Source organism: Neopsephotus bourkii, unplaced genomic scaffold (genome assembly GCF_033783945.1).
Source record: "Neopsephotus bourkii isolate Nb327-2 ecotype Australia unplaced genomic scaffold, CSIRO-AGI_Nbou_v1 NB_989, whole genome shotgun sequence".
Classification (NCBI taxonomy): Eukaryota; Metazoa; Chordata; class Aves; order Psittaciformes; family Psittacidae; genus Neopsephotus; species Neopsephotus bourkii.
In genome coordinates, this window is record NW_026901481.1 from 361,083 (window position 1) to 486,339 (window position 125,257).

At 44.4% G+C, this 125,257-nt stretch overlaps 23 protein-coding genes and 2 long non-coding RNA genes across 32 annotated transcripts; 14 read left to right on the forward strand and 11 right to left on the reverse strand.

Moving 5' to 3' along the window:
* The first annotated feature begins 3,671 nt into the window (after positions 1 to 3,671).
* On the forward strand, positions 3,672 to 4,259 carry LOC133215559 (feather keratin 4-like). Its single transcript, XM_061359630.1, has one exon. The coding sequence runs from the start codon at positions 3,684 to 3,686 to the stop codon at positions 4,032 to 4,034; it is 351 nt and encodes a 116-aa protein (XP_061215614.1). The 5' UTR covers positions 3,672 to 3,683; the 3' UTR covers positions 4,035 to 4,259.
* A 1,044-nt stretch (positions 4,260 to 5,303) lies between these two features.
* Positions 5,304 to 10,193, forward strand: LOC133215564 (uncharacterized). Of its 2 annotated transcripts, none has more exons than XR_009726410.1 (3): positions 5,304 to 5,422; positions 6,018 to 6,195; positions 10,062 to 10,193. It is a non-coding gene; the product is annotated as an uncharacterized LOC133215564 (long non-coding RNA). The 2 variants fall into 2 exon arrangements; XR_009726409.1 differs by lacking the exon at positions 10,062 to 10,193 and adding an exon at positions 9,251 to 9,334 and having other exon boundaries at positions 6,018 to 6,181.
* A 1,715-nt stretch (positions 10,194 to 11,908) lies between these two features.
* On the reverse strand, positions 11,909 to 12,670 carry LOC133215561 (scale keratin-like). Its single transcript, XM_061359632.1, has one exon. It carries the CDS (start codon positions 12,668 to 12,670, stop codon positions 11,909 to 11,911), a length of 762 nt encoding a protein of 253 aa, XP_061215616.1.
* Positions 12,671 to 16,423: 3,753 nt separating this feature from the next.
* On the forward strand, positions 16,424 to 17,104 carry LOC133215562 (claw keratin-like). The gene has a single exon (XM_061359633.1). The coding sequence runs from the start codon at positions 16,424 to 16,426 to the stop codon at positions 17,102 to 17,104; it is 681 nt and encodes a 226-aa protein (XP_061215617.1).
* A 1,628-nt stretch (positions 17,105 to 18,732) lies between these two features.
* On the reverse strand, positions 18,733 to 19,226 carry LOC133215560 (scale keratin-like). The gene has a single exon (XM_061359631.1). The coding sequence runs from the start codon at positions 19,198 to 19,200 to the stop codon at positions 18,835 to 18,837; it is 366 nt and encodes a 121-aa protein (XP_061215615.1). The 5' UTR covers positions 19,201 to 19,226; the 3' UTR covers positions 18,733 to 18,834.
* A 3,826-nt stretch (positions 19,227 to 23,052) lies between these two features.
* On the reverse strand, positions 23,053 to 23,610 carry LOC133215563 (scale keratin-like). The gene has a single exon (XM_061359634.1). It carries the CDS (start codon positions 23,593 to 23,595, stop codon positions 23,230 to 23,232), a length of 366 nt encoding a protein of 121 aa, XP_061215618.1. The 5' UTR covers positions 23,596 to 23,610; the 3' UTR covers positions 23,053 to 23,229.
* Positions 23,611 to 24,811: 1,201 nt separating this feature from the next.
* On the forward strand, positions 24,812 to 25,230 carry LOC133215565 (scale keratin-like). Its single transcript, XM_061359636.1, has one exon. It carries the CDS (start codon positions 24,831 to 24,833, stop codon positions 25,194 to 25,196), a length of 366 nt encoding a protein of 121 aa, XP_061215620.1. The 5' UTR covers positions 24,812 to 24,830; the 3' UTR covers positions 25,197 to 25,230.
* Positions 25,231 to 27,391: 2,161 nt separating this feature from the next.
* Positions 27,392 to 27,921, reverse strand: LOC133215566 (scale keratin-like). The gene has a single exon (XM_061359637.1). The coding sequence runs from the start codon at positions 27,916 to 27,918 to the stop codon at positions 27,553 to 27,555; it is 366 nt and encodes a 121-aa protein (XP_061215621.1). The 5' UTR covers positions 27,919 to 27,921; the 3' UTR covers positions 27,392 to 27,552.
* An 855-nt stretch (positions 27,922 to 28,776) lies between these two features.
* On the forward strand, positions 28,777 to 44,985 carry LOC133215452 (scale keratin-like). Of its 3 annotated transcripts, none has more exons than XM_061359488.1 (2): positions 28,777 to 28,884; positions 44,322 to 44,985. In XM_061359488.1, exon 2 carries the CDS (start codon positions 44,343 to 44,345, stop codon positions 44,706 to 44,708), a length of 366 nt encoding a protein of 121 aa, XP_061215472.1. In that variant the 5' UTR covers positions 28,777 to 28,884; positions 44,322 to 44,342; the 3' UTR covers positions 44,709 to 44,985. The 3 variants fall into 3 exon arrangements, with proteins under 3 accessions (XP_061215472.1, XP_061215471.1, XP_061215470.1); XM_061359487.1 differs by lacking the exon at positions 28,777 to 28,884 and adding an exon at positions 43,607 to 43,714; XM_061359486.1 differs by lacking the exon at positions 28,777 to 28,884 and adding an exon at positions 43,824 to 43,933.
* LOC133215567 (scale keratin-like) lies at positions 29,519 to 30,323 on the forward strand. The gene has a single exon (XM_061359638.1). The coding sequence runs from the start codon at positions 29,525 to 29,527 to the stop codon at positions 29,888 to 29,890; it is 366 nt and encodes a 121-aa protein (XP_061215622.1). The 5' UTR covers positions 29,519 to 29,524; the 3' UTR covers positions 29,891 to 30,323.
* Positions 33,589 to 35,030, reverse strand: LOC133215568 (scale keratin-like). Of its 2 annotated transcripts, none has more exons than XM_061359640.1 (2): positions 34,583 to 35,030; positions 33,589 to 33,975 (listed from the first exon to the last, which is right to left on the reverse strand). In XM_061359640.1, exon 2 carries the CDS (start codon positions 33,952 to 33,954, stop codon positions 33,589 to 33,591), a length of 366 nt encoding a protein of 121 aa, XP_061215624.1. In that variant the 5' UTR covers positions 33,955 to 33,975; positions 34,583 to 35,030. The 2 variants fall into 2 exon arrangements, with proteins under 2 accessions (XP_061215624.1, XP_061215623.1); XM_061359639.1 differs by having other exon boundaries at positions 34,364 to 35,030.
* Positions 35,284 to 35,960, forward strand: LOC133215569 (scale keratin-like). The gene is made up of 2 exons (XM_061359641.1): positions 35,284 to 35,425; positions 35,530 to 35,960. Exon 2 carries the CDS (start codon positions 35,554 to 35,556, stop codon positions 35,917 to 35,919), a length of 366 nt encoding a protein of 121 aa, XP_061215625.1. The 5' UTR covers positions 35,284 to 35,425; positions 35,530 to 35,553; the 3' UTR covers positions 35,920 to 35,960.
* LOC133215570 (scale keratin-like) lies at positions 38,027 to 39,742 on the reverse strand. 2 transcript variants are annotated; one of them, XM_061359644.1, is made up of 2 exons: positions 39,298 to 39,742; positions 38,027 to 38,690 (listed from the first exon to the last, which is right to left on the reverse strand). In XM_061359644.1, the coding sequence occupies exon 2, from the start codon at positions 38,667 to 38,669 to the stop codon at positions 38,304 to 38,306; it is 366 nt and encodes a 121-aa protein (XP_061215628.1). In that variant the 5' UTR covers positions 38,670 to 38,690; positions 39,298 to 39,742; the 3' UTR covers positions 38,027 to 38,303. The 2 variants fall into 2 exon arrangements, with proteins under 2 accessions (XP_061215628.1, XP_061215627.1); XM_061359643.1 differs by having other exon boundaries at positions 39,079 to 39,742.
* LOC133215571 (scale keratin-like) lies at positions 39,923 to 40,634 on the forward strand. Its single transcript, XM_061359645.1, has 2 exons — positions 39,923 to 40,140; positions 40,245 to 40,634. The coding sequence occupies exon 2, from the start codon at positions 40,269 to 40,271 to the stop codon at positions 40,632 to 40,634; it is 366 nt and encodes a 121-aa protein (XP_061215629.1). The 5' UTR covers positions 39,923 to 40,140; positions 40,245 to 40,268.
* On the reverse strand, positions 42,305 to 43,005 carry LOC133215572 (scale keratin-like). The gene is made up of 2 exons (XM_061359646.1): positions 42,871 to 43,005; positions 42,305 to 42,767 (listed from the first exon to the last, which is right to left on the reverse strand). The coding sequence occupies exon 2, from the start codon at positions 42,741 to 42,743 to the stop codon at positions 42,378 to 42,380; it is 366 nt and encodes a 121-aa protein (XP_061215630.1). The 5' UTR covers positions 42,744 to 42,767; positions 42,871 to 43,005; the 3' UTR covers positions 42,305 to 42,377.
* A 4,855-nt stretch (positions 44,986 to 49,840) lies between the features above and the next one.
* On the reverse strand, positions 49,841 to 50,305 carry LOC133215450 (scale keratin-like). Of its 2 annotated transcripts, XM_061359484.1 has the most exons (2): positions 50,074 to 50,305; positions 49,841 to 50,010 (listed from the first exon to the last, which is right to left on the reverse strand). In XM_061359484.1, exons 1-2 carry the CDS (start codon positions 50,303 to 50,305, stop codon positions 49,841 to 49,843), a joined length of 402 nt encoding a protein of 133 aa, XP_061215468.1. The 2 variants fall into 2 exon arrangements, with proteins under 2 accessions (XP_061215468.1, XP_061215466.1); XM_061359482.1 differs by having other exon boundaries at positions 49,841 to 50,305.
* A 4,010-nt stretch (positions 50,306 to 54,315) lies between these two features.
* LOC133215449 (scale keratin-like) lies at positions 54,316 to 54,807 on the forward strand. 2 transcript variants are annotated; one of them, XM_061359481.1, is made up of 2 exons: positions 54,316 to 54,547; positions 54,611 to 54,807. In XM_061359481.1, the coding sequence occupies exons 1-2, from the start codon at positions 54,316 to 54,318 to the stop codon at positions 54,778 to 54,780; spliced, it is 402 nt and encodes a 133-aa protein (XP_061215465.1). In that variant the 3' UTR covers positions 54,781 to 54,807. The 2 variants fall into 2 exon arrangements, with proteins under 2 accessions (XP_061215465.1, XP_061215464.1); XM_061359480.1 differs by having other exon boundaries at positions 54,316 to 54,807.
* Positions 54,808 to 56,820: 2,013 nt separating this feature from the next.
* Positions 56,821 to 57,285, reverse strand: LOC133215506 (scale keratin-like). Its single transcript, XM_061359573.1, has one exon. The coding sequence runs from the start codon at positions 57,283 to 57,285 to the stop codon at positions 56,821 to 56,823; it is 465 nt and encodes a 154-aa protein (XP_061215557.1).
* A 5,561-nt stretch (positions 57,286 to 62,846) lies between these two features.
* LOC133215507 (scale keratin-like) lies at positions 62,847 to 63,332 on the forward strand. The gene has a single exon (XM_061359574.1). The coding sequence runs from the start codon at positions 62,847 to 62,849 to the stop codon at positions 63,330 to 63,332; it is 486 nt and encodes a 161-aa protein (XP_061215558.1).
* A 6,952-nt stretch (positions 63,333 to 70,284) lies between these two features.
* Positions 70,285 to 70,841, forward strand: LOC133215459 (scale keratin-like). The gene has a single exon (XM_061359497.1). It carries the CDS (start codon positions 70,288 to 70,290, stop codon positions 70,675 to 70,677), a length of 390 nt encoding a protein of 129 aa, XP_061215481.1. The 5' UTR covers positions 70,285 to 70,287; the 3' UTR covers positions 70,678 to 70,841.
* Positions 70,842 to 75,437: 4,596 nt separating this feature from the next.
* LOC133215453 (feather keratin 4-like) lies at positions 75,438 to 75,919 on the reverse strand. Its single transcript, XM_061359489.1, has one exon. The coding sequence runs from the start codon at positions 75,900 to 75,902 to the stop codon at positions 75,546 to 75,548; it is 357 nt and encodes a 118-aa protein (XP_061215473.1). The 5' UTR covers positions 75,903 to 75,919; the 3' UTR covers positions 75,438 to 75,545.
* Positions 75,920 to 81,280: 5,361 nt separating this feature from the next.
* On the reverse strand, positions 81,281 to 81,709 carry LOC133215573 (feather keratin 4-like). Its single transcript, XM_061359648.1, has one exon. It carries the CDS (start codon positions 81,694 to 81,696, stop codon positions 81,367 to 81,369), a length of 330 nt encoding a protein of 109 aa, XP_061215632.1. The 5' UTR covers positions 81,697 to 81,709; the 3' UTR covers positions 81,281 to 81,366.
* A 1,743-nt stretch (positions 81,710 to 83,452) lies between these two features.
* On the forward strand, positions 83,453 to 84,978 carry LOC133215574 (feather keratin 4-like). The gene is made up of 2 exons (XM_061359649.1): positions 83,453 to 83,611; positions 84,085 to 84,978. Exons 1-2 carry the CDS (start codon positions 83,480 to 83,482, stop codon positions 84,433 to 84,435), a joined length of 483 nt encoding a protein of 160 aa, XP_061215633.1. The 5' UTR covers positions 83,453 to 83,479; the 3' UTR covers positions 84,436 to 84,978.
* Positions 84,979 to 86,170: 1,192 nt separating this feature from the next.
* Positions 86,171 to 99,198, forward strand: LOC133215575 (uncharacterized). The gene is made up of 3 exons (XR_009726411.1): positions 86,171 to 86,258; positions 97,663 to 97,995; positions 98,568 to 99,198. It is a non-coding gene; the product is annotated as an uncharacterized LOC133215575 (long non-coding RNA).
* A 13,970-nt stretch (positions 99,199 to 113,168) lies between these two features.
* On the forward strand, positions 113,169 to 118,266 carry LOC133215576 (scale keratin-like). The gene is made up of 2 exons (XM_061359650.1): positions 113,169 to 113,254; positions 117,503 to 118,266. Exons 1-2 carry the CDS (start codon positions 113,227 to 113,229, stop codon positions 118,099 to 118,101), a joined length of 627 nt encoding a protein of 208 aa, XP_061215634.1. The 5' UTR covers positions 113,169 to 113,226; the 3' UTR covers positions 118,102 to 118,266.
* The last annotated feature ends 6,991 nt before the right edge of the window (positions 118,267 to 125,257 follow it).

Here is a 125,257-nt window from a genome sequence, read left to right on the forward strand (position 1 = left end):
ACACCTTTGCCCTGAGGGAAACTCTCTGAGCAGCAGAAGCTGAAGCTGCAATGCTCTAATCATAGGCTTTGCCTACACCAAAAGGCATCTGAGATTACACATACAGCAGTGCCACTCATCTGGCTGGACTAAATAATAAATTATAGCAAATACTGAGTGGTGGGTTGCAAAAATAGCAGTGCCCGGCAGAGGCATCCAGTCTGACTAAGTTGAACAACCTTATGCTACAGATACATCTTCTGTTTTAAGCAATAAGCCGGAAATTGCTAACACCATAAGGGCGTTAAGCAGATTTCACGTCAGTCACCTGGAAGCAGGTGGCATGGATTATTGTGTGAACTTCAGATGGTGTGTAGGACACACAGATTGCTCCTAATGTTGTCAATAAGCACCTGTAGTAATACAATTAGCTAAGAATGAGTTTTGAGATAAAAGCAAGAACTACCGGAACTGTTGTGAATGGTGAGAGAAAGGAGAGCTCTGAGTTGCTAGAACTTTTTCAGATTAGTTCAGCATCTCAAAGCCTCCGAGGCATCCATTTCTTTATATAAGCTAATTAATTACAAAAAAAAAAAAAGAAAATGATTGTAGATGGTGCTCTTAATTTCTTTGAAATGTCCATTTTCTGTCTGTCTTTTTCTCCATGCACACATTTGGGGTCACTTTTGTGTCTGGGCCATTACAAGGGGATTGCTGTGAGTAAGCTTCCAGTTCCATTCTGATTAAGGTTTTTTGTTCAGACATTTTGTCACTCGTTGTCTCAGGAGGATGTTCTCACATTATGCAAAGAATTATAATTATAATCTGAATATATAGGTCTTCCCTTGATCATACCAAAACCCCTGTGAACTTCTGATTCACTCACTTGAATTCACCTCAAAGATGGGGCCATTAAGTCATTTCTGCCTGTATAATAAATTGGTTGGAGTTAGAAAAATAATTATCCTTTTATTTTATTTTTTTTTTTTCTCCCCAAGGGAGGCTGTAGACAGCTCTGAAAATGTTGCTAGGTCCTTTTTATTATAAACTTATAGTCTGAGACTATCCCTTGGAGCACCGTGTCCAATTCTGGTGTCCTCAACATAAGAAGGACATGGAGCTGTTGAAGCAAGTCCAGAGGAGGCCACGAGGATAATCAGGGGCTGGAGCACTTCCTGTATGGAGACAGGCTGAGAACATTAGGGCTGTTCAGCCTGGAGAAGAGGAGCTGCCTACCCCTTAAAATATAGAGAAGTACTAAGGAATGGAGAGGGTTGATGAAGGTAGAAAAAGTTAGGCCAATTTATCTGGGAATCTCCTTGAAATAGGAAATGGTTTAAACAAAACCTTGAACTATTTATTTAATTAAAAATAAAATACTTTAATTCCTGCAGCTAGGAACAGTGACATAAATTTTAGAACCCAATAACTGACCTGCACTCTCAAATAATATATTATTATAGCAGTGATACAAGAATTCAAATATGGGTCACGTATCTTCAGTTTGCACATATGATCTTTTGCATGCTTAGCACTTTAATAAAAGCTTCTGATAAACTTTGAAGTTCTCAGGAGCCTATGACCAAGCCAAACAAGTTTCTCTTCCCAGGGGATCTTTATAAAGACACTCCTAATTTAAGGATAATTTACATGTCTCAGTAGTTCAAGTGCTAGGAGAGCAGAAATTTCAGTACTGATCTCTTTGTGTAGGATTGCTTATGTGTTTTACTCATTTATTATTTATCCTGAATCCCCACACTCCCCAAAAAGGCTCAATTTCATTGTGCAATCCAAAGACTGCTGCAAAGTGACAGAAAAATTGACTACAAGTGAAGAGGTTATTGACACTTTCTATACTTTTAATATTTCTCCAACTGGTACCATTGGTCTCCAATATATCTATACCAAATATTGCAGCATAGCTGGAGAAATGAATGCTGCAATAGGAAAGGAAGAATTCATATATGTGATGTCTGCTTTCACAGCTGACTTTTGGAAATGCTTATCTTTTGCAGAACTCTTCCTTGAGAACATGTGTCACCAAACAATGCAACATATTTATGCATGTGGAAGCTAACCTAAAGCCAGTTGCTGATATTTTGAGATCTGAGATAAGAATAAAAGTGGATTTATGGATTCTGTAAAGAACTCCTAAGCAGTTAGGCCCAGGATTAGAGACAGACTCACAGAACTGCTATCACCTGATATTATCTCATTAGATTGGACTTCTAATACTCTTTTTTGTTTCTTCTTCCATGACAAAGGAACCGTATCTGGTATGTTTTTCTAGGTATATCTCAGCCTTTGTACACAGCCATAACACTTCCATTTCTTCTGCTTCTGACAGGGCTCTTCAGTGTTCCTCCCTTTTGTACTTGTGCTTCTTCTCTAATTTCGGCATTGGAGTTGGGTGAAAATTCTGTTATTCCTGGCTGTTTTCTGCAAAATTCAGTCTCTCTTTTCTCTGAAAGCAGCTTGAATCCCCAGACTACAAGTGTTCATGGGTTGACTTCCAAAAGCTGAAATTATTCATGGTTTCCAACAGTATTTACCTTGTAGAGAAGTGTACAAGGGACTGTATTATGTAAATTAAGCTTAATCTTCTTTAATGACACCAAGCAGATCCAAAAGGGGTTTGAAGGCAGAATAAATCCTTCTGAATTAATCATTCTAGTGTTTGGAGAAATTAACTTGGCCCAGAATATTTTAAGATGAAAGAGACTTGTGGTCAGATATTCATGCCACAAGATAAGGAAGTGAAGCACTAACACACACAAATACTAAGGCAAAAAAACATGTAATCAGTAGTGGCTCATAAATAACTTCATGCACAAAGAATAGACTAAGTTGTTGGGCAACCTTGGCCTCAGTATAAAAACCTGAGCAACTCAAGGCTCTTCCACCTATTTCTCTTGCCTTCTTTGCCTTGGTGAACAGGGTAAGTCTGAACCCATTTCTTCTCTCTTTACATGTTGAGCTGTTGATTTTGTAGTTTTTCCTCCTAAATGTTGTAGTATGAAAGAGGAAGTTTTCTGTTGGTGATCAGTTATAAAAATCATTGAATGGGGTGATTAAGCACAAGTCAGAGAGTTAGGTGTATTTATTCAACTTTGGGAACCAAAGAAGTTTTCAGGTCCTGCAGCTGAACATAAAATATCTGTAGTGAATTCCTGTGTCTGTTCAGAGTAGTGTGCTGGTCTGTGGAGAGTTCAGATAAGGGCAGATCAGGAAAACACTGGGATAGTGGCCAATACTGGCAGTCCTGGATTGCCAGCTCTCCACATAGAGTCCATGACTGCCTTTGAAACTCAGTTCTTAGTTCTGTAAGCAAGGAGTGACCTTCTCCATCCTCCAAACAGCTGCAGACAGATTTGCACTGTAACTTGTAAGATATGGTAATAATTTTAATATTAACAATACACAAAACCAGAAGTGTTCCTGGATACAGCTGCCTGTTTCTATTTCACATAGAACAAATTTTAAGTGCTTAAACTTCTATTTTCCACTTTCTAAAACTTGACAAAGGGACCTCTAAGAGAGGTCTCCTTAGAGAAAATTCAAGATCAACCCTGTTGGATATCATCTTGTTTGTGATAAAATTCCCTTATCAGAGAATCCAAGCTGTACAAATACAGTTTGATTTAAATTCTTGTATCGCGTTTATTCCTTCTTTTGTGTTTCAGATTTACCTCCATCCCACAGCCATGTCCTGCTACGACCTGTGCCCCCCCACCTCCTGTGGCCCAACCCCACTGGCAAATAGCTGCAATGAGCCCTGTGTCAGGCAGTGCCAGGACTCAACCGTGGTGATCCAGCCCTCTCCTGTGGTGGTGACCCTGCCTGGACCCATCCTCAGCTCCTTCCCCCAGAACACCACAGTGGGATCCTCAGCATCTGCTGCTGTCGGGAGTGCTCTCAATGCTGGAGGGGTACCCATCTCCTCTGGGAGCTCCTTGGGATTAGGGAGCTTTGGCTATCCAGGCCTGGGCAGTGGGTACAGCCGACCCTACCGTCGCTACAACACCTACCGCAGTGGCTTCTACGGACCATGCTAAAGCATGAGGAGCAAGCAGGAAGAAATGAGCAGGAACACTGAAGCACGACTCGACACAGGACTGAGCTCATGGCCATGGTTTTCAGATGCAGTGTTAGACACCCACAACCTGAAGTTTATGGAGCTGTGGGAGCTTGGCATCTCATAAAATCAGGCCTATGCTTGTCTTACTTTTATTATGCTTTACTTTACATTTCTAACCAAAAGTCTTGCTCTCTCATGCTTTGTTTTTGGGGGGGGGGGGGGGGGGGGTGTTTGTTTTTGTTTTTTTTTTTTTGCAACTGAAAATGTCTAGAAAAATATGTAATTATTAGAAATTGTTTTGCATGGCTGAATTAGTACAATTCACTTAAACAAAGAAGAAGGAAGATCTCATTTTGCTGAGTGTCATTGTGAGAGGGATGAGTGGGTACTGTCCTTAGTGGACAGTGGAAATGTATTCCTTATACTTTACATTGCTTCCTTCCGTTCCTCAGCCTCATTAAATTTGTGCTGCATCATAACATGAGTTGTCCTGTACTTCTTTCTTTTGCCAGCCCCCTTTCCAGCTTGTCTGTACTGAACCAAGTCCCCTTACAAGTCACCAGTTCCAGAAAACACTGTGTACACAACTTCATATCCATTGCCAAAAGAGAAAGAGTCAGACTGCAGCTGTGGAAGAAGATTTCCTGTTGTCTGTGTGTGCTAAATCACACCTGACACAATTTATCAAAGCCTGGAAAGTGATGATGGTCACCTGTAACAGGTGTGCCTCCTGTTGTTGCATAAGCAGGAAATTTTAAACTAAGGAAGCTTCTTCTGTTACACTTTAAAGACCCTCTACCTACAGTACCATGATGATGGAAAAAGGCCCTTTAACTGTTTCAATATTCCTGCTTTATGAGAATATGTTTAGTTTGAGATTAACGTCTTTGAATGGGGATGAAAATGGAGCAATAAGCTGATTTGAGAAGGGGGAAATTCAGTGAAAAGCTCACTGAGGGGATTACTGTTTCTGCTTATCCTTCCATACATGTAATAGATGAGAGTATCCTTGTAAAAAAAGAGGATAGACAGCTATAGCATGAAAATTTACTAGGAATGCTCAAAATTATAGAGATAAACCTTTTTCTGAAGCACTACATCCACTCCTGAGCTTGTTGCACAAATAGGATATACATACTACTACCTGAGCAACATAGAAGGTTATTGTGGTTTTCTTTATCCTATCTGTGGTACTTTGGAAGACTCCTTTAAAAGGAGGGAGAGATTATGCTTTTCTTGAGCACAGCTGAGATTGCTCAGGGCAGAGGTGGTGGGGGAGATGCAGTAAGCTGGAACACTCTTCTGAATGGAGCTTAGAGCTTTCTGATGAGTGCAGCACCTCTTGGCATCTGAAATCAGGCCCTGGTAAGTCTCAGAGGGAAGGAAGAGAAGGCTGTGTGGAACTGGTCTTTGAAATTTGCTGGCCTGGAAGCATGTCTGGGAGAAAGATGAAAAGATTTAAAGTTCTAAGCCTTTCTTTGTGTGTCTTTATAAACTGACTCCTATTTGTTGTGTCTGGTAGATCTGTACTTTATCAGGCATTGCTTTGACTGGCTGTGTTGTAATAAAGGTGGTGTTTAGAGACTGGGAGCTTTGGTCTTTACAGGAGGAAGGTTTGAAAAGCTCTGCCTGAAGGCTCTGGATGATTCAATGTCCTGTCAGCCCATACAACTCACAGCCTGATATCTCTAAAACTTCTTTCTTGGAGTCTTTGTCTGTGTCTGTACAGACTGATGTTGAACTGTAATTAAAGCCAGGGAAAGATGTTGATGAAATTATACTGACTACAGTCATTACTGGATCTAAATTAAAGGAGGTTTGTCAGTCCCATTGAAGAATTAATAATTTTAAGGACTAGATTTTCTTAATAAACAACAGCAGAGAATGGAAATTTAGCAACTTGATATTATAATATAGCAGAAGGTTGATCTGAATTAATTTTTTTTTTTTTTAATCTCAGCTGAAGCTATTGCTCAATCAAAGAAGATGCATTCCAAAGAAGTCATCACTCATTTGCAGTTGTTGCAAAATTGCTTTCTCTTATGAATTAAACCTATGTATCTAACACAGCAGAGAAGTTATAATTCCACAGTATCAATATGGCTAGAAAGAATAATGGCTGAGGTAACACAGTGCAGGTATTTTTAACATATCCAGGTGGACAGAGAATGACATTTCTCATGATAAAGTACATTTTCCTACTCTTGCAATCCCCTTCTGCAGTTCCCTCTTAAGCTTTCTTCAAATCAAATCTTTCAAAGCTCTTTGCAGATTTAAGCCCTGTGCATGTACACTCTTTCCAAAGTCAGGATCTGTTCCTCAAGTGATCAGAACTGTAGCAGAAAGAGCTGCCTAATTTGAGTTAAAACTCATTGTAGCTACAAGTGTAGCACAGAACCAAAGTAAAAGGTTTCTCTATGATTTTGTAGTTCATCAGAAACTGATTTAGACACTGCTACAGTATATGAGCTAGATTATAATGTTACAGAGAACTTTCTAGGCAAAACAAGCTCAGGTGCCACCTCTCAGGTTACTATCATGTTTGCTTTGGAAATGTCATACCATGTTAGACTGGGATCTACAAAATCAAGCAGCATGTGTCAATAAAACATATTATTCAACAATGAAGCAGCAGCATAAACCCCAGTACACAGTAGAGTACACGTGCTCTGAACAAAAAAAAACAGTCTATGTCTTCTCTATCTCACTTTATAAACTCACATCTGTTAATACCTATCAGTGAACTGCTGGGACAAGTTGGTCCCATAAGATGTTTTTGCAGGATAATAAATATTTATTATTGTTGATGTTGAAAATGTATCTCAGTAACAAATTTTGTAAAGCTCAAACCAGTATTGTACTGTCTGATGTGTATACAGGGATAAGGTATGAGGCAGAAAGGCTCTGAAGACCAAGGGCTTTTTTGGGCTGCCTGGGGGATTTGGGACTTTCTTGCACATTTACTAACCAGGTTCTGCATTTATTAGGGCTTTTTTTTTTTTTTTTTTTTTTTCTTGCATGTGGCTGTATTCCCACTAATGAAATGTTTTCTTTTGCTGTTTATGTTTATTGTCTGGACTTATCCTGGTGTTGGGTGAAAACCACAATCCACGGTGTCTCTCATCTTTTTGATTTATATTCATTAAATATGCCTGGCTCCATCATACTGACTCCACCTTCCCAAAATATGAAGGAGTCAAAATTCAATTTGGTTGAGAATTTTGTCTGCACTTCAGCAGTTTGGTTACCCTGACCCATGAAAGTACCACCGCTGTCGCAGCAGGAGCTTGTCATTTCAGTTCTGAGTGTACAACTTTATCCCTGATAAGTGGCTATGGGAGTTAGGATCACTGCTCTTTGTAATATTCCAATATACAACATCCCAAAGTTTTTTGCTCCTGGGATAAGGAGACTGAGCCAGCCAGGCTAATTTGACCTGTGATCACATTCACAAGAGGACTTGTGATTCATTTTATCATCATCATACTTTTTGATGAGCTTGTTTTCAAACCCACATTCTTCTATTATGGTTACTAGGTAGTTATTCCTATAAAGGAAGATTTTTTTTTACATTTTGGGACCATAGTAGTGTGTCTCTGTGTGTGCATTGGCAAGAGCATTGGGGAAAGACTGGTAAATCTCAGGCGATAGGAGAACTTATAGTGTCACTAGTAGAGATCATCACATACCTAAGGGCATCCAGGAGCTGATGATTAGAATGAGGTTTTCAACATGATTTCATGGAAAGATGTATTTGTATCTTACTTAAAAAATGGAAATACATCAGTTTGTGACACCAATGTGAGGAAGTTTGAGAAGTTTGTTAGTTATCTCAGTAACAAACTGTAAATGCTGATCATGTTCAAATAGTGTCCAATACTTTCACATTTTCTGGTAATGCACCATTTGCACATCTGAGCCATTGATGAAAACATGTGAACTTTGAAGACTTTTGTTCTTCAGAAGTGTACAGTCAGCATTTATTTCCCAGGAGATCTTCTTGAAGATACTCACAGTTCAGACATCATCTACATGTCTCTAGCTAAGTGATTTAAACATTAGGAGACACCAGGTGAGATTCAAATGCTGATCCCTCCCCTAAAGACTGCTTATGCATTGTATATAATTACTTTTCAATCTAGAGATTGTCTTTGAAAAGAAATTGAGTTGTTGCACATTGCAAAGGTGTTTAAGGCCATGCAAAATGAAGACAACATTCTTTGCTTTCAGAAGATGAAAAAAGAACAAGAATATTATAAACTGCTGTAAGTAGTTACCATTAATTTGGAGTATAATTTTGTATAATAGTTCAAGACACAGTAGGGGAAAATTATAATTTAATGGCAAATGTAAAACTGGCATCTTTAATGACCCCATAGGTAAACTTGTGCAAGACTTTGAGTGCCAGTGTCTCTGAGTAAGCTAAAATTCGCATGCATCCTCAATATGATCTCAGTTGTTTTCCTGGAGTTTGATGTAAAAAGAAAGCTAAAACTGCAGACTCCTTAGATTAAGAACTTTGACACTCAGTTCCCAAATTGAAGATCTGTGTCTCAAATTCCCTCATGGAAGTGCAGTAGTAGATCAGACTGCCTATACTCTTTCATCCTGTCTCCTGAGTCAAGAAAGTAAAACATGTTCCCTCAAATTATCTGTTTCCCAGTAAGTGCCTTGGAGACTGGAAAAGTGTAATTAGCCCTACTAAGTGCTGTCTGTAACAATCTTATTTGCTGAATCTGTGCAGCTGTCTGGTTGTTTGAGAGGAATTTGGTAAAACTACAGTCCAATAGTCAGAAATGGTAACTTCTGGCCTTTTTGGAAAGGAATGTGTCAAAAACGTCTGCTCTCCAAGAAGATGGAAAGGGGATTTCACAGGGGAGTTAACATATGTCTTTAATACATGTATTCATCTGTGTCAAATTATGGACATTGCGTATACTGTCCTTAGGATGCAAAATAATGTCTTCAGTAACTCAGATGAATCAGCTGATCTGACCAGGAATTAACTGGGCTCATAAGATCTTAAGATAAAAGAAACCTCTCCCATGGAATGCATACATTATGATGAGGAAATTAAATCAAGGCAATAAATACAAACAATGAGGAAAAAGTAAATCATCATCTGGGAATAGTTTGCATACAACAAGTCTTCAACAATTAGCTGGTAAATAGCTACATGCTATTATGTCTCAGGTCCTCAGGCACTCTAGGAAACAGTATAAAAGCCAGCACAGTGAGTGCTACCATCTACTTCTGCTTTTTTCTCCTTGGTGAAAGAGTAAGTCTGAATCTGTTTTCTATCTTTCAATGTCCTGAATTGTTGTCTCCATGTCACTTTATTTTTACACTGTCTTGTCAATAGTAGTCTAAGGTTTATGCTCTTCATCAGTGTGTGTGTGTGTGAGACCTGTGAGTAGATCTTTCTCTGAAAGAGGGGAGGTGCTCTTTGAAGAGTGGCAATTGCTGACCACAGGACTTCAGACTGTTTTTTCTGGATCATTCAGTTCCAAGATGTTCAGATCTCTACATGTGAATTGTTCAGCAGCTAGAAGTGAATGTGGAGAATCTGTGCAGAGATTTCGGCTTTCTCAGAGCTTTTTCGGTAGACAGATAAGCGGGCTCAAATTTTCAGAAGTGTGCTGAGCAAGCATCTCTTCTTGCACCAGGATACTGTGAAAATAAGGTTTCTCCTAGCCTTATCATACAGGAGATCATAAGCTTTGTCCCTTGCTTCCCCCATCTTGCAGGGCTGCACACATCCTGGAATAGTGTTGTGGGAAATGAGCTACCAAAGACTGCTCAGGAGCAGGTAGAGCTACCCCTTCAGCTGTCCGCTATAGCACACAGGAGTTTGAGTTTCAATGAAGTCTCCTTTGAACCTTAGACAAACACATTGTTCCATTTGCCATATAGTCTCTTGCATGCTCCATCATCTTAGCAGCTTAATTTACATGACTATAATTACAACTTCTTTCCTGTATTTGTTTCCTTCCCTGTATTACAGACAGTTCCACCCTTCAAACATGTCTTGCTATGACCTCTGCGCTCCCACCTCCTGTGGCCCGACCCCACTGGCGAATAGCTGCAATGAGCCCTGTGTCAGGCAGTGCCAGGACTCGACGTATGTGATCCAGCCCTCTCCTGTGGTGGTGACCCTGCCTGGACCCACCCTCAGCTCCTTCCCACAAAATACCACAGTGGGATCTTCAGCATCTGCAGCTGTAGGGGATGCTCTCAATGCTGGAGGGGTCCCCATCTCCTCTGGCAGCTCCCTGGGACTTGGGAGCCTTGGCTATTCAGGTCTAGGTGGCCTTTATGGGAGGTCCTACCGTCGCTACAACCGGTGTGGGCCTTGATAAAGCCTTGGGGGAAAAAAATCAAAGGAACAACCAGAAGCTTACAAGTGTGATCTGAATGAAGGACTGAGTTCATGACCATGGCCGTATGCTTGCTGACCACCCTCAGCTTTCCCCTGAGCTACTGGGACTGCAGGAGCTTGGCATTGATGATTGAATGCCTTTCTCTGTTATCAATGAGGTGAAAAATGTAACTTTTATTGTTGCATATAGGAGTTGGGTGTCCAGCTGTAAAGCATTGCCTTGAAATGGATGATTAGTTTAATCCAGATTCAGCCCTACTGCTTTCTTATGCTGTACATTTTTTTTAATCTACTTATCATTAAATTTATGGTGCATCATAATATGTATCTTGCTATGTTCTTTCTCTTTGGAGCCTTCTCTTGGAGAAATTTTCTTATGCATAAATTGTCAGTACAGGCAGATCATCATTTAAATCTTACCCTACCAATTAGGAAAGGAGGTAAGCACAGATAAATGTAAGTAATGAGTAATACCCCTTCTTTTACAGCGTATATTTTCCTTCAGTCACACTTCAATAAGTACAATATGAAATTATAATTCCTGGCTAGCAATCAATGAGGGGAAAGAGGTGGGAAAGCTAATGTTTTCTTATGGGAAATATATAGTTTCATTGATTGGAATTTCAACTTTTTTGAGCTCATGAAATCCTAACAATCTCTAGTATTATTTTCATACTCACTTTTTAGGTTATGAAGATTCTGCTAATAGCAAAGAATGGTGGTAAATATCAGGAAAAACATTTAAAATTCGACCAGTGGAAAAAACCCAAAACCCACTCTGTATGATTCTTTTGTTGGATGCTAGTTAAGGAATGCTGCAATTAGGTGGAATTGGTCGCTAAATTAAGTAGTGAGCTGGGGGGTTTGGGGAGTCACCAGAAGTCCTCAGAGCTAAAACAATTACCCCTCCTGTTCTGAACCTTGAAGACAACGACTGTTAAATTGCTAAGCAAACATTCATTAACACAATGCTGCTGATGCATTAAGGATCTCAATTAATCTCCCATTCTGCACTTTATAGAGTGATTGAGCAGGGCAGATTGTTTGTTAACACAGTGTACCAAGGATTTTTGCTCCTGGAGGAAACTAAAGGCAAACAAAAACTGGAGAAGTTCTCATGCAACACCACGGAGATTTAATGCTAAAGAGAAATCAGCCATTCACAGAGAATCACAGCAATACAAGGGGAATACAAGTGTGATGCAGGTATCATGCTCTGGTACCAGTGCTCTGTGCAGGACACACGGGACAGCCAAAGTGATAGAAGGATGCAGGAGATGCCAGGGCTCAGTCATGCATTGAGAGCACACCATGGCACAGGGCAGTGGGCTGCTGGGTACCCACAGCCCCCTCAAGCCCCATGCCACAGTAGCTGATGCATGCTGCTGGTCCCCATGGCTCTTGCTCCACATCCTGGTGCCATGATCCTTGCTTCGGGGTTATTGCTGGTTCTGGGCTCCATCCTGTGGACTTCAGAAAGCCCCGCAGCTCCCACGGCGGGACCTGCCCCACCTCTGGGAGGTAATGCCAGTGCCACAGGAGGAGAAGCCAGAGCTGTAGGACCTCCCACAGCTGCCGAAGCCACTGGACCCGTATTGACCCCCATAGCCCAGGGAGCCCCCATAGCCCAGGGAGCCCCCATAGCCCAGGGAGCCCCCATAGCCCAAGTCAGCTCCATAACCTAGGGAATGGCCATACCCAAGTGAGCCTCCATAGCCTCCCAAGCCAAAGGAGCCCCCATAGCCCCCCATACCAGAGGAGCCCCCACAGCCCCGGAAGCCCCCATAGCCCAGGGAACTACCATAGCCCCCCAAACCAAAGGAGCTCCCATAGCCCCGGGAACCTCCATAACCCCTCAAGCCCTGGGAGCCTCCATAGCCCCCCAAACCAAAGGAGCCCCCATAGCTCCCCAAGCCCAGGGAGCTCCCATAGCCTTGGGAGCCCCCATAGCCCAAGGAGCCTCCATAGCTCCCCAGACCCAGAGAGCCCCCATAGCGTCCGGAGCTTTGAGAACTAAAGGACCTCCCCAACAGGGCTGGACCTGATGATCCCACAACGCTCTCCTGAGGAAAAGAGCTGAGTATGGGGCCCGGCAGTGTCACCACAGCTGGCGGGGGGAAGATCACTGCTCTGGAGTCAGGACACTGCTGCACACAGGGCTCATTGTAACTCTCGGCAATGGGCTGAGGGCAGGTCACCTCACAGGGTCGGCAGGACTCACTGTAGTAAGACATCCTTCTGGTGTTGGCTCTGAATCTGCAATGCACAGTAGTAAGCAGGTTTCAGATGCAGAAGTATTCACCTGACTCTAGATGCAGACGTCTAGTGTCACGCGGAGTGGATGCCACTTGATATCAGCTGCTCTTGCTTGTAGCATGATGAATCTAATTATATTAACAAGAGCTGAAACACACTGAAGTTTGGTAATATGTTTACAGCATGTTAATTAAAAGTGTCAGATATAGGCAGCTATTTCTGTAGTTTCATATTGATTCCCCAGTAGTACCCATCTTCCAAAGACGAGTATTTACCCTTCTTGTGCAAATACTACAAGGTGGTAGATACTGTGATCACTTTGATATTTTTTAAATTTATAAAGCTTGTAGTTCCTGAATTGGAACTAAAATGTCTGGGAAATGGTTATTCCAAGTGGCATAGCAAAACTTTCCATTTTGTTCTAAGAATTACACCTTCTGTCTCTCACAGTTCTCTATGCTGCCAATCCATAGCATCATGTAGAATTTAACATCGACAGAAAAAAACTTGAGAAGCATAAAGGTTGAACCAAATCAGACTTACCCTGTTCACCAAGGAGACTAAACCAGGAGATGTGGATGGAGAGGCTAGGAGTAGAGGCACCTTTTATATCTTTCTTAAACTGCTTACAAATATGAAACACCCTTTGTGCCTCAGGTCCTATTCAGTAACAAAACAACCTTCCTATTGAGGGATTTAATTTTGCTGGCTTTGCATTGCCACTCCCCACCTTCCAAAACAAGTGTGATACAATTTCAGTACTAAGTTCTGGGCACTGGTCTGGTGAATGATGACATCTTTCAGACATCTAATACCCAGCACCAACACTGGGCCTCTGCTGCTTTTAGGATTGATGAAAAAGGATCCGTTAAAGTCATCTGTCTTTTATTAATAGTGACATTTAAGTGAATTCTGTAAAAAGATGGATAAAAAGAGGGAGGGGTAATAGAGAGAGAATTTCAGGTATCTACATCTGGTTTAGAAACATGGGGTTTTAAACATCTGCATTTGCAGATCAAATACCAGTAATTGCTTGTGAATGATAAGGTGGATTCCACTGTTACTTTTACTGCTGTCTTTGGAATGTCATTGAGACAGTGACACTTCAATGATATTCGCAATCCTCCTAGGAATGATAAGAGGCTTTACAAACACCTACTAAAAATTCACATTTGATGTGTTGTACAATGATTATACACAACATGCAATGATCAGCATTCAAATCTTGTGCAAGAGCATCAATCTGGGGATGTGTGAATGAAGAGAAGTGTCATTAGGTACAGCTTCATGCATAAGAGAATCACTTACAGGTGAGAGCAAGTGATCTGGAGAGTCTAAGAGTAAAGCTTTTAGATCATCGATCTATCTAACCCCTTGTTTTTCTAAACATGGAATAATAGCCAGTTAAGCCTGAAAATTCAGATTATTGGTTTTTTTCCTCAATAGAATGTAAGGCAATAGACATTTCAGGCATAGTAGCAAAATACTGGCTTGGGAGGTGAAGCTACTAGCTACAATTGGTAGCACTGACATATCATAATCTCCCCAAACTTATTCATACTTAGCAAAAGTATTACTGATCACCGATCTGAATGAAAATCACATCGTTGCTAGTAGTGAAGTTACAAACCATGGTCTGATTGGGGAATCAAAATAATAGGCTGCCATATTTTTAAATGATGCTATTTCATAACAGGGGCACTTCTAAATCTTACCTTTCTTCATTTGATATGATAATAACAGAAATTGCAAACACTAACTATTAACGAGTATTTGTGAAGCAGTTTAAAGTCATTATCTTCCAGGTGCCTCATTATAATCAGCAAATCCTGATGACACTTCAAAGGCATAAGTATCTTACAATTTAGAGGTAATTTATAGCCTATCTTTTGCAATATTGTAAAATTAGAAAACAACAGATTTGCAAATAACTATATGATGCCACAGACTTATTAAAATATATCCCTTTTTTTCTACTATTTTATTCATTTCCCACTTCTTAATTGGTCAGGACTTTAGGGAATGAGGAGAAAATCAAGATTGTTTTGAAATGTATTTCTAACAGAACTTCTAGAACTTGAGATTTCAAACAAAATTTTGACATGTTTGGTTGTAAGGTTAGACAGAGAGAAGGTCAGGAGTCTGCCTATTTCAGTAAGGTCTTTTCTGCTTCTTTGGAGATGTCACTTAGGCCATCCATTCCTCTGTTGATCTAGTCTCATCTGAATTGTCTCAAACTTGAGAGAAGGATGTTAGAAAAGGTTTCATGGACTGATGTGTTATAGGTAACACTTCTAGTGAGGATGGGACTGCATAGAATCATAGAATCAACTAGGCTGGAAAAGACCTTTAAGATCAGCAAGTCCAACCGTTACCCCAGGAGTGCCAAGACCACCATTAAACCATGTCACTGAGGGTCATCATTCCCCTATACCATTTGGTAGGTGCAGTAAATCAGACACAGATCTCAGTGCCTGGGTTAACTACAGGGAAAATGAAAAGCTTAGACCACGAGCTAAAACCTTTGCCAGGTCTTCTGCTTTCATGCTGTTAATAGCAATAGTGATATCCCATCAGGACTGAGTCTGTATTATGTCAACTCTTTGCTCTGCTGTGTAACAGCATTTATGGATCCCTGCAAGGAGATCAACTTGTGTCCTCTTCAAGTCCGCTGCTAGAAGTTGTGTCCTCTCAGAGCTACACATGTAGCTTGTGTGGTGACCTTCACCTGGTTTGTGCACGTGGCAACATAAAGGGTTCCACACCATGTAAGCACTACCTGGAACATTAAAATTGGACTGATGTGATGCATGACTCTTGTTCCGGCTTCCAGTTGATGATTGTATGGCAGCCCTTCAGCTTCAAGTTCTCCAAATCCCCTAAAATGACAATCACAGGTAAGTGATCATATCAGCAGTTGTATCACACCCACACTAAGATTTGGGAGGGACAGTGCTAAGATGACAAAATCAGAACTCCCACTATCATGTTTTGTAACAGATTAGGCCCAGAGGCACAAAGGCTGGCTTAAAGAAGGGTATAAAACCTTGTATCACCCACAGCCTTCTATCCAGTTCTCTTGTCTCAGTCTCAGCAGTGAACAAGGTAAGTGTGACTTCACTCATTCTTTCTACTACTATTAGCATTTACTTTAACAATGTTCTTGTCACAGAGATGATTCCTGCATGTGTTTTTTCAGACTTAGATCCTTTGTTTCCCTCTGAAAATGGGTCTTTGTCCAGATGCAGCATCAGGAGTCACAGCATTAGGATAGGAAATAGTTGTCAAGCTATAGAAGTACTTGAGGTGACTTACACATCATGAAGTCTGAATTAATGCATACAGCCAATGAGCCTTTTCCTGATTAGAATTGGAATGATTCCTGTTGGCTTTTTTTCACTGTTCACTTTGTAGGCACACCCTTGCCTATCCAAGTTTCTATAGACATATCTGTCCATCCAATTTATCCAGTACTGAATTTCTCTTTCATATTGTATTGTTTCCAAAGGTGATCATGATGAGATGAAAGAAAGGAGAGAGGTGGAGCTGGTACAAGAATGAGTTTAATTTTTTTAGCATGCAGAAATATATCCGCATCCCTGTTAAATTCTGATACTTCAAACACAGAATCATTGCTTAATAATATTGGTTAATCTCCTCCTTCCCACTTCTAGTATTTGTTCATTTACCTTAAAACTCCTTACTGCAGACTCAGAGCCAACACCAGAAGGATGTCTTACTACAGTGAGTCCTGCCGACCCTGTGAGGTGACCTGCCCTCAGCCCATTGCCGAGAGTTACAATGAGCCCTGTGTGCAGCAGTGTCCTGACTCCAGAGCAGTGATCTTCCCCCCGCCAGCTGTGGTGACACTGCCGGGCCCCATACTCAGCTCTTTTCCTCAGGAGAGCGTTGTGGGATCATCAGGTCCAGCCCTGTTGGGGAGGTCCTTTAGTTCTCAAAGCTCCGGACGCTATGGGGGCTCTCTGGGTCTGGGGAGCTATGGAGGCTCCTTGGGCTATGGGGGCTCCTTTGGTTTGGGGGGCTATGGAGGTTCCCTGGGCTTGAGGGGTTATGGAGGTTCCCGGGGCTATGGGAGCTCCTTTGGTTTGGGGGGCTATGGTAGTTCCCTAGGCTATGGGGGCTTCCGGGGCTGTGGGGGCTCTTCTGGTATGGGGGGCTATGGGGGCTCCTTTGGCTTGGGAGGCTATGGAGGCTCACTTGGGTATGGCCATTCCCTAGGTTATGGAGCTGACTTGGGCTATGGGGGCTCCCTGGGCTATGGGGGTCAATACGGGTCCAGTGGCTTTGGCAGCTGTGGGAGGTCCTACAGCTCTGGCTTCTCCTCCTGTGGCACTGGCATTACCTCCCAGAGGTGGGGCAGGTCCCGCCGTGGGAGCTGCGGGGCTTTCTGAAGTCCACAGGATGGAGCCCAGAACCAGCAATAACCCCGAAGCAAGGATCATGGCACCAGGATGTGGAGCAAGAGCCACGGGGACCAGCAGCATGCATCAGCTGCTCTGGCATGGGGCTTGAGGGGGCTGTGGGTACCCAGCAGCCCACTGCCCTGTGCCATGGTGTGCTCTCAATGCATGACTGAGCCCTGGTATCTCCTGCATCCTTCTATCACTTTGGTTGTCCCGTGTGTCCTGCACAGAGCACTGGTACCAGAGCATGATACCTGCATCACACTTGTATTCCCCTTGTATTGCTGTGATTCTCTGTGAATGGCTGATTTCTCTTTAGCATTAAATCTCCGTGGTGTTGCATAAGAATCTCTCTAGTTTTCATTTGATCTTCAGCCTGCTCCAGGAGGAATATTCACTTCTCTACTTGGAATGCCACAGAAGTGACAATTTTCCTGTGATAAGGAGGAATTTCTTTCCTCTGCAGTAGATCCTTTGTTATTTGAAATCATTCCTAGTCCTCCAGTTTTCTTTGAGGGGACGGTTTCCTGAGCCATTGTCTGTAGATGGCTTTATAGGCTGTACACTGGGATTAGGCATTGAGCCCAGATAAGTTCACAGATCTGCTATCCTTGGAAGAAGCATTCAAATAACTGATGAAGAAAATAGGGGGGTGGGGGTGGTGTCCTGGGTTCAACAGTAACAGTCATTTTTCTCCTTCTTGGTAGCTGGTGCAGTGCTGTGTTTTGACTTTGGGGCTGGGAACAGAGCTGAAAAAAGTGATGTTTTGGTTTGGCCAAGGACTCTGTGAGCCTCATGCTCTGCCAGGGAGGAGGGGAAGCCAGGAGGGAGCAGAGACAGGACACCTGACCCAAACTGACCGAAGAGGTATTCCATACCACAGCACGTCATGCTCAGGATATAACTAGGAGTTACCCGGAAGGGCTAGGTGGACTGCAGGGTTGGAGGAGGTATCAGTCGGTGCTTGATCGGGCTGGGGGGCAAGTTATCGGTCGCCTGGTGATGGGGTGTTGTATTCTCTTCCCTTGTTATTTCCTTTATCATTACTATTAATGGTGGTAGCAGCAGTGATTTGTGTTATACCTTAGTTACTGAACTGTTCTTATCTCAACCTGTGGGAGTTGCATTCTTTCTGATTCTCCTCTCCATCCCTCCAGGAGTAGGGGGAGGGCAAGAAAGGGGGGGGGGAGTGAGTGAGTGAAAGCTGTCTGGTTGGGGTTAAACCATGACAGGTGGTTCTTAGATCTAAATGTTCTTGCTCCTATAAAACAACAGTAGCCAAGGGAACAACGGGAGTGCCCCATAAAAGGTAGGACCAAGATTTCTGCATTTGCCTGCCAGTGATGAGGGTGTTAGCCTGATACTAAAAGCTGAACTTCACAGACTGTAAGACTGGTGACAAGGCCACACTTAAAAGATGGGTTAAGCAGCAAGATGACTGTATTATGCAGCAAAACTTTAATCGGAACGAAAGTTACAGGAAAACAACACCAACCTCTCCTTCACTGACAAACAAATATCCTCAACCAGCATAAATTGAGAGCCAAGACAGAAATAATGTAGATCATTAATCCAAAGGAATAGGACATTAACACCTCCAGGTGATTAAACACAGATGCTCCTGCTACTTTTAGCAGGGCCCACAGGCGCTGTGGAGGAACTAGGTGCATTGGGGTGAGGAGTATGGGCTGCAGAACATGGGGGCTTTGCAGCTAGCTCTAGCAGGGCCCACGGGTGTCCCACAGCCTCTGGCTGTAGCGGGGCAGAGCCAGAGGGCTGCAGGCGGCAGGAGCGTAGGGTCTGCCAAAGGTGCAGAGACCCCCCGAGGCCTGAGTGGCCCCAGCACCGTAGAGGCCTCCCAGCCCCAGGTTGCCCCCAAAGGCGGGTGCTCCGGAGGAGCCCACCACGGCTTGCTGGGGGAAGGAGCTGAGGATGGGGCCGGGGAAGGTGACAACCACAGGTGGTGGCTGGATGAAGGCTGAAGAGTCGGGGCACTGGCGGGCGCACAGCTCGTTGCAGCTCTCAGCGATGGGCTGGGGGACGGCCACGTTGGTTCTTGGTGGGCACAGGTCATAGCAAGACATCTTGGTATGGGGTGGAAATTGAAAATGGAAAAGACTAAAAAAAGGCAGAAGATTTATGAGATAAATTTCAAAAAGTTGACATGTGAAATTGCTCTGATGTACTTTTTTGTGCTATAGCATTTATTTTATATTCAGCCTTGATCAACTTTCTTTACACTACCTGAGCACCTTGATCTAAATTTTCTGGCTGTATAAAGACCTCCCCAGGAATGACCATACACCACTGAATGACCTTTTTTCTGGGCTTACGTGGATATGTATTACGCTTCCTGCAAACATGCACACTGAAGAACAATATAAGAACTTCAGTCACATCTACCACAGAGTTCTTAAAGTGGGGAAACAGAGTCAAGTTAAATGTGGCTTTGTTTGAAATAGAAGGGTTTGTTTATATCTCCCAGAAAGGTGCTGGTCACAGGTGAAAAGGTGGCTATCTTATACATTTACTATAAATTTTTTGAAGTACTAAAATAATAATTTGAAATAGTATTTTCAGCTGCAATTTTTAGCCTTCTAGTTACTTAGAACACGCAAACATATTTCTCAGAGTTTCTGCACTCACACCCTGTTTCCCAGATCCTGCATTTATCACTCTTCTCACAAAAACTATGGACAAAAACTTTATAATGCTCATAGGAATCTTCTTGTACTACTCTGATACACATTCTGATTAAATAAATAGAAATAGACTGAAAAATCATACTTACAAATCTCAGGCGGCCGAACAATCCCAAAGATGTGTGTGGATGAACTCTTGGACTATAGCTTATATAGAGTTTCTCAACATTCCAGTGGGGTTTGAATCTCCCTTGGTGCTGGGGTTTGTGTTTGGCTGCCTAACAGGAATTGTTTAGGAGCTTTGAGTGATGAAAGTTTTGTGTTTGTCATGGTTATGATTTTATTCAAATTCTCATATCGTGTGATGTCCGTGTTACACCATCATGGTTTCTTTAATCTTGGGTCTTAATTGGTTAGCGTTGTAATTCCTTGTATCGTTATGATGACTTCACTGGAATTGCCACGTGCATTAAGCTGACTCCACGTATTACTTCTTCCTTTACACAGTTGTCATAAGCTTGTCTGCTCAGAGATTTTGTAAGACTCATATTTGGCTGACATGTACATTTTTCCTTAACAGTCCTTTAATGTCTCATAAATTAATTGGAGACAGAGTGCAGCTTCTCCTAGGACTACCCAGGATTTTGTCTTTTCTATCCCGAATTTAAATAGACTTCTTTGATCTAAGCTGTATTTAAAGTGGTCACAAATATCAGCAGAGATTATACAATACCCGTGACAATTCCCCAAAAGCTTTCTATAGAGAGATGTAAAAGTATTTTTTTTTCACTAAAAGAGGTTTAGTGGGAATTGAAATTCAGCTTTTAAAGAGCTCATGGTTCTGCTGACTTTGATTTGAGCCAAGAAGTCAAAGAAATCACCATCTAGATATGTATGAGGCCCATGATGCACCAAAACAAGTAGAATTTTAAGGACAAATAGAAGAAGCAGATAAAGAGTTTTTGTTAGATGCCATGGGTCTCAACTCTTATCAAGTATGTTCTGGAGCTTCTTGGGAAAAAGTTATTTGGAATGATTTCACAAACATTCATGAGCTGGTGTTCAACCCTGTGAATGTTTTGTGTTGGGTTAATGTATGAAAATGTGTGAGTGATTTAGACGCTTCAGTGTTACGCAATCACATTTACTCTTAATGTACAGGAAACAAGACGGTGCACGCCATTACTTTAATGAGATCATTAGAATTGTGCCATGGGTCAACATTAATGTAGCTCTTTCATTAAAAAAATGACCTTTCAACTTTCTGAATCAAATCCTCTGTTAGTGTAAGTTACCACATTTGTTGTATTACGTCACTATTTTGAACTATACTTTCCAGAAAAAGATTCTACATACATTGTGATTATTTACACTTTTTCTGTTTTTTTTTTCAGAGGACAGTCAGTATCTTTTATCCAACTTTTAATGTCTTGCACATGTCCAAGGCATTTTATAGACCCTTCTCATTGTCATACTAGTGAAATTCCCCAGAGCTGAAATATCTTAATACCTGCAATGACTATGGTGAATACTTCTTGATGTGATACAGTTTCATCCTGATATTTTCATTTTCTCTTCAAGTGATAAAGGAATTGTGTTTAGGTTGTGGGTTTTGTTCTGACATGTATTGCTGCACTTTGGGAGAAGTTGCGGCTGGGAAGGTAGGTAGAAACAATAGCTGGCTAAAGTGACTGTTTCCCCAGCAAACATTATCCTGCATTTACTTCAGGGGAAGACAAAAAACACTTTCCAGGCATAGAAAGTGAATTACTGCAATCCACATCTCCCAGCCTAGGGGCGAATTCCTTGCCTCGATTCACATTTTACCACAAAGTCTGCAAGTCAGAGCAAGTTGTGTCTCACTACTCTCTCAGGGCAACAAACTCCACATCAAAGTTCTCTAGTTTCTCTTGCCACTTGGTAGCATTATTCTGTATTTAATAACATTGTGATTTAAATGCTCTGTCAATTGCAAAAGTCTTTGGGGGTTCCCGTGGGAAAAAAAGTGCTTATTGCAAATTTTCTCTAGCCTCTCCTGAACAAAGTATAAAAGAGCATTTTAGAAGCACTGACTAATGATTTATGCATGCTGTTTTGTTGTTATAATGAGAGTTGTGTGTCCCAATGGTGATTATTATCATCAGTCTAAACAGGGAGATGCTCTTAATCATATCACTTCACTAATCAGATTGCGGCTCCTAGTTGCTGGGGCTGACCAGCTTTGTCCCTGCCCTGCTTTCCCTTTTGTGTTGCCCATAGCAGTGTGCTCCTGTCACAGAGTGTCTACAGCTGTCTTGAGCAAGAGCTTCATAGATTGTGATAAAAACCTGTTATTTCCAGTATCTCTCTAGACCTTTAAGCAGTCAGAAAGGGTGAGATTGGATGTTAAAGACAAGAGATGAGGAGAATTTATAGGACATATTTTCAAAATGAATAATAATTTCTGCATATTAAATAAGAGACAGGAGTATTTCATTGGTCTGGAGATCTGTTACTGTTCTAAAGTACTCTTAAAACTAAGCAAGTGTGACAAATTTTATCAAAGGAGAGAAGGTGGAATGTATTTTCATGGAAGATAAAGAAAGCAAAGGTTTATGTGTAATAGTAGCATAATCAACCAAAGAAAATTTATCATTTATTTTAAATTTTGCTGATAATCATATAATAATGAAGGTCAACTACACAGAATAGACAACAACCAAAAAATCATGCAGGTAAGGTGCAGGATATGATGTTAGAAGATAAAGACAAATATTGAGAGAAAGAAAATACATACAGCATGGAAAAGATGGAAACAGCTATTCTCAATCCTTAACTCTGTTGCTCTCCACTAAATGAGTATTAACATGGCCATGAATGACTAGTACTGCTCAAAAATATAAATCATAGAAAATCTGTAAAAAATGGGAATGTAAAATATAATTGGAAGGAAACAGACAATATAGACTAAAGCAGTGAAGCAGAATATCTTCTGTGCGATAACCAGGTATAAAATTAGCAGAATCCTCAAAAAATATATAGAATAAGAAAAGATTAAAAAACGACACTGAAAATGTGATGCATAAAGGATTTATTGAAAAAAAAAAGCTGGAAAATCAGACTGATGACACAAAACAAAAAATAGGAGGACAAGAAGAATAAAAAGAGATAAAAAATGAAGATGAATATTTCTACTCTTATAGTTGTCAAGTTAAAAATTCAACCAGAGCTAACAAAATACAATATTTTACACAGGTTCATGCCACAACTTACAAAGATAATGACAAAACAAAAGAAACGTGAAAATATAACACACTGAAAACACACAAAAGAGCATATTAGGGAAAAGATATGTGAAACTTGAGTGAAACAAAAAATTAAACCCAGAAAAAGAAGAGCTAATAGGAAAGATTAATCATTGCAACACTGGGCATGACTAGCTTCTACTAAGTACTTACATTACTGACAGTTACGAAGGCTATAGCAGTTGCTCTAGCAGGACCCACAGGAGTCCCACAGCCTCTGGCTGTAGCGGGGCAGAGCCAGAGGGCTGCAGGCGGCAGGAGCGTAGGGTCTGCCAAAGGTGCAGAGGCCCCCTGAGGCCTGAGTGGCCCCAGCACCGTAGAGGCCTCCCAGCCCCAGGTTGCCCCCAAAGGCGGGTGCTCCGGAGGAGCCCACCACGGCTTGCTGGGGGAAGGAGCTGAGGATGGGGCCGGGGAAGGTGACAACCACAGGCGGTGGCTGGATGAAGGCTGAAGAGTCGGGGCACTGGCGGGCGCACAGCTCGTTGCAGCTCTCAGCGATGGGCTGGGGGACGGCAACGCCGGTTCTTGGTGGGCACAGGTCGTAGCAAGACATCTTGGTGTGAGAGAGCTGAGCCTGCAACAGAAGGAACCAAGCATGGGTCTCATGAGCAAGTGGCAGATGACCCTGGTGGAGCTATGCCCTGTTCATCGTACTTTTCTGGGGCTGCAGGGGCCAAAGCCACTGCCTTGCCCGCACTGTCCAACACCTGTGCTTGGCCAACACAGCCCCTCTTAGCACCCTGTTCTCCAGACATTGAGGTCAAACAACCCCTTCCAGAGAGACTGTGCAGGGCCTGACTCGGTGTGTCCTGGCCACACAGCTTCTTTCTCCCTCCTCCCGCCTTGGCTCATGGCACTTCGGCCATCCCAGCCTGCTGCCAGCATGTCAGTTGCTGTCAGAGCTCTTGTGGCCAGGGAGGCCCTCACCAGCCTCGGTCACAGGAGGCAGAGCCCCGCAGGTACTCACCTACCCTTTTCCTGAGCAGAGCAAGGCAGGAGCGGTGGATGCCAGCACTCAGCCCGGGCAGTGCTTTTATGCCTGGCTGGCGAGGGTGGGGAGCAGCGACCGTGCCGGGGGCACGTGGCTCATGGCAGCCAATTCCTGGCCTCCTCCCTGCGTGGTGCAGGGCTGTTTTGCTGATGCCGCTTCCTCACCAGCCCCAAGTTGCTCTATCAGCTCCAGCAATTACCCCAATTGGTCACTTGACAGATTCCACCTCATGGGTCAAATTGCTCCCACTGGCTTTTCATTATCTTCATGTGTAAGAGTACATGCAGCTTGACAAATTCTGACAGCAAGTGCCATGCATGTCATAGCTCTTTGCCATGGGCTTGGTTTTGGGGCACCCTCAGGCGTTCTTTGCAGAGCCACAGGGTAGACGGGGCTGCTGCTGCTAGGCAAGAATTACCCTTCCCAAGGCCCATGAAGCAGAATGGGGAGGGAAGGAAGCTTGGAAGCAAAATGTGCTGCTCTGGCAAGGGGATGCTTACTCAGGGAGGGGCAGGAGCCAAACAGCCCCATTATCATGGGCAGGAAGGTGATTCCAGCTCTGCAGATTGGCCCAGGTACTGCTGAGCCTTGGCAAGGCCGGTATAAAAGCTGTGCCTCTGCCAGTCTCTCCCAACCACCACTCTGGTCGCCTCTTCCTCCAGGAACAGGGTAAGTCTGTGAGCGCTTGTCCTTCTGGCCCTGTGCACCAGCCCCACGCTGTCCATCTTGGGAGTTACCCTTTGCTGCTCTCTTACAACCTGTAACTCTTGCAGAGCACCATTCCATTGCACACCAAGATGTCTTGCTACGACCTGTGCCCACCAAGAACCGGCGTTGCCGTCCCCCAGCCCATCGCTGAGAGCTGCAACGAGCTGTGCGCCCGCCAGTGCCCCGACTCTTCAGCCTTCATCCAGCCACCGCCTGTGGTTGTCACCTTCCCCGGCCCCATCCTCAGCTCCTTCCCCCAGCAAGCCGTGGTGGGCTCCTCCGGAGCACCCGCCTTTGGGGGCAACCTGGGGCTGGGAGGCCTCTACGGTGCTGGGGCCACTCAGGCCTCGGGGGGCCTCTGCACCTCTGGCAGACCCTACGCTCCTGCCGCCTGCAGCCCTCTGGCTCTGCCCCGCTACAGCCAGAGGCTCTGGAACTCCTGTGGGTCCTGCTAGAGCCAGCCCCACATTCCCCAGAGTTCCTGGGACATCTCACACTTACGCCTCCCGTCAGTTTTTTCCTGATTTTCCTCTAACCATGATGCCTTTTCTCCTTGCTCCTTCCCATTCCCGTTTGTGTAACTCCACCAGTGTTCCACAAGGAAATTGCTTATCTCTAAAGCAGCCACTGCCTACAGAAAGCCTGAAGAAATGCCTCTCCTGAAGCCCAGAAGGAAAATCTGCATTTTTCAGCCTTATGTTTCTTTCTTTATTGCAATAAAACAATCATGCATTCAAGGCCTGCTTCTGCATCATTCTTTTACAGGCCAGTCTGGTCTGCAGTGTTCACTGGTCCTCCTCAGGACACAGCCAGACAGGCCACAGCGGTCTTCCAGCCCTGGCAGCAGAGCCACACTGAGCTGCCTTTGGGGAGACCCCACAGCCTTGCCCCTCTGGACACAAACATCCTCAGAGCTAAGCTCCAGGGACACAGGCTGAAGGTGGGTGCTCCCCTGCCAGCAGGACATGCAGCCCTAGGGCATCTGCAGACTTGCAGCCTCCTTGCACATCTGTGTGTCTACACCATGGCCTGAAGGCAGTCAGAGGTAATGCCTGCAGTGGCTCCAGCCCTGTGAGCCTCCTTGGCACTGCTTGAGGCCCAGAGAGAGAAAACGAAGGGGAGGCTTCACCTTCCTTATGCCTATGTCGGTCTCTTTCCTTTCTCTGCCTTTTTTTCCATTCCCTCCTTCTAATTCTTCCCCTCCTCCCTTCTTCTTCCCCTTCTGCTTCTCTCTTCTTCCCCTTCCTTCTCCTTCTCCCTCCATAACACCCACTCACTGCTCCTTGGTTCCCTGCTGCACACACAAAATTACAGGAATCACAGCCTGATGAAAGTAGGAGCAGCCTTTGCAGGAAGGGCATCTTGTCATGCTGCCTTCTTAAACAGGGACACTGGAAGCTGGCTGCCCAGCACCATGTCCAGGGGGCTTTTGCACCTGTACAAGGGCAGAAACTTCACAAGCCCTTAAGCCAAGAGGTGTCAGTGCTTGCTCAACCTTACCCTGCAGAAATGGGCTTGGGATGTGAAGAATGAGACTCCTGTGTTTCTCTGGAGCCCATTCCCTCTAGACTTGGCACTGACACTGTGGAAAAGAGCTTGGCTCCCTCTTCTCAACACCTTCCCTTCAGATATTTACACACATTGATGAAATCCCCTGAGCATCCTCTATGTGTGGAGAAGTCCCAGCTCACTGATTCCGTCACCACAAGACAGATTCTCCCTGTCCTGCCATCTTTTTCCTGCTTTAACCCCAGCTAGCCACTAAACACCACAGAGCAGCTTGCCTCTACCTCCCTCCTGGGATGGGGAGAGAGGGATAGAATTGAGAAAACACATGGGATAAGAGAAAGACACCTCCATAAGGGAAGCAAATGCCATGCAGGCAAGCAAAGTAAACCAAGGAATTCATTCTCCAAGTGCAGCAGATGTTCATCCATCACCAGGAAAGCAGGGGACCATCACATGCAGTTGTTGCAGCACAGGATACAGCAGAATGCCCTTACTAGACCATGTTTCTAGCTCTTGCTCACCTTGGTGCTGCCCGGCACCCCCAGGGGCTTTCTTGACAAACTGCACTTCACAACCCACTGCCAACGTAGCTGGCATGCAGGTTAATACTCCCTCTTGACAGCCTCCTCTGTGCAGATGCTTGGACATGCTGTGGCTCTGATGCAGAGCACTGGGGGCCTGTTGGAACAGCTGCAGCTCTTTGGGAGAAGAGCACGCACAGGAACGCTGCCAGGGCCTATTCTGATCTCTTCCCTTTCACTGGCTTCTTCAAGCCCCACCAAATACTTTCCTTCATCCTGCCTACAGGCTCTGTGTCCCACCACCACCCACCTTCACCTAACCTGTGCCCTAAATCTCTACAACTGGGAGAACAAGAGAGGGAGACAAAGCTTGGATGCAGGAAAACTTTATTGTGCTCAGAGGGGCAGGAGAGACTGTCACAGAACCAGTGGGCAAATCCCAGAGAGACTGGCTGCCATGTCTTTGGGGAAACAGAGGCAATTTCTCAAAAGAATGACTTCTGGCTTTTCATGCCCCCTTGCTGTGGCATTCCAGATCCTCAGGACTTGACGTGTCAGCCTCACAGGATCTTTTAGGTACAGGTCCTGCCCTGTGAGGCAGCTGAGATAAGATGGGAGGGGAGGAGAACAGGCGGCAGCAGAAGAGAACAGAGATGAGCAGAATGTGCGTGGCACTGCCAGCTATCAAGGCCTTGGATGGGGAAGGGGATGCTCATCACTCCTCAGTGCCTTGTGCCAGCCATGTCACTCCTGCAGAGATGTTGGTGGGCATGGCCTGGTTCTAGCAGGACCCACGGGTGTCCCACAGCCTCTGGCTGTAGCGGGGCAGAGCCAGAGGGCTGCAGGTGGCAGGAGCATAGGGTCTGCCAAAGGTGCAGAGGCCCCCCGAGGCCTGAGTGGCCCCAGCACCGTAGAGGCCTCCCAGCCCCAGGTTGCCCCCAAAGGCGGGTGCTCCGGAGGAGCCCACCACGGCTTGCTGGGGGAAGGAGCTGAGGATGGGGCCGGGGAAGGTGACAACCACAGGCGGTGGCTGGATGAAGGCTGAAGAGTCGGGGCACTGGCGGGCGCACAGCTCGTTGCAGCTCTCAGCGATGGGCTGGGGGACGGCAACGCCGGTTCTTGGTGGGCACAGGTCGTAGCAAGACATCTTGGTGTGCAACGGAATGGTGCTCTGCAAGAAGACAGAAGTTGTAAGAGAACAGGAGGGGTAGCAGACAAGACGGAGAGGTCAGGGCTGGAACAGGGAGCTACAAGGCAAAGTACTCATAGACTTACCCTGTTTCTGGAGGAGGAGGCGACCAGAGTGGTGGTTGTGAGAGACTGGCAGAGACACAGCTTTTATATTGGCCTTGCCATGGCTCAGCAGTACCTGGGCCAATCTGCAGAGGTGGAAACACCTTCCTGTCCCTGATAACCGGGCTGTCTGGCTCCTGCCCCTCCCTGAGTCAACATCCCCTTGCCAGCACAGCACATTCTGCTTCCAGGATTCTTTCCCTCTCCATTATTCTTCATGGGCTACATGACAGCTGAGATGTCCCCCACACAACAATGTTCCTCCAAAGTTCTCCAAACACCATCAAGGTCCTCTCAGTTCTGGGGCAGGGCTGGCCACATCCATTGCTGCTTGGATCTGTGTGTGAGCCTGTGCTTCTTACACCAGTTACCTCAGGAAAGACCATGAAGCCTGTTGCTGGCCCAGACTGGCAGAGGTCAAAGGCCAGTGCCTGCAGACTCATGGAAGCCAGCTCCCTTCATCCGGCAAGGGATGAACAATGCAGAGCAGGCAGTGCCCTGCATGAGTGCCTTTGATTTGTTGTTTTGTGACCTCATGAATCTGAAGATAATGGACACTGAGAGCACATCACGTTGTCGTTGCCTTGTGGGAGTTTTTGGCAAGGGTAATTCTTGTCCTGGCCAGAACCCTGGTCTTCTCTGTGGCTCTGCAAGGGATGCTTGAGGTCACCTTGAGATCAAGACTGTGGAAAGCCATGGAAGGCAGGGTGCTTGCACTCAGCCTTTGTCACACTCAGTACCCTATTACACATGGAGATAATGAGAAGCCAGTGGGGACAATCTAACTCATGAGGTGGCAGCTGTCAAGCGACCAAGCAGGGTAATGGCTGGAGCTGATAGAGTGAGTTGGGGCTGCCAAAGAACCGGCATCAGCAAAACAGCCCTGCACCATGCAGGGAGGAGGCCAGGGATCAGCAGCCACAAACCACGTGCCCCCAGCACGGCCGCTGCTCCCCACCCTCGCCAGCCAGGCATAAAAGCACTGCCCGGGCTGAGTGCTGGCATCCACCGCTCCTGCCTTGCTCTGCTCAGGAAAAGGGTAGGTGAGTACCTGCGGGGCTCTGCCTCCTGTGGCTGAGGCTGGTGAGGACCTCTCTGGCCAGGAGAGTTCTGGCAGCATCGTCTGTGCTGGCAGCAGGCTGGGATGGCCAGAGTGCCCTGAGCCAAGGCAGGAAAAGGGAGAAAGAAGCTGTGTGCCCAGGACACACAGAGCCAGGCCCTGCACAGGCTCCTGGAAGGGATTGTGTGGCCACTGTGTGTGGAGAGCAGGGTGCTGAGCGGGGCTGTGTTGGCCAAGGGCAAGTGGTGGGGAGTGCAGGCAGGGCATTGGCTCTGGGCCCTCAAGCTCCAGGGTAGCATGAGGAACACAGAGCTGCTTGGCCAGGAGCAATCCGTACCTTGCTCATGATACCCAGACTTGGTGCCTTCTGTTGCAGGCTCACCTCTCTTCTCACACCAAGATGTCTTGCTACGACCTGTGCCCACCAAGAACCGGCGTTGCCGTCCCCCAGCCCATCGCTGAGAGCTGCAACGAGCTGTGCGCCCGCCAGTGCCCCGACTCTTCAGCCTTCATCCAGCCACCGCCTGTGGTTGTCACCTTCCCCGGCCCCATCCTCAGCTCCTTCCCCCAGCAAGCCGTGGTGGGCTCCTCCGGAGCACCCGCCTTTGGGGGCAACCTGGGGCTGGGAGGCCTCTACGGTGCTGGGGCCACTCAGGCCTCGGGGGGCCTCTGCACCTTTGGCAGACCCTACGCTCCTGCCGCCTGCAGCCCTCTGGCTCTGCCCCGCTACAGCCAGAGGCTGTGGGACACCCGTGGGTCCTGCTAGAACCAGGCCATACCCACCAACATCTCTGCAGGAGTGACATGGCTGGCACAAGGCACTGAGGAGTGATGAGCATCCCCATCCCCATCCAAGGCCTTGATAGCTGGCAGTGCCACACACATTCTGCTCGTCTCTGCTCTCTTCTCCTGCTGCCTGATCTCCTCCCCTCCCATCTTATCTCAGCTGCCTCACAGGGCAGGACCTGTACCTAAAAGATCCTGTGAGGCTGACGCGTCAAGTCCTGGGGATCTGGAATGCCACAGCAAGGGGGCATGAAAAGCCAGAAGTCATTCTTTTGAGAAATTGCCTCTGTTTCCCCAAAGACATGGCAGCCAGTCTCTCTGGGATTTGCCCACTGGTTCTGTGACAGTCTCTCCTGCCCCTCTGAGCACAATAAAGTTTTCCTGCATCCGAGCTTTGTCTCCCTCTCTTGTTCTCCCAGTTGTAGAGATTTAGGGCACAGGTTAGGTGAAGGTGGGTGGTGGTGGGACACTGAGCCTGCAGGCAGGATGGAGGAAAGTGTTTGGTGGGGCTTGAAGAAGCCAGTGAAAGGGAAGAGATCAGAATAGGCTCTGGCAGCGTTCCTGTGCGTGCTCTTCTCCCAAAGACCTGCAGCTGTTCCAACAGGCCCCCAGTGCTCTGCATCTGCACAGAGGAGGCTGGCAAGAGCGAGTATTAACCTGCATGCCAGGGACATGGCAGTGGGTTGTGAAGTGCAGTTTGTCAAGAAAGGCTCTGAGGGTAACGGGCAACCCCAAGCAAGAGCCAGAAGAATACTCTGGCCAAGGACTTTCTGCTGTATCCTGGACTGAAACAGTTACATGTGAAGGATCCCTGCTTTCATGGAGATGGTCAAAAATGGCTGCCCATGACAAGTCTGCAGTCAGTTCCTTGGTTTGCTTTGCTTGTTTTTACATGGCTTTTGCTTCCCTTTATGGAGGTGTCTTTCTCTCATAGAATCATAGTATCATAGAATAGTTGGGGTTGGGAAGGACATCAATATTATCTTGTTCCAACCCCCCTGCCTTGGGCAAGGGAACCTCACAGTAAACCAGGTCGCCCAAGGCTCTGTCCAACCTGGCCTACAACACTGCCAGGGATGGAGCATGCACAGTTTCCTTGGGTGAGCCATTCCAGTGCCTCACCACCCTCACTGTGAAGAGCTTCTGCCTTATATCTAATCTGAAGTTCCTCTGTTTAAGTTTGAACCTGTTACCCCTTGTCCTGCCACTAGAGTCCCTAATGAAGAGTCTCTCCTCTGCATTCCTATAGAGCCCCTTCAGATACTGGAAGGCTGCTCTGAAGTCTCCTTGCAGCCTTCTCTTATACAGGCTAGACAGCCCCCATTTTCTCAGCCTGTCTTCATACGGGAGGTGCTCCAGCCCCTGATCATCCTCATGGACGTCCTCTGGACTTGCTCCAAAAGCTCAATGTCATTTTTATGTTGAGGACACCCGAACTGTACACAATACTCCAAATGAGGTTTCACAAGAGCAGAGCAGAGGGGCAGGATCACCTCCTTTGACCTGCTGGTCACGCTCCTTTTGATGCAGCCCAGGATATGGTTTGCTTTCTGATCTGTGAGCACACACTACCAGCTCATGTTTCTCAATGACCAGCACTCCCAAGTCCTTCTCCACAAGGCTGTTCTGAACCTCTTCTTTGCCCAATCTGTAGCTGCTCTTGGGGTTGTCTGACCCAGGTATAGGACCTTGCACTTGGCTTGGTTGAACTTCATGAGGTTGGCATTGGCCATCTCACAAGTGTGGCAAGGTCCCTCTGGATGGTATCCCTTCCCTCCAACATATCAACTGAACCACACAGCTTGGTGTCATCTGCAAACTTGCTGAGGGCACACTCAATCCCACTGTCCATGTGGCCAACAGAGATGTTGAACAAGATCGGTCCCAACACCGATCCCTGAGGGACGCTGCTTGTTACTGTTTTCTAACCGGATATTGAGCCATTGACCACAATACTTTGCATGCAACCATCCAGCCAGTTCTTTATCCACAGAGTGGTCCATCTATCAGATTGATGTGTCCAATTTAGAGACAAGAATGTTGTGTGGGACAGTGTTGAATGCTTTGCACAAGTGCAGGTAGATGACGTCAACTGCTCTGACCCTGTCCATCAGTTCTGTAGCCCCATATTAGAAGGCCACCAAATTGGTCAGACAGGATTTCCCCTTAGTGAAAACATGTTGGATGTCACCAACCACCTTGTTGTTTTTCATGTGCCTTAGCATGCTTTCCAGGAGAATCTACTCCAATAATTTGTCAGGCACAGAGGTGACACTGACTGGTCTGCAGTTCCCTGGGTCATCCATCTTTCCCCTTCTTGAAAATGGGGGTTATATAACCCCTTTTCCAGTCTTCCGGAACTTCACCTGATAGCCATTGTTTTTCAAGTACGATGGACAGTGGCTTAGCAACTTCATTCATCCTGCAAGTTTCCTTACTTTTATCCCTCCAGTTCTCTCCTCATCCTAGTGGGGAAGTTGTGAGTGAGCTGCTTCTTGTGTTTAGTGGCCAGCTGGAGTTAAAGCTGTCAGGACAGTGAGAATCTGTCTTGTGGTGAAGGGATCAAAGAACTGGGACTACTCCTGGTGCAGAGGATGCTCAGGGGGTCCCATAAATGTACACACATGTCTGAAGGGAAGGTCTTGAGAAGATGTAATGAGGCTCTTTTCTGAGGCGTCAGTGCCAGGCCTAGAGAGAATGGGATCCAGGGAAACAGAGGAGGCTCATTTTTAACACCCCAGCCCCTTCCTGCAGGGTGAGGTTGAGCAAGCACTGACACCACTTGGCCTGGCGGCTTGTGAAGTCTCTGCTCTTGCAGAGGTGCAAATGTCCCTTGGATGTGGTGCTGGGCACATGGCTCCCAGTGACCCAGCTTGAGAGAACAGCATGACAAGAAGCCGTCCCTGCAAAAGGCTGCTCCCATTGTTATCAGGCTGTGATTCCTGTGATTTTGTGTGTGCGACAGGGAACAAAGGGGCAACGAGTGCATAGTTCTGTGCAGGGGTTTAACAAGAGAGAACGAGAAGGAAGGAAAAGTGGAAGGAGAGAAAGAAGAGAAACAGAAGAGGGAAGGGGGAGAATAAGGAGCAAGGAATAGGAAAGAAGAAGAAAGGAAGACTGAAGGCAATGGTTTAGGGAAGCCATGCTTAAATGCAAGGAGGCTGGAGATCTGCAGATGCTCTAGGGCTGCATGTCCCATGGGCAAGAGAGCAAGTGTCTTTAGCCTGGGCCCAAGGAGAGCAGATGTGGGGCCGAGTGTGTCCACAGCTCCCCACGCTGTGGAGTGTCCCAAAGGCAGCTCAGTGTGGTTGTGCTGCTAGGGCTGGGAGACTGCCGTGGACTGGCAGGCATGGCCCGAATCAGCACCAGCCTGGGCAGTAACAGAAAGGTGCGGAGACAGGCATTGGATGCAGGTTTGTTTTATTGAACTGGAAAATGACACAAAAGGGGCAGGAAGATTTTCTATCTGCACTCAAAGAGAGGTGTTACTTTAGCATTCTCCCAGGTGGTGGCTGCCTTAAAATCCAGGAACTTACTTCAGGGACACAAGTGAAAACACACATATGAGCGTAAGATGGGGCAAGAAGAAGTGTCATGGAGAAAGGGAAAGCAGGGGAAATAAGAGTGGAGGCCTAAGGGTGAGGTGTCCCAGGGACTCTCAAGTCCTTGGACCTGACTCTAGCAGGACCCACAGGAGTTCCAGAGCCTCTGGCTGTAGCGGGGCAGAGCCAGAGGGCTGCAGGCGGCAGGAGCGTAGGGTCTGCCAAAGGTGCAGAGACCCCCTGAGGCCTGAGTGGCCCCAGCACCGTAGAGGCCTCCCAGCCCCAGGTTGCCCCCAAAGGCGGGTGCTCCGGAGGAGCCCACCACGGCTTGCTGGGGGAAGGAGCTGAGGATGGGGCCGGGGAAGGTGACAACCACAGGCGGTGGCTGGATGAAGGCTGAAGAGTCGGGGCACTGGCGGGCGCACAGCTCGTTGCAGCTCTCAGCGATGGGCTGGGGGACGGCAACGCCGGTTCTTGGTGGGCACAGGTCGTAGCAAGACATCTTGGTGCGAGAGAGCTGAGCCTGCAATACCAAGCATGGGTGTCATGAGTGAAGGCTTCATCTCTCCTAGTTAAGAAGCGCTGTTCTCATGCTGCCCTGCAGCTACAGGGGCCAGAGCCACTGCCTTGCCTGCGCTGCCCAGCGTTTGTCTTTGGCCCATCCATTCCCCATCTACGCCCTACTCTTCACACACAGAGTCCACACAATCCCTTCCCCAGAGCCTGCGCTGCTCCTGGCTCTGCTTGTGCTCGTCAAGCGGCTCTATCCTCCCTCCTTCTGCCATCACTTAGGGCTGTCTCACCCTCCCCAGCCTGCTCCCCCGATGGCCACTGTGCCAGAGCTCTCCTGGATAGGGAGTCCCTCACCGGCCTTGGCCACCGGAGGCAGAACCCCGCAGGTACTCACCTACCCTTTTCCTGAGCAGAGCAAGGCAGGAGCGGTGGATGCCAGCACTCAGCCCGGGCAGTGCTTTTATGCCTGGCTGGCGAGGGTGGGGAGCAGCGGCCGTGCTGGGGGCACGTGGCTCATGGCAGCCAATTCCTGGCCTCCTCCCTGCGTGGTGCAGGGCTGTTTTGCTGATGCCGCTTCCTCACCAGCCCCAAGTCGCTCTATCAGCTCCAGCAATTACCCTGCTTGGTCACTTGACTGCTGCCACCTCATGGGTCAGATTGTCCCCACTGGCTTTTCATTATCTCCATGTGTCAGAGGGCAAGCAGCGTGACAAAGGCTGACTGCAAGTGCCAAGCGTGCCATGGCTCTTCCTCACGGGCTTGATCTCAGGGCGGCCTCAGGCATTCTTTGAAGAGCCACAGGGCATATGAGGGTGCTGAGCAAGCATTTGCCTTGTCAAGGCTTCCCCCATGCCAGTGACAGTGTGATGTGCTCCCAGCATCCATTATCTGCAGAAGCGTGAGGTTACGAAATGCCAAATCAAAGGCATTCCTGTTGGGATCGGCCTGCTCAGCACTGCGTATCACTGCCTGCTAAGAGCAAGGGAGCAGGCTCCCCTATGCCTGCAGGCACTGGGCATTGACCTCTGCCAATCTAGGCCAGCAAGAGTCCCCATGCTGTTCTTCCCTCAGTTAAGTGGCGTAGGGAGCACAGATCCCCACTCGGGCCCAGATATCACGGGATGTTTCCATCCCCGATCCAGAACGGAGAGCTCCATGATGGTGTTTGTGGAGCTTTGGAGCAACATTGTTGTGTGTGGGAGATGTCAGCTGTCATGTAGCCCACAGAGCAGAATGGGGAGGGAAGGAAGCTTGGAAGTAGCATGTGCTGTCGTGGCAAGGGGATGCTGACTCAGGGAGGGGCAGGAGCCAAACAGCCCCGTCATCACGGGACAGAAGGTGTTTCCAACTCTGCAGATTGGCCCAGGTACTGCTGAGCCTTGGCAAGGCCGGTATAAAAGCTGTGCCTCTGCCAGTCTCTCCCAACCACCACTCTGGTCGCCTCCTCCTCCAGGAACAGGGTAAGTCTGTGAGCGCTTGTCCTTCTGGCCCTGTGCACCAGCCCCAAGCTGTCCATCTTGGGAGTTACCCTTTGCTGCTCTCTTACAACCTGTAACTCTTGCAGAGCACCATTCCATTGCACACCAAGATGTCTTGCTACGACCTGTGCCCACCAAGAACCGGCGTTGCCGTCCCCCAGCCCATCGCTGAGAGCTGCAACGAGCTGTGCGCCCGCCAGTGCCCCGACTCTTCAGCCTTCATCCAGCCACCGCCTGTGGTTGTCACCTTCCCCGGCCCCATCCTCAGCTCCTTCCCCCAGCAAGCCGTGGTGGGCTCCTCCGGAGCACCCGCCTTTGGGGGCAACCTGGGGCTGGGAGGCCTCTACGGTGCTGGGGCCACTCAGGCCTCAGGGGGCCTCTGCACCTTTGGCAGACCCTACGCTCCTGCCGCCTGCAGCCCTCTGGCTCTGCCCCGCTACAGCCAGAGGCTCTGGAACTCCTGTGGGTCCTGCTAGAGCCAGGTCAACTCCACCATACCCATTCTGGGGTCAGATGCTGAGCATCCTCATCCCTAGATAAGGGAATGGCAATGTTGCACACCCTCCGCTCATCCCTGCCCTCTGCTGCCCTCTGCTCTCCTCCCTTTTCCACTCTCTTCCCAGTTGGGGTAGGTTCTGCACGTAAAATGCTCTGGGGGCCTCATGGAACAAGTCCTGGGGATCTGGAGTGCCTCAGCAAGGCAGTATGCCGCTCTTGAAGACATGCTCTGGAGACAATGCCTCTGCTTCTTCCAAGGGATTTGGCCTCTGCTTCTGTGACAGTCTTTCCAGCTCCTCTGGCAAAATAAACTTTTCCTGCATCTAAGCTTTGTCTCCCTCCCTTCTTCTCCCAGCTGGGGAGACCACGGAGGCAGGTGCCAGGCAACTGTGGGAGGGCAAATGCTGGTCCTGAGTTGCCCAGCTTAGGTGAGGGTGGGTGCTGATGGATCATGAAACGTTCAGGCAGGATGGAGAAAAGCTTTTGGGTGGTCTTGCAGGAGCTGGAGGTAGCACAGAGATCGAGATAGGCTCAGGCAGTGCTCTTGTGCCTGCTCTTCGCCGCTTGGGAGTGGCACCAGCTCCAACAGGTCGCAATGCTCTGCAGAAACAATACGGCATTTCCAGGCATCTGCACAGAGGAGACTTGGAGAGAGATAGCATTAAACCCTGTGCCAGCAACGTGGCATGGGTTGTGAAGAGTACTTTGTCAGGAAAGGCCCTGGGGGTGCGTAGGGACACCAAGTGGAGCAGGATCCAGAAACATACCTTGCTCAAAAGCGTTCAGCTGTACCCTGTGGTACAAACATTACATGTGGTGGAGTCCTGCTTTTCTGGAGATGGCTGAACATCTGCTGTCAACGGCAAGTCTAGAATGAATTCTTTGTTTACTTTGCTTGCTGCATCACGTTGCTTCCATTATGGAGGTGTCATTCCCTCATGCCATGATTTTTTTCAAATTTTAGACCTCCAGTTCTCTCTCCATCCCAGTGGGGACGTTGTGAGGGAGCTCTTCTGTGTTGTTTAGTGGGCAGCTGGGATGAAAGCAGGACAATGATGGCAGGACAGAGAGAACCTGTCCTGTGGCGAGGTCATCAGAGAGCTGGATTAAGTACTGCTTGTACAGAGGATGCTCACGGAGTCTAGTCAGTGTGCACACAGGTCTGAAGTTAAGCTGTTGAGAAGCTGGAGCCAGGCTCTTTCCAGAGGTGTCCAGTGCAGGACTACAGGAAATGGGATCCATGGAAACCTCAACTTCCCAAGACAGTATTTTCACCGTGAGGATGAGCAAGTACTGGAAGAGGTTGTCGTGGAGCTTGTGGAGTTTCTGTTCTTGGAGATGGACAATAGCCTCTGGACATGGTTCAGGGCTGCCAGCTCCAGGTGATCTTGCTTGAGGCAGCAGCATGACAAGATGCTTTCTTGCACAAGCTGCTCCCACTCTCATCAAGCTGTGATTCTTGTGCTTTAGCACGTGCATTGGGGAAATAAGTTGGCTCAAGCATGTTGGTCAGTGCTGGGAATTAGCGATAGAAAAAGAGAAGGAAGGGGAAGAAGAAGAGGGAAAAGGCAGAAGTGCAAGGGGAAGAATAAGAGATAAGGGGTTGAATAAGTCAGGATGGAATGAACCAGAGGAGGAGAAAACAGGTAGGCAAAGGAAGGAAAAGGGGAAGGAAAAGGGGTAGAACAATGTCTAGGAAAAGGAATTGGAGGCCTTCAGTCTGCTTTCTCCCGCAGAGCATCAAGCAGAGCCAAGGAAGCACACAGGGCTGGAGCCACTGCAGACATTGCCCCTGACCGCCACTGGTGCAGAGCCAGTGATGCGCAAGGAGGCTGGAGGTCTGCAGACGCCTTAAGGCTGCACGTCCCCTGGCAAGGGAGCAAGCGCATTCAGGCTGGGCTCCTAGAGCTCAGCTGTGGGGCCGTGTGTGTCCAGAGCTCCTGAAAAGCACCTAAGCCTGGCTTTGCTGCTGCTGGGGGTGGGAGACTACCATGGCCTGTCTGGCAGGGCCCTGAGCAGGAGCAGGAAAGCCTGGTAGCCCAGGCTGGTCTGTGAACAGAAAGGTGCAGAGGCAGGCATTGGATGCAGGCTTGTTTTATTGCAGTGGAGAAAGACACATAAGGCACAAGTCGGAAGGTTTTCCTTCACAATTTCTGGAGAGGTGTTCCTTCAAACGTCTCCCAGTTGAAGGCTGCTTTAGAGACAAGGAAGTTTCTTGTGGGATTCTGGTGCAATAATGCATTAGGGCACAGGCAGGAGCAAGGAGGAGGAGATGTGTGATGGAGAGAGGAAAAGCATGGTACAAAAGGAGGAGGCCTAGGGGTGAGATGTCCTAGGAACTCTGGGGAATGTGGGGCTGGCTCTAGCAGGACCCACAGGAGTTCCAGAGCCTCTGGCTGTAGCGGGGCAGAGCCAGAGGGCTGCAGGCGGCAGGAGCGTAGGGTCTGCCAAAGGTGCAGAGACCCCCCGAGGCCTGAGTGGCCCCAGCACCGTAGAGGCCTCCCAGCCCCAGGTTGCCCCCAAAGGCGGGTGCTCCGGAGGAGCCCACCACGGCTTGCTGGGGGAAGGAGCTGAGGATGGGGCCGGGGAAGGTGACAACCACAGGCGGTGGCTGGATGAAGGCTGAAGAGTCGGGGCACTGGCGGGCGCACAGCTCGTTGCAGCTCTCAGCGATGGGCTGGGGGACGGCAACGCCGGTTCTTGGTGGGCACAGGTCGTAGCAAGACATCTTGGTGCGAGAGAGCTGAGCCTGCAATACCAAGCATGGGTGTCATGAGTGAAGCCTTCATCTCTCCTAGTTAAGAAGCGCTGTTCTCATGCTGCCCTGCAGCTACAGGGGCCAGAGCCACTGCCTTGCCTGCGCTGCCCAGCGTTTGTCTTTGGCCCGTCCATTCCCCATCTACGCCCTACTCTTCACACACAGAGTCCACACAATCCCTTCCCCAGAGCCTGCGCTGCTCCTGGCTCTGCTTGTGCTCGTCAAGCGGCTCTATCCTCCCTCCTTCTGCCATCACTTAGGGCTGTCTCACCCTCCCCAGCCTGCTCCCCCGATGGCCACTGTGCCAGAGCTCTCCTGGATAGGGAGTCCCTCACCGGCCTTGGCCACCGGAGGCAGAGCCCCGCAGGTACTCACCTACCCTTTTCCTGAGCAGAGCAAGGCAGGAGCGGTGGATGCCAGCACTCAGCCCGGGCAGTGCTTTTATGCCTGGCTGGCGAGGGTGGGGAGCAGCGGCCGTGCTGGGGGCACGTGGCTCATGGCAGCCAATTCCTGGCCTCCTCCCTGCGTGGTGCAGGGCTGTTTTGCTGATGCCGCTTCCTCACCAGCCCCAAGTCGCTCTATCAGCTCCAGCAATTACCCTGCTTGGTCACTTGACTGCTGCCACCTCATGGGTCAGATTGTCCCCACTGGCTTTTCATTATCTCCATGTGTCAGAGGGCAAGCAGCGTGACAAAGGCTGACTGCAAGTGCCAAGCGTGCCATGGCTCTTCCTCACGGGCTTGATCTCAGGGCGGCCTCAGGCATTCTTTGAAGAGCCACAGGGCATATGAGGGTGCTGAGCAAGCATTTGCCTTGTCAAGGCTTCCCCCATGCCAGTGACAGTGTGATGTGCTCCCAGCATCCATTATCTGCAGAAGCGTGAGGTTACGAAATGCCAAATCAAAGGCATTCCTGTTGGGATCGGCCTGCTCAGCACTGCGTATCACTGCCTGCTAAGAGCAAGGGAGCAGGCTCCCCTATGCCTGCAGGCACTGGGCATTGACCTCTGCCAATCTAGGCCAGCAAGAGTCCCCATGCTGTTCTTCCCTCAGTTAAGTGGCGTAGGGAGCACAGATCCCCACTCGGGCCCAGATATCACGGGATGTTTCCATCAGTGATCCAGAACGGAAAGCTCCTTGATGGTGTTTGTGGAGCTTTGGAGCAACATTGTTGTGTGTGGGAGATGTCAGCTGTCATGTAGCCCACAGAGCAGAATGGGGAGGGAAGGAAGCTTGGAAGTAGCATGTGCTGTCGTGGCAAGGGGATGCTGACTCAGGGAGGGGCAGGAGCCAGACAGCCCCGTCATCACGGGACAGAAGGTGTTTCCAACTCTGCAGATTGGCCCAGGCACTGCTGAGCCTTGGCAAGGCCGGTATAAAAGCTGTGCCTCTGCCAGTCTCTCCCAACCACCACTCTGGTCGCCTCCTCCTCCAGGAACAGGGTAAGTCTGTGAGCGCTTGTCCTTCTGGCCCTGTGCACCAGCCCCAAGCTGTCCATCTTGGGAGTTACCCTTTGCTGCTCTCTTACAACCTGTAACTCTTGCAGAGCACCATTCCATTGCACACCAAGATGTCTTGCTACGACCTGTGCCCACCAAGAACCGGCGTTGCCGTCCCCCAGCCCATCGCTGAGAGCTGCAACGAGCTGTGCGCCCGCCAGTGCCCCGACTCTTCAGCCTTCATCCAGCCACCGCCTGTGGTTGTCACCTTCCCCGGCCCCATCCTCAGCTCCTTCCCCCAGCAAGCCGTGGTGGGCTCCTCCGGAGCACCCGCCTTTGGGGGCAACCTGGGGCTGGGAGGCCTCTACGGTGCTGGGGCCACTCAGGCCTCGGGGGGTCTCTGCACCTTTGGCAGACCCTACGCTCCTGCCGCCTGCAGCCCTCTGGCTCTGCCCCGCTACAGCCAGAGGCTGTGGGACACCTGTGGGTCCTGCTAAAGCCAGCCCCAAATACCTGAGTTTTTTGGGACACCTCACCCTTAGGCCTCCTCTCTTATTTCCCCTTCTTTTCACCTGATGATGGAAGCCTGATGGAACATCCTTTTCTTAACCCAGAAGAAAAATCTTCCTGTTTCTGCCTTTTGTGTCATTTTCCTGTTTAATAAAACGAACCTGCATCCAATGCCTGTCTCTGCACTTTTCTGTTACTGCTCAGCCTGATGCGGGCCGTGTCTTCCAGGTCATGGGAGTCTTCCACCCCAAGCAGCACAGCTGGGCTGAGCTGCCTTTGGGGCAGAACAAAGCCTGGGAAGCTCTGGACACACATGGCCCCACAACTGCACTCTATGATCCCTGGCGGAAGGCACTTGCTCTCCTGCCTGCGGGACATGCAGCCCTAGGGCTTCTGCAGACCTGCAGGCTCCTTGTGCATCAGTGGGTCTGCACCAGGGACTGGAGGAAGCCTTAGGCAATGCTTGCAGTGGCTCCAGCCCTGTGTGCCTCCCAGCCTCTGCTTGAGGCTCTGTGGAAGAACACAAAGGTAAAGGTTCCCCTTCCTCTTCCTTACACTGGTCCCTTTCTTCCTCCTCTGTTCCATTCCCTCCTCCTACATTAACACCTTTCTTCTACTTCCTCTTCTCACACATTTGCCAATTTCCTCTTCTTTCTCCCTTTACTTCTCTTTTACCCTTGCTATCTCCCAACACAGACCAGCATGCTCACTGCTTCGTGATTCCCTGCTGCACACACAAAATCACAGGGATCACAGTTTGATGACAGTGAAAGCAACCTTTGCAGGGAGGGCATTTTGTCATGTTGTTACTTCAAGCAGGATCACAAGGAGCCAGCTGCCCAGGACCATTTCCAGGGGCTTTTGTGCCTCTTCAAGCACAAAGTCTCCACGAGGTCTTGAACAACTTCTGCCAGCAACTCCTCATTCTGATGATGGAAAAAAGGCTTGGGTTGTTGAGGTAGAGCCTCCTACTTTTTGCTGGAGCCCATTTCCTGTAGTCCTGGCACTGGACATCTCTGAAAAGGGCACAGCTGTATTGCTGCAGCACAGCTTCAGAACCTGTCAGATATGGTGCCACTCCCAGGCAGTGAAGAGCAGGCACAGGGGCACTGCAAGAGCCTGTTCTGATCTTGTCTTTTCCCCGGCAAATGCAATCCCACCAAAGTACTTCCTACATCCTGCCTGTATGGTTCAAGATCCAACACCACCCACCCTTCCATAACTGGGGCATCCCAGGACCAGCATTTGACCTCCTACATTTTCCTGGCAAACGACTCCATGATCTCCCCAGCTGGGAGAAGAAGGGAGGGAGACAAAGCTTAGATGCAGGAAAACTTTATTGCGCATAGAGGGGCAGGAAAGACTGTCATAGAGTCGGTGAGCAAATCCAAGAGAGACTGGCTGCCACATCTTTGGGGAAGCAGAGGCATTGTCTCCAGAGCATAGCTTTTGGCTCTGCAATCACCCTTGCTTCGATATTCCAAATCTGTAGGACTTAGCTGACCAGTCCCAGAGGGAATTTGAGTGCAGCGTCAGCACCCTGTGACAACTGATAAGAGAGGAGTGGTGAGAAGAGTAGAGGGCAGGAGAAGATGACAACAAAAAGCAGAGGGCATGGGACATAGCCGGCTGCCCAGAGCTTGGTTCGGGATGAGAATGCTCAGCACTCCTCAGAGTGGCCTGTACAAGCCATCTCACCCCAGAATAGGTATGGTGGAGCTGACCTGGCTCTAGCAGGACCCACAGGAGTTCCAGAGCCTCTGGCTGTAGCGGGGCAGAGCCAGAGGGCTGCAGGCGGCAGGAGCGTAGGGTCTGCCAAAGGTGCAGAGACCCCCCGAGGCCTGAGTGGCCCCAGCACCGTAGAGGCCTCCCAGCCCCAGGTTGCCCCCAAAGGCGGGTGCTCCGGAGGAGCCCACCACGGCTTGCTGGGGGAAGGAGCTGAGGATGGGGCCGGGGAAGGTGACAACCACAGGCGGTGGCTGGATGAAGGCTGAAGAGTCGGGGCACTGGCGGGCGCACAGCTCGTTGCAGCTCTCAGCGATGGGCTGGGGGACGGCAACGCCGGTTCTTGGTGGGCACAGGTCGTAGCAAGACATCTTGGTGTGCAATGGAATGGTGCTCTGCAAGAGTTACAGGTTGAAAGGGGCAGCAAAGGGTAACTCCCAAGATGGACAGCTTGGGGCTGGTGCACAGGGCCAGAAGGACAAGCGCTCACAGACTTACCCTGTTCCTGGAGGAGGAGGCGACCAGAGTGGTGGTTGGGAGAGACTGGCAGAGGCACAGCTTTTATACCGGCCCTGCCATGGCTCAGCAGTGCCTTAACCAATCTGCAGAGGTGGAAGCACCTTCCTGCCCATGATGACGGGGTTCCCTAGCTCCTGCCCCTCCCTGAGTCAGCATCCCCTTCCCCCGACAGCATATGCTTACTTCCAGGTTTTCTTCCTTCCCCATTCTGCCCTATGGGCTACATAACAGCTAACATCTCCCACACAAAAACCTGTGCCTCCCCAGCACCACAGACACTGTAAAGTCCCTCTCAGTGCTGGAGCAGGGCTGGCCGTATCTCATGATGTGCAGGCCCAATTGGGTGTATATGCTCCTGAAACAACGTACAACAGGAAAGAAAAGTAGGATGTCACTTCTGCCCCAGCATTAGAGAGGTTGAAATACAGAACCTGTAGGCAGATAGAAGCTAGCTCGTCTTAGGTGGAGAGTTGTTCACAGTGCTGAGCAAGCAGTGTACAAGAGCAGTGCCTTTGACTTTGCATTTTGCAACTTCTTGCCTCTGTAGATAATGGACACAGGCTGCATGTCACACAGTTGTTCATGTGTAGGAAGCCTTTGAAAGAATAATTATTGCTCAGTGAAAGCAGTCTTTTTGCCCCGTGGGTTTGCAAGGAATGTATGAAAATGTCCTAAGACCAAGCCCATGGGGAAGAGCCATGGCACGCTTGGCACTTGCAGTCAGCCTTTGTCACGCTGCTTGCCCTCTGACACATGGAGATAATGAAAAGCCAGTGGGGACAATCTGACCCATGAGGTGGCAGCAGTCAAGTGACCAAGCAGGGTAATTGCTGGAGCTGATAGAGCGACTTGGGGCTGGTGAGGAAGCGGCATCAGCAAAACAGCCCTGCACCACGCAGGGAGGAGGCCAGGAATTGGCTGCCGTGAGCCACGTGCCCCCAGCACGGCCGCTGCTCCCCACCCTCGCCAGCCAGGCATAAAAGCACTGCCCGGGCTGAGTGCTGGCATCCACCGCTCCTGCCTTGCTCTGCTCAGGAAAAGGGTAGGTGAGTACCTGCGGGGTTCTGGCTCCGGTGGCCAAGGCCGGTGAGGGACTCCCTATCCAGGAGAGCTCTGGCACAGTGGCCATCTGGGGAGCAGGCTGGGGAGGGTGAGACAGCCCTAAGTGATGGCAGAAGGAGGGAGGATAGAGCCGCTTGATGAGCACAAGCAGAGCCAGGAGCAGCGCAGGCTCTGGGGAAGGGATTGTGTGGACTCTGTGTGTGAAGAGTAGGGCGTAGATGGGGAATGGATGGGCCAAAGACAAACGCTGGGCAGCGCAGGCAAGGCAGTGGCTGTGGCCCCTGTAGCTGCAGGGCAGCATGAGAACAGCGCTTCTTAACTAGGAGAGATCAAGCCTTCACTCATGACACCCATGCTTGGTATTGCAGGCTCAGCTCTCTCGCACCAAGATGTCTTGCTACGACCTGTGCCCACCAAGAACCGGCGTTGCCGTCCCCCAGCCCATCGCTGAGAGCTGCAACGAGCTGTGCGCCCGCCAGTGCCCCGACTCTTCAGCCTTCATCCAGCCACCGCCTGTGGTTGTCACCTTCCCCGGCCCCATCCTCAGCTCCTTCCCCCAGCAAGCCGTGGTGGGCTCCTCCGGAGCACCCGCCTTTGGGGGCAACCTGGGGCTGGGAGGCCTCTACGGTGCTGGGGCCACTCAGGCCTCGGGGGGTCTCTGCACCTTTGGCAGACCCTACGCTCCTGCCGCCTGCAGCCCTCTGGCTCTGCCCCGCTACAGCCAGAGGCTCTGGAACTCCTGTGGGTCCTGCTAGAGCCAGCCCCACATTCCCCAGAGTTCCTAGGACATCTCACCCCTAGGCCTCCTCCTTTTGTACCATGCTTTTCCTCTCTCCATCACACATCTCCTCCTCCTTGCTCCTGCCTGTGCCCTAATGCATTATTGCACCAGAATCCCACAAGAAACTTCCTTGTCTCTAAAGCAGCCTTCAACTGGGAGACGTTTGAAGGAACACCTCTCCAGAAATTGTGAAGGAAAACCTTCCGACTTGTGCCTTATGTGTCTTTCTCCACTGCAATAAAACAAGCCTGCATCCAATGCCTGCCTCTGCACCTTTCTGTTCACAGACCAGCCTGGGCTACCAGGCTTTCCTGCTCCTACTCAGGGCCCTGCCAGACAGGCCATGGTAGTCTCCCAGCCCCGGCAGCAGCAAAGCCAGGCTTAGCTGCTTTTCAGGAGCTCTGGACACACACGGCCCCACAGCTGAGCTCTAGGAGCCCAGCCTGAATGCGCTTGCTCCCTTGCCAGGGGACGTGCAGCCTTCAGGCGTCTGCAGACCTCCAGGCTGCTTGCGCATCACTGGCTCTGCAGCAGTGGCGGTCAGGGGCAATGTCTGCAGTGGCTCCAGCCCTGTGTGCTTCCTTGGCTCTGCTTGATGCTCTGCGGGAGAAAGCAGACTGAAGGCCTCCAATTCCTTTTCCTAGACATTTTTCTATCCCTTTTCCTTCCCCTTTTCCTTACTTTGCCTACCTTCACTGGCGGGCGCACAGCTCGTTGCAGCTCTCAACGATGGGCTGGGAGACGCAACATCTGTTCTTGGTGTGTGCCCGCCAGTGCCCCGACTCTTCAGCCTTCATCCAGCCACCGCCTGTGGTTGTCACCTTCCCCGGCCCCATCCTCAGCTCCTTCCCCCAGCAAGCCGTGGTGGGCTCCTCCGGAGCACCCGCCTTTGGGGGCAACCTGGGGCTGGGAGGCCTCTATGGTGCTGGGGCCACTCAGGCCTCAGGGGGCCTCTGCACCTTTGGCAGACCCTACGCTCCTGCCGCCTGCCACCCTTTGTCTCTTCCACTCTACAACCAGAGGCTGTGGGACATCCGTAGGTCCTGCTAGAGCCAGGTGACCCCACCCCCAGCCCTTCAGGGGTTAGATGGTGTTCACAGATCCCTTAGGAGTGCTTAGCTTCCTCAGCCTTGGCTAAAGCCTTGTCTTCTTGCAATGCCACATGCCTCCGCTTATCACTGTCCTCTTTTCCTGCCCTCTGCTCTCTTCCCTCGCCTCTCTTGTCTGGTGTTGCTTCAGGCAGGATCTTCACCCAAATGACCCTGAGGCTCTGATGTGTCAAGTCCTGGGGATCTGGAATGCCACACCAAGGGGTCATGCAAAACCAGAAGCCATGCTCTGGAGAAGAGCCCTGTGTTTCCCCTAAGACAGGGAAGGCAGTGTCTTGCAGAATTGCGTACAAGCTCTTTCAGAGTCTCTCCTGCCACTTCGGGTACAATAAAGTTTTCTTGCATAAAAAGTTCATCTCTCTCTCTTTTTCTCAATATTTGTGCCTGGTAACTGTAAGGGCTGATGTTTTCATCCCCATAATTTACCATAGGATACCATGTACCTTACCATATCTGGGAGAGGAAAGGTGATTCCTAGTTTCTCCTGTTCTGCTCCAGGCACTTGCTGCTCAGCTTGTTGCAAATTTTCCGTAATTGGTGAGAGGAGTTTTTTAATTGCAGAACTGTAGCAATGAATTGGTAGCAGGTCACTGATGTATAGATGCCTCTTCATATGTGCATACTAATGTATAAATTCGTGTGCAGGTATATATGTGGGCCATACTATTAATGTATTAGAAGGTCTTGCTTTAGCTACTGGATTTTCAGGAGGACATATAATGTTTCCCTCTCATTGAGCAAAGTTTCATACTTTTATAAAACTGCTATCATATGATATTGAGGGAATTTATAACTACCTTGGTGTCAAAAATCGAACACAGATCATCTTTTCCTTGATTTTCCTCTTGATGACCCATCCCAGAACATTATTCTATCTCTTATTGTTGTACATGTGATTTAACTTCAGATTAGTGTCATTCACGTTTCTTTGATTTAAATTTTCTTTTGGAGAAGTAGTGGTACATTGGCAGTACGGACAAAATTAGGTGTGTTCTTCCCCCTCCTTATACAGGTTCTGCTTATAGTACTACTACTCTGTGGTATTCTGTATTTAGTATGGATTCACTCAAGAGCATGCCATCTCCTTGTACCTTACCGTCACCTATTGGGGCTACTCAGAGACTTTCTTCTTCTGTCACTACTTTCTGATTATAGCTTGTGTTACACCAGATCTTTTCTTCCTAGTCAGCAGCCGCATGGCTTTGCACTGTATTACTGACATTTGGGGAATAGCATTACTGTTATTCCCATCAGTTAAGCCATCTTGTTTTTCCTGTCTTAAAGCCTGATTCCCTCCTGCTTAATGTCATCCAGCTTTATGTTAATAGCAGATAGAACAGAACGCTCCCGAATCATGCCTCAATGTAATTAATGGAAATAAACAGACGTTTTCTGAGAGTTATCCTTGAGCAACCAATGTAGTAAACTCTTTTAATTCCTCTAACTCCCATATAACATGAGACATTGATAGAAGTGCATCTCTATGTACTATTTTGCAATCAGGCATGAGTTCACCCTGAACAGGCATCCAGCCCAAATAGAAGCTATGTAATCATGTCAGCTGGGTGCTAATAGCTCTCACCAATCTTGTTATCTTGGGCTAGGCACTTACTGTCTGACACAATTCACATCTAATTGGGAGCTTGCTGGTACCTGTCTGACACTGCGTTACTGAGAGAATCAGTGGAAAAAGTTGGCAGTTGGGGATCAAGCGTTCAGCTGTGATCATGTATGATTTACACTGAAGTACTTCTTACAGGCTCTGTGTTAGAGCAAGGATCCTGGTGTGGAGGAGAAGAGAAACAGAGAGGAAACAGAGAGGGGTTCTGGTGTCCTCAACATAAGAAGGACATGCAGCTGTTGGAGCAAGTCCAGAGGAGGCCACAAGGATGATAAGGGGGCTGGAGCACCTCCTCTATAAAGACAGGCTAATAAAGCTGGGACTGGCCAGCCTGGAGAAAGCTGCGTGGTGACCTAGTAGCAGCCTTCCAATATCTGGGAGGAGCATACAGGGGTGCTGGAGAGGGACTCTTCATCAGGAACTGTAGTGATAGTAGAAGGGGTAATGGGTTCAAACTAAAAGAGGGGAAGTTCAGGTTATATATAAGGAAGAAGTTCTTTACTCTGATGGTGGAGAGGCTCTGGCAGAGGTTGCCCAGAAAAGTGTGAATGCTCCACCCTTGACAGCATTCAAGGCCAGGTTGGTCTACTGTGAGCTGTCCCTGCCCATGGCAGGGGGTTGGAACTAGATGATCTCAAGGTCCTTTCCAACCCAAACCATTCTATGATTCTATGAGACCAAGCATCCTTGTTTTGTAAAGCTGTCACAGGAACTGCCCTGGGCTGAACTAGCTGGGAGGAAAGAGGGATTTTCTCAGCACAAGAGAGGCACCTGAGCCAAGGAGATGCAGGGCTGGTGTTGCAGGAACAAGGAGGTTGGCTCCTGAGCTCCTGAGAATTCACAGGAGCAGTGTCCTTGAGTGGCCTCAAGCCATGTGAACATGGAAAGCAGCAGCAGGGACAAAGCCATTTCTTGGTGCCCCAAAGACAGGAGACTTTCTTCTGCAGCTCAGCTGCTGGGATCTTCATAAATCCCAGACACACATGGGTCAGCGGCTGCGCTCTCAGCTGAGTCCTGCAAGCTCCAGTCCTTTTCCGGACACCCCTGCCACCTCTCCTGATCTTTCCCAAAAATCACAGGGCCATGAGGTTAGGCAGTGTTGAGACAGGGGGGATGAAGCAGGACAGCCTTTCAGTGAATAACTTCTCTTTGGTCAAAATATTCTCAATAAATACTTGCTAATCAGTAAAATAGTGTTTTTTTATAAGTGAGATTTGTGTGTACTAGAGACAAATTTTCATTTCAACTTGTTACTTCTTACAGCACATACAGTTACATTTGGTGGGGAACATCGAAGTTACCTGTGAAAATCAAACTTGCTGTTCCATGACACTGACATAGGCTTCAGAAATTCTACCTCCACATGTGGAGCTGTTCCTTGAAAGAGTCTCAGTGAAATCCTCAGGTAAATCCTCTGTATTAGCTCCTGTTCTTTTCACTTCACCCAGATGACTTACACACTCAGCCAAAACTTCCCTGAGGCAACTGTTATCACAGCAGTGATTAACAAAAAAGGAGGCAGTGCTTGATCTTTGCTCATCAGATACCTATCTTAAAAATTGCTTCCTATTATTTACCTTCCTCCTATTGTTCTTTTTCGGAATATGCTTTGACAGAACTTCAGGCAACATTTTTTTTTTCTTTGATCACATTTTGATGATTTCTAGTGCATCACTTGAGAAGATGTAAAATTAAAAGGAATCCAAGCACTAAATTAACTAGTGAAAAGAAAATTTGTGCTAACTACTGGATGTCTGACAACTGGAGTGGTTAGAGTAGGGGAGACACTATTTTCAGCTAAATAGCAATGAAAGACTGGGCAGAGAGGATTCTTAGGAGCAAGATCATATGTGACCAGAGCTTCCAGGGCTGTGGGGTGTCCCCAGAGGCAGCTCAGCCTAGCTCTGCTGCCAGGACTGGGAGACTGCTGTGGCTTGGCTGGAAGGGTCCCCTGTCACAGCAGGGCCAGGGAACCCTTCAGCCCAGGCTGGGCTATGACAGAAAGGTGCAGAGGCAGGCATTGAATGCAGACTTGTTTTATTGCAGTGGAGAAAGATACATAAGACAGAGTCAGGCATGTTGTCCCCCCAAGCTTCAAGAGAAGTGTTCCTCCAGACTTCTTCCAGGAGGTGGCAGTTTCAGGGAGAAGCAGGCATCCTCTAGGATGGTGGAGTTGACACATTTAGCCACTGGCAGGGGCAAGGAAGTGGAGATGAAACAAAGAAGGAAATAAGTGTAATTTATGGAGCTATTCTGACCCCACTGTTCGAAGTGGAACTCTGATGCTCTGCCCCTTACTCAGGAGCTCAGTTGAGGATCAAAACTGTATCATGTATTTGCCAGTCATTCTTTGATCAGGGGATATTTCAGTAGGATTTAGCAGGGGCCGCAGCTGCCACGGAGGTACCTGCCATACCGGTAGGAGTAAGGGCTGCAAGAGCCAAACCCATAGGATCTACCATACAGTCCCCTGTAACCCAGAGAGCCCCCATAGCCACAGAGACCACCATAGCCTAGGGAGCCATAGCCTCCATAGCCATAGAGACCTCCATAGCCCAGGGAGCCATAGCCCCCATACCCATAACCCCCATAGCCAAGTGAGCCATAGCCTCCCAGGCCACCATAGCCCCCAATGAAGGGTGCTCCAGAGGATCCCACAACTGAATCCTGGGGGAAAGAGCTGAGGATGGGGCCGGGAAGAGTGACGACCACTGGAGGTGGCTGGATCACAGTGGTGGTATCAGGGCACTGACGGACGCATGGCTCATTGCAGGTGTCAGCAAGGGGCTGGGGGCGAGCAACGCCGCAGGCAGAGCTGGAGACCAGGTCGTAGCAAGACATCTTGTAGGGATAGAGTTCAGTCTACAAAAGAGTTGATTTTACGAAATACAAGAATTATTTACATACATCAAAGTGCTATAGAGTTCACTGCCTTTTCTCAGACAAGAGTGCTTTGAACTACACCAGGTAACTGCTGTCTATTACAAATTAAAATTGAAGTAGAACTGCAAAATTCTTTACTCAATGTTTTGGTGACTCAGTAGATCAGCAAGTACTGGGACTCCAAGATTGGAATGTGTTGTTATGCTGGATCTCATTACTCTACCTGTTCCTTCCCACTGATCTCCTTTGTGCTGAGACTTGTCAGAAAAGGGATTATAAGTCATTGTTTACTCATTTTGCTCAGTAACTTGTTTGATGAGAACATTACAGTGGAATTACAAAGATTATTGGCCCTAGTTTCCACACATTGAATCAGGGGACTGAGATATTTACAATCAGCTTAGCAACATAGTGTTTTGATTCTGAGTTCTGAACTCTCTTGAAAAACTTCTCACCCCAAACAAGTTCCCTCCCTTGACACAAAAATCCCTGTCAGCTCCTTAAACTCCCTCTATGATCCCTCTTTCTTTTAAATACATTTCTTGGAGAGCATTTCCAACAGCTCTCAATTCCTCTGTGTGATACTCTCTCTTATCCAGTGCCCAATTATCTTGAATTAATATAAAAGCACTTTAAGAGATCTGTAATAGAACAAACTGGAGATAATGGAAGTTCTACTTCGCAGCTCAGCATTTCCCTTGTGAACCATGAAGATTTAAACTTTTTCAAGTCGTTTCCAGTTACCCATATAACCATGCATAGAAGAGAAATGCATATTGAACTAGTCCCATCATTTCTTCAGCTGTTGGAAGTGGCCCAATCATGAACTTCATTTTCTGCCATATCAAGAAATTTCCAGGTTACTTTGCAATTAAATGCCAACCCTGAAGGCAGAGAAGAGCTGTCCATAACACCTTTAATCGTTTTTGTGAGATTCATCTTTTCACCTAAGATTTTACCCATTAGTTCTCAATGGAAAAGACCACCCTAGATTAAATTGCAGAGCAAAGAACTATTCCAATACCTAAAAAGAGCATATTCAGACTTACCCAGTTAGCTGAGAAGGAGTGAAGAGAAGAGGCTGGAATAACCCTGAGTGGAGAGAGCTTTTATACAGTTCAGACTGCCTGAGGGATGAGAAGCTGGTTTCGTGAATGTGGATCCAATTAGTTGACAGGGCACATTTTTTGTATTGATAGCTCCACAAAGTGATGAAATTGTTACTCTTTGTTTTTGTTTATGACTTGATTTCAATTATCATTAACGTAACACGCACATTACATCACATGCGGCTCTTTCATCTAAAAGAATGATGGGTGAAATTGATGCATCTTTCATCCTAAAACATGATTCATGAAATTAATATCAGTTTTCTATTCTCTTTGGAGCTGCACCACGTAGTAAGCTGCTTATACACGGATATTCTTCTTTTGCTGTCTTATATGAAAATAGTGCTCAGCCATTTATCAGAAAAAAACCTGTGGTGAGGTGTTTCTTTCAAAGTCCATTACATAAGAATTTATCTTAAAAATAAAACATAGAATCATGTTTATGATTCTATGACCATTAAATCCTCAGGAAGACGGGCAATATTTTTTCTTTGCTTAGGATTATTTTGATTATTATTTTGATACAGTTCATATTGGAATCCATGCAAGATTCTCAGTACTGTCTGAATCAAATTGTATTGTGAGCATTCCCAAACACACAGTGACAGATATCCAAAACAGCCTTACGTTTTATCTGACCCTCAAAATACAGCATAAAGCTGAATTTAGTTCTGAATAGAAAGATATTTATATTTTTAATGCTCAGGATTGAAAGACTGAAATAATCAATGTGTACATTGAATTAATACCTTGGTCCTGGTCTGCAAATGACCTTGCAGCTGACCCCAACACTGGTGGCATCTTTCAGTAGAGAGCAATTATGAGGTGGGAATCAGCTGGGAAAGGCAAATCCTGGCTTTTGCTGAGGTTTCTTTCTTTGTTTATGCCATTGTTGTAATACTGTATTATTATCATGGTTATCATAATCATCAACGTGGTTACCTTCAGACCACATATTATTTCTTAATTATGAGCTTTTCCAAATCTGGTGATACATATGGAAATTTCCTGGGCTGTAATACTACAAAAAGTCATCTGAAAGTTTTATGAGAACATTCCAAGGGATTTTTCAAATACCACATGAACACCCATTACTAGCTTATACATACTGCGTCATAATAATATAAAAAGTATATAAAGTAGGTGGATGCATACACCCCACTATTGAGAGATAATCACATTAAAATAGGTAAGTTCACTTGGGTCTTTCCATAACCAGTTTATGGTTTATAACACTTTTTGGACCTTAATTTCTTTGACTTCAACAAAAAAGAAAGTAAATTTTATTTTTAAAGGACACATCTGTTTAGAAACAGAGATTTGCTAATGTCCCCTGAACTACTAAGGAAGGAAAACCCCAACCAAACAAAAAAAGAAACCCACAAAAACCCAACAAAAACCCACAGCCAACCAACACCAAACCAAAACAGGGTACAATGGAGCCTGTATTCATTGTGTCACGGCTACAGTCCCTTTCAGCAGCTGTGTCTTGTTGCCTGATGTACATGCTTCTCTTAGTCCTATGTTCCTAGGTATGTGTCTCTAACACATAACAGTAGGAGAAGAAAACACAGTAAAATATAAAGGAAGGAAAGCCAAGCTCAGTGAAATTTCTCAGAAAAAATCATTTTCCATAGTCTTGGGATTTCCAGCTGAAATATTTCTCTGTTCCCAAGGCTGAAAGACAGCTAATAGAGAACCATCCAAAAGACATTAAAAGATATTCATGACTATTGTGTTCACCTTGTACTGAGTAGCTTGAGGTAGAAATGCTAAGCCTGTAGGAGGAAAGTTCCCACCCCTGTTGTCTCCAGCCTTCATTTGAGATCCTAAAAGAAATTGCGTTTTGTCTCCTTGTATACTGCTGATTACACTAAAAGACCTGTCACTGGTCAGAAGATATGACTGTCGTCCTAATTATGCAGGAATCTTAAATCAGCTTAAATCCTCCCTTAATGTTAAAGAGAGCAATGGAATAATAAAATGTAATTCCACATATAAAGACAGCAAATAATAGAGAGGTCTGTGGTGGAGTGTGCACGTCACGCTATGTGTGGGCTTGAAATGCCTGCAACGCACAAGCAATAAGCAAAAACAGTTTCAGCACTTTGAGGAACTACGTGTCCTACAATTTGGGGTTGGTAGCTAATTATGAGCTCACGAATAGGATGCTCGATGTCCTCCAGGCAATCACCAGAGCTGTATAAAAGCCCTCTGCATTAAGTCTTTCCATCCACTTCTCCCAACCTCGCTCACCTTCGTGAACTGGGTAAGTCAAATTTCTCTCAGACTTCTCTAAGCTTACCTTACTGTCAAGAAATCTTTATTTTAACTTATGACCAAGTCCTCTTCAGTTACTGCCAGGCTGCCAGTGCTCTGTAGACTGCTTGCTGCTGAAATAGTGTTTGGTTTCTCATTTGTTACTGGGTCCTGTAAAGAGAGGCTCCAGGAGAAGCCATTTTGAATCCCAAACTTGTAACTTTTTTAGTGCTTCAAAGAGTTCCTGTACTATTTTAAAAGGTTAAGAATAGTTCAAGTACATGGTTGTATGTGGCTGCATTTAGCAGAGTTCTGCTGAGTTTGTAACAGGAAAGATGAAACTTATTAAGTAGAAACCATCAAAATTACCTCATCTGGAAATACCAAATATACAATTAAAAAGTACATGACATGAAGATGACAAAGTTGAGATTAACCTCCAGATTACAGTGCTAGGTGGAATAGCAATAGAAAACAGGTTTTTGTCCCAGATTTATGACTAACATGCTATCGGACTGCTTCATCATAATCTAATGTTTGATTTTTTTTGATGTTAACATAAACAACTATGTTTTACAGACTAATCTTCATCCCTACGAGATGTCTTGCTACGACCTGGTCTCCAGCTCTGCCTGCGGCGTTGCTCGCCCCCAGCCCCTCGCTGACACCTGCAATGAGCCATGTGTCCGTCAGTGCCCTGATACCACCACTGTGATCCAGCCACCTCCAGTGGTCGTCACCTTCCCCGGCCCCATCCTCAGCTCTTTCCCCCAGGATTCAGTTGTGGGATCCTCTGGAGCACCCTTCATTGGGGGCTATGGTGGCCTGGGAGGCTATGGCTCACTTGGCTATGGGGGTTATGGGTATGGGGGCTATGGCTCCCTGGGCTATGGAGGTCTCTATGGCTATGGAGGCTATGGCTCCCTAGGCTATGGTGGTCTCTGTGGCTATGGGGGCTCTCTGGGTTACAGGGGACTGTATGGTAGATCCTATGGGTTTGGCTCTTGCAGCCCTTACTCCTACCGGTATGGCAGGTACCTCCGTGGCAACTGCGGCCCCTGCTAAATTCTCTTAAATATCCCAAGCAAGGTATAACTGACAAATGAGATGTGATGGCTTCAGAGCTAACAAGGTCTGAACCTCTAGTGCTCTGTTCCATGACCGTGAGACATATCCCTTAGCCCCTTTTGCATTTCTTCTCTTAACATCTACTTTCAGTTTCTGCCTTTTTTTCCATCATATTTCTATATTGCCTAATGTGAACATGCAACAGAGTTGCTCAAAATGGTTTCTGTTTTTTCAGATCAGCAGCTAAATCTCAGGAAGAAAAAAAACCTAAAATCAATTAAATGCAATTGTATCCCTGACTGGAGAACAGTTTCATTCTTAGAGGCTCTGAAAATCTGTTTGTTTTCTCACTGTCATTAAAAGTTTATTGTATCAAAGTTGCTATGTTCTGGTGTTCTTTTCATGTGCTTTTGCAGTTGTTATTTGTCTTAAGAGAAATCTAACCTGAGCAGCCATCAGTAACAGTCCAAGATGAATGTCCTGCTCAAAGAATGAGGGATTTCAAATGAACAAAAGCAGTGTGAAGCCCTCACCACAAAAAGAACTACTGTCCTGCCCTCCCCATTTTCCAGATAAAGATTCTTGACATTTTTTAAGAATTTAGCTTTTTGGTTATACATCCACTATTTATAGATTAGTAGTGGCAGAGAAATGAATCAGCAGATTACGGATCTTTCATAAAAACATTAGATTTTAGTAAGGATTTCTTCCAGATCTGTCTTTAATCTCTTTGAACTTCAGGTTCTCCCTCAAATACTTAAACTCTATCCTCAGTAATAGTCTGTGCTGAAAACTTAATTCAATTTTGTCAAATTGTTAAAGAAATAAAGTTTTCTGGGTCACAGAATGGACCTAAGTCTGAATTGTGGGTACTGCTCTTTCTCTATAATCCTGAAATCTAAGGTGTTGGGTGTTTTTAGACAGAAAAACAGCCGCTCCATACAACTACCCTAAATGCTAATACATCTCTGCCAGCAAGAAGAGTTGCAAATGTAGAACACAATTACAGCACCCAAAAAGCTTAAAAGAGAAGAAAGTCACAACCCTGCACACATATCCTTAACACTGTTGTTGTGTTTCCTAATTTCTTCTGCATGAGAACTCCTCACAACAAAAACCTCCTTTTCAGCAACTCTAACTTTCAGCCTCTACCGTGATAGTCCTCATCTAAAAGGCCTATTGGACAACCTACCCACTGCTGAAGAGCTCTTCCCCTTGCTGCAACTCCTTCAAAACCCTCTCTCAGCAGTTCCCTGCTAACATCCTTCACCGCCCTAAACCCTTTTTGATGCAGGAGCATCCGTCCCGCCTGAGAGCCTCCTTATCTGCCACCCTTTCTCCATAATCTGCTTTGAATGATGTCTCAGCTGAGCCAGCACCTCAGCTCCTGCTATGATCAGTCATGACATTCAAGCAGATCATTAAGGAATGGAGATTTAGTGTGGTTTCTTTCTAAATATAATGTTATTTTTGTAACTCAGGCCAGCTGGGGAGGGAGAATTCCTGCTCCCAAATGTATGCATTGAGTGCAGCAAAGGTTGACCCACTTCACTGGTAGCCGGGCCACTTCAGCTGTGTTTTTGAAGTTTGAGCTTCATCCTATGTAAGAACGTGAGTTTTCCCCATTTACAAAGAGAGCTGTATTTCACAGCAAAAGAAATTAAAACTAAAAGTTTGTTTGATGCAGAGTAGAATCACTTTAATGAGAAATAAGCATTCACAGAAAAACATTACAGATGCATCAGAGTGCATGCAATTTCTTCCAAAATTGTTCTTTGGTTGGACAGTGACATGCCATTTCATAAGAATGGAAATTAATTATTTTATCCCACTCATTATACACATAGATGGAAGAAAGACCAAAAAGACCATGAGTAGAGGGTAAAGAAATTAAGCATGTTGTGTTTGTTCCCAGCTCCAGTGCAAGGAGGTAGCAGAGATCAGGACTTTAAAACACCTCCTTCGGGACCACTGCTGTGGATTGAGGTTGTATCTCTTAGTTGCCAGTTATTCACACGTGGGATATTCCTGTAGGATTTACCAGAGGCCGCAGTTGCCACGGAGGTACCTGTTGTGCCAGTAGGAGTAAGGGCTGCAAGAGCCAAACCCATAGGATCTACCATACAGCCCCCTGTAACCCAGAGAGCCCCCAAAGCCACAGAGACCACCATAGCCTAGGGAGCCATAGCCCCCATAGCCATAGAGACCTCCATAGCCCAGGGAACCATAGCCCCCATATCCATAGCCCCCATAGCCAAGTGAGCCATAGCCTCCCAGGCCTCCATAGCCCCCAATGAAGGGTGCTCCAGAGGATCCCACAACTGAATCCTGGGGGAAAGAGCTGAGGATGGGGCCGGGGAAGGTGACGACCACTGGAGGTGGCTGGATCACAGTGGTGGTATCAGGGCACTGACGGACGCATGGCTCATTGCAGGTGTCAGCGAGGGGCTGGGGGCGAGCAACGCCGCAGGCAGAGCTGGAGACCAGGTCGTAGCAAGACATCTCGTAGGGATGGAGGTAAGCTGTGACACATAATACTGGTTAAACTAAGTAGAAGATGAAGAGTTCAAAGGTCAGCAGTTTACATTAAAATAATGAGCAAAATACAAGATTTTGAGTAAATATGTAATTTCCCACTTTGCATTCATTATCCTTGATTTTCAAAATTTCTCTAAAAGATGTCTACAGTTCAGAAAACAGATGGGAAATGTTATGTCTACCACTTGAAGTGTTCTTCTTCACAAATTTCCTGCAAAAACTTTGATATAATTTTATACATTAAACTGAAATCTGAGAAGCAAAACCAGAGACAGCAAAGTGACTTTGTCCAAGGTTATTTGATGAGTCAGTAGGAAAGCTTAGATTTGGTTTCAGCAGGTTTACATGAGATGTAGTTTATATACAACTTAATTACAGTAGCTTCTTCTTCCCACTCACCCTAATTTTGCTGAGAGCTGTAGGAACAACAGATTACAGGACTGTGACTGCCCTGATTGCTAAGAAAGCCATTTGACAAGACAATAAAGGAAACGTAGTAACACTGTTATTCCAATTTCCATTTATGCAGCCATTGTAAGGATTCAATCTGGACAACTTCAGTATAAACAGAGTTTTAGTCCCCACTGAATTTGAAACTCATTTCAAATTATTCTTCCCAAGACAAACTAGGACTCTTTGTTAAACCCAGGAATTCAGCCTGTATTCTCCCCTCTAAAGTTATTTTCTCCAAGGGTGATTTTGTTATTCTCCACTCACTATGTCCTATAAATCTTTAACAGTGTTTTGAGGAACAGTATGAAAGCAAGAAAGAAAAAGACATCTAGAAGATTTACTACACCAGAACAACACACACAGTGTTTTCAGAAGCATTGCTCATTCATCTCAGGTGGCATGAATGGCTGCAGTGGTGATGCCCTTGTTAAATGCTGAGCCTGATGTGCAAACTTTGGAATACGTTAAGTACATTGAAGTAAGGATCATAGATTTTCTCAAGTTAGAAGGAAAACATAAGGATCATCATGTCCAACTCCCCGCCCCTTGCAAGACTACCTAAAACTAAACCAGATGACTAAGAGCATCATCCAGTTCCTCCAAGTTCCAGTGTTTCTAACACTGAGAACTCCAGAGGTCCCCACGCACCAAATAGATGCATCTGCCACCACAGAACCAGTATTAGAATCTCTGTCCCAAGGCAATGCAGATACACACAACAGTATCGGTAGTGGGCATCAACTCTAGTTGAAACCAGCAGTAAAAAGATACCCGGGTAGCAATATAGAAGAATCAGACTTACCCAAGTCACCAAGAAGTCAAGGGAAGTGTTTGGAAGAGCTATGAGAGAGAAGAGCTTTTATATCAGAGCATCTGGGAGGCACAAGATCAACAGTGGCTGCCTGCCCCAATTTCAAACACGTGTAACCCATGAAGATGATGAAATCGTTTTCGTTATTGGCGTTTATGAGTCCTTTCAAATTTGTATAAGGATGTAAATATTACTTTATAGATAATTCTTTCATCTTGTGACAACTTGAGGAAAATTGATACCTGGCATTATTCCAGTTGCTTCCTTGAAGTTACAACAGAAATTATTAAGCCACCTCCTCTTGTATTAACACCTGGAGAGTGTTTCATGAGTTTATCAAAATTACAAACTGTTGTCGTGGACAGGATTTTTGTTTAAGTGCATATGATTCATATTACAGCCTGCCAGGATGAAAGGTAGACTGTCAATGTGACAGGAAGGTTGGGGGTGATTTAGCTTCCCCACCTACAGTAGGGGGACACAGCAAAGTTGGGAGTCAATGATATTTTCCAGTAGCATTTGACAGTGGCTAAAATGGGGACAATTCAGTTCAGAAGAGAAATAGCAACTCCAGGAACCAGCTTCAGCTTCTCTAAATAGGTTTTATGTGGAAATTGAAAATTAGTTTGAGCAAAAAAAAAAAAAAAAGAATCTTTCATTTTGGCATGTTGGGAGCTCTTTTCATTCAGCTATGATCTGAATCAGTTTCTGCATCCATCAATCACTCAAAGAGTTGTATTGTCCTGCAAAAAATGTGTAGAATTAACTTTGCAGAATTTCACACAGAAGGTGAAGGAGAAGCCTTCATCTTCCTCAGTCTGGCTTTTGGTTTTTAAGACATAAGCAAAGAATGAGTTTCTGAAGGTAACTAAAAGGATAGGAGATCCCAAAGAGACTTTTTTTCAGGCATTGCTGGCTTGATGTTGCCGGTACAAAGTTGGTATTTGAGAATATTTAACAGATCTGAGGAAATCTAAGTTTTTTCTGTACCAATGGATCCTCTGGTGTCAAAACTGAAATGTGACAGAAGTGTTTTGACAGGGTGGTGAAGCACTGGAATAGGTTACCCAGGGAGGTTGTGAATGCTCCATCCCTGGCAGTGTTCAAGGCCAGGTTGGATGAGGCCTTGGGTGATACGGTTTAGAGCAAGGTGTCCCGGCCCATGGCAGGGGGGTTGGAACTTGATAATCTTAAGGTCTTTTCCAACCCTAACTATTCTATGATTCTCTTGACTTTGATTCTCAGGAATTCATAGCCTCTTGCAATACACTATTGTGGCTGCAAGCCGTAAGTCCAGAACAGGGCTGAACTGGCAGTTTCTTGGGAACAGGGAACAATTACAAACTTGGAATGCATCACAGAAAACAAAGGCTGGTTCTTCCCTTCTTTACAGGTGCATTATTTTACTACTGCAAACTCTATGCCATAGATTATCTCTAAATTATGAGGTGGGTTTCTTAGCCTTTGAGGTGGTTGAAAGTTCTTTTGGACAATAATATTTTCAAGCTTTCAGGGAGCAAGTCTTTTCAAATGCCACAAACTATCCACTAATGGTTTGAGAATACAATCTTACATTAGACTGAAGGCATGTACCTGGATTTAGGTATCTAGCAATTATGGAATGACATCACATTAAAGTATGTAAGCCAAGATATTTGTGTTCTTGGTATAATCAGTTCATGGCTGAATACTGAGGATTTGGCCAGCTTCCTTTTATTTGATATTCTAGATTTTAATAAAATACAAAGTTTTACATAAAATACAGCATTTCACAAGCTGCATAATCAGTGTATCTTTATCATTTCCAGTCACACAGACCACAGAAACAGAGGACTCAGTTATTTCTTTAGATGTTCCAATTCTGTCAATGATCAGCCTTTATTCATGTAAATGATTTTCTCTTTAATGTGACGTATATCGAGGTAGCTTTAGCAAGTTTCCACCAGTCATGTTTCATTAATTTTGTTCCTCAGCAGTATTCAGTATTGCGTGATCTGAAGATGGACCTAACCCCAGGAATCCTGGATCCCTAAAGACGCGGACGATTTTCTGTCAGGAGACAGAAAACTAGAAAATGTGGCAATCAAATGCCTCACAAAGAAAGTAACCTTGCAGTCTTGAGAACAGAAAGGTTAATTACTAGTTTGCTCCTAGACTCCAACCCGGGTTGAAATACACTGAGAAATCTGTTAGAAAATCTTAGTAGTTTAAAAGGATGTTCTATTCCTGCCTTTTGCTTAATATGGTCCAAAGGATTTGCCTGGTTTTAGGATAAGGACAGGGAGAGTAAGTAATCCACAACTGAATGCACAACAAAGAAGGCAAGAGGTGTTTCCTCAAGTCCTTTGTTTATTAGATGAGGCCAGCATTGTGTTAGTAGCAAAAACAAAACAACAGAAAACCATTTAAACTCCACAGGATGTTTTCTATGACTTCCTTTGGGTGCAGTATTGGTTTCACATTAAGTGCAAATTATCAAGATAAAAATGACTACCCCAAAGTTGTTCCAAAGGAACTCCCTTTTATCTCCAGGTGTCTTACAGCCTGGATCTAATGGAAAAATCTGTGTACATCAGATGACCATGCCACGCAATGGGTTTTGCCATTAATAATGGAGAAGCCAAGGAAAAGCATTAGTATAATTCTTGTAATGCTAAGGATGTGAATGGAATGATAACAGGAATGAACAGGACATGAAGCCACTTGAGATGAAAGAGGCTTCCATGACAAAATGCACCGATCACATTTCACAAGACTTAGAATAACAAATGAACAAGAGGTCAGCAAAATTTTGAGGACCTACGTGTTGTATGAGTTTGGGGTTTGTCCCAATTACGCACATGCTCAAATTGCACTCTGGGTGATCCCCATGGTCTAGAGAAGGGTATAAAAGCTCTTCCAACTCAGGGCCCTTCATTCCACTTTTCTTGCTTTATTCACCTCCGTGAAAAGGGTAAGTATCACTCTATGTGCTTTCTTTCCTAAAATTCATATCTATCTTTTCTGCCAGTCTTAATTAAGGTTGGAATAATTCATAAGTATTCTAAGATTCTTAATAGTGTTGGATTATTTTGACATGAATTAATTTTTCTTATTTGATATTGTTCATCAATCTATTTGGGTTTAAAATGGTAAAACTAGAGTATTCAAAAACCTTTTCCTGCTAATACAAATTTCAGCTGTCAAAGCAGCTTCCAAAACATCAGCAGAAGGCTCATTCAATCACTAGGAAGTTGTTAAGGATTTTGCATGTTTGTTGTATGTGTCTGTGTATATGTATGTGTTTGTTAAAGGAACAAGCTTAACTAGAAAGAATAGAGAAGTATTGTCTAAATAAGTATTGGAAAACTAGGCATGAAGTACTGGAAAACTAGATGAAACTAGGAATTCCTAAGCTACCCTTTACATTGCCCTTGCTTTAAGCAGGGAGCTGGACTAGATGACCTCCAGAATTTTATTCTAATATCTCATTGGTTCTAGGGGGGGTTGGAAATGATTTCCACAGGTTTTATTTTAGATTGGATTAGATCCTACAGTAAAAGTCTTTCTGAAAGCTCAGATCCCAAAATACTTATCTGAAGCAGGTTACCTGAGTGTGCCAGTTTCTCATTTGGGGAATCAGACAATCTTTTAACCCACCCTGTGACTCTCAAGCTACTTTGCAAGCACTTCAGGGCAGGGAATGCCTTATTTAGTCCATGTTTAAAGCAGGTTCAGCATACCGGTAGCATGATTTTAGCTATTGCTTCTGGAAGCATGTTAAAAAGTCAATATACCAGAGTTGTTCTTCCAGCTACCCATTAATTTACCACATGAGCTTTGCTGGTTGTCAAGTTACATTGCTTTGTTGTTGCAGGGATAAAACAAACATGAAACAACCTTTCAGACACAGGCATTTGTAAGAGTGGCTGAAAAGTTTAGTGGAAGTAATTTGCAACGTAAAGTGCTGGATTATATTTTTGCAGTGTTTAGCAGCAGGGTGGGACAAAGAACTACTTCTTCAAGAGAAGCAAGCATAAGAAATTAGGAATGATACTGTAGAAGAGCTGACTGCTTAGTGTGCAGTTTGGGCAATGCTGATTTACAAGAGGGGAGAGATGTTTCATGAAAATATTGAAGAGATTAAAGGAGAAGCAAGACCTGAAAGATAAAGTCATTATTCTAGTCCATGTGTCCAAATTTCAAACTCTTTTTTCCCATTAAACTTGTAACTTTCTTTCACTTATCAGCGTCTGTCACAGCTTACCTCCATCCCTACGAGATGTCTTGCTACGACCTGGTCTCCAGCTCTGCCTGCGGCGTTGCTCGCCCCCAGCCCCTCGCTGACACCTGCAATGAGCCATGTGTCCGTCAGTGCCCTGATACCACCACTGTGATCCAGCCACCTCCAGTGGTCGTCACCTTCCCCGGCCCCATCCTCAGCTCTTTCCCCCAGGATTCAGTTGTGGGATCCTCTGGAGCACCCTTCATTGGGGGCTATGGTGGCCTGGGAGGCTATGGTGGCCTGGGAGGCTATGGTGGCTATGGGGGTTTGTATGGATATGGGGGCTATGGCTCCCTAGGCTATGGAGGTCTCTATGGCTATGGAGGCTACGGCTCCCTAGGCTATGGTGGTCTGTATGGCTGTGGGGGCTCCCTGGGTTATGGGGGTCTGTATGGCTATGGTAGACTCTATGGGTCTGGCTACTCCAGCCCTTACTCCTACTGGCACAACAGGTACCTCCGTGGCAACTGTGGCTTCTGGTAAACTCAACAGAAAAATCCACTAAACAGTGGGCAAAATGCAGATTCACCAGTGAGCAGAGGAGTGACAGCTCTCACAAATCCTGTTCAGTGCAGTGTCTTCTGCATGCTCCACACCTCTCCTTTTTTTCTTTTGAATTCTTTCCTGATACCTTCATGGGTTCAATTGCTTGTTATCCTCAACTTGATCATACTTGTACCTGAATTCAGTGAGACATTTAACAGCGCCTTTCAAAATGCATTTGACTCTGACATCTTGGATATACATTCTTGATATTGTAATATACTTTTGTTCTTTTCATTCTCATTAAAATTCTGTTGCATCATTTAAAATAAGTCTGTTGTGGTTTTGCATTCTCATCCATTCTGAACTTGCCAGCTTTTCTGGATAAATCTACCTGTTGTACATAGGGCTGCAATAATATTGTGCAAACCCTGCCCTCATAGTGAAAGTCTCCATGAGGAGCCCTGGCTAGGCCTGTTTCGCTACTGAATTGCAACAACATGGTCGCAACGTGATGGTCATAGATGAACAGCAACCTTCTTTACACATTGCTTTATTAGACTCCCCATTTATAAGTTTGTGAGATATAGTTCTTTGAACTATCTCACTACTGTTCACATTCTGAAAATTAAGGCCTAGTTTATTCCACTGCAGACTTCTAATCTAATGTCATACAAATAATTTCACAACCACAGCTCTTAATGGAAGATTGGTGAATGTTATAAAATGATTTTCATATTCTGTGTTTCTCTAGCTTAGACCAGCCTATACCTGTGCTATTAAATTGTTTCACACTCTAAAATTCTGGCTGTGTGCAAATGACACTTCTTCAAAATCACGATAAGGACCATGTGCATAATAATTTTTGATTGAGTTCCTACATTTGGGACTTCTCTGGTTCCATTTATGTTATGTATACATTAAAAAAAATAGAATTTTGTAAATATTATATAGGTAGTCTAAAACTGAACAAAATTACTGTGGTGTACTTGGCGTACCTTTTTAGGTTATCACTAAAGCACGTAACCAACTACTCAAGCAGATGCTTATCTTGCAAGATAGCTTTCTTCAAGTGATTCAGCTGCCAGAAGATCTTAGGCTACATATTTTACTACAGTAAGATGCATGGCCAAGGATAATGTAACTGTGCAAAGAAACTGCAACCAGAACCTGAAAGCAGAATATGAAGAAAAAAAAGCAAGTGCTGCTGCTCATGCCCAGCTCCACTCTCTGTAACTGGACAGTGCATACCACACAATTCTCAGCATTCATTAACTAAGAAGTCAGCTATAAATCTGCCTTCTATTTGTTTTCATTTAGTAGTCTTTGGTAAATTGAATGGCTCCTCCTGTAAGACCAACACCTTTCACAGTGGTATCCAGTTTTAAAACAACAGCCAGAAGGGATATCCTACTTGCTTCCAGGACCTTAACATCTGCAAGACAATCCGTTGTGGTAGAGATGACCATAACAAAAGCTCCTGTAACAAATGGAGCCCTTAAAGTATGGGTGCTAACAGAAATCCTGTCCTGAAGGAAGAAACTAAGCATGTGGGCTGGTAATGTGATGATGGTGGATGGTGGCTGAGCCACTGCCCTCAGGTCAGGGCAATCAGTTCCTTGGAGCTCTTGACACTGGTACTGGGCATGAATTGGTCAACTGGAAACATGACTAAATGTAACACAGCACATATTCCTCTGAATCAGGAAGAAAAGCCTAAAACTCATGGAAATAGGAAAAGTACAGCAGTCTGGATCCTCTGCAACACTAATTTAGTTCCAGATCCACCCCACCTAATTGTAACTACTCCCCCCTTACTCCTCCCCTCTACTTATTGCTGTGGATATAATTTCTCAAATTAGTGTAAGTTCTATAAAAAAAATCTTTTTCAGTGATGTTTAACTGCTTAGTGGAAACACAGGAATATTGAAGGTCACATCCTTCCTCTGACAAATGGTTGTTTTTATCCTGTACCTTGTCTGTGATAAAAGGCAGTTCCACATGGTCTGAGGTTTAATACATTGTTGAATGAATTGTCCAAAGGCTAACCTGATCCCTAACACCCCAGATGGCCTTTTTTCTGTGAGTAGGAAGCTTTACTTACATCTCTTCCAAGATTCGGCTTTCTTCCATACAAATGAATTTGAAACAGCAGCTGGAAGACCAAGCAATTAAGTATCAAGAAGACATATCCTCTGTTAAACACATTTGCAGCTGAGGCCTTCATAGTGCAGGAGTACAAGAGCAGGACTACAGGCAGAGTTTTGGCATCTGTTTAACAGATTATAGCTCAGATTTGAGCTAGTGGAGATCTTAGCCCTTAAAACCTGAATATGATATTGCTTCCTCATAAATGACAAAAGAGAACCAAACTCAATCTACAGAAAAAGAACAATCTGATATCTAGCAAACAGCCGGCTCTGGGAAGAAGAATGCAATAGAAAAAAAATCAAGGCAGTTTTGAGGAGGGTCTTTTTATGCATTTCCTCAAAGTGTCTGGAGAACCTGAGGCTCCCATTAACCCCAGCCCACATTTATCACAGGTGGTTGACCTCACAGTGATGTAACAGTTTTGCTCAATATTTATATGTATTAGTTGAATCAAATTCTCATGATGCGTAAAATGCAAATTACAAAACAAATATTTCTTTCATCTTAGCACTTAATTGGCAAGATTCATTCCTGGTAATGGTCCATTAAATACATTAGAATGACAGGAGGAGTTATGCTGGCTTTGGTTTTTTACCTCTTCTTCTATTGGTCGACATAATGAGGGTGGCTCAAATGTTAATCATAATTGCCATCTGCTTTAATATGCAGGTTTTCTCTCTTTCTTCCTTACCTATGCTAGACAAAGTATAATTGATACGAACCATGGTGTTTTTTCCTGCAAAATCAGCAATCTTCATCTGAAGTTGGAATTCAGATTTGGACAGGACCAGCATGCACTTTTCAGAGGAAGAATCAAAAGACACTTTGCAAAGTACTTTTTAAAATCACCCAGATTGTACCCTAGACAACCCAGCTGTTCAGTTTCTTCATATTTGGTCAAAAAAGGTGAAGAGTTTCTTTGCCAGATTACAGGCAATTTGTTAAATATATTTTTTTTAGGAAGCTGAGCATGAAGAGTGCTAGAGCACTTGTAGTTAGACTAGGAAAACCCTAGGAAAAGCTCTCAAAACATGGGAACACAGGCAGGTGTTGCAGATCTTTGTTCCACAAACAGTGAAGGTTCTGTGAATTAGTACAACATCAACCCTGAAGGAGCTTCTACACGAACAAATAAATGAAAACCTGAAGTATGAAAGAAAATCAGCTGAAAACCTAAGGTTAGAAATCATGATCTGGCAAAGAGAACAGGAAGAGTATGCTTAACCAGTACAATTTAATAAAGGTATTTCAAAAGGCTGGGCTGTTTAAATCCAACCGCATAGTTGTATTATAATAATCACAAACTACTTGATGCGTAAACTACTAAGGAGGGTTTGGTAAGTGCTTAAAAACACACACAAAAAGTATTTGAACACCCTTTATGAAGATTATTCTTCTTGTAATCCCTTGGGGCCATCTCAAAGTCTCATAACTTACGTATAACTTCTGGCAGAAATATTGCAGTGCTTAATTAACAAACAACCCACCTATAAGCAAACGAGGATTACGGAGGCTGGGCCAGGCCTTTTTTATTACATTTATTATATTCAGAGTACTGGAATATGGGTAGGACACACCTCATCAAACCTTTCCTGTTTAAAAGCTGGGTGTTTCAGATGAGCTTTTTTTCTGTCTCCATAGTCAATGAAAACAGAATTGGTATGTCTTGAGAGAGATACCGATTCTGCTAAAGTCAGCATTCAAGATGGGATGAATTGTCTTGTAGAAATTCTTGTCCCTCCCTACTAAGTGTTGGGGAAGACTAAGTAATTTCAAGTGACAAGTCACTGGGTAATGAAAATTGGGCTCTGCAACAGTATGCACTTAGTAGGTAATGCCCTGCTAAGTCAGGAGAGATCCATTGTTGGATTCCTTATCATTCAATAGCTTTTCCTGACACATACCCAGTAAGTTTGGAATGGAAGAACTAAAAAAAATGTTTCTGTGACATCCTCCAGTGAAACTTTGATTCAATTTAGGGTCTAGAGAAGAAGTCTTATGAGGAACAGCTGAGGGAACTGGTGTTGTTCTGGAGAAGAGTGGGGCTGTAGTCTGGAGAAGAGAAGGCTCAGGGAGGACCTTACCTCTCTCTACAACTGCCTTAAAGGAAGTTGTGGTTAGGTGGGGGTTGGTCTTTTCTCCCAAGTAACAAACTATAAGACAAAAGGAAATGACCTCAAGCTGCACCAGGGGAAGTTTAGGCTGTAGATTACAAACAATTCCATCATGGAAATGGTGCTCAGGCATCAGAACAGGCTGCCTAGGGCAATGGTGGAATCACCATCACTGGAAGTGTTCACAAACTGTGTAGATGAGGCCCTCAGTGATATGGTTTAGTGGTGGCCTTGGCAGTGCTGAGGAACAGTTGGTGTTGATCTTAAGTCTATTCTAACCTACTCAATTCTATGACGTTATGATTCCCTGAATTCTTTTTTAAGATGAAGGACTAGATATAAGGGCCAAACTACACTCCATCATATAAACAAACAGAAAGAGAATATATAGACTAAATGAATGCTATGCTGAACAGAAATGTGTAATCTCACAAAGAAACTGAGAAATTTGCTCCTGCTTTACCATTCTCTTGTGTTCTGTCCTCCTTCAGAGCTGTGCAATCAATACAGAGAAGCTAGTAATTATTAATCTGTTTGCATTTACATCCATTCTACATTGCTGAACCTATGAGATAATCTGTGTGTGCCTTTAAGAATCCAGATGTAAAATAAGGAAAAACTACTGGTAACCCTTCAGAGGAAACTTCAACTTTTGGTTTAAACATCATTTCATGTACTAAAAGACGCTGTTTTCTGCTGGCCTTGCCAAAGAGCAAGGAAAAGCCAGAATTTCTAAACCACAGACCATAGGACAATGTCTGTGATTACCATAGGTAGAAGACCTCTCTCAAGTTCTGTGGCTGTGGGTGGGAAAAGGATCAAAAGGTGTCTCCTACCTCAGTGAACATTTCGTTGCAAAATGTGTGAGTAGATCAGATTACAGCCTAGATCTGAAGCACTTAAATACAAACATGTATATGACAGCAGGTTATAGCTCTGATTAAAATCATTACAGGAAGGTAATGAAGGAAGTGCCAAGTAAATAGAACCAGTTTAATTCATCCTGCAATGCCAGTAAGCAGGGTGGAATGATACCAGCAATGAAGCTGGTCAATTAGGCTTCAAGATGAAAGAGACCTGGGAGCTGGAATGTGCATATCATGCTATTCAGAGATTTAGGGTGATTTTGCAAACAGCAAGCGAAAACAGTTTCGTCACTTTGGAAAGTTAGTTATATGTGCTTCAAATTTGGGCTGGTTGGTGACTATGACTTCATGGGTACAGTGTGCCTCAGCCCCACAGGCAATGTGAAGCAGCATATAAAAAGAGCAGGGATTCAGACCTATTCCATCTCACTGTCCTCTGTACTCTCCTCTACATCAGGTAAGTCTGATGTGATTTCATTTCTTTCTAAATGCCAGAATGTCTTTTCTGGAGCTTAGATTACTTTTCACTACCATTACATTAGAGCTTTTAGGACTACTTTTGGTTCTCTTTTTCTCTCTCTCTTGGGTTGTTTTTTTTAGTTTGGGGGGGGATGGCAAACTGTGTTACTAGTAGGCTTTAGGAGTCAGTTCTAGGGTTTGAAGCATTTATTTCAGTGTAATTCAAATTTGGGCATTCTTGTACTCTCAACACATTTAAAATGTAGGATGGCATGACCTTTAAAATGCAGAATTCTCCTGTACTGTTCCAGTTAATGACTGAAACAGAAAGAGCATATCCTAAACTGTTCAATAATCCAGCTGAAGAGGGAGTGTTATCTAAATGGGAATTAAATTATAAAAGATTCCTGGCTTGTATATATTTTTTATGGATAGGTATCCATAAATCGTACTTATTTTAAACCTTTATTATTTTCACCAGAGACAATACTAAGGGAAGGAGAACAGTGGTCTGATTCAGTGAACAAAGTAGTATTTCCTCTTTTTTACTTAAAAAAGTGCTAAGTCACAACCTTTTGTGATCAGATATTTAGCTGAAATGGTAGTTTGCAAACTGTGTTTTTATCTGATGAAAGAAATAATCTTCTTACATTGTACCAACCTGTTTCACACTCTCTATGAAATTACACAGCTATGCCAAGAAATATTTGGATAGAAATATTTTATAGGGTACACTTGCTTATTTAATCAAGCCTATGAATCTATCATAAGGCTCAAATGCTTTGGGGATTTTACCAGAGGGATCATAAATATTGAGAGAACTGAGACCTAAAGGAGAACAACTGAAAAATATATTACCCCTAAGAGCTTGATAAGAAACAGGGACCTTGAAAGAAGAAGGAAATATATGGTTAAAGCAGCGCTGAGTTTTTAAGTGCACCCCTTCTCTCCAAAGATAAAACCGGCTTCTGTCCCATTCAGTGCAAAGCGGAGCTCTGTTTGTAGCTGCTGCAGCTCCTGGCTTTCAACCCGTATTCACCAGGGAGAAGTGGTGGTGTTTTAGTAAAAACTGTGCTGCCAACATTCTTTTCCTCTGGGAGGAAGCATCATTTAAGAAAAGAGAAGAAGCAGCAGTTTCAGAAGGCTTGGCAGATCTGACAAGTGCTGGGATTACTGGATGGGGAAAATAAGAGTGAAGTTTATTGGGAAGCTTGTGAACAGGCATCAGTTTTTCCTATGCATCTGATGATCATTTTGCCTGTTCAACAACTGAGCACTTGACCTCTTGTTCCAGTAGATCCTGTGCTTTGTTTTGACTTAGCTCTGTGTTCTGTGTTTCAGGATCACCTTCATCCTTGCAGAAAAATGTCTTGCTACGATTTGTGCCCCACCAGCAGCAACATTGCCTGCCCCCAGCCCATCGCTAACAGCTGCAATGAGCCCTGTGTCCGTCAGTGCCCTGACTCCACTGCTGTGATCCAGCCACCCCCTGTTGTCGTCACCTTCCCCGGCCCCATCCTCAGCTCCTTCCCCCAGCAAGCCGTGGTGGGCTCCTCAGGAGCACCTGCCTTTGGGAACAACCTGGGGCTGGGAGGCCTCTACGGTGCTGGAAGCCTTTATGGGGGCTCTCTTGGATATGGAGCCCAGTATGGATGTGGGAGTTCTGCCCTCTCCACGCTCAGCAGCGGCTTCTGCAGCCCATTCTCCTCCCGCCGGTACAGCCGCTTCCTCCGCAACAGCTGTGGACCCTGCTAAAGGCAGCAGAAAGGTCTCAGAAGAGAGACATGAAGACCCAGATGCAGAGCAATGAGGATGGGGGTTCAGCATTTCTGCAGCCCTGCAATGGAGCTACTGCCACTTTGCATTTCTGATCTTTCTTCTACATTTTGTTTAGCCTTCCGTTTCTAGTTGTTTGCTATTGTTGCCTGTTCCAGCTTTCCCATCTTTTTTAACCATCATGGGGCAGCCTATTCTATATGGACATCACTCACAATGATGTGTATCTTCATCAGTAGCTGCACAACAGATCGAAGAAAGCCAGCTGAGAAAAGCAGTATCTCTGAACAGGACATTTGTTGAACATTCTCTGAAATAGTCTGGAAACAGATTTTTCATATTCTGTGGTATCTTGCTTTGCAAATCTAGGCATTTCTTGCTCATTAAAATTGTGTTGCATCACATGGCAGCCTTCTGGTTTCCTTTTCTCCATTTACTGCAGCATGTCCTAGGTAACATCTTCCCATGGGCAGGACCAAGCTGCTAACTGAGCATTCTAGCACAGACTGAACTTACACAGTATCACAAATGTTTCCATAATGACACACCTGAGCAGGATCTTTCCATCTTTTGAAGATGTGTAAAGTTTAAAATAACAAAGTATCTTAACTCCTTTAATGGTATTTAAACATTATTTCAGGAGGGTCTTCCCAGGAACATGCAGGGGATTGGATGGTGGTGAAACCCTGGCACTGGCTGCCCATAGAATCTGTGGCTGCCCCATCCCTGGCAGTGTTCAAGGCCAGGTTGAAGCAACCTGGTCTAGTGACAGGAGGTTGGAACTGGGTGAGCTTTAGGGTCCGTTCCAACCCAAACCATTCTGTGACTCTATGATTCTACGCTAATTGTGGGTTTCTATGTTAAACTCAGATTAACCAAATGCCACCAAGGTGGTGCTCAGCAAAGCACTTTCCAAATGTAAATTTACACCTATAAATTCACAATGCTTGATCTATAACATTGACACTGCTCAGTTTTCCAGACATCCCAAGCAGTGTTTTCACCCAAGTAAAAAAGAGGAATAATCCCTGTTTCCTGTAAGAAATAATTGTAGTACATTAAATGCCAGGAGCAGCAGAGACTCAGTGCTTTAAGCTTCTGGTGATACAGCCAATTCAAATTGTAATGAAGCTGCAAATGAGGCGTTGAGTGCTGTGTAAACAAAGAATAAAGGTAGTCACAGCCCTCAAGTGTTTTCAGAGTAAATAGGCAAACAAAAACTAAGCATCGTTAGCATCTTTTATACAGAGATCGAAGTCTGTGTTTCCTATACTAATAAAAACATTAGTAAATATTATCGTCAGGTGACAAAGAAATCACTTGGCAAAGCCTAGAACTGAATTCCTCTCTCCAGTAATCCTCATCTAACAATCATACGGTCCCTGTTTCCAGTTTTCTATTCCACTGGTTAGCTTCAGGTTTGCTTTTCATTCTTGTTCATGTTTTCAAGGAGTTCTGCTTATTTTAGCTGAAAAATGGTGCACGGCACGGCCAGTAAATTACAGGACATATGACATTTAATAGATCATAGAATCATGGAATCAAGGAAGAGTTTGGACTGGAAAGGACCTTTATAGATCACCTAGTCCAACTCTTTTGCCATGAATAGGGATATCTTTTCACTAGAGCAGGTTGCTCAAAGTCAGATCTAAACTGGCCTTGAAAACTTCCAACAAGCACTGATCTTCAAGACATGGGGCTTATATAATTTGTTTTCTAAGTAAAAGGGGACAATAAACTGAAAAAAAAATAGATCAATTTCTTTAAGTTTGTTGGACAGAGCATTTTATTTAAAACATCCAAAACATTCAAGTTCAGATCCTCCAACTGCAAAACTGATAAAAGGTTGACTGCAAGTAGTCACTTTACTAATTCCTCCAGAATCGAACCCTGGAAGGCAGCTGTCATTCAGCTTATTTCTGGAATATTTATTAATCTGTTACATTGAGCCATTGTGCCTGCAGGCTATTTACCAGTGGTGTCAGTCTGAACCACATAAGAAACCATTAGGCTCTAGTAATGATTTAATATTTAGTGAATCCACCTATTTAAATCAAACATGAAAGGCTTAGTTCCAACAGATATCTGTGTTAAAATGTAATTTGGTGCGTGGGGAGGACATATACTTCAGGCTGTGTTTACATCATCTTTATGAAGCAACTTCTGATTGCATCTCATTTAACAATAGTGTTACCTTGTACTAAGATACAAGCACATGTTCAGAGCACACTTAGACAAGAGAAGAGAGAGTGTACTGACCTCTATAGTTCAAGACCAGACAGTGTGATTTCATGTATTGTTGCTTCCTGTTCTTGGCAATTACTTGTTTCACTTGCAGGAGGAACAAGAGTTGCTGGTGCTATCAACAGCCTGGACTTCACATGGCTGATCAAGAATTTCAGGAAACCTCACAGCCAGATATGATCCCCATGTTGCAGTGGCCAGCAAACTGCCAAGATCTCAAGACTTCTTCCAGATCATGATGATAAACAGCAGCTGGCATTCGTCCCATCCTCCATGTAGTGTGAGTTGAGACGCTTTGGTACTGACAGTGAAATCACTTATCTTCTGCTGTGCTCATCTGTATTTCACTTAGATGAAAGTGTAATCCAAGTTCAGCCTGATGTGCACTTGGGAAGTAGCAGATTGCTGGTTGTCAGGACCTGTACAGTGGAAGGCAGTTAAAGAGCTGTTCTTAGGTATTTTCTCTGCTCTGTTGTCTTAACATGCAAATTCAGACTGGTGAATAATGGTGGTGTGAATTGCTATGTCTTCAACCATTCAAAGTCAGTAATGTCCATCAGTCAATCAATACATGTTATGGTGATCTATTTTTAGTCTGGACTCTAACCTTCAGCTCCCACATCTGCCTTTTCTGTTGTATAACCAGTACATAGGCAGAGGAGCTTCATCCAGGTATGCAGACAACATCCACATGGAAGGATGTTTTGACTGCACCTTTTCACCCCAGCATGAGAAACCAGCTGCTAATGCAAGTCCAGAGCACATTCTCAGCAAGATGGGCTGAGAAAAGGATCAATGTAATTCTACTGTGTGGGATGAAAACTAAAGTCCTGAAACAAGGACTTCTGCAGTGATCAACACCATGGTGATGTGTCTTGAAAATACCTGAACTGGTAGCTTTAGTGCTCCACATACTGGTACAAATAAGTACTTTTTTTTTACAGCATCCTTGTGACTCCAAGAATAATCATGCAGTGCATTAGAGACAGTAAGCATGAAAACAAGGCAAAGCCTTCAGACACATCCTAACAAGAAAGAGGTGTGGCCTGGCTGCCTCATATCATTTCAGCTCGTTTTACAAGTGAAGTCACACCTTCAAACCCTTTGAAGTTATTGCCACATTCTTGATCCTGTCCAAACAGATTTCTGCGGTGTGAGGCACGGTTTGCCTGGAATTAGCCTGCTCAAGCCTTGTGAAGTTTGTCAGTGCATTGCTGGTACTTACTCCTAGGAAGAGCAGCTTTACACAGGGAAAAGCAGAAGTGCTGAGTAATGTCTGATGTATGGTCCATCCTGGTGAGGCAACGGAGCAAGGAATTGGTTGACCAAGGAAGTTGTCTATCTGTCTATCCCTGGCAGTGCTCAAAGTTATGTTGAACAGAGCCTTGGGCATCATGATCTAGTGTGAGGTGTCCCTGACCATGGCAGGGGGGTTTGAACTGGATGATTTTAAGGTCCTTTCCAAACCAGTCTATGATTCTATGTTTCTATGATTCCACAGTCACCTGTGAGAAGCCCGAAATTTATATGTAAAGTTCCTGAGATGGAAAATATTTTTTGGCCTGAATGGTATGTGTTGTTCTGCAGCGAAGGTTTAAGAATAAACCTTTTCCTTATTTTAACTGGGGTTGACCAAGTATTTAAAGGTATTAGTGGGAAAGTTCAAAGAACTCACAGAATTTCAGCAAAGATTTGCCATTCAGTTAAAAATTCCCAATGGCTATTCAAAGGAAAGTTTTATCCATGAATTGTTACATCCTATTTTTAAACAATAAAAACGATCTTAAAACCAATGTATGGGAACATAATTAAACTGGAGCCTCAGGCAAGTAGTGAGACACATGGATCTTCAAAGTTGCTCGTGTGTGTAACTTTCTTTGCTAGCATGTAGGAGATACACACTGTAACCACACCTGCCCAGGAGGAATTTTCAAACTTAGTTGTAAGGGTTACAAAACATGTTTATCCAGCATGAAATTATTTTTGTGAAGGCAGTTATTACGCTCATTCCTGCTTAAAGGGCTTGGTTACCTTCCAACTTTAGGCACTGAAAGAAATCAGACACTGGTGTTTCACTATAGAGAGTGATGCTCACCCAGAATGGTATGTAAACAGGAAATTGGGCCGGAGGGTGGGGGGATGGACGGACGGACAACACAACACAATAACAAGAAAGCTCAGAATTTTGATGCACAATAATTTAATGAGAATGTAAGAAGCAAACATCTTACTAAGAATAAAAAACACAGGATAAAAAACACAGGAAAAGTATTGCCAGGGTCTCATTAAAGGCTGCAAGTAAAGAATAGCTCCAGGGCTATGCATTCCACATACATTACTCTTTCTTTTTCATAGCATAGAAAGACTTGCACAATCTCATCCCACTTTCAATCAGCCAAAGATCATTGATATAACTAATTTGAGGCCATTATTATCAGGACAGAATAGTCATAAATGAAATTAAATCATAAGCTTGAGAATAACATGTAAGATTGATTTTTAGCAATGCACAGTTCATGCTCCAGGAAAGCAGTGCCAGTAACAGGAGTTGTGCAGGCACATCTTCCACTGTGTTGGGTGATTGCTTCTTCTTCATTACACATTTAACATGGTCTGCAGCTTCCAAAACCATAACCACTGGATCCATAGGGAAAATATGACCTCCCATAATTGTATAAGCTCCTAGAGCCATAGGAGCTGCTGTTACCCAGAGAGCTTATTGATCCAAAGAAGCTCCCAGTGCTGGATGGTGCTGAGCTGCCCACTATGCTCTCCTGGGGGCAGGAGCTAAGAATGGGTCCTGGGAACGTCATGACCACAGGGGGTGGGTAGATCACAGCTCTCGAATCACCACAAGAGGTGACACAGGGCTGGCTCCAGGCATTTGCAATTGGCTGTGGGCAGGTCACTTCGCAGGGTGCAAGGCAGCGGGAGCTGATCATCTGTCTGTAGGAAGACATCTTCAGGGAGTGGAGACAAATCTGAAACACACAACACCAAGGCAACACAAGGCTGAGAGCTCAGGTATCAGTCGAATGGAGACTGTCTTTGGAAGAGAAAGACTACAAGACAGCAAAAAGACCAGAAGGAGGCTGAAGAATTCACTTTTGTCTTAGCAACCATATCCCTTTTCTCATCTTCTCATGCTCTCCTCCTTTCCCCTAGAGCAATTCTTATTTCTTTTGACTCCTCATTATGGAGCCAAGTTAATGTATAAAAATATCATTATCAAACGAAGAAATTACATGTTTGATCTTGAGCTATCCCCTGTTCTTTACCATTTCTCCTTTCCACCGTTCCCTTTTGAATCTGACTTCTTGTGACATTGACTATTTATTTTACAAACAGATGCAGAAAAGAACAGAAACATTGGCTAGCACTTCTATAGTAGCATCCTGTGCTGGTTCTGCATCTCCTGTAATCACTACAACTGTATGCAGCAAGCCGTTGTTATTCCAGCTTTAAGGAAAAGGTAACTGAGGCTGAGAAGTGAATGCATTGCCCGGGGCCATTTGGTGAAGTAACTGGAGAGACTGAGTTAAAATTCAGGCAAGCCTGGTTGTTAATGACAGTGCTATTCCCCAACCTTTCAGATGCTACAGCTGGCATCAGGGCTATCCTGCATGTTCTTTGCACAGATAAAATGAGCAGCAGCCACATGCCTGAATTGCTCATAAAGAGAATTGGCTTGGCAGAATATCCCATGTTTGGGTAGGAATGCAGTATCAGTGAGCTTTCCAGTATAACCAGGACTCCTGCGAATGTGGTCCCAGTTGTCCTGCTAAAGATGACTGAGGTGAAAGATGGCTGTGGTAAAACTAGGAGCCGTGTGTAATTTTGGGGAGTCCTTTTCTTTAACCATAAGATCATTTGATCACTTGTAAAACCAATTTGCAGCTCCTCTTGATCTCTATCTCACCCTACTAAAATGAAAGGCTGGGAATAAAGAAAAGGAATAAAGTCTTGACCATAACAAGTGTATAATGTAACATATAACAGGCTTCAAATTCATTGAGAAATAATTGCAAAGAACAGGATAAAACATTATTGCTAATGCTGGCTTCTTAGCTCAGTCTGAGACTCTGAGTTACCTTTTCTTGGCAGTCACCATTACAAGTCAAGTTGAACAAAGTCATAAAGGCAGGATGGTCAGGAATTAGGAATTCACTAAATCTCACTATAAAGAAGTTTGCATATCCCAAACTGTCAACTGCTCTGAAAGCTTCTGCCTTTTTACAGCCTGCCACTGAATAAATAAGAAACAGTTCATTCTGCAAGAAAGCTTCAAACATTTCACATATTTCTAAGAATCAGTTTGTTTTCAGTTAAAGTCCTGCATTGTCACAGCAGCATTGCAATAGAGTCAGGCTCAGACTTACCTCTTTGCAGCAGAGCGAGGCAAGAGAAATGGTTGGAGCAGCCCAGAACAGGGAGCGCTTTTATTCCTTTTCTTAGGCAATCAGGAGGATATGAAACATTCTTCATAGATGATGTCCTAATGCATTATCAAACAAAAATTCACCCCACCTGTAACTGCCCCAGATAACGCAATTATTTTGCTCAGTGATGGTGATGGTGATTACTATTGCGTTCTTGTCATTACACTGGCAGAGCAATTTTGTTTCTTTTATTACTTTTTCCTATTTCTGTGATTGCTTCATGGAGCAAAGATTGCTCAGAAGTTTATCCATAAACAAAATATGCTGACATACCTGAGATACTACCCCACTTTTCCAAGTCACACTGCAGTGAGGGGGCATTATGCAACTTATCCTATCATACCCACGCACATTAATTCCTATGACTCTGACACGAGACACATTACACTCCACAGACACCTTCCTACTGAATTTGGAAATGGGAAGCATTTATTCCCATCCTCCTGGCCAAGAAATAGGCACAAAGCACATGTCCCACTTCAAGCTTTAACAGTACAGTTGGAGTAACCCATAAGCAGGGATTTGCTTTTATCCAACCCTGGCATAGTGAACAGGAGAATGAGAAATTCATGTCCATCTTTCATTGTCAGGGACCCCATGGGACCATTGCTAAAGTCCTCAGGGCACCTGAGTGATGAATGTTTCATGGTTTGGGATGAAACTGGTCAGGGAATGAAGCCATGCATCACCCTAGAAAAACCTTGGGCTGAAATCTGAAAGTGCAGCTTCAGCTGATGCAGGAGATTAGCTGCTTACTTCAGCAGATTTATTCCTCAGATCCAGCACCCTCTCTTCAGTTCTTCAGTTATTTACTGATAAAACTATTTCCAGTCTCACCATTCTGTACAGCCAAGTTGACGCAAGTTGCAAACACTTTTTAACCTCCTGAAGATGAGTTCTTCCCCTCTAAAATCCAGCCCCTCTGCAGAATTTAAAGTTGAATGCCTGGTTTCGAGTAACCTCAAAACTTCTGTTCTAAAATGTTAATTTTATAGAATCATAGAATCATAGAATAGTTAGGGTTGGAAAGGACCTTGAGATCATCAAGTTCCAACCCCCCTGCCATGGGCAGGGACACCTCGCTCTAAACCATATTACCCAAAGCCTCGTCCAACCTGGCCTTGAACACTGCCAGGGATGAAGCATTCACAACCTCCCTGGGCACCCATTCCAGTGCCTCACCACCCTAACAGGAAAGAATTTCCTCATTATATCCAATCTAAACTTCCCCTGTTTAAGTTTTAACCCATTACTCCTTGTCCTACCACTACAGTCCCTAATGAAGAGTCCAACCCCAGCATCCCTATATGCCCCCTTCAGATACTGGAAGGCTGCTATGAGGTCTCCCCGCAGCCTTCTCTTCTCCAGGCTGAACAGCCCCAACTTTCTCAGCCTGTCTCCATACAGGAGCTGCTCCAGCCCCTGATCATTCTTGTGGCCCTCCTCTGGACTTGTTCCAACAGTTCCATGTCCTTTTTATGTTGAGGACACCAGAACTGCACACAATGCTCCAAGTGAGGTCTCATGAGAGCAGAATAAAGGGGCAGGATCACCTCCTTCAACCTGCTGGTCACACTCCTTTTGATGCAGCCCAGGATACGGTTGGTTTCTGGGCTGCAAGTGCACACTGAACCCGGCTCATGTTCATTTTCTCATCGACCAGCACCCCCAAGTCCTTCTCCTTGGGCTGCTCTGAGTCTCTTCTCTGTCCAGCCTGTAGCTGTGCCTGGGACTGCTCCCACCCAGGTGCAGGACCTTGCCCTTGGCATGGTTAAACTCCATGAGGTTGGCATCAGCCCACCTCACAAACGTGTCAAGGTTCCTCTGGATCCCATTCCTTCCCTCCAGCGGATCAACCGAACCACACAGCTTGGTGCCATCAGCAAACCACTCCTTATTTTATTTGTTTGCCCATCAGCATTTGGTCACTGTTAGCAATACTGCAGTGCAATGCTGGACAGATGACCCATGGAAATAAAGAAGAGGAAGCCTCTTCCAGGGCCACCTTGGGGTTTCGCTCAGCTTGGTTTCCTGGCAATGACTGTGGAAACACCCTTTGAAGTCACTGACAGTTTATGGCAGAGGATTCACATAAATGAGAAACATGGCCTGTTCCTCCTCCCCAAACCACACCTGGTTTCACTTTGTCTGGCAGCAGGTGAGGACAGTGATCACAGATGCCTACAATGAATCACGTAATTCTTGGAGATGTGTCCCTCTTCCAACCATTCTGCCCTCCTGAAGGGGCAAAGGGAGATACATACTCGTGTTGATACTGCTGACACCCTGACTGCTTCTTTTGACTCATGATTTTCAGGGTTACAGCCACATGCTTTGCTTTAGTACTTCTACACATAGTGGCATCCAGATAGAATTACAGAATCACCAAGGTTGGATCATCAAGTCCAATCATTGCCCTAGCACCGCCAAGTTCACCACTAAACCTTGTCATTAAGAGCCTCATCTCTATGGTTTTTTAATACTTGTACAGAAGCATTCAAAACACATAGAATCATAGAATGGTTAGGGTTGGAAAGGACATCAAGATCATCTAGTTCCACTAACCCTTCCATGGGCAGGGTCACCTGCACACTGGACCAGGTTGCTCGAGATGCTGTGGATCCAACCAGGACACTGTGTTCCAACCTGGGTGGATGAGCCAGAAGGAGAATGCAATAAAAAGGGGTAACTGCCAACAAAGAGGCATTGAGTAGCACTTTCTGTTTGAAGAACAGTATTTCTAAGTACTTAAAAAATAATATTCATGCCTTGATCTGACTAGACTTCAAGCCAAAAATCATGACTGCTGCTAATGTGGACCCATTGAACTCTGTTGCTGGAATGGCCCCAAAGCTGGGAGCATAAAATAAATATTCATAGGGATAACACAAGACTCAGCACTGCGCTCTTGTGGCTTAGCTGAGAGCATGACTCAAACTGAGTAACTCAGTTATCTGAGACACCTCTAGACAGGATGATTCATGTCTCTGAGTTGAAGTGTTGGTGTACCCTTAACTCGTCTGAAAATTGTGGATCCAATTACTGATGCACCTATAGGACCTCTTGAGGCAGGACTTTCATGCGTCCAAAAGACATGGCTGGAATATGTTTCAAACACAGTGTGCAAGTTTCAGCCAGCTCTTGGTGTACAGTGAAAACACGGGTATGAAGTGGGGATGAAAGTGGGCATATTTATTTGAATATAAAAATATATCTATGTCAAATATAGGCATATTTTAGCCCTAATAACAACACTCTGCATATGTATTTCTTAACTGAGTCCTGAAGCAAAACCACTTCCCAGTGCAAAGGCATTTTTATGATGACATAAGCCATGCAAGATGCTGATTTTAGTTCCAGCTGCTGGGAAGGAGAAATTACGCACAGGATATGTCCTGGCCTTTTCAATGTGGGTACATTTATAATCATCTAATAAATCAGCTAATAAATGGATGTTAGGGAGGGAAGTGTGAAGAAAGGCTGGAATAAACCAAAAAAGAGAATACTATTATTAGGATGCAGCATGATTTTTATTAGGAACAAGAAATGACATTTGCATCAGTAACAAACTGTCCTGGGTTCAGCTGTAGCAGTTAAAACCCCAACACATGGAAAAGAAACTTCCCTGATATAAATTTTGTCACATCTTTGAGGTTGAACATGAAACCAGAAAAAAGCACGTGTTCACTGACAGGCTAAAGCACCAAATGACCCACATTCTCACCCATACTGTCAGAATAGAAAATGCATATTTTGATAAATCAGTGCAGATTTACAGCAACAACATCACAATAAAACAGAGCATAAGAAAGACAAGAAGAAGAGCAGTTCCCATGAGTGCTAAGAAGCACCCACAGGACCCAGTGGATTACTTGGGAGCTGTGGGTGCCCCAGACTTTGGAGAGCTCCTCAGCTCAATTGCATGTTCAGGTCTTGCTGTCAGCTCCTCCACTGCTTCTCCTGTCAGACACAGCTTCAGACATGCTTAGCATGGCCCACAGCCCCCATAGCGCTGGCTCCAGAGCTGGCTGGAGGAAGAGGAGGAGAAGCAGCCCCCATAGATAAGGGAGCCCTGCAGGCCTCTGGGGCGGTCCAGCCCCACTGGGGAGGAGCTGCCCACGATGCTCTCCTGAGGACAGGAGCTGAGGATGGGGCCCGGGAAGGTGATGACCACGGGCGGTGGGTAGACCACGGCACGGGAGTCCCCACAGGAGGTGACGCAGGGCTGGTTCCAGGCGTTGGCGATGGGCTGCGGGCAGGTCACCTCGCAGGGTGGGAAGCAGCGGGAGCTGAGCTGCTGCCTGGAGAAGGACATCCTTTGGGCAGAGAGGTGAGCCTGCAACACACCAGGAACCTTCACTCAACCTTCTGCTCATGAGCTGCTGCACAGACCACACTGCTCTGCCTTGCCAGCAGCAGGGAGTGCTCAGAATGTGCTCTCTGGAGCTGCTCTCTTAATGCTTAGGTCCTTTCCTTCTCTCTCACTTTCCCCTTCCCTGCCTTCCTTTCTCCCTCCCAAGCAGCTCCTCCATGCTCTCCCAGGTTTTCTGCACACACTGAAAGCTTCCCAATCTGGCCACCCTCAAAATGACAAAGAAGCTGGAGATCACCCGTTACCAAGTTTTGCAGCCTGCAGAAGGAGTGCATTTTTGATGAAAAAGAGGCATAAGAAAGACAAGCAGAGTATTTCTGAAAGAGTTAAAACTACTCAAGTACAACACTAACCCAGAAAGATTAAGTGGAATCAAACTTACTCAAGACACCAAAGAGAAGAGCAGTTGACTGACACTATCTGTGCTGTGAGCCCTTTTTATACTGTTTCTTGGGCTGCTTGCTGGTCTATGACACCTCATGAACAAGATCTTAATTATTTCCCAAACACACAGATTACATGTCACGCCTCAACTCCTCATCCAGGCAAACAGTTTCCTCACTGTTTGCAAGTATTACCCAGCCCACATTATCTTCAGTGTCTCTCAGGTTCTTCCTTCTTGGAAATCATTCAGCTGACTTCCCCAGGTTTGTGGGATGCCTATTTATTACTTGTTTTCCTTACAGATATTGAAGTTTCTGTTTTCCCAGCTCATTTTGTACTCAAAGTTCATTACAATATTTTAACTCCAGATACTGTTACCTTCTTGGGGACTGTTATTAAATTTCCTTTGGGAATATCAAGACTTCTAATCCCTTTCCTATGCTGGTGCAGGTCAGTGCTGAGGCACTGAATCACTGAGAACACCGCAAGCACCCAAGCAAGGTGGGACATTGCAATCATCTCCCAGCAGTGTTAAGGTTTTTTGTTGAGCTCTGCCTGCTTTCAGCCAGGGCCCCTGGGGTCTGCTTTTGCAGTAGGGTCTCTCTTAGGGACAAAAGGAAGCACATGCGGGTAGATCTCAACCTCAGGTGTCCTTTAACACACGATAAAGCATCCTTCTACCCTGTGTGCCTTTAGAGTATTGTCTTGCTCTGTTCTATTTTCATCTAAGTAAAACAAAGAAACAAAGAAAACACCATTTTAATAGTTATTGAAGGAGTTTCTTCACATCAGGCACAGGGACATAATATCACTCCAGCCAGGAAGATGTGCTGGCCTACATCTACCAGGGCTGTGGTGTAAAGACTTCAGAGGGACAGAATGTATAGTTGTGGTTTTCTGTTAGGAGGGAAAAGAAAGTGCAGGGGTCTGCAAGAGTTCACAAAACAAATCACCTCTATGCTTTAGTGTGCTGTATCAGACCTGCAGTGTGGAGCTGGGATAAGGAACAAAGCAGATGCAGTATATCTTCAGCCTTTATTCCAAGTATAAGCTCTACAGTGCTTCAACTCAATATCAGCAGCGGTTTAGAAAAGCAAACCAGCCCACATGCATTGCACTACCTTTGATACTGCAGAGTGTTTGAAAAATGCTGTGTGAATCAATCGCTCAAGCAAAGTAGTTTTCCAACACTTTTGTCACATTGGTAAAATCAGCAAAATGCTGCAGGAAGTGAAACTGCTCCAAAAGGTTTAAGGAAGAAAGAAGAGGGTGTTGGAAGAAACTGATAATTGCCCAAAGATGAATAAAACAGTCATAGAAGTGTGGGGAGTGATGTGTTTTGATGTGTTATAATAACCTGAAACATGAAGGATGTCTCAATCCCCTCCAGGCAATCAAGGAGATGGTATATAAGGGCATCGGGCTCAGAAGTCCTCAGATCACAGGTCCTCACTTCTCCTCTTCGTTGATCCAAGTAAGTTTGATCTCCTTATCGCTTTATCTTTAGGTGCAAATAGTCTGAACTTCAACCAGTTCTGTGTGAAGGCTGTTTTCTCTGATACTCTTGTTGGTAAACAGGGCAGCTGCAGATCTGTACAAGCTCCACTGTAACAGCTACAAGTCAGAGGATTCAGCCAGTATGGGTCTCAATCCCAGTTCTTTCACTCTGGAGTGTGAACTGACTGGTGCACCTCAGTATAGCTTTTCAGCTGGCTTGGGCAGCACTCAGTGTGCAGAAAACCTGGGAGAGCATGGAGGAGTTGCTTGGGAGGGAGAAAGGAAGGCAGGGAAGGGGAAAGTGAGAGAGAAGGAAAGGACCTAAGCATTAAGAGAGCAGCTCCAGAGAGCACATTCTGAGCACTCCCTGCTGCTGGCAAGGCAGAGCAGTGTGGTCTGTGCAGCAGCTCATGAGCAGAAGGTTGAGTGAAGGTTCCTGGTGTGTTGCAGGCTCACCTCTCTGCCCAAAGGATGTCCTTCTCCAGGCAGCAGCTCAGCTCCCGCTGCTTCCCACCCTGCGAGGTGACCTGCCCGCAGCCCATCGCCAACGCTTGGAACCAGCCCTGCATCACCTCCTGCGGGGACTCCCGTGCCGTGGTCTACCCACCGCCCGTGGTCATCACCTTCCCGGGCCCCATCCTCAGCTCCTGTCCTCAGGAGAGCATCGTGGGCAGCTCATCCCCAGTGGGGCTGGACCGCCCCAGAGGCCTGCAGGGCTCCCTTATCTATGGGGGCTGCTTCTCCTCCTCTTCCTCCAGCCAGCTCTGGAGCCAGCGCTATGGGGGCTGTGGGCCATGCTAAGCATGTCTGAAGCTGTGTCTGGCAGGAGAAGCAGTGGAGGAGCTGACAGCAAGACCTGAACATGCAACTGAGCTGAGAAGAAAGGCTCTCTGAAGGAATGGTGAACTATGAGTGCTTCTTAGCACCCATGGGAGCTGCTCTTCTGTTTGTCTTCTTTATGCTCTGTTTGCTTTTAATGTCAGTTTTCTCACAGTGTGTCTTTTCCATTCTTGGAAATCAAATTACTAATCGTGAAAATCTGTTTCTCTCTGTTAGAGCACAAAAGCACTTTTATCACTGGAAACTGGTCCATGTATGCTTTCAGTTGCTTGGGACCACAGTATCATTTCTTTGGTAGTTTTATACTTTGATTTCTTTATGTCTAATAGGAATCTTATCACCTTATACTATGATTTGTCCTGTCCATTTGAAACTTGAACCAAGAAAGAAAACAAATGTGATGAAAATAAATCAGTTTGATGCAGGTTATTAAGTTGGCCCTTTTAAAATCTTCCTTGTATTTTTCCCTTACTTTGCTGAAAATTTACACTTCTTGGTCCTAATAAACACTTATGATTGCATCCAAAGAACATTCATCTGTTTGCTTTCTTCTTTGTTTTGGGGAAATGTAGCCTTTGCAAATGAATTGAAACAAATCATCTCCTTATCTTAGAGATCTGCAGATGAGTCTTGTGCCCTTACAGTGTTTATATAATGCCTGTGGATTCATTCATCAGGAAATTCTGCTTACAGCGTGCAGAGCTCCCCTGTGTGTCTGATTTAATCTTTACAGGAACCAGGTGTGAGAAAACTGCCCAACCCTTAAATAATAGTTTCAAAACCAGGGTAAAGTACTAAATAGCCACTCCAAAAGTATTGAAGTAGCTCATCCCTACTTCCCCTACCTTTCCATGGAGTTTTACCAGAACTATTGTAATTCTATGCACCATAAAAGAAGGTGAAATAATAGATGATGTTATAATTCCATGTAACATAGAAAAGATAAAATATTAGACATTTCACAGCAGCAAAGGGAGCTTCAAGAGACAGTCAGAGAGCAAATTAGCTAGTGATGAAATTCCAGTCTGAGAAACAGGAAACTTGAATCTACTTCCCCACTCTGTACTTTCTTAGCTTGCTTTCTGAGACCATAAAACTGCCTCAACTGGAATCATAAATGCCCCAAAGCAGGTAACTTTTTCTAGGTTAACTTCTTATTACTGAACAAAGTAAAGAAGCCTCCTTGCAAAATCCTAAGAATCAGGGAAGTAGAAATTGGAGCTTAAAAGAAGGTCAGCAGACACATTTCAAAGAACAACTCAGATGACCAGAAGCTAAGTGCAGTAAAGTAATTATAGAGAGTTCTCAGTAAATAGGGAACAGTGATCCAGCAGTGCTCAGGAACCAGCTGGAAGCAATAATAAATTACTTCAAGGTAAATAAAAGCCAAGTAGCCCCTTAATTGTTTGCTGTTGTGTTAATCCTACTTAGTATGGTGCTGGACTAGCACCAAGTTTCTTGCTGAAATACCTCACTAGAATTCTGGATGTAGACTACTGGATAGTCTTTTAGGAATAAGGAAAGGGGTAAGATTGAAGGTGCCATGAAGATACACCCTACTGCATTGTAAGAAAGTGTGCTTGGTAACTGCTGCTTTCCAGTAAGTGCCCTATGCTGCTTTGTTTTACTATTGCATGCATGCTTCTGTGTGTGAAAATAATGTCAATTCTCTTTTCTGTTCCTTGTATTATTTTCTTTCTCTAGCAGTTCAAAATGGTGCAGTACAAGGTCTGAAGTGGGCATGGAAGTTGGCAGAACTCATTGCCAAGCAGAGTACTAACAGGGTGGGTTTGATTGGTTAAGGTCTTAGCTCTCTTCTTGCTGCAGGGTTTAACTATGATGGAAACACCAATGCCTGCACAAAAGATTCTCTCAGTGGTGTTATTTTATCAAAACAGGTAGAAAGCAAGCCCAGAATGCTAAAATTATGATGCAGCATGATTCTTTTAATAGGCAATAGAAAAGGAAAGTTTACAAAAGCAAAACATGATTATACAGAGAACAAAGAATCTGAGGCTTTTCCAGCTGAGGTTTCTTGTTTCAGGAAAGTTTCATTTCAAGCACTGTGTTCTTTTCTTCTTTTGAAGCTGTAAGCTTGACAATGCAGTCCAGTTTTCATCTGTTAACATCACTCTTGATTGACATAAGGCAGTACCAAAAGGGAGAAATCACAGTATACAAACTTTTCCATTATGATACTTCTATAATGTTACAAGGTTGAATGTGAAAGGAATTTTACTGCATTTGAAAATCTGGACCATGAGAAGAATAGGAGAACACGTCACTAAGAAAAGAGAAGTACATAATGAGGTACAAGCACAAATACAATGTGAAGTGTTAGAAAGACTCAGCCTTTTTATGTCAGCATCTTAAAATCCCCATCTTACTCTTGAGTTTGTATCTTGCATTCAGTATCCTGGCTGCTCTTGGTGTAAGTGTACTCCTGCTGGGTTTGGCAGGGCTCACACCTAGAGCGATAACCAGTGAACCTCTGAGAAAAATAAGGGTAGGAGAACTTGCTTTCCTGTGATCCCCCATAAATAAAAGAGCCTCTGTAACCATATGATCCACCATAGCCAAGTGAGGTCCCAATGGCAGCTGGTGCTGAGGATCCCACTATGCTTTCCTGAGGGCAGGAGCTGAGAATTGGCCCAGGAAAAGTGATCACAACAGGGGGTGGGTAGACCACTGCCCTGGAGTCACTGCATGATGTAACACAGGGCTCATTCCAGGCATTGGCGATGGGCTGGGGGCAGGCCACCTCACATGGTGTGGAGTACTGGTAGTTGCACAGCTGTCTGTAGGAGGCCATTGTTCTGTTGTGGAAGTGGATCTGAAAGGCAGAAGACTGTGTGAAGCAATTCCATGTTAGGTCAGAGATCTATGTTCAGGCTCTCAAGTATATTTGATGAGGAATCATAGAATGGTTAGGGTTAGAAAGAACCTTAAGATCATCTAGTTTCATTCCCCAAGCTACCCACTTGGGTACCTTCCTGAACAGAAATGAAATGGCTTTGTAGTTCCTGTCTCTCTCTCCCACCTCTTGATCATACTGCTTGAGTAACATTTGTCTTCTGTCCTTGCCAGACTGAACTCTTCTTCCTGTGTACATCAAGCAACCTACATTTTTGACATATCTGTGCTTAATGTGTGAGAATATATCCCAAAGTGCTACATCACAAACAGTGCTTCCTTCAATTGTGTTCCTTTGTAAAAGGAGCACAAGCGCTTCTATACCTTATGAGTGCAATTGTCATCTCACCCAGTCCCTTCTCCTCAGTAGTTAACCTGTAGGACAGGATTTATATGACCACCTGTTACACAGAGCTTCAAAACTGAGCTTCACCTTCTACTAAAGCCACAATAAGGCTGCAGCTCATTTCTATCTAGGAGCCAGAAGTCAGGAATCCTAGAAGCACTTAGTAAGGATGTCAATATTCCCTCAAAAAGCTGGATAATGCCAGCCCCAAGCTCTCTGCAGAATTGGTGAAGCTGCTTTTTCAGAGAGGCAAGCCCTGTTAGTGTCATGAAAGACATCTATGTAGGATTCAGTTAGAGTTATTATAAAAAGTGCATGAAAAAGGCACAAAGAATTAAAGACTTACCCAAGTTCCAGAGGAGAAGTCAGGAGAAGCTGTTGGGAGAGCTGTGAGCAGCGTGTGCTTTTATACTGCTCCTGGGATAGTCTGGAAGATCTGAGACGCCCTTTGCGCATGATGTTTGATTAGATTCAAAAAGGAAGCTATTACACATTACACCTCGCAGCATATAATCATTTTGCTCACTGTTGGAAGTTATTAGGCAATTCCCAGTTTTCCATTACACCTTACTACGTCATCCTTCTCTGAACTTTTTGATCATATTTAGATTCATCAGGTTTCAGCCTCTATGAAACAACCCCCAGAGAGGCAGCAATGAGAGGTAGTTCAGCTAAGTTAAAACCATTTGCTTGACACCTGTGCTCTATTTTATATCTCTTATATTTTAAAATTCACTCAGAGAAAGAGGACAGATTATTCACCTTGAAGCTCCAGGGTGCAAATCTACTTGTTTTGCCTGCTTTATGTCCCCACTTAGAAAGGGTCTCGTGCTGGCACCAACAAACTAGCAAATCTGGGCAATTCACTGTAAGACAGAAAATGCAGAGTAGAAATGTTGTTGATTTTAAACCTTATACACTTCTCATCATCCCAACAGCCAAAGCAAGGGGTGATTTATGGTCTGAAGAGAGGCTTTGCTCTGACTGTGCTAAGAGATGCTGTTTATTCACCTCCTTTCCCCCCCCATCTTTACAGTTACTTCTGTGTGTATTCTAGGACAAACTGCTTTCCAAATATAGACACCAGGTCCCCATCTGCACCAACTAAATTTAGCTGATTTCAGCTTATATTATATGCTGTACAATGATATCAACAATCTTTCAGCAATGTACTCCAACTCAGTAACTTTGCATCTATCTGTCTCTCCTGTGCATGTCTTTATTCCAAGGCTCAGTATCTTCATAACTGGCCAATATCTGTATTCCTGGCCACAGGCAGCCTTGTTTTCAGAATCCCATGGCATAGAGCACATGATCATTCCAGAAGAAGTCTTTAATAAGGATCTCATTGTTCCTGAGAAACCAATAAATGTTTCAGCCCTCAACTTTTCTTTTAATCCGTATGGTACAGGAGACACATAGCAAGAGGGAAAACTTCACCTTTTTTTATTATCATTACCCTCTAACAGGATTCCACAGATCAAGACTTCAAGTAGCAGTGACACAGTGGCCATCAGGGCTCAACTACTTGATTAACATTTATCTTCTGTCATTGCCAGACTCTCAACTCTTCCTAACCTTCTTGTGTACATCACAGCAATCAGTCAGATTGACAGGGTCAGTTATCTGGGGGGATGCAAAGGATTCAGCTCACAGACTCTAAATGTCACAGCACTAAATGTCATAGGACATACTGTGGCATCATGGACCGTGAAGCCAGATGCCTAATATTGCTTAAGATGGAGAAGGATATTAAGGTAAAGCAACCACAAAAGAGGAGCTTGATTCATTCTCACCCAAAACCAACAAAGGGAGTGGATTGAAACCAGGAAGGACCTGATCATTGAAATTTTGAACGGAAATGAACCATGAGATGTAGCGTTGTGTAACATGATGAAGCAGGGAACACCAGAGTAATTAGGATAAGTCAGAAAATTTTTGCATCATCAAGATGAGCTGAATATGCAACAAATAACAGTCGGTAAAGCAGCAGGTCCTCATGAGCAAGGTGGGTTTCTATACACAGAGAGTTTAAGAAAAGTGGAAAACTGTTCTCAATTGTCAAATCTTCCCAGAACACTCTTTTTGTTATATGATTCCCGCTAACTTGGCTAAAATTAAATTTACTTGATAGTTTCCCAAGTGTGGAAACACAGATAGAAGAGCAGCTTTAATTGCTAACCATATATTCTGGTAAAACCATGATTCTTGTAAGAGTTTGACATGAGTCTACCTTTAGGGAAGCCTTTTGAACTTGAAGCAGTCTGTAAAAACCTGTCTATGAGATGTTAGGCAGAGACTTCTATGTCAGCAGAAGATTGATTAGGGTACCCTGTTGCTCTTATTTTCATATGGGTTAATCTTTATGTATAATCTGTAAATAGTTACCTTAATTGCTAAATTTGAAAGTATTTTGCTGTAGACAACCTTAGTTACATATGTCAAGCTTTGATATAGAGTTCTCAGAAAAATTCAGGTTATATACAAGGACAAAAGTCTTTACTGTGAGGGTGGTGATGTGCTGTCACAGGTTGCTCAGAGAAGCTGTGGCTGCCCTATCCCCAGCAGTGTTCAAGGCCAGGTTGGATGAGGCTTGGAACAACCTGATCTAGTGGAAGGTGTCCCTGCCCATGGCAAGCAGTTGGAACTAGATGATATTAAGATTAAGGTCCTTTCCAACTCAAACCAGTCTATGATTCTATGAAGGTTCAGAGGTTATTCAGGCGTTTTAGGCGGGTGTAGGCTGTTTGTAACCATTTAGGGGCTGTCTGGAGGAAAAAGAAAAGGTCAGTCATCAGAGATGAGCCATCTGACCCACGCCATAGACCTGTACCATCCCCACTTGCAGATCTTTAGCTGATACTGAGAGATTACTAAGGAAAACTGTATCAAAATATGCATCTAAGCACTATTATGGAAAGACGGCTAAAGATTACACAGCAGGAAATATTTACATCTTCAAAGTGCCTGAGTGGTTCACCTCGTTCAACTCACTGAGTAAATCTAAGCAGGGAGTTTGTGGCCACAGTCCTCTCCCTGCCCTCTCCTGAGTAAATTTTTTGTGGTCTGGCAAGAGAAAAATGGATATTCTTGCACAGATACTCCATTCTCTGTTTATTTATCTTAAACAGTTGTCAGTTTATTTGTCTTAATCCCAGTATGCTTACCTCTGATAGGTTTATGTACTGATTTAACAAAAATAGTTGAAGCAAATGCAGGGTAGCAAAATAAACAGCAAAGAATAAAACAAAATCAGAACAAACCCAAGGCAGGTAGGTGGAGGAGGCACAAACTGCTAGGATTTTAAATGGTTTGCTTTCTTCTTACTTCTGGCTTCATTCTGACAGGATTTCCTGTGCTCTTAAGTGATCCTTGTGGACTTAATGGTGACAGATCAACTCCCATGAGCCAAGTGGCTGCATCAGTAGCTTCTTGCCCTTTGTGACCCTTCTGTAAAAGTGTATTTTTCCTTCCACTTTTATTTTATTCTGGATGGAGAGAGATTTTTTGCCTTTTCTCTGGCCTGCAGGGGCAGGACCTACTGCTGAAAGTAAAACCCACCCAAATTCTAATTGTACCAATGGCAGTAATAAGCACCCCTGTATTTTCCTTCCCAACTCTTCCTCCAAATCAGAAACTGATGCAAAGAAAAACACTCTGCATTGATATCTTGTCTTTCCTGTAACAACCACCTAGACTGCAGGGGTGTTGTGAAAATGCTGTCTTCCCAAGTGAGAGCTGCATTCCTAACCATGTAGTCTCCATCTGGGGGAAGCCACACCTGCACCCGCCTGGCAGCTGGCTTTGTGCAGGGTGAGGTACCAGCCAGACCATTCTCAGAGCACTTCCCAGTGGGGTTTGCTCAGTGACATGCATCCTACTTCATAGTCATAGAATGGTTTGTGTTGGAAAGGACCTTAAGATCATCTAGTTCCAACCCCCCTGCCATGGGCAGGAGCACCTCACATCATGTTGCCCAAGGCCCTGTCTAACCTGGCTTTAAGCACTACAAGGGATGGAGCATTCACCACTTCTTTGGGCATCCTGCTCCAGCGTCTCACCACCCTCACAGTAAAGGACTTCTTTTTTATATCTGATCTGACCTTCTCCTGTTCAAGTTTAAACCCATCACCCCTTGTCTTATCACTGTAGTCCCTGTAGAAGGTCCCTCTCCAGGATCCCTGTAGGCCTCCTTCAGATACTGGAAGCTGCTCTGAGGTCTCCGCACGGCTTCCCTTCTCCAGGCTGAACAGCCCCAATTTTTTCAGCCTGTCTTCCTATGGAAGGTGCTCCAGGCCCTGATCATTCTCATGGTTCTTCTTTGGACTTGCTCCAACAGTTCCATGTCCTTGTTATGTTGAGGACACTAGAACTGAGCACAGTACTACAAGCACTTGCCTATCACTATCCACCACAACAGCACATATGCCCCAGTATAATACTGTGGGTGTATTTGTACCTGTGTATTCCAGGACTTTCAGGAGGTGGATAATCCTCACCCATGGGATAGGATATAGAGCAAATCCTGCTTCAGCATGGTCTGCACCATGGGCTGATGGGATATCAGTGCTCCAGCACTTGGAACATCACTCCTCCCTTCTTCACTCATATTGGCATCTGCAGAGCTGTTTCTTTCAAATGTTCTTGCTCTTTTCTCTGGCTGCAGTTTCCATTCCACATTTTTCTCCCTTCTTAAATACACTATTCCAGAGGTGTTACCATCATCACTGATGAGCTTGGCCTTGGCCAGCAGTGGGTCTGTCTTGGAGCCAGCCAGCATTTGCTCTGTTGGACATGGAGGAAGCTTCTAGCATGGGGAAAGTGTCTAACAGATGCCACCCCTGTGGCCCCCTACTACTGTAGTATTTGTATAGCATATTTGTATAGTATCCATGGCTATAAAACATTTAGGATCTGTATCAAGGTCTGGGATTTTCTTTCAACACCATAACTAATGCAGGAGACTAGTCATTGAGGATTATTTTAGCATCAGTGGGCTATAGATTTAGAAGTCTTATAAATAAAAGCAGAAAACAATATTGTGATGCAGAAAGGATTTTATTGGAACTGACAAATGAGATTTATCAGACCACAGGAATACTGCAGGGAACAACCCAGAGTTGTTAAATTTACACATAAAACAAAGTGAAAAGGGCACACAGCCAGAACATAGTGAGCAGAGATCTATTATACAGAGGAAACTGATATTGTGGACTTGTTTCTCAGGATGGATGAAGGTGTCCTGTTACTGAGAATTCTCACTGCCTCTTTAAAAGCCACATCCCTCTGCTTGCTCATGAGCTCTTGTTTTGGTTTTGCTTCGGCTGGGTCTTGCTATCCTGGGAAATCTTGCCAGACTTAGCAGAGTGGTATATCCCATAGCTGCGGGAGTAGCAGGGATAGGAGTACCTGCCACCCAGGGAGGTGCCAGACCCAAAGGAGCTCTGCACATCCTGGGAGCTCCCATACCCAAAGGAGCTGCCTATCTCCAGTGGGGATGAGCTGCCCACGATGCTCTCCTGAGGGCAGGAACTGAGGATGGGGCCTGGGAAGACAATGGCCACGGGTGGTGGGTAGACCACAGCACGGGAGTCCCCACAGGAGGTGACGCAGGGCTCATTGCTCCAGGCATTGGCATATGGTGCGGGGCAGCTCACATCACAGGGTGAGAAGTTGCTGTAGTTGCAGACCTGTCCATTGAAAGACATCTTTCTGTCTGGAAGTAAACCTGAAACACAGAGGGTGGGAGAGCATGGGTGAAGGGTGACAGTGCAGGTGTGCTTGCAAAAGGGAACCTTCATTTATTCAAAGCAGTGATAGTGAAGAACACATTCAGAGAGCAACTGCCACAGGAATATCTGGTGAGAGTTAGAGATGAAAAAGACAAAATGCATTTTACTCTATTATAGAATATAGAATATAAAATATAGAAAATAGAATCTATTTTCTATTACTCTATTTCATATCTTGAAATATTTGTCACAGCATTCCTTAAACTGAATTTCTTAGAAGTACATTGAACTGATGTATTAGCTCAAACTCCCCCCTGCCCCAGAATGTGACTTACTTGGTTGAACAGCAGAAGTGGAAGGAGTCTCGAAGAGAAGTGGTTTGAAGACACTGGGCTACAGGTGCTTTTATACAGCTTCTTGGTTTGCCCTAGGGGAATTGAACGATTCTTTTCCTCATTTGTATTCATTGTCCCTCAAATAGACCTGTTTGTCACTCAGTCAAGGTAATTGCTGTCCATATTGTTTCTCTTAACTCACTCCACCTCAGATGGCTTTTCATCATTGGTATGATGCACGTAGACTTGCATGTCAAACAGAGGATTTCCCATCTTAGTTATAACTCAGTTCTACTGAGGACAGAAGGAGATCAAGATTTATTTGCTATGAATCTGCAAATTAATTTGTCAAATTATCTTAGTTTATTATAACTTAACTGGTATCTCTATATGAGTTGGCCATATATTAGTGTTTGCTTAATTTTTACACTGTTATAAATACTAAGCCAGAGCTGGTGATTGGATGTCTCAGACCTTTGTCCAAAGCCACAGTATTCTGTTTAATCCTTCTACTACTTTTTCAGCTTAACTTTTCTGCTTTCTACAGGAATTCATTTAGAGAGAAAGAAAACTTGAAGTTTTGAAGGAATAATTTTAAATCCTTTTAAATGTCAGAGTCCATATTCAGCATTTGACTGTTAGCTACAAATTGCCAGAACTGAGTACTGCAAAATGGGGTACTAGATATGCCCTGTTTAAATGGAAGGTTTTAATTTTGACATGTGAAACACAGAAATTAATACCCAGCTCTCAGCTAATGTAACTGGGTTTAGAACCAAGGCAGAGGCACATGGTTTAGTGGTGGTCTTAGCAGTCCTGGTGTAATGGTTGGTCTTGATGATTTTAAAGACCTTTCCGAACATAGTTGATTCTATGACTATCATCATGATCATCCTTGACTTAAAGGATTACCTGTACTAATCCTAAAGAATTCATACACCAACATGTATTGCTTACTTTATTTAGAAACAGAAGTGTAGAAATAATATGGTTAAATCTCAGAAACCTGTGTTAGCCATCAGGTACTTGTCCTATTATTTTTCTGGGCTGAGACATACCAGAGTCTGTCTCAGTTATGTTCAGAGTACTAATGGCACAGCCTTAATTTCCTGTAAATGTGTTGCACAGACATGAATTTTTCTTCCCGTCATGTCTTGGAGATGGACAATCTCCTGTTTTGTTTCTTACAGTTCTCCAAACATTTATCTTTGACTCAGTGTCACCAGTGCAGGAGATAAAAGAAGGAGGACTTGGTATGCTGGGTGCCTCAGTCTTTTAATAATCCCTTTAAGAAGGCTACAATAAAAATTACTCAGTTCCTTTGGGTGTTGTACAAATGAGTGGCTGCTTATAAAGCAGTGGAAAAGCAAGGGGTTTATATTCTCTTGATATATAAAAAGACTGAGATTGAGAAATAAGGCTGCATGTATTAATGGGCAGAAACTAAACTGGTGTGATCACAAAACAAACATGATTTCCAGGGAAGGAGTTAAAAAGGGCACTGTAAACTGAGACTGTTTATGAAGTCTGAGAAGGAAAACTACTGTGTGAAGATGAAGAAAGGTAATGGTTCAGAAGTGGTTTGGAGGAAAAGTAATCAGCACAGGTCAGGCACAATCTGGTCATTGCTTTCCTTTTAGAAGGACAACTGGTGGTCACTTCCAGTTGAGGAGACCTCTGCCTAGTGTAGACCTGGCCTCCTAAAGGTGCTGAGCCCACAAGATGTGCTAGAAACCAGGAAACACAAGTTTATTTTTTCCCACACCCCAATGCTCTGCTACCCTACCATGCTTCCACGACAGTAGGAACTGCAACTTGCCTCTGCATGCTCCTCAGACCTTCAAGTGTCATGGCAACATGGGTATATGTGCAACTTAAAGACTTGCAGATGGTCAGTTTTCACAGTCATTTCCATAGGGATGGAAATCTAAATACCTTGTAAAGCAGAGGAAAAAAATTGGAGATGTCCAGATTATAGATGTGGTTCACCATCCCTCATTCTTCCACCTTCCTTTTGAGATACACCCTAACTCAGACAACAGTTAATGTTGCATTGGCAACCTCGATTATCATACATCTGGCTTTTTAGGGATTTAATTCCAGAGGTATTTTACAGGACCAAAGAGAACATGTTGCAAGACTTAGAAAGTCCAGTATGAGGACTCCCCACTACTGCCTTCCAGGTCTGACAAATCCTGGGGTCATGAAACACATTTTGGTCATGAAACTCATTTAATTTAAACTGATATCATGGGTCACTGCATTCTTTAGGTGCACACCACACACATATTTTCATCTGATTTCTTCTGCTTCCAAATTAACCTTTCCCCTTTGCATTTTTCCCAGCAGGTAAAACACTGCTCTGTCCAAGCCCATGTAACACTCACATGAAATGGGCAATCACTGATGATGATTTCTAAAAGAGATGATTAAGACAGAGGCCAAACAATTTAGCAACATCTCTTAGCAATTAAGTGAGCCTCTGGGAGGAGATCTCGGGCATGTCTTGTACTTGTTAGTGTTATTATTTATAATTATAATTCTAATTCTATTATCTTTCAGCTTATGTAAATGAGGTTGTCACCCAGAAACCATGAAAATAGAGAGCTCAGATAGTCACTGCTGCCAGGAACCAGTAAATGAAACCAAGTAGTTTTAGGTATGTTGAAAGGAAGGATTACTATCCCCTCACTCACTGCAGAGTGACAGCCTCCTGCATTGAGTGCAGAGGGGCAGGTTGGATTTGCCCCAGTGCACACAAGGCAATGGGGGCCATCCAGAAACTTCTCCCCAAGTTCTTGCCAAAAGTTATGCTGAAAATGTGCTCAAGACCACCATGCCTTAACCCAGACATCTTTAACCTGCCCTGCTTCTAGGCTTGATGTTACTTTGTTTTCCACGTTTTACTTTCCCTAGTAGGTTCAGGAGCAAGACCAGGATAATGTCTCTGTTTATAATAAATGGCAAAGAAAACAGGATATCCATGCTATCTGATAAATCCACAGGAGGTCAGATAACAGCTCATTGTGGGGCAGGAGCATGGTCCCTTAAATGAGTTTTTCTGTCAAACATCATGTAATCTAATTCAGCTCTCCAGTCACTAAATGCTGTAAACAATACTTTTGACACATAAATTCTTTAAGATCATCATATTGATATGTAGGTGCAGGAAGACCCCCGTGTTTGATCACTCACTTTCATCTGTAGTCTGTTACATCAGGTAAGGAGCTGGATACAGTTTTCCAGTTGTAAATGTTGCAAACTCCTGTATGGGGCGAGACCAAGATCCATCCTCTGAAAGGTCCAACTTCATGTTTCAACACAAGTTCTTAGAAGCAGTACATTTTGGATTTACTTGTGCATGAGACTACTTCCTTCACAGCAATCCTAAGCAAGGGTTTTCTTGCCCTTTCTCATAATGTTTTTAACTAGGCAATGTACAATAATATTCATCAGGAATTAAGTGAGATAGGAAGACCTGCAGCATATGAGCCCTCTTTCCTCTCTTCACCACCCCTTCAAAATCGATTGTAGTAACTCAATACTAACATCAGAAAGGCCCTTACATCACAGAGCTGCTTTTCTGTAGCTGTGATCACTATTAACTGAAGCATCTGAGGGCTGTATCTATAGACTTCTATTTTATTTTTACCTAGGATGGAAAAAGAGAGTAAGGATAAACGGTGAGCAGAAATGTACATTCCCAAGGTGGTATAAAAGTCTCTAAGTTCCATTTCTCTTTGCAACTAACAGGTTTGAAATCTTTTACACCAAGCATGACAAAATCAGTACATCATCTAAAAAATGAGTCTATTTTGTCAAATCAGCAATCTTCTACTGGTCAAAGTTACGTGCTTTGAAGCTTGGAGAAGTGGAAGAAGGAAGTAAATGTCTGCAATGAGTAGAAAGAAACTAAGGGTGAACACTGCCTCTATTTTGAGATGAAAGCCTTCTGTAGGCTGCAAAATGGATGTGATACCGTTCAACTAATAATTGCTTAACTGCAAACAACACGCAAGCATCCCTCCACCCCTTTATGTGACAAATGCAGGAAAGTTTGTTTTGTAACTAGGAAGAGCTACATGCCTGAAGTGTGGCTCAGCCCCTGGAGCTGCTCTGAGGAATCCTATAAAAGAGCTTGGAGCACAGAGCTCTTCAAACTACTCTTCTTGGCTTTACCCTTGTGGCAAACTGAGTAAGTCTGACTTCAGTTATATCTGTTCTCTGAGTTAAAAAGCTAATTTAATAAGAACCTTAATGCAAATTTGTGTGAGCAGTTAATATATCTTTTGCTATTGGTGTAAGAATACTATTTTCATTAAAATAGATTCAGTGACCTCTTTCAGCTTGGCAGGCTTTGGAAAATATGGGATTTATATGGAGAACATGCAGCTTCAAGAGATTTTTGCATGTTTCAGAGAAAGAATGGCTATTGGTATTTGCTTATGCCTAAGAGTACTTTGCAAATGAAGACAATAGTTTTAGAAACAGTTTTAAACTGAGTAGTGCTAGGTTAATCCTCCTCTCTCCTTAATGAGTCTTTGCTGACTTCTAACAGGTTACCTAATAGTTATGATTTCTGCATATGAATTGCAATCAGACAGACATGCATCTTTCTTACCTCTAACTCTAACCGGATTTTCCTGTGGCACTTGCTCTCTGAATGTGTTCTTCACTATCACTGCTTTGAATAAATGAAGGTTCCCTTTTGCAAGCACACCTGCACTGTCACCCTTCACCCATGCTCTCCCACCCTCTGTGTTTCAGGTTTACTTCCAGACAGAAAGATGTCTTTCAATGGACAGGTCTGCAACTACAGCAACTTCTCACCCTGTGATGTGAGCTGCCCCGCACCATATGCCAATGCCTGGAGCAATGAGCCCTGCGTCACCTCCTGTGGGGACTCCCGTGCTGTGGTCTACCCACCACCCGTGACCATTGTCTTCCCAGGCCCCATCCTCAGTTCCTGCCCTCAGGAGAGCATCGTGGGCAGCTCATCCCCACTGGAGATAGGCAGCTCCTTTGGGTATGGGAGCTCCCAGGATGTGCAGAGCTCCTTTCAGTCTGGCACCTCCCTGGGTGGCAGGTACTCCTATCCCTGCTATTCCCGCAGGTACACGACTTACCGTAGTGGGAGCTGTGGGCCCTGCTAAGCACTGCAAGGGTGCCCTGGGGAGCTGGACCCAGCAGGGACCAGAGTAAATTCCTAGTCCATGAGTGAGCAGAGGGACATGGCTTTCAGAGGGGCAATGTACCAGGCTGCAGCAGGGGTTCTGAGTAACTGGGCACACTCATCTACCCTGAGAAACAAACCTAGACATCGTATTTCCCCTCCTATTGGATCAGGTATCTGCTAAGAAGATCCCAGCTCTGAGAAAAACAGAAAAGGCCTTAGCTGAAATTCTAATTTTCAGAAAAAGAGAACAAAAAAACTGCCGAGCAAACTGTTGTGGTGAAAACCCAACTCATTTTTCAAATGCTGCAAATGCAACAAAGACAGAAGATCATCTTACAAACTGCAGCCCCCAAAGAAGACAACCACATCTACCTTGAGCTAACCCTGCAAAAATATTCTGTTCCCTCTGCATTGCTATGTTCTGCTGCAATGAAGTCCTTGCCCTGTTTCAATTAAAGTTTATATTCCCTTACATTTGCCTTCTGGCTTTCTTTCCTCCTTGTCTTAAAACTATTGGACAGTGATGCTAAAGTGATGCTTCATTTGAGTCATGTCCTGATTGGTGGTTTGTGTGCTGTCCACAAAATGTGGACATCCTTAAAATCTTTTGTAAGGATTCATCACAAAAAGGGGAGGATTAAACAATCACACTAAACTTGGATCAGAGGTTGCCTTTATACTTCTGGTAGCTTACAGAGGAAAAAGTTGCTCACAGTGGACACTTTTGTATAGGCAACAATTCAGGGAGTAACAGTGAAGCTTTACACTAATACAAAGATGTAACAGAAGAATAAGCCAAATCACACTTACTTGATCCACTGAAGAGAGAGTTAGGAGATAGAGGTAAAAAGCCTTTGGCTGTGAGTACTTTAACTGTCTGGAGGCTAGAGGATCTATCTGTTAGTAATGACCTGATTTACTTGTAAATCAGGTGCTCTTACTTGGATCATTCCTTCAACTGCTGTAATTACCTTTCTTAGGGTTAGTTTTTAGGTCTGAGCCCCACACAGTGCATTATCCATCTGATACTTGACTTAGGCTGTTTCTGATCTCATAACAGACAACAAAAAGTTTCTTTTCCAAGCAAAATTCATTAGATTTTGAAAAATTTTCCAACCAAAATTCTTTGGTTAATGTGTTGAAGAAAGCCAAGTCCTCCAGCTGGAAGCAGAGTTTGGAGGCTGAATAAATCTGTGGACTCTATGAAGAATTGCAACTTCTTTACACAATGCAAATTTATCACTGGAAAGGGAAGCCTTATATTATTTGTGTTGTATATGTTTAATTAAGAGAGCTTCATTTAGCACACTGCTTGACTGGTTTTCAAACTTTTTTTTAAACATCATAAACCCAGATTTTATGTAGGGTAACCCTCTGGGGCATCTTTTCAATTGACAGATTAAATATATACCATGCAAAAACCAGAAGGATCATAAATTTAAGACTTTGATTTTAATATAACAGAGAAAAATTTTTTCCATGACAAAGCAAATAACTTTGACCTGCAGAGCTATGAAGGACCTGTTCAGGAAGAGGTTGAGGTTGTGTTTTAAGGTGAAACTATTACGCATTATCAAGACCTAAAACTGCAGCAATGTCATTAATTTTATTACAGTTGAACTCTTATCTACAACACATTCAGCACACAGTAATGCTTTGAAGTTCTATATTCTGTGGAAAAAAGTAGAACAGTCCACATAAGTGCAGCCTAGATCTTCCTCATAACCATCCCACATAATTTAATCATAATCTTTGCTATAAAGGATGGGTTTTAAATTGTTAAGGGTGTAAACAAGCATGAAACACAAATGAACTACAGTACAGTAAGGCATGTTCCTGGTGCCCAGCCTAAACACAAGACACAAAACATCTTGCCAAACCAAATGCCAGTTCAGAAAGCTGTATTATCCCAGCCATTAGGGTCAGCAGTTCAGCTCACAGCCATCATGGCAATGGACCTTATCCAAAGGTTGGGGGAGAAGACAAGAGAGCTTGTGTCTGGAGAATGAAAAGCCTCTGCCAAGTCTAATGGAATGTGCTCCTGCCCATAGCAGTGGGTTGGAACTGAATGATCTTTAAGGTCCCTTCCAACCCAACCCATTCTGTGATTCTATGGTTATCACAACCAAAGCCTCTGTGAGTGTAATTTTGCAAACCAAAACATCTGTGGGTTTGCTTCACCCTTTCTCCTTATCTCACAGGGGTGTTGCCTTCAGCCAGCCCCAAAGTAGATGACGATAGTGTGCTGTGCCAATTGTGTTAACCTCACCAATTACAAGCATCTAAGCTACCAGCTACTTCCCTGGGCTCATTCCTGTGGTGATCACCCGAGAAACTGAAGTAACCAAATCACCCACCATAGCAGGCAGAGATCTTTACAAGGGCAGAAGCTTTGAGGGTGATATGTTGATTTAAACCCTGTCAATCTGGTTAACAAGTGGTCGTTGCAGCCATTGGCAAGAGTGGCACATTCCTCAAAAAAAGGCAGAAAAGCAGCCAGAGATTGGAATTCCCAAATCCTCTTTTCCTGTGGACAACAAAGGAAGTCTAGCTGGCTGGCTTAGTCCTAAATTCAGTGCCTAAAACAAATCTCTCCTTCATTTTGCCTCACTTTGCACAGAACGACTTCTTTGAGGGAGGGAGAGTTGAGTCTCTGTAAGCCTGGAACATGCAGCAAGGAGCTGTAATGATAAATCACTAAAAATAATGGCCAGGAGTGAGTGAATTCCTGACCATTCTTCAACACGGTTGACACCCTTGTGGGGAATCAGCAGAAAATTCCAGACTAGCATTTATGGACTCGTTATCTTATTATGTAGCCCATAAATTACAGTAGCTGTTAGATGCTTCAGTTATATTGGACACCCTAAAGGGACAGATACTGCACAAATGCAGGCCTTGAGGTGTTGCCTTTCCTACGGTTTTGCCATATAAACATAAAATAATAGCATACAAAACTGCAGGGGTGTTAACTCTAACTGTGATAGTTAGAGTTAACAATTAATAGGTGTAAAACCATCAGTGGCTGTTAAGAAACAATGCTCATGCTAATCCTTTTAAAGCTGACTTCAACAGCATTAGCAGTGCATTTACTAACATTTACTATCCTCTGGTCAGTAGTTTGGTCTCCAGCACTTAGGATTCAGCAGCAATAAGAAATTAATAATTTATAGCATGAAAATACAACTTTAGGGATGAGTTTTCAGTAGCTTTGTTGATGGGTTGCTGACTGCTGCCAGGGCAAACTGAAGTTGGTTTAAAATGGGCAGTGTGCATTGTCCTTCTAGATCAAACCAAGTCAGGTCTTTCTTCCTGATCTCCAACTTGCCTTGGATGCACATTGATGCACAGCTCTGGCTCAGGATCTGAGGAGTGTCCTGGCACACACTCGTAGCTGAAGTTAGACTCTCACTGTGTATGTCATCAAAAGCTTCTAAAGAGAGCCAGAGTTGATGAACTGTGTAATAAAACTTTGTGGTTTTTTTTTTTTTTCCTTCCAAACACCCATCAATTAAACTGAATAGCCATCACTGAGATGGATCCCAAGCTGTCATTATCAGGAGACTTTAGTCACTGACTATCTCACAGCTCTTTCCCGTTCCTCATCCCATTCCCAGGAAGCTAAATGGGCTTCCTAGCCCAGCTTCAGGAAACACCAGTGCCAGAGCAACAAACACCCTGGCACTACCCTCCCTCAAGTGCTAGGTAAAAGTGAAATAATATGTCAGATCATCCTCCAGGCAGCAGCTTCTTCCACACCAGTGCTGGCTTCTCGCCATAGCCACACTCTCAGCTGTGTGCACAGGTGAGGGATTGGCCCATTGAGCTGGAGAAAAGCCCCAGAACAAAGTCAGACCATCAATTCTAAGGCTTTCAGTCATAACCTCCTTGGGGAAGCAGAACCGGTGGTGTGTTTTAGTGTGGAATGATTAGTCAACACTTGGGCATCTTACTCCAGCAATTACCAGGATGGTAATAAGCTGGCACATCACTGCAGTCAGAGAACCATCATTGTTAATATCTCCTGAAATGCCTGTTCTGAGCAAGCCCAGGTCTTTCCCAGGCTGTTGCTCCAGGGATCTCCGTTATGACTCACCATAATCTGGAGATCATTTTGACACACTGGCAGCAAACAGAAAAACATGAGTGGATTAAAAGCAGAAACACAAATATTCTTTATGGCAAAAAGTGCTGAATAATTCCATGACCCAGAGCGCCATCCTGACCTTTTCTGATGAAGTGCAGGCACCATTACCATGAACTTTGTCACTGTCCTGGCTTCTCCACATTAATGACATTGTGCCTTTTTCTCTGTCCACAAATAGGCTTTGATCTGCCTGGGGGGGGGACGTGTTGTGGTTAGATATGATTTTTGATGCTGTTCAGCTCCAGATGTGTATGTTCAAAGGAATATTTTCAAGTTAAGTCTCTCTGGCTTCCTTATTTTGGTGTATGTCTATCATTTATGCCACTTTGACTACTGAAGGCTGGCTTAGAATTGTTACAGGGAGAGAATAGTAACTTGAACGATGGAAGGATCTAACTCTTCTGTACCACCTTTCAAAAATGACATCTTTTGGATTATTAGCATGTCTTACTGACTCAAGTTTTGGAAACTAAAGAGTATTGCATTGAAAATCTGCAGGGCTGATTCATGTGCAAAGTTTAAATCTCAATGTGGGATATGGCATTGTGCCCAAATGTGTGGCAAAACATTCCCGACTGCTTACTCAGAATTGAATAATTGCTGATACTTGTCAATCTTCTTAATACATTTACAGTATTGTCCTTTGTATTGTATTTTATTGTAGCTGTTGTAAAGAACCACCATAGGCATGAGTATTGCTCACTGAGTTTATTGTTCAGGCCTAGGTAACCCTAAAAAGGAGCGACAAGAAAGTGAAGGCTTCTGCACTCACTCCATGGGGCCCCACACAGATTCACAGGGCTCAGATTGTCTGAACATGTGATATTTATTAAACTGTTTTGAAAGTTTGCTGCTTACTGAATGTCCCTACCACACCTGTAAATAGGATTTTCTCCTCTCAACTATCTTTTTTCTTTCCTTACCTCATTTTTTATGCTGTCACACTAAACCTGTCTGTTATTTCATGCATATCAGGCAGTCAAACATTAAAACTTCAGTGTGGTGTTTAGGAAATACTGTAATTTATGTTAGAAGTTTTAAAACATGACAACAGCTGAGTCTAATCCAACCACCTCCATGGAAACAAGTAATTTAGTTTTAGGGCATCAGTTGTCTTTTCTATAAATGTGACATAACTATCTGCTTTCCACAATTACTGATCACTAACAGCCCTGGGAAACAAAACTTCTTGGAAAGTGATAGGCAGCAGACTTGGAGCCATCTCACAATGCAAACAGAAAAAGAGATTAAGGGGAGAGATTTATCACTGGGTTGATCTTCACGAACAGGCATTGATTCTTCAGAATGCAGAGGCCACAGCATACCAGTAGCTGTCCCAGGTAAATGGTGAGCAGCAAGGTCTCCAGACACCAACTTAGGCCACTTTCACAGCTGCTTCATGTTGATCCTGGCTGGGAGAACATACCTAGACTTGCTTAGCTGCCCTCGCATCATGGGCTGAGTCAACCCAAGCTGTTTCCACAGGAGGGCAGCAGCCCCAGCATTGAACTAGGCAACCGGACCTGAACCCCAGACTAGTCCTACAACCCCACCAATCTTGTCCTGCTCCCTCAGAAGACAGCAGTCTGCCCCAGAGTGTAACCTCCCAGACTTGAAAGGGACCTGGGAATAAAGAGGAACCTCCAAATTCTCTGATGGAGACATTTATTAGTTTCTCCATCAGACCTTCCCAGCCATGGTAAGATGGGTTCCTGGCTGTTCCCGAGCATCTTTGCAATGGTAGCTTTGGTCATTTACCTAGAGCTGGTCTATTGCTCAGGTTTTCATGTTTACCAGTGTTTATCTCTCTCCTCAAATATCTGATTTGTTTAACCTCTATGATTAGCTGAATGTGTGGTGGGGACCTAGGGGGACAATGCTGCTACTTGTGACTGCACAGAATGAAGCTTTTCCAGCCTGATAGCTTGGTGATTTACAAGGTTGCTATCTGTGTTTTCCCTAATAGAAACACTCAGGCTGCTGGATTTTTACCCCTCTGAACTATCAAAATATATTCATTGAGGGATAAAAATTGTTTTTGGTGTTTTTGTGGTTTTATTGTTTTGGGGGGGGGGTGTTCTTGTTTTGTTGGGTTTTTTTTTTTTTTTTTTCTCCTAATGTTAAAAAAACCCAGTTTGTTTCAAAATGTGATCACGAGGAGAGTGAACCTGCACTTCTGGAACTATCGCACTGAGAGGTCCAAATGTATTTTGTGAGCCCCTCTCTTAAACTTGAGCTGATTGGAAACAGCCTTATGCCTTGATCATTGACATAAAATATATCATCATAAAGCAAAAGAAGAGCAATTTTTTAGTGAAAATCATCAGTTTACTATAAAAAATATATGTTGAGAAGATATGGAGATAAACATGTGTGAAATTGTGACCTTTTTTTCCCAAATCGGTTATTACAGTCTTTGGGAGCGTAACCCAAGTAATATACTGTTAACATTATATTAACATACCACTTTACATGTGTAATACATCAAGGCATGTTTGTGAAGCATCCTGACTCCCTTTGTTCTGAGGAAGTCTTGGGATATAATAAGGTGGGTATAATTGCAAGAATGACATGGTATTCCTAGGCACCAAAAGACCATGACTTAAATACGCAAATACAAGTACGTAGTCATTACAGAAGAATGAAATGAACATAATCTTTAGTATAAAAACAGCACCTGAAATTGCTTAGCATGAACAGGACACACCTTGATGTCCTAAATGGTGTTTGCCTAGGGGGATCCACTCCCGGCACCATCTGGGCAGATGTAAGCACCTGAAGCTTTGACATCCAGGAGCAAGTAAGAAACTGGTGCTCCAGGTCCACATGTGATTGTCAACACTCAGATGTGAAGAGGAGTTCTTTGCAATAGCAGGCCAGAAAAGTTTTGATGCAGAAATATGAAGAATATCTTGAATTTGGCTTGCTTTGTTTCTAGAAAAGAAGGCCTCCAAATAGGGCTGGTTATGAGTTAGAACAGGACACTCTAAAAATACATATTTGCTATAATCTAGAAATTTATGCCTAGAAAATGCAGAACCTTGTTTCTCTATGAATACAACTTACGTTCACTGGTTTCCAGACTACAACCAGGATTATATGACTGACATCCCATTTTCACACAGGAGCCTGCAGAGCAGAGCTAAATCCTAGATTTTACCTGTACATCAAGTTTTGGGTAGTCTAGGAAGAGTCTTCAGGCCATCTTCTGCTCCTCTACACAAAGCTGAGAGTCACCAGGAGAGTATTGCAAATAAGTAGCAGAAGAAAAAGGAGATTCAGAAGGCAAATGGTTTGATGCAGCAGCATTTTAATGTAAATGCAAAGTGGAGTAAACATTTGCAGAAAGGATAATGCAGACTAGAAAAAGCATATTTCTAGAGACAAGAAAAGCTAAACCCAATCACCCATTCCAGTGTGACACATTTCATCAAAATATCCACTTTCCTTAATCTCTCTGAGCCTGACATTCAAATCCCTATCTGTGCTTTGTTTTAAAACCACAATCATTGTCAAACTGGGTAGAGAAAGTTAAAAGCACAGACGTAAGATGCAAAGCCACAAGAATAAAGAAAGCAGTAATCTAAGCTAAAGCACTATATAGGAATTAAATGTAAGGTCCTGGTTTTCAGGGGGGCTTCCTTCTTCGGTAACCATGCCTGTAAATCACGTGCCATATTCTTTCACTTCTTTGCTTGTTCTTTTCCCGTCACTATTCTTTGTTTTAACCTGATTAGATCTTCTTACAGAAGCCTCTCTGGCAAGGGTGCTTCCAGCGGGTGGAATACGTGTAGGAGCACTCAGGCACACATTTGGTGGCACACTGAGGAGCACATTGAGGAGCACACTTGGAAGCACACTGGGGAGCACACTGGGAAGCGCACTGAGGAGTGCACTGGGCAGTGCACTGAGGAGTGCACAGGGGAGCACACTGGGGTGTGCATGGGGCAGCACACTGAGGAGTGCACTGGGGAGTACACTGAGGAACGCACTGGGGAGCACACTGAGGAAGACACTGGGGCTCACACTTGGTCACCAACTGAGTGGCACACCGATCAATGCAGGGCTCCAAGCACTCAACACCCTTCTGCGATGAACCAATTGCCACTCCCGACTCTAATGCGCCAGCCAGCTCAGCTGACTCTGTGGAACCCACAATAGTTTCCTGTGGGTAGGTGGTGAGGATGGGTCCTGGAATGGTCACGACCACGGGAGGTGGGAATATAATCACACGGGAGTCTGGGCAGGTGATGACACAGGGTTCATTGCAGGCGGCGGCCCGGGGCTCTGGGCATTTCCCATCACACGGGACAGAGCATGGTTCAGTGCACAGAGTTTTCTCACAGGACATCTTTTAGTTGTCTTGTAGACCTGCAAGGTATGGCAAGGAACAAATGTGACACTGAAGGAGCTGATAGGACAGGATCAACACTTGAGCTAAGGTAAGGTAAACCTTCAATACAAGTTGGTAGTTAGGTTGATACCCATCCTGTTCTGCCCTGCTTTACTCTTTTCTGTGACCTTTCAGAGCTCAGTTCTTTCTTACAGACACCAAACAGCCTCTTTGGGGCTGCTGCTTAAATAACATCTGCTTTGTTCTATGTAAGTTAGACGCCAGAGGTGGAATTCAGTAAAATTAGGTTAACACAACACCAAAGCATTGCAGAAATGGAAAACACAGGAGAGGTTTTACTGTAATGAATTTACATATTCCCTGGGTAAAGCAGATAAAAGACAGAAAGAGGTATATAATCCCTACATTCTACATGAGGGAGTCGATCCCATTAGGATACCAAGTCCTATGTTTTTAGTGCAGTTAATTTATAACAGGTGGCTTTAATATAGCATGTTCGGTATCAAACTCATTTGGAAAAATAAATAAAAGCCATTTACAAGATCACAAGAAAAAAACTGAACCACAGTAAAAACCTGAAGGCAGGGCTCTTGAATTGAAGTTTCAGAGGGATTAAAACTGCTCACAAACTTAGACAGAATTCTACACCTTTTTTTCTAAATAAATTGAAGGTGGCCAGGTAATTTGGACAATGTCATAAACCTACATTTCATGATGTCATTTCAAACTTATCCAAATTCCAAATCAAAGCACCAAAGGAAGGAACTAGTTCATCTGTTGTTTCAGACTGAATGGAATATTTTGGTTTCAGCCAAGGTGGTTACTTATTTCTTGTCTAAGCTTCATATTAGAAAAGCCTGGGTGAGGCTGTTTGACTCAAGCAACTTTTCTCAGATGCTTTTCTTCTTTTATTGTTTTAGACACAGTGCCAGAATATTCATTATTCACCTAAACTTCTCCTGACCTTAAATGCTAATCCAGACACTAACACCCTTTTATTCTACTGCATCTATTAATTCTATGCTCTTGACTTGACCTATAAATCCCTCCAGCAGAAAGCAACCCAGAAAAAAAACACACACCTGAACACATAACGTAGAGTACAAGCAAAAATATAGTGGATAATTTATTCTTACACAGCCTGTTAAGAGAATCGTAGAATCACAGAATCCTTTAGGATGTAAAAGACCTTTAAGATCATCGTCCAAATAAGATCGCTGCTTTGCATGCACAGAACAGTACAACCCAAAGCTACTTTCCGAGTAATATATGCCTTAAGTAGACATTTCCTGGGTTCCCATTCCTTCTGTGTAGCTGTACTGACAGATGATTTAACAAAGGTCTGGTCATTCAGACTGACAGTGAGCACCCAAGAGGACCCCAGGTGGGGTATTTCCAAAGTCAGACCAAGATAGATGTAGAGCCACATACACAGAGATGCTATATTCTAATAGTTGGCTCCAGTCAGAAAGGTGACTGCAGCTATCTTATTATCTCAGTATTTATACAGCCTATCTCAATATTTACACACGATAGCTCTGTCCAAAATCAGATAAAAACTGAAAGCCACAAGCTCAGAATAACAGTGCCAGTTGTATGCTGCTGGATAAGATATTTTAAGGCTACCAAAAGCCTATATGCAGTAAGTTTTCATAAGAAGTACATGTCTTTAATATTATCTAGATTTCAAATGTATTTTTAAATCTCAATCCATCAGTACCTCTGATGATCAAATGACCTTTTCATTAAAATAAATTCCAGAATATTGTACAGAATGGCAGAATATTAATCCAAAATCCATCCCTGAAGGAAATGCAAATATTTCAAAAATGATACTTCTTTGGTTTTTTTGGTTTTGTTTTTTCTTAGGAAGAAGAAGTTATATCAGAATCCAACTTACTCAGTCCACCGAGGAGAAGTCAAGAGAACCTGCTGAAAGGTTTCTGAATCATGAATGGTTTTATATACCTTCCTAGACCACCAGGCTGATGCAAGAAAACAACGTCATATTTGTGCATTAGGTTCCATTACTCCCCAAACAAAATTTGACGTGTAATTACAGTAATTGTTTTGCTTACTGTTTGTGTTGATTATCCTATTCTCACCAGCACATGTCTTGCACAGTTCCATCCCTGGATTCCTTTCATTTTGTGGTTTTAAGCATCAAACCCATTCTTGCAGCTGGGATGGTGTGAAAGCAGCCACAGGACTGAACTCGGTCCTGCATGGGAGCCCTGACAGAGCTGCAGCTGGGCAGAGGCTCTGGAGGACTCATCCTTGAAGTTCTTTAGAAAACAGGAGTTTGTTTTCCTTGCATAACATTATGATGTCCAAGAATGCATAAGAGCCTAACCTAGTATTAGTAGTAAGTGTGCTTGCTAGTTTAAAGCTTGTTAGGACATGTTTACGCCGACTGTAGTCACTGCATGACTACAGTGTCAAGATTACCTTGGAGAGACACTCCTAGTAGAGCACAGAATTGCCCATGGTGGCCTGGCTCCTCATTTCGTGTTCAAGTCTCTTCCAAGGCAAAAATATAAAACAGCATCAAGGCTTGAGGTGGCAGCTGTAGCCCAAACTGAGCGTGAAGTCTCCTCCTCCGCAATAGGTTTCATGGGAAGAAACATAAGGGGAGAAAGCTCATTTTGGTTAAAGTGGGATGGTGAGAGGGATCTCAGAATTGCTCAGTCTGGTTTGGAGTAAACCACTCTGTCCCCAGTCCCTTTCACAGTGGTTATGGTCGCAGCTGCATCAGAAAAATGTTTATGAGTGTGAGGAAGATTGTTGTGGGAAACTCAAGGTAAGTGAGCAATGATCTGCAAATCCTTTTAATATCCAGGTGGGCCAGGAAAAGGAGAAGCAACTGATTTATTTAAGATTGCTTAGGAAGGCTTTGGCAATACACAGAACTAAGAGTTATAATACCAGCTTTTTGCCAAATTTGACCTGTTGTGAAGAAGCAGCAATTCATGCCATGTCTGAAGCACAGACCCAGTCCCTGCAGATGACACAATACTATTTAAATCATCAAATATGCCTTCATCTGGAAAGGGGCATATTTGGCTAACTTGTTCTAAATATGATAGCAGATGGCTGTCTTTTAATCAAAAATAACCCCAAAGGGATCCAAATTCCCAAGGTGTTAATCACTGCCTGATTCAGAGGATCATGTGGGTGACCCTGACATACATATTCTAAAGGGACGCTATGATTCAATACTGTGGAGTTTAATACTGCCAGCCTGTTATTAACATCATAGCACCAGGATACTTTGCATGTATAAAACATCGCTGGGTGTTTGCAAAACTATCTGAAAGCATTTCCTCAGAACATTTCCAATCAGTGTTCTTGCCTAGAGGATCCTCCAACATCACTCTGCTTCCAAGAGATAATTGGTAGCATAGAAGTTGCAGCAATAATACGCAAAAATATTGTATATGTATGGGAATGAGGAAGGGGAAATGAACCCAGGAACTATTTAATGTCCACATACGCCCCTTCTTAGGCTGGCAGGTGGCAAGATCATAGTGACAACCAGAACTGCTATCCAGGCAGATATACACACTTTTTACTCACAGTTCTGGAGCTAATCAGAAGAGATGGAACATGTTGCTGAGAGAGGGTTTGAATGGTATCTGTCAGGTGCTGTTATTACAGGCACAACCCAAAACATCAACCTCTGGCAACTTTGGGAAAGCGTAGAATGACTGTCATTCACCGCCAGCTCTGTTCAGCAGCACCAACCCTGCCAGGCAAATTTTGCCATCGAATGACTCCTCCTGCACGCCTGCATGATCATCCTGAAGCTTTTGTCCTGTATTTGCCTGTCTAAGAGGCATTTCCAGCTTCAGTTGTTCATCCTCTACTATGATGTTTCTGACTCAGCCATTTCCCATGAAGCCCCACGACAGAATCAGGGCTGCAGGAAGAGCCACTTGGTATGAGCTCACTTAACCCACAACAGCTTAAAAGGGAGGTTTGAGAGAGCCCAGCTTTCATATGCATAAGTACATTTATTTGCTCATTTATATTATTTACATGCATAAAATCAGTGATAAGGAAGTAATTGTACAGTCCTGTGAAGGATTTCAGACTTCAAACAGGTGAAGTTACAAATGCTGTTGTGAACTGGTACATTAAAAAAATATGAACTGCTTGAGAAGGTGAATATTCTTCAAAAATGGTGCTGAGCAATGCCAAAGGCTTGTTGGAAAAAAAACCAAACCCAACAGAATTATAAGAGATCATTATGGAAGAGAACTGGTAAGGTTGCCCTCAATTATTCATGGAAAAGATTTCTCTTCTTTAAAATGTTCCCGTACAGGGATTCCATCATCTCACTTGTAGATCTGTCAGCAGCTGGCTTCTCCTACAATTAGAAAGTGAGTTGGGCTTTTTTTCTGTAAATCTAATCTTAGTCTTAGTCTTCTTTGTTCAGTATAAAATGATGACTTCACATCCTGTTTTTCCACTGAATAAAGCGATTTTATTGCTTTTCTTTCTTTATGATTTTTTATTCCTTCTTATAAACCTCTCTAAAATAAATAAATTAAATGTAATTGAGAGTTTCTCGATGTAAGTAAGTAAGACCAAGAAGACCAAGAAGAGACTTATTTAAACAAATGTAAGGAACTGAAAGGGAGGAGGCAAGATTTGTCCAATTAGGAAATACTGTTATTAGAGAAGGAAGAACATGCAAGCATTTAATTATGATTATAAGTAATTGTTCAAATAATTTGGCAAAGATGAATTACTACTCACTGACTTTACAACAAAAGTGGGTATTTAGTCAAAAGGTATATGGTAGCTTAAAGAGAAATTAGAGAATAGAAAGTGCTAGGTAATATTTGCTGATTCATATTGTCCAGAAGATCCCTCCTGGCCAAACAATCTATAGAGGCAAGAATACAAAATATCTCTTGTGACTTAAGGTATGGTGTGGCACTAGCACCCAGTCTCAAAACCTGTTACTTCCAATTGATAGAATAGCAAAAACAACAGAGAAAGAAAACCTGTATACACACATGCCAGGAGAAAAGAAATTCTGCAAGATTTCTGATGAAATTACAGGGAAAAAAAAAAAGCACAAATGCTGTACAATTATACAATAAACTCTACAGTTACATCCACATTGATGTTAAAGTTGTGTCATCAGTTTATATAAAAACAGTAGGCCTACCTTCGAGTTAGCTTATGTAGCTGCCTTTAGCATTGAGTTTCTTCCCATGATCTTAATATCAGGGTAGAGAGCTGTGATTCACCTTCTTGCCCCCGTTGCTTTCAGCAGGCAGGTAAAGTCTGTGAGGACTCTTTGATTTCACCTTGCTTTTCTCTCCATTGCCTTTCCAGACATACAGAGACATGGAAGAGACAGCAGAAAATAATAATTATTATTTTCATATCACTCATTTTGTCTTTTCTCTTACTCACATTTATGTCTTACACTGACACATCTATGTGACTCCTGTTAGTCAGCAGAGTAGTCCAATCAGATTCACGAGGATTAGTCATGTTGTTTTGGGAAAGTATCTTCAAAACCCTTAAGAGGAGCACAAGTCAGCCAAGGCAGAGCTGAAGAACCTGTGAACACAAACCTAAACACTCACTGTTTCTTTAAGAAAATTCTAAACCCCAGAAACCTTTGAGTGAAAGAATTATCATGTCACAATTAATAAAAGCTGATATTGTACATTCCTGCTTTCAGGCAGAGCAGGTCTGCCATGAGGTCCGATTTCTAGGAAGGCATCAGATGATTTACCCTTTTGATTCTATGCCAGGTGACACTACCAGCACACACTACAGGATGTGGTGCAAAATTTATATCCCTTGCATCAAACACTACGCTATAGTGTAATAGAAAGGCTGGATTCTCATCCTGGACACACATAGACTTCTCAGGGCAATTGCTGAATTACCCAAAAGATTGAAATTCATGAAAACATGAATTATAGTACAAGAACACCCCACCCCCCAAAAAAAAAACAACTAAAAAGAGGGTTGAGTTTGCATGCTACTAAGTTTTAATGACAGGGAAGCAAAGGGCACATTTGGTGAAGACAGTCACGCAGGGCTTTTGGAAGCAGCTCCACACGTGCCAGCACAGTCGATCGCTTGGACATCACCGGGTTGCAGGGTCTCTTGTGAGGTTTGCACAGCCCAGGGCTGCTGCAATGGGACACGCTGCCCCTTCAGAAGTAACCGGAGCCACAGCTTCCCCCACCAAACCTCCTGTAGCTCCCACCGCTCTGACAGCTGCCCCCACCAAAGGAACGGCCACCTCCAAAGGAGCCCCCACCATAGGAGCTGCCACCTCCGCAGGAGCCCCCAAAGCCCCCACCATAGGAGCTGGAGCCAAAGGATCTTCCACCTCTGCCAAATGACCTGCTTCCTCCATAGGAGCCCCCAGAGCCAAATGAACTACCCCCTCCATACGAACCCCCCATTCCGTATGAACCACCTAACGAACTGCTTCCTCCATATGAACCCCCAGCACCATATGAGCCCCCTGATTCAATAGGGCCCATTCCCCCTGAAAAGCCCCCAATGGAAGATGGGAAGGAGCTGCCCACGATGCTCTCCTGAGGGCAGGAGCTGAGGATGGGGCCTGGGAAGGTGATGACCACGGGTGGTGCATAGACCACGGCACGGGAGTCCCCACAGGAGGCGACGCAGGGCTGGCTGCTCCAGGCGTTGGCACATGGCTCTGGGCAGGTCACATCACAGGGTGAGGAGCAACCACTGCTCACAAGCTGTCCTCCTGAAGACATCTTTTGTGATGTAGATAAACCTGCAGCACAGGTTAAGGAGGAAAAGTAAAATGTATATGGAGGTCTGTGCCTTAAAACAAGTACCGTGATAATAGAAGTTGTATTTTTCCTGATAGAAGGAATTACTTTCTTATAACTATGACAGTTACTCCTGTGGACATATCTGGCTTTACTCCAGTTTGAAATCCTGAACTTTACTATTTTTAAAGGTAAATAATACAAGCACAAATACTACTTCTCTCACTGTCCAGTGTAGCTGTCAATAAGGAATATTCCTTTCTAAAGCACCTTTAGCCTGTCTTTATTCTGAGAGTGTATCTTGCCCTCCACCACTAACCTCTAGTTCTGTTAAGGATAAATCACTAATTTCTTCATCCCAGCTACTGGGTTCTTTTGCAAACAGGTTTGACAGACCCTGTAGTTACAAACAGAAATCTGCAGTGGGGCTTTTGCCATATATATATATACATATATGTATATATATATATATGTGCGTGTGTTTGTACACATACGTATTTTAATAAATGCCAAGCTATAAATTGTTAAGTCATAACTTCCTCATTAAATTAACAGAATTTAATTGGCACTTTCCTTCTGTGGTTAGGAAGAACACAGCCTCATATTTTAACACCTGAATCTACCAGCAGTTACTACTGAATGGTTGCAAAAACCCCCTATCTGCTTAAGGAATAAAACAAAACTGATATTGGTGATCATAGCAGATATTGACATAGAATTCATCCCCAAGTTAAACACTGATAGCAACATCCCAGTTAGTATAAAGTAATTAAAAGGAAAAGTACCTACCAGGTTCACAGCGAAAACCAGACTGGAAGTTGTTGCTGAACGTGGAGGGAATGCAGTGCTTTTATATACAACTCCAGACTGCTACCAGGATATGAAACAGAGTTTTGTACATGGAACATAATAGTTAGCCGGCAAAACTTTTTGCTGCATAAGCTACTTCTAATTGTAATAATTGTTTTGATAACTGATAATGATTAATAAATCAGCTGCACATCATCCAATAGCGCAACACACCCTTTGTCTTACTGTAATCCTTAAATAGTTTTAGCATCCATTTTATGACTACTGTCATGTCCTGACCTCATTTGAATTGCAATTGTAGTGAACTGAGCTCCATTTGCTTAGCAAGGCAAAAGCATCAGTCTTTCCCTTAAAAAAGGTAGAAACATCAGTTTGGCTTTGTCAGGAGAAATATTTTCTTCTCTGCAGAAGATTCCATTTCAAATCAGAATTGCACAAAGCTGGAAAAACTACAGATTGAGACTTTTTAATTCCTCAGATGGGAGGGGTCATTTTTTCTGCCTGTTTGACATCCACCCAAGCACCTGCTTACAAAAGTGCTTAACCAAATGTCCACTGTCATCCAAATAAGTACAAGGAAGCACCATGTGAGAACATGGAGTAATTTCATTATCATCCTTCTCCTTTTGTCATCTTTCAGGAGAGCTGTGGTATTCTATCCAGACACATTCCTCTTGTCCAGGAGCCATGATTTGAGAAAAAGTAGTCTTTTTAGATACAGAATGGATGCATATGGAGTGTATAAAGATGATTTAATCTTAAACAAAATAAGAGCATGTTAAGAATGGCAAAGGCTATTTGTTTTTCAAGAAAGCCATAGCAGTATTCCTAAACTAGTACTTAAAAGCCTCATATATTAGAAGACAGAGGAAGAAATGAATAGATAGTAAAAGATATCTCTAAGTAAAATTTCTTTCATCAATAACCAGAAACAGTCAGAATATTAGATGTGATCCATATTTTTGTGTGGTTACAATACAACGAAATAAAACCCAACAAAACCCACCATGTAGATCACTGATATAAACCACCCAACTTACAGGTTTTCTAAGTGAACTAAAATCTAGATTTTAACTCTCAGCTGTGGGAGGAAAGCAGCTGCTGCCTATCTGAATCAAAATGGCTAATCCATACAGCAAAACAGTCTCTTCCACTTATCATTCTGTGTTTAATGTTTGTATCATTATAATGTTTATATCATTTATATTACCAGATTTCTGGTGCTTTCAAGCCCAGTTAGAAAACAGAGCACAGGGAACGTATATGGTTAAGGTCTTGCATCAGAATGTGAACGAGTCCTGTCAGGCATTAGTGGGCAGCCATTGATATGACAGTTTTGCTAGTCAGCAATTCTTTGTTAACTCCTCAGTTAATGCATCTTCCCAGTTTCCTACTGTTGCATTGAGAAATTTCAGTTCACATGAAGAGCCCTGGGCACTGCTGCTGATTCTCACATTTCAGCAAGCGGTAGCACTTCTTTTAACCACCCAACTATTTGCAATTCAGATTTTGAAGAAGTAGAATATCACGTACAAAACCTATTTACCAGCTCCAAATAACCTCACATGCATCTATACTCATTCCAGCTTCAACTCCAGTGAGGGCCAGGAGCAATATTAGCTGCTAGATGATTTTATCAGGGCTGGAGTATAAAACTCAACATGAGGCGTGAAATGATTGTAACATGACTTGGAATTAAGAATAAAGTTGTGACCGCATCACTTAAAGGAACAATTAGAACAATTAAAGAAATAATCCATACAGCAAAACATAGTTTGGTAATGCGTAGGAAGGTCTTGCACAAAGCATGGCTCACATCCCACTGGTGGTCTGAACAGGTATATAAGAGCACTCCGAATGCTTCAGTTTCATCAACAGCAGCTCTTCATCTACACTTCTCCAGACCTGGTGAGTTGGATCTCGTTCGTTCTCTATATGAACCATTAGGGAAATAATTTCGGTATGTAACTGAGGTCTTAGTCTTCTGCAGAAGTGTGATGCTAAGCAATGATGTTTGCCTCTGGAGATACATAATTTTTATGATAATTTAAATGCATGTCTTTGCAGAGACAGTTGATGAATTGAAAGACTGGATTTTCACAGGCACTTAAATCAATTTAATATTGTCAGTTATCTCCAGAACTCTATATGATAATCCAACAGAATCTTGAAAAAGAGCTGTTTCCAGAGACAAATGGAGTTTGGCTTTGCTATCTATGATTACCAGGATTTCTAGAGCAGCAGAAATTACTTTGGGAAGTAGCAGGTGTTAATTCATCCATGTCCAGAGAAATGTGTAAAAGATAAATCAGAATCTTTCAAAATACTCTTCTTCCACCCATCTAATTTCATGCTCATGAAAGACATCAGAACAAGCTTTTTTTCCACTGACATTCGGGCATTGAACATGTGCTTTATCTCCTGCTGCAGGTGTACCTGCATCACAAAAGATGTCTTCAGGAGGATATCTCATGAGCAGCGGTTGCTCCTCACCCTGTGATGTGACCTGCCCAGAGCCATGTGCCAACGCCTGGAGCAGCCAGCCCTGCGTCGCCTCCTGTGGGGACTCCCGTGCCGTGGTCTATGCACCACCCGTGGTCATCACCTTCCCAGGCCCCATCCTCAGCTCCTGCCCTCAGGAGAGCATCGTGGGCAGCTCCTTCCCATCTTCCATTGGGGGCTTTTCAGGGGGAATGGGCCCTATTGAATCAGGGGGCTCATATGGTGCTGGGGGTTCATATGGAGGAAGCAGTTCGTTAGGTGGTTCATATGGAATGGGGGGCTCGTATGGAGGGGGTAGTTCATTTGGCTCTGGGGGCTCCTATGGAGGAAGCAGGTCATTTGGCAGAGGCGGAAGATCCTTTGGCTCCAGCTCCTATGGTGGGGGCTTTGGGGGCTCCTGCGGAGGTGGCAGCTCCTATGGTGGGGGCTCCTTTGGAGGTGGCCGTTCCTTTGGTGGGGGCAGCTGTCAGAGCGGTGGGAGCTACAGGAGGTTTGGTGGGGGAAGCTGTGGCTCCGGTTACTTCTGAAGGGGCAGCGTGTCCCATTGCAGCAGCCCTGGGCTGTGCAAACCTCACAAGAGACCCTGCAACCCGGTGATGTCCAAGCGATCGACTGTGCTGGCACGTGTGGAGCTGCTTCCAAAAGCCCTGCGTGACTGTCTTCACCAAATGTGCCCTTTGCTTCCCTGTCATTAAAACTTTGTTGCATCACTACATTGGCCTAATGTTTTTTTCCTCACCTTTTCACCTACATCCCACATAGATTATGAAACAACTTTGCCATTAAGCCAGCTGACAGATGCAAACTTTCTGTCTTAAGTCTTTAAGAGACTGTCAGGTCCCTTTACCTAATAGGGAATTTGGAGCAGTAGAAAAAGTGGCATCCTGTGACACATTTCAGGGTTTGTGTTGCTGAAAGGTTATTCTGCTTCCTGGCTATGTGGGATTGTCTTTCCTCCTAACTGCAGAGCTACATAAGGTTGCAATCAAATTATCTAATTGTTTTCAAATTAAGCCTTTCTCTTGAGTCATATTAATGTTTCACTTGGAGCTGATGAGTTTCTTGCCTGCTTATATAAATCACAGGTTAAGATTCTTTAACTTCTTTAAACACTGGAAACTAAGCAACACTGGAAACTAAGCAATTGCTTAATTGCATCTGAATCCTCTAAATTCTTTTTATTTTCCACTTTATTGTCATGTTCACCTTAGTTTTGACAAAGAGAAAAGGTTTTCAAAATGGCACAAGGAAACTATGACAAGGACATTCTGTGTTCTGTCTTCTGGCTCTACTAATAGTCCTTGTGTTTCAATTCATCCTTCTTAACTCTCCAAACATAAATGATCGTGTAGCTCAAACCAAAGTATTATACCCAAAGTCTCTGGTTCTTGATCTCCTTCATGTGCTTTTCAAGTAATATCAAATGGAATAGAGCCAGATTTTAACACATCTTTAGCACTCAATAGACTTCTGTTGAAGTCTCACCCATTTCACTCTTTGCATTTCTGCTCCCACTGATAGCTGTGGAAAACAACACCATAAAGTATTATTTCTGGTTTCATGTCACCAATCATGAACTCTCTTGCCAAACCCAGTGATATGAAAACACATTATACTGCCATATAAATGCAGCCTTTTGATGGGACCACAGTCAAAAGAAATTCCTAAATGTTATCAGGTGTTTAACACTGCCAGTTGAAGATGAAAGATCTCTGAAATCAAGTAATTTGGTTGATTTTTAGTCCCCAAAGAAATGCATTTTTATATTGGATTGCATTCTTTAGGCAGTCATGGTAACGTATTTAAGTTGCCTAAACCTCAGACGTCTCCAGGGACCCATGATAACTCCTAAAAATCGATTCTAAATGGAACATGTTGGCAGAATGGATGAATAGATTCCTTCAGAAGAGAAGAGCTGAGCTATACCACAGAGTGTAAAATCAACCTGAATTTCCATTCTTCAGCTGACCATGTCTCATACCTTACACTTTTTCCCATCCACCAGAGACAGATAATATTAAGCAGCCTGACCTCTTTTGGAAAGGTCTTGCACATGTGGCACTTAAAATCTCATATCCCTCATTTGACGTGAAATAAAACAGCTGCACTGATGAAAAATGATCTATCTGAGGGTTGCCTGGCAAGTTCTGTTTGCTATCTGCTCATACCAGCACAAAGAATTGAGTAATCAGCTCCAGAAACCTCTGTGTCCCACGAAGAAGCAAGGCTGAACTGTTTCATGTGCTTACATTTTAAATGCTTCATTCAACAGTCCTTTTCACAACACCTTTATTACTTAAGCAATTACTATTATATTACCATAAAAGCATATAATTGTTGCTCACAGGCTATGTAAGCAGCGCTAGGAAGCTTAATGACCTAGTGGAAAGGATAGGACCAAAATGGTCTTGTGGACAAAGAAAAGCTGAACAATATTTGATGATGCAGGAGGATTTTAATGCAAACAGGAAATGGGATACATTTCAGAATGAGAAGACACACAACACAAAGTAGACATTTCTTCAGTTCCAGGGAAGGGCACAGTGTTCACTGCCTACTAAGAGTCCATTTTCCACCAGTTGTTCTTCTCCTGTCAGAGTTCCATTGACAATCTCTGCGTCAGGCCTTTCAAATGATTTTCTTTTCTTACACTGACAATGAAAACGGGGATCTAGCATTGTGAGGTGATTGACAGAAGCTGACATTAATAATAGACAAAGTAAAAAGTACAAGAAAAAGGTGTGGGCCAAGTATTCAGTGGTACTAAGCAAGGGTGGCTCCCGTTGATGCAATGGGCTTTCGCCATCTCTGAAAGCCAGCCCCAGATGCCGATCTGGATCTTGCGTTTTCTCCTTCTAAGCTGTCCCGTGGTCTGCAGGTGTTCAGGCTGCCTTAGAATGAGCCACAGTTTCCAAGGCGGGATCCACGGCTGCTGATGTAGGACCTCCTGCTGTAACAACCTCCCATCCCTGAGGAACCTCCAGATCCAAAGGAACCCCCTATTCCTGACATGCCCCCGGAACCAAAGGAGCCCCCAGATCCATAGGAACCCCAGTTCCCTGACATGCTCCCAGAACCAATGGAACTCCCCATCCCATAGGAGCCCCCAGAGGTCGAAGCACCATAGGGCTGGGGAAACGATGCTCCCACAGTGCTTTCCTGGGGGCAGCTGTTGAAAATTGGGCCAGGGAACGTGAGGACAACCGGTGGGGCGTACACCACAGCCCTGGAGTCCCCACATGATGCTACACAGGGCCCAAGGCTGCTGCTGTAGGCACATGGCTGTGGGCATGTCACCTCACAGGCAGGTAAGCACCGGGAGCTGATGTTGCAGGACATTGTTCTCAGGATTTGAGGTGAAACTGGGAAAAACAACATGTAGTCAGGAAATTATCACAGTCAGGTGCCAAGCACTGCCCATCACACACATGACAGCAATTGGGCTAGGTGGGCAGATAGATCCTTTTTCATGCTTCCTATTTTTCCCTCCAGATCTCCTGTCCTAGGATCTAATTTCTTCCCCCCTTCTTCCCCACTGTGGAGGATGCCTACAGCTTTGTTTATTCATAGAATCTTAGAATAGTTAGGGTTGGAAAGGACCTTAAGATCATCTAGTTCCAACCCCCCTGCCATGGGCAGGGACAATTGAGTAGGGTTTATCTTTATATTTGCCCTTGAAGTTTTAAAAGACATAAATAAAAATAAAGTAAGTCTTAAAATTCTATCTCTCAATACATAGAGAGTCTACAAATCTCTACAATTACCCTCTACAACAACCACTGTCTACAAATGCTGCAGTGAGTCTCCTATGAAAAGTAAGTTTTCACTGCGACATCTTACCTTTCTGCAAAAATCACAAATACAGACACAAGAAAGAGTCTTAATTTAAAACTATCACTACAGAGACATGGTGGATTCAGAATTATCAGCTTAAATCATACTCACCTAAAGCACCAAGGTGGGTAAGTCAGGAGAAGGTTTTAGGAGACTCCTGAGATGTTTCTGCTTTTATACCTTTTTGCAGGCAACTCTAGGGATGTGAAGCATATCATAAAATCTCTAGCCCTTACCAAATGATGGTGTTTCTTTCCTGGGTGACTCCTCTAATAACGGCAATTATTTTCATAGATTCTAATTAATAAATCATCCACAGACATACACAATATGACTCTCATATAATAAACTTGGGCTGTCTATTGTGTTGAAATTATACAGACAAATTTCTATTCAATATTATTTTGCTGACTACACTTTATTGAGTACTCCTTACAATTTTTTGACCCCCAAAAAGGGACACCCAAAAGATCCTACCCTACAAGTCTGCTTTCAAGTATGGCCTGACCCTGAGGCTGAGGAACAGGAGATGATTTTGAAGTTCAACCTCACTTCTAGGTTTGAGATCCACCATGGAGTAAAAAGACCTGGTGATGTTTGGGTATGCCCTTGCAGTGACCTCCCTGCCATTTTCATCACAAGGTTCTACTCATAACATCCCAGAATGAATTTTGACACATGGATAAAATTACTCAGACGTCTCAGAGCTTCAAGGAGGTGCCATGTGTCATTTCAATCCCAGTTACCTGTGTTTTGAAACACTTTTTGCAGGGCCTTGTCCTGCCAAGTGCTCAAGAATAATTCATGAGGCCTCATTCTGTCATGGTGCTGTATCATCCATTTGGTCAATAGGTACAGGTGGGGCTGCAAAGAATGCTGACCCCCAATCCAAGGTGGGGTTGGACAATTCCATTTGAGAGGTATTATACCTAAACCTAAGGCTTACAAATAAACTGGGACTGACGCACCAGTAAGCCACCTTCCTTAAAGCCATTATGGAGAAGTAATCAGAGAGATCAGCTCCTGTTTTGGTTGAAACCAGAATGATGCCAAGAAGATTTTTCCACTAAGTTTGAGACAAAAGGAAACTGCTGTGTGTTGGATGTATGTCACTCAAAGTAGGGATCACTAATTACGAATTCAAATTAAAACAATTACAAGGCTTAGAAGAGTATCTTTTTCTTGGTAAGTGACAAGAATTTAGTGAACAATGGGTGACCTCATAGCTTTCCTGTTGCCTAAGAAAGTGTATAAAAGGGTAGAGAACCAAGAAATCTTCTATTCTTCCAGCTCCACTGACTTACTCCTCCAAGGCAACAGGGTAAGTCCAACTTCATTGCATGTCTTTGTAGCAATACAATACTTAAAACTTCTTTTTTATCTTGCAAAAAACTATCAATGTTTTGAAAAGTCAAGATAAAAAGAACAGATTTAGCAAGAACTCTTTGAAAGGCTAAGGAAAGGGAAGAACAGAGCAAGGAAGATTCTGTTACTTTCCTCTGGAGATTTTCTGAAGTTACAGGCAAATCTTCCTGTAGATCTGCTTTGAGAAGAGAATGAATGGGACTTTCTTGAACAAGTAATTGTATAAGGATCAGGTAATCTACTTCCAAAAAAAAAAAAAAAAAAAAGCAATATTATTTGAGATTCAGAAGAGTAAGGGATATAGATGGTAGACAAAGAAAGAAGAAGAGAGAAACCCTGAAAGGGGTTAATCAGGAAGGAAATAGCAGGGAAAATGGAGACTGTGATGGAGGGTTGAACTGAGTGTTGATTATCAGCTGGGGAAGGACAAGGTGCTCATACTGAGAACCTGTTGGCACCTGACTGTGATGGTTTCCTGACTGCATGTTGTCTTTCCCAGCTTCACCTCCATTCTCCAAGAATGATGATGAACAACAGTACCTCTGAATGCTTGGCTGCCTGTGAGATGGCATGCCCCCAGCCATGTGCCTACAGCAGAAACCTTGAGCCCTGTGTAGCATCATGTGGAGACTCCAGAGCTGTGGTGTATGCTCCACCAGTCGTCCTCACGTTCCCTGGCCCGACTCTCAACAGCTGCTCTCAGGACAGCGTTGTGGGAACACCATTTCCCCAGGCCTATGGTGCTTTGACCCAAAATGGCTCTGATGAGTCCTATGCGATGGGGGGTTCCATTGGTTCTGGGGGCATGTCAGGGATGGGGGGTTCCTTTGGAGGCTCCTTTGGGTATGGAGGCTCCTCAGGGATGGGGGGTTCCTTTGGATCTAGGGGCTCCTTTGGTTCTGGGTGCATGTCAGGAGCTGGAGGTTCCTTTGGGTATGGAGGTATGTCAGGGATGAGGGGTTCCTATGGGTATGGAGGTTCCTCTGGGATGGGGGGTTGCTACAGCAGGAGGTCCTACATCAGCAGCCGTGGATCCCGCCTTGGAAACTGTGGCTCATTCTAAGGCAGCCTGAACACCTGCAGACCACGAGACAGCTTAGAAGGAGAAAACACAAGATCCAGATTGGCATCTGGGGCTGGCTTTCAGAGATGGCGAAAGCCCATTGCATCAACGGGAGCCACCCTTGCTTAGTACCACTGAATACTTGGCCCACACCTATTTCTTCCATGTTATGCTTCATCTTCTATCAATAGCAATTTCAGACGATGGCTTCTCTCTTTAAATTCTTATCTGGTGGAATGGGAATGCTTCAGAATTTGCAAGCGGGACTTTGCTGAAATGATTTCAGCTTTTCCTTGTAATGTGCAGTGCCTTTTGTCATCAACATGGATGGTTTGGCTGCCTTTGGACTATGGAATAGGTCATTAGTGAACTGCACCATTCTATTCTGTATCACTTCATGTCATATTAAAATCTTGTTGAATCATATTCCTAGCTTTCTGGGTTTTGTTTTCTTCCATTTTGGTTTACAAACTAGTTTTAGTTAAATTGAACTCAGTGGGAATCAAAATAGCAGGCAGATCTCCTGTGTATGTAAAGGGAAGCAGAATTTAATACCCTGATGACTGGGTGCATGAAAGCATCTATCTCACTGTTCTTTCTGTGTATAGAAGTATTTATACTTATTTTAGTGGCTGAGCCTGGAAGGAGTCATTCCCAAGTACTCATTTTAATATGAGAATATTTTGGGTAATGTGGTTTGCAGAGAATGAGTGGTAGTTGTGCCTGCATTCAGCTTCATCCCCAGTATTGCATTTGCCCAGTACTAACAGGATCAGAGTCAGCAATTCTGAGGCAGAGCCAGGAATGTCTGTATGAACTGCCATACAGATGGCTTCAGTGAAGGTGATGCCTCACAGTTTACAAAAGATAGTTACACCCCCTCATAATTCTTACTCAATAGGCTGAGGAATGAAACATTGAGTAATGAGAGTGAAAATTGCTGGGGCGTTGCTGCCACAATCTTTTCTGCAGCATCCTAGAGCAAAATCTGGTGTTCCTAGACTAGAACTGGAGTCACAGTAGCTAAGTAACTCCTTTGGTAATTTCTGCGTACACACACATCTCTCCAAGTGTCTTCAAGCTGCTAAGAATACCAATTCTGTACTAGAAGAAAGGACTTATACCCAAATAAGAGCAATTTTGCCTCTTAATGTTAAAATACATAGTGTTACTTAAGTCTGTGGATTACAGTCCAACTAGCAGAACATCATTGCTTTGCCTGATAAGTGTCTTGTAAAGTAATGCCATTACCTCTCAGTGATACAATTCAAGCAATATTCAGTTAACATTATGGTGCAGTCCATTGCTGCATAAACCCACAAATATGAGCAGAGCTATTTGAATATTTCTCCAAAGATTTTCTGGTTGAAATTCCAGTTTCACCAAAAGGCTTGCAGGCATATTATGTAATGTGCACAAAT

What these genes read in the sequence shown, in the direction of transcription:
- LOC133215559 (XM_061359630.1), top strand. Translation starts at nt 3,684, where the DNA reads ATGTCCTGCTACGACCTGTGCCCCCCCACCTCCTGTGGCCCAACCCCA.
- LOC133215561 (XM_061359632.1), bottom strand. Translation starts at nt 12,670, where the DNA reads ATGTCTTACTACAGTGAGTCCTGCCGACCCTGTGAGGTGACCTGCCCT.
- LOC133215562 (XM_061359633.1), top strand. Translation starts at nt 16,424, where the DNA reads ATGTCTTACTACAGTGAGTCCTGCCGACCCTGTGAGGTGACCTGCCCT.
- LOC133215560 (XM_061359631.1), bottom strand. Translation starts at nt 19,200, where the DNA reads ATGTCTTGCTATGACCTGTGCCCACCAAGAACCAACGTGGCCGTCCCC.
- LOC133215563 (XM_061359634.1), bottom strand. Translation starts at nt 23,595, where the DNA reads ATGTCTTGCTACGACCTGTGCCCACCAAGAACCGGCGTTGCCGTCCCC.
- LOC133215565 (XM_061359636.1), top strand. Translation starts at nt 24,831, where the DNA reads ATGTCTTGCTACGACCTGTGCCCACCAAGAACCGGCGTTGCCGTCCCC.
- LOC133215566 (XM_061359637.1), bottom strand. Translation starts at nt 27,918, where the DNA reads ATGTCTTGCTACGACCTGTGCCCACCAAGAACCGGCGTTGCCGTCCCC.
- LOC133215567 (XM_061359638.1), top strand. Translation starts at nt 29,525, where the DNA reads ATGTCTTGCTACGACCTGTGCCCACCAAGAACCGGCGTTGCCGTCCCC.
- LOC133215568 (XM_061359640.1), bottom strand. Translation starts at nt 33,954, where the DNA reads ATGTCTTGCTACGACCTGTGCCCACCAAGAACCGGCGTTGCCGTCCCC.
- LOC133215569 (XM_061359641.1), top strand. Translation starts at nt 35,554, where the DNA reads ATGTCTTGCTACGACCTGTGCCCACCAAGAACCGGCGTTGCCGTCCCC.
- LOC133215570 (XM_061359644.1), bottom strand. Translation starts at nt 38,669, where the DNA reads ATGTCTTGCTACGACCTGTGCCCACCAAGAACCGGCGTTGCCGTCCCC.
- LOC133215571 (XM_061359645.1), top strand. Translation starts at nt 40,269, where the DNA reads ATGTCTTGCTACGACCTGTGCCCACCAAGAACCGGCGTTGCCGTCCCC.
- LOC133215572 (XM_061359646.1), bottom strand. Translation starts at nt 42,743, where the DNA reads ATGTCTTGCTACGACCTGTGCCCACCAAGAACCGGCGTTGCCGTCCCC.
- LOC133215452 (XM_061359488.1), top strand. Translation starts at nt 44,343, where the DNA reads ATGTCTTGCTACGACCTGTGCCCACCAAGAACCGGCGTTGCCGTCCCC.
- LOC133215450 (XM_061359482.1), bottom strand. Translation starts at nt 50,305, where the DNA reads ATGTCTTGCTACGACCTGGTCTCCAGCTCTGCCTGCGGCGTTGCTCGC.
- LOC133215449 (XM_061359480.1), top strand. Translation starts at nt 54,316, where the DNA reads ATGTCTTGCTACGACCTGGTCTCCAGCTCTGCCTGCGGCGTTGCTCGC.
- LOC133215506 (XM_061359573.1), bottom strand. Translation starts at nt 57,285, where the DNA reads ATGTCTTGCTACGACCTGGTCTCCAGCTCTGCCTGCGGCGTTGCTCGC.
- LOC133215507 (XM_061359574.1), top strand. Translation starts at nt 62,847, where the DNA reads ATGTCTTGCTACGACCTGGTCTCCAGCTCTGCCTGCGGCGTTGCTCGC.
- LOC133215459 (XM_061359497.1), top strand. Translation starts at nt 70,288, where the DNA reads ATGTCTTGCTACGATTTGTGCCCCACCAGCAGCAACATTGCCTGCCCC.
- LOC133215453 (XM_061359489.1), bottom strand. Translation starts at nt 75,902, where the DNA reads ATGTCTTCCTACAGACAGATGATCAGCTCCCGCTGCCTTGCACCCTGC.
- LOC133215573 (XM_061359648.1), bottom strand. Translation starts at nt 81,696, where the DNA reads ATGTCCTTCTCCAGGCAGCAGCTCAGCTCCCGCTGCTTCCCACCCTGC.
- LOC133215574 (XM_061359649.1), top strand. Translation starts at nt 83,480, where the DNA reads ATGTGTTATAATAACCTGAAACATGAAGGATGTCTCAATCCCCTCCAG. An exon ending in TCTCCTCTTCGTTGATCCAA is followed by an intron (nt 83,612 to 84,084) that starts GTAAGTTTGATC and finishes GGTGTGTTGCAG; the next exon opens with GCTCACCTCTCTGCCCAAAG.
- LOC133215576 (XM_061359650.1), top strand. Translation starts at nt 113,227, where the DNA reads ATGATTTACCCTTTTGATTCTATGCCAG. An exon ending in CCCTTTTGATTCTATGCCAG is followed by an intron (nt 113,255 to 117,502) that starts GTGACACTACCA and finishes CTCCTGCTGCAG; the next exon opens with GTGTACCTGCATCACAAAAG.